This window comes from Pyrus communis, chromosome 15, assembly GCF_041283825.1.
Source record: "Pyrus communis isolate YQ-2024b chromosome 15, ASM4128382v1, whole genome shotgun sequence".
Taxonomy (NCBI): domain Eukaryota; kingdom Viridiplantae; phylum Streptophyta; class Magnoliopsida; order Rosales; family Rosaceae; genus Pyrus; species Pyrus communis.
Window position 1 is genome coordinate 26,541,858 of NC_142579.1, and position 113,584 is coordinate 26,655,441.

At 36.0% G+C, this 113,584-nt stretch overlaps 4 protein-coding genes, 1 long non-coding RNA gene, 1 other non-coding gene and 2 pseudogenes across 6 annotated transcripts; 2 read left to right on the top strand and 6 right to left on the bottom strand.

The window, feature by feature from the left end:
* Nucleotides 1–2,861: 2,861 nt before the first annotated feature.
* On the bottom strand, nt 2,862–3,816 carry LOC148690792 (uncharacterized; annotated as a pseudogene).
* An 11,236-nt stretch (nt 3,817–15,052) lies between these two features.
* On the bottom strand, nt 15,053–17,528 carry LOC137717680 (protein SHORT INTERNODES). The gene is made up of 2 exons (XM_068457122.2): nt 16,324–17,528; nt 15,053–15,738 (listed from the first exon to the last, which is right to left on the bottom strand). Exons 1-2 carry the CDS (start codon nt 17,030–17,032, stop codon nt 15,335–15,337), a joined length of 1,113 nt encoding a protein of 370 aa, XP_068313223.2. The 5' UTR covers nt 17,033–17,528; the 3' UTR covers nt 15,053–15,334.
* A 22,964-nt stretch (nt 17,529–40,492) lies between these two features.
* On the top strand, nt 40,493–41,582 carry LOC148690793 (uncharacterized). The gene is made up of 2 exons (XR_015957250.1): nt 40,493–40,768; nt 40,856–41,582. It is a non-coding gene; the product is annotated as an uncharacterized LOC148690793 (long non-coding RNA).
* Nucleotides 41,583–56,659: 15,077 nt separating this feature from the next.
* On the bottom strand, nt 56,660–57,504 carry LOC148690794 (uncharacterized). The gene is made up of 2 exons (XM_088685991.1): nt 56,874–57,504; nt 56,660–56,700 (listed from the first exon to the last, which is right to left on the bottom strand). The coding sequence occupies exons 1-2, from the start codon at nt 57,502–57,504 to the stop codon at nt 56,660–56,662; spliced, it is 672 nt and encodes a 223-aa protein (XP_088542117.1).
* Nucleotides 57,505–75,433: 17,929 nt separating this feature from the next.
* Nucleotides 75,434–79,901, top strand: LOC137744756 (putative methyltransferase PMT24). The gene is made up of 8 exons (XM_068484552.2): nt 75,434–77,051; nt 77,147–77,296; nt 77,853–78,123; nt 78,243–78,353; nt 78,526–78,700; nt 78,785–79,057; nt 79,153–79,347; nt 79,429–79,901. The coding sequence occupies exons 1-8, from the start codon at nt 75,567–75,569 to the stop codon at nt 79,649–79,651; spliced, it is 2,883 nt and encodes a 960-aa protein (XP_068340653.2). The 5' UTR covers nt 75,434–75,566; the 3' UTR covers nt 79,652–79,901.
* Nucleotides 79,902–79,947: 46 nt separating this feature from the next.
* On the bottom strand, nt 79,948–80,663 carry LOC137744765 (uncharacterized). The gene is made up of 3 exons (XR_015957092.1): nt 80,523–80,663; nt 80,328–80,426; nt 79,948–80,237 (listed from the first exon to the last, which is right to left on the bottom strand). It is a non-coding gene; the product is annotated as an uncharacterized LOC137744765 (transcript).
* Nucleotides 80,664–84,008: 3,345 nt separating this feature from the next.
* Nucleotides 84,009–87,841, bottom strand: LOC148690795 (uncharacterized; annotated as a pseudogene).
* An 11,504-nt stretch (nt 87,842–99,345) lies between these two features.
* Nucleotides 99,346–102,722, bottom strand: LOC137709636 (aldehyde dehydrogenase family 3 member F1). The gene is made up of 11 exons (XM_068448651.2): nt 102,707–102,722; nt 102,217–102,433; nt 101,743–101,811; nt 101,496–101,592; nt 101,181–101,387; nt 100,938–101,062; nt 100,738–100,842; nt 100,473–100,645; nt 100,283–100,373; nt 100,051–100,200; nt 99,346–99,961 (listed from the first exon to the last, which is right to left on the bottom strand). Exons 2-11 carry the CDS (start codon nt 102,412–102,414, stop codon nt 99,725–99,727), a joined length of 1,452 nt encoding a protein of 483 aa, XP_068304752.2. The 5' UTR covers nt 102,415–102,433; nt 102,707–102,722; the 3' UTR covers nt 99,346–99,724.
* Between the last annotated feature and the right edge of the window lie 10,862 nt (nt 102,723–113,584).

Consider the following 113,584-nt stretch of genomic DNA (forward strand, 5'->3'; position numbering starts at 1 on the left):
CACTGTAAATGTAATATCTAGCCTAATGACTGTCAAATATTATAGAGATCCCACAATGCTCCTATACAATGTTGGATTAGTTAACACAGGTCCCTTTAACTGAAACATCTGGTGATGGGGCTTACAAGGTGTATTTAGTGGTTTAAAAGAGTCCATACCAAATTGTGTATCAAATCCTTGATCTACTTGGATTGGTTTACAAATATATTCACATTCTTCCTATAAGTAATTTGTAACCCCATAAAATAAGTGAGTTGTCCCATATCTTTCAAATCAAATATTTTAGAGAACTCTTGAATCACTCTTAGCACCTTTATACAGCTTGAACCAATGAGGATTACATCATCCACATATAATAAGAGTGTGATTGTATATGCACCATCATTCTTTACAAATAAACTGGTATTTGAAACTGAAGCATGAAAATCCAAAGCAGCTAAATAGCTTGTAAACTTGGAGTTCCAAGCTCTAGGAGCTTGTTTCAAACCATATAATGATTTAACCAACTTACAAACATGTGTAGGATGAGATGGATCAGTGAAACCCTAAGGTTGTTTCATGTATACTTCCTCTTGTAGATCCCCATGAAGAAAGGCGTTTTTAATATCCAACAGTCTAAGACTCCAATGATTTATTGCAAACAAAGCTAGGACAATTCTAACAGTAGTATGTCGTACCACTGGACTTAATGTATTCAAGTAATCAATGCCATGTTCTTGAGAGAAACCCTGAGCTACAAGTCTAGCTTTATATCTGGAAAGACTACCATTTGGACTTTTCTTTATTTTGTATACCCATTTACTCCCCACTATTGCTCTATCGTTAGGTGATGGTACTAGAACCCAAGTACCTTGACCTCTAAGGGAATCATACTCTTCTTGCATTGCTGCCTGCCATTGTGGCATTGTTGCAACTTTTCTGAATGATGAAGGTTCTGAAACATCCACAATATCAACTACAAACGAATAATCACCAATAAATGGATCATCCTCAATTATTTGTAAAGAAATTAACTCAGGAAAAGTAGCCAATAATGCAGCATAATTCTTTCTTTCAATTGTGCCACTCTTTAACCTTGTGGTCATTGAATGACTTTATGGCATACTATGATGTAATTCTTCAGACTGTGAAGAAATAGGTAGAATTACTTGTAATTGAGTGTCTGAGTGGATAGGCAACATGGATGTTGTACCAGAGTGATGATGTGAAGAATTTGGAGAAATTGACTATATACTTGTGGAATTGGACTTTGCACTACTGTCACTGCAACTTGTTAAACTTGTTGAATTAACTCTGTTATTATCACTGACTTCTGCATCTCTTCCATTTCTATCACTTGTATCAATTGCTTCCACATTTCTGTAACTTAAATTGAGACTTAGATCTGTCACTGATATTGTATTCATGTCTTGGGAAATATGCTGATAATTCCCACTTGGAACTTGTAATTGAACTATTATTGGAGAATTTGAAGCCTTTGGAGTCACTTTTGAACAACTGTGATCTACATGCTGCTGACATAGATATATTGTCTCATCATGAATTACATGCCTCGACAAAATAAACTTCCTTGTCTTTATGTTGTAGCATATGACCTCTTTGTTCCTAGTGTAAATCCATGGAAAACACACTGAGTTGATCTTGGCTGAAGTTTATCAGTATTGAAAGGTCGAAGTAGTGGATAAACTGCAGTTCTAAAGATCTTTAAAGAATGAATATCAGGATTCTGACCAAAAAATACCTGATATAGAGATTTCATTCCTAATCTTTTACAAGACATTCTATTTGTAAGGAAAACAACATGAGAACAAGCATGATACCAAAACAATGAAGACAATTGAGCATCTAACAATAGGTTAATGGCCATCTCAACCATATGTTGATGCTTCCTCTCAGCTAAACCATTTTGCTGGGGGTATGTGGGCATGAAATATGATGTATCATTCATTTTTTGTTTAAAAACAGTTTAAACTCTTTACTCATGTATTCCCCTCCACCATTAGATTGAAGATACTTAATAGATCCATTGAATTGAGTAACAACAAAAGCATAAAACTTGCAAAAGATTGAGAAAGCTTCTGATTTATTTATCATCGAAAAAATCCATACAAATCTAGAAAAATCTTCAACAAAGCTTATGTAATACCTAAAACCTTCTATAAACTTCTGTGGTGAAGGTCCCCACACATCGGAATGGATTTTCTCAAATACAACTTTGACCTTTCTTGTTTTACATGAAATGGCAACCTATTCATCTTGCCATGAATACAAGCAGGGCTTAAAGATGGACAGGTATCTATACTAGCTTGTAACTGAGCATCAGTCAACATTTTACTAAGTATTTCTTCAAATGGATGACCCAATCTTTTGTGCCAAATTGAACTCTTAACCTTCTTTCCAACCAATGCAACACATCTTTCTAATTCTGCAGTAGAAGACTTTGAAAACACATTGACTAGAATTTTGAACAGTTTTCCATCATCACTCTTTCCTTAGTACAACATCACCTGAGTTGCCTTGTCCTGTATAAAGAAAACCAAATCATCACAAATGAACCAACATCCATTATCTCTACACAGTTTTTACACAGATAACAGATTCATAGTAATTCGTGGCACATGTAAAACATTATGTAAATTTAATGCACGGTTAGGAGTTCGAATAGTGGAAGAACCAATATTTGAAACTAATAAATTCTCTCCACTGCCAACAGTTATTTTGGCATCACCATTATAAACAATAATATTGTTCATGACTTTTAAATTTGTTGTCATATGGTGAGTTGCACCTGTGTCAACCACCCAAGTATCAGCAGAAGATAAATCATGCATGTTTTGAACTTCAGTTGTTGTATTGGAACTCTAAGTTGTCATTCCAGTGATAGATGCAATAGGAAGAGCACCCTTATATGGAAAATTGTTCCTGTGATAGCATTCTAATGCACTATGTCATTTCTTGCCACAAATCTGACACATAGTGAAGCCTCCAGATGGTTGACCATCATTAGTCCTGTAAAAACAATTTAATGTTGTGTGACCTCTTCTTGAACATATCTGGCATTTGGGAGAAATTGTTGCTTTGTAGTTTGTATTGCCATTCCAGGAATTCCCTTGCTTGCCTCTATTTCCAGAGAAAGATCTCCCATTTGACTAAGAACTCTTCCCAGTATCATTGTAGAAGTTAAAACCATGTCCTCCAGACGTATTCCCAAAATTCGAATATGGTCTAGAATAATTGTTTCCACCAAAAAACCTCTTATTGTTGTAGTTAGACCTTTGTTGTGAACTAAAAGTCTTTCCACCATTACTTCCATAGCTAGATCCTCCATTGAAACCATTTCCCCCTTGATTTCCCTGAGTATTTGGGCTTTCACCTTGTTCATAGCCTTGGTAGCCTACTTGAAAAATTTGTGAACCTGAGGAACTTCCTTGAACAACCATTGCAAACATTGAATTAGACAAGACACTGAGTTTTGACTCAATACTCTGCACCAAGAAGCTGAGCCCTAAAATCTTTTAATGAAATTGGAGTTTCCTTAGCAAGAATTAATGTCCTAATCATTTCAAATTCTGTTGGCAACCCAGATAAAGCAGCAATTACCAAATCATTTTCAATGATCTTTTCTCCTGCAGCAATTAATTGGTCTCAAATACACTTCAACCTGAGCAAATATTTATCCACTAAATCAGCCCCCTTTTGTGCAGTATGAAATTCAATCTTTAGTTGATTGATTCTCACAACTGAAACAGATGCATATCTATCTTCCAAACATTTCCATGCTTCCTGAGAAGTCTTGTAGCCAATGACATGATCCATAACTTCATCCAAAAGTGTGGCAATTAATAAACTCAACAAGGAGACATTTGTCTTGACCCATTCTTTATAGGCCGTAGTAATTTCTTTTGTCACACCAGCATCAAGAGTAATGATAAACTTTGGTGGACACTGAGATTCTCAATTAAAGAAATCAAAGAAATCATATCCCCCTAAGAACCGACTTAAATTGAAAGCTCCATTTGACAAAATTATCTTCTTGGAGTTTGACAGTAATCATACCCAAAAGACTCTCAATCTTAACAGAACTGAACACCATATCTTCACCAATGAATACAATTTCAACAAATGAACAACTTTGCATAATCTTGAACTAAGACACTCTTGCCAATCGACCTTCTTGAGTGTACAATACCCAACAAACAATCAAACAATACCCAACAATGAATCAAAGAATCAATCTTTCAGCAATGGCAATCGGCTTTCAAATCCTACTAAACAATCTTTCTCTTAGAAGAAATGGCAATTGACCTTCATATTCTTCTAAATTAGTAAATGGCAATCGGCCTTCAAATTCTACTAATCATAATCTGTTTCTTAGAAGAAATGCCAATCGGCCTTAATATTCTTCTAAATCAGTAAATGGCAATCGGCTTAATACACGAATTAACAGATAATTCTTCATTGAGATGATCAAACAAACAGATGGAGTGCATAAAGAAAGACAAAACCTAAAACTGCAGTTCTTGAGCGAAAAAACCTAGAAAACATGCCAGAGATTAGCAACCATTTACGATAGCACAACGGAAATAGCACCTCCAAGGACCGAGACCGTTGGCGATGATACCATGATAACAGAGTAGGAGAATTGCAGAAAAATGAATAGTTGCAGAGAAAAGCTTTAAGGAAGAAGAGAGAGGATCAGAGAAATGAATACAATTGTTTTCTAGTGATGAACTTGATTAATTACAAACTAATTGATTTCACAGTTATATAGAGCTAGAGAAAGACTTAGCTCCTACGCTATCTGTCTAACGGATATAATCAACTATAACCAACTTTATCAAATTCTATCAGCTACAACTTCCAACTAACTTGCTGACATGGCAAAACTGATGTGGCACTGATGATATCTTCAACACAATTGTCATGCTTCATTCATTTACAGTCATGCTCTTATTTGTCAACAATGCAACAAATTCAAACATATTCTTTCCTAATTCCAAGTTCCAACTTCCAAGTCTGGTTACATCCCACCACTATTATTATATTTATATGACATAAAATTAATAATCTTTGAAATTTGATAAGCAATCTTAACATTAAACCTTCACTTATAAATTTTAAAAAAAACATCTACATTAAACCTTCACTTGTAAATTTTTAAAAATCTACTTTGATCTTTCTCTTTCACGATGCAACTAAGAAGCAGGATTCCAAGCCTATCTTCTTCTCATTTTTGAAATTCATATATATAATCAAATACCAAAATTCAAATTAATTCAACAACTATAAGATTTGTAAAATCTATCTTGTTGTATATAACTTTTTATTGTTTATCTTCTACCTTACCTCTTATTTATGTCTTAGTGTTTAGAATATTTTTTGTTGATTCTCCCTATTAAATTTAATAGTATAGATGACAAGGTTATCATGCAATGATTAATATTGTACATGTTTGGATATGCTTTTAAAATAACTGAAAATATATTTTAGGAAAGTTGTTTTGTGTTCTAAAAGCACTATAAGTGAATTTTGGAAGAATAGCTAATTATATACTTCTTGCAAGAAGTACTTAAGTTCCTTTTTAGGATTCACTTGCATTTTAACTAATGATTGATTCTAAAATAACTTTCATTAAAAGTGTCTTCAGTCATTTTCAATGCACTTTGAAACACACCATTATCAAGGAATATGTTATTATGATGTTTTGGTTAGTAACTTTGTAATTGTTATTAGCCTTTTTTTCTTCTTCTTACATTTGTGAAAGGTCTTTCCTCACAAAAAATTTTGGTTCCACATTTGCACCTGTATATATAATAATTTCCCTCCTTCCTGTGATGAACTCTCGACTTTTTAAATTTATATCCATGACTAAACGGTCTATCTATGAATTAAATGAGTTTACCTAGAAATGGTCTTTATATGATTATAAAGATAACGAATTGTTACGCATCTAACGTTTGTAGGGCAAGATGTCATAGTAGGAGAAGTGAGGTTTCACAGAAATGAAGTATTGTCCAAAAAAAAAAAGAAAAAATTTGTAGCAAATTGCTTACCTGTTGGGACCACAAACCCCACCCCCTTCTCCAAAAAGCTAACACACAAAACCGCATTGTGCGTTGGACTCAGCCTACCAACCCTAGAGTTGATCAATTTGCATGCTTACCCTGCCTGCCTATAAGGGAATTAATCTACCTAATATGTTGTTTAGTTATTGCTCTTGGATCTCTAGAATATTGCAGACACTGCAGTGATGTTTATATATTGCAGACACTGCCATACATTACAATCTAGGATTTCAGACTGCTGCATGTGGGAGTATAGAGACTCTGATAGTAATGGAGTATATGGACTCCCTTTTAAATTTGAAGGCTTCCTTGTATATATAGGAGAGAGCAATGTTGTGGGGTCGTTTGGCTATCATTCATCCACCCTTTGGTTGATTGGATGCCATATACAGGAGAGAGCAGTGTTTGATGTTGTACGTCGACTCTGAGAAGTCTAGAGAACATGTGCTCATTTTTTTACGAATTTTCTTTTAGTGTGTTTTCCTAGCTACTCACAACAAATATGTTTCTTTGCTACGTTAGTCTACTCACTATAAAGATGATTTACCCTTAGATAAAATGCTGGTCTGCACATCCAACGGGTAAAACACAAGTATATACTCCCTACATTAACTTACTGAAGAAAAACCCGTTATCAAACTTGCAATAAAATGACATTAGTGGAAGAATTCTAAGGATGCTTCAATAATTTAATGTGGTGCTGTCTGATTTATAATCATAATTATGATAATAATAGTGGCTGGATAAAATATGATTTTAAACATACTTTCTTGAATGTAAAAGTCATTTTGAGGCATATATAAAGTTGTTGATAAGATGCATTTGTCAAGGAAAACCTTAGACTTTAAGAAAGAATTTGAATTGAGATTTGACATTTCTACGTAGGATGCATTTTTGTTTATCATCCTATGGCAATGTTTATTACCTTATTTACTATCATCAGATGAGTTTAGTTTTGAAGTTTGTGTCTAAACTCATTAAACGATGATAAATAAGATGATGAGCACTACCATCACTTCAAGATGATGAGCAAAAACATTTCCTTTCTATGTAGGTCAAGGATAGGATTATAATATAGTCACTATAAATTTCTATAGGTACGAATTGGTTTCCCTAATACTAGACAATTCTGCCATTTTTCTTGGAAGATAGTAAAATAAAGTCTCTTGATAGCCCCTTTATTAGAGACAAACTGTGGTCTAAAGCGTGTACATACACAGCTAGACCGCAGTCTGCCATTGTCAACAACTTCTATGTGTGTATATATGGTTTGAGTGGTTTGCTTAAATTTGAACTTGGGAATTAAAACCTGAAAAGCGAATGGTTGGTTTGCAAAACCACCTGATATAATCTTAAGACTTATTTATTTAGGATAGTTCCATTTGATTTGCTTGGTGCAAGCACTCCTTTCTCTTACACCAGATATTGAAAGCTCCGGCAAAGTTATAATGAGGTCATTTTTCATGGCACCTTATCTTCCATTGTACATATTTTTTCAACATTTCAATGAATACTGTACTTTTCCGAAGCAAAAGTTATGTAATCTATATGGAGGTTGCTTTGTATAGCCATATGCTTGAATATGGCACTAGGGCTCACAGAGAAAAATTCGTAATTCCAGAACAGTTTCGTGCATCGTCTCTTTAATCATTGTGTAGCATTATCTTTATATGAATTGCAGTAATGTATAGTCACAAATGTTAACCCGAGTTAATTAGAATGCATACTATAGTTAGTAGTTACATCACATTAGAGATTAATGAGCAAAATTGTTCCCATATCCTAATTGTGCGACTTGTACTAGGGCACCAATTACTATCCCGACTTTTACTCGTTCAGCACTGCCTTGTTATCTAACCATACGACAACAAAGAAAGTAGTGCGAAAGGAGAAACTAAGTAGTGCGAAAGGAGAAACTATGAGTGAAAATTACTTTATGCGCCTAATAGCTACAGATCGCAAACCTAATTTTAAAAGAATAATATTCCGTTGCATATGGAGGCCTTTGATGATTCCAAAAGTTAAAAGAAAATGGAATGGATGGATACAAAATTGAAAAACTGGATTCCCGACAGTCACAGGTGCTTGCTCAGTTGGACTTGTCCAGGGGACGGAATATTTACTGAGCCTCTCTTCTCCTCACTCCTGTGCTGCTCAAGGAAACATGATATGCATATATTCTGATGGAGTTGGAAGTTTTTTGAGCCAAAGAAAACTGGGCGTTACTCTCATCATTATTTCTGAGTAATATCAAATTATTTCTGCATTGGGAATGTATATATTCATATGGTTTTCTCTTTTTGTTAAGATTTTGTTCAGTAAAAAAACAAATAATTAGGTTTTGAAGTTAAATAGATATCCTCACTGCTACTAATGAAGTATTTTTCTTACGGCCACTAACGACAAAATGTGATTAATTTCTTTTTTCTGGTCAACGCTATATAAATTTAGTAATGTTAAGAGGAAAAAGAATCCACCACAAAACAGTTGCATCACATGGGAACACTGTAGCACCACATTTAGCTTTATTTGTACGTTCCCAGCTGTAAATGTATGAGTATGTTTCTCTGGTCTACATTAAAAGTGCAAACTTAGGGCAATGCTAGAGAATAAATATGTAGGTTAAATTTTATAAAAATAGTAATATAGAAGTTGATGATTATATTATTTCTTAAATGATGATTAACGTGCTTATTTTTATTGGTGACATATTATTTAATTTCTAAATTTAGTCTCTCTAACATTACCCATAAACTTAAGTTATTGTTGACCTAAATATTACACAGTTTACGTGGCGCGCATGCCAAAGTAGTTAGGAACTAACTACATCCTTCGGTCGCTTAATTGTTGATGCAGGCGTGCCAATTTATTTCCAAGCACGATTGAGCAAATATCGTGAATGTGGTGATTGTGATGAAATACCCTCTGACTTATAAATCGAGGGACTGCAATCGATGAAGGAACACTCTCGACCTTGAGTTCTATAACTTGAAGACAAGGTTATGTAAATCATTTTCTGGGTCTTTTGCATTAGGTTCAGCGCCTCAACTATATAGTGAGGATATAGGTACTATCAAATCAGTATCAAGCTATATGAACAAAGATACTCAAAGGAGATGAGTGTGTTTATTATAAAAGTGGTTCGGCGGTCTGTGAACTCTGAATGTAACCTAAGAGTAACCAATCATAGAACACTTCACTTTGTCGAGACGACTAATTAATTGACACCTTGCAACAAAAGAATAAAAACCCATCATGACCCTTCAAAAGCCCTACATCATTTAGGACTCGACCAAGCTATAACCCAATCTTGTCTTTTAAGCAATCCTAATTCACTTAGGACTTGAGCGAGCCACCAACATCTCACTACTAAGCGGAACATTTCACTATTAGGCTGAGCACTTGCAGCCTTCTTTCTCAGCCTAAATCTATATCAGGCCAAAAAAGTTACACATCTGAATAAGAGCTGTTAGATTTATTAATTTCATGGGATCTAACAATTTTTGTTCAAGTGTGTATCTTAAATGTGCACTACAAAAAATTCAGTAAATGTATATGATCAAAACTTGACACAATTCATTGGAACAAAAACCTTCCTCGTTTACCAAAAAATGCAATATACATGACCGAAATTTTTATTAAGCTTCAGTGTATGGCGTGCATTAAAACAATGGTTGAATTGTAATTAGGGATTTATGGCTAAGGACCCAATATATACCATACACCGTTGCATACTAGAAAATTTCGATATAAATTGTAACAAAAGTTTAATTCATGTTAAGATAATAGAGTAATATTGCACTTACCACATTTTTCATACTACATTTGTATCACCTCTCTAATAAAGGTAGGGCCCATCTTTATTTAAGAGGTGGTAAATATGGAATGAAAAACCCGATAAGCGTTGCATTTTTTATAATGATGTCATGAGATAGGCACTTTTATGTGATGTTATCAAACCATACGTGTATCTATTTATTAATATTAATACTATGATTGAGATTTGTTGAATAACGATTTATCATGCATCAATATCTCTAACTGGTGAAATATTAACACCACGTGGTGGGTTTACTAACACCAAAGTGATATGTGAGCCTCGCAGTTATGGAAATTATGTGATAGAGATAAGTAAATTCTTATCAAAGATATGCATAGATAGATGTACGGTAAAACCTCTCTCAAGTAATATTCTATAATGGAATCCCTTCCTTAAATGAAAAAAAAAAAATTTCTGGTCCCAACTTGGGACCAATTATGTATTAGAATAAACTCCATATTGTAATAAGTCGGAAAATGAGGTGCGGGAATACAAAGTCCACAAAGATCAGTATTGCACGCTTTTTCCCGTCATTTATTGCCCGATTTTAACGTTAATTACATTATTTTACGATAATATTAACCTTATTAAATATTGATAAATTAATAATGCCCATAATAACTCTTCACACTCAACTTTTCTTTTTCAATTTTATTCCTAGTTAAAAAAAAAAAAAACATAATTGTCTCTAAATTTCTGTTTGGACACGATTTTGCATGCACGCCCTATATACTCTTAACTGGTAGATGAGAGAAATAATAAGGATCCTAATTGGCTTCCGAATAAAAGTTTGATCAATCACATAATCAATTTAGATTCAAAATCCTAGTCGAAGACGGTGAGACTTGATGAAAGTTTGGCCAAAAATAATTTCAAGTATATTCCAAGAATATGTCGAGAACTTAGAATAACTCTTCACACTCAACTTTTCTTTTTGAATTTTATTCCTAGTTTAAAAAAACATAATTCTCTCTAAATTTCTGTTTGGACACGATTTTGCATGCACGCCCTATATACTCTTAATTGTTAGATGAGTGAAATATTAAGGATCATGATTGGCTTCCGAATAAAAGTTGGATCAATCACATAATCAATTTAGATTCAAAATCCTAGTCGAAGACGGTGAGACTTGACGAAAGTTTGGCCAAAAATAATTTCAAGTATATTCCAAGAATATGTCGAGAAATTAGAATATCATTAGAGTTTTACAATTCGACAAACTTGTCCATCACGAAATACACCCCTATAAATACAAGGTTTTGCAATGTAGAGTAATCCTTCATCTCAACACACAAACTCAAATGTTATACGCAAAACCTTCTCACGTCCCTGAGAAAAATACTATCATAACCCTTCGTCAAGTTAAGATTAACAACACTATGTTGACAATCGAAGACAACTCAATTTGGGTTAAAAACATTACTTCTGGTTGCTTTGTTATCCATCCAAGTCTTTGCAAGTGAAGAGTTTGCAATTTTTTCGTCAAAAGATGTCACTTCAAGCTACCTAGCGAAGTATAGTGTTCACCTGAGAGTAACCAATCGGTTACTCTCAGGTGCACTTCAAAGTTCGGCATTCAAACGATCGACACACCATAAAAATGTTTATATCCTTTAAGCATCTTTGTCCCTATAGTCTGATACCAATTCAGCGCTCATTTTCCCACGAATATAGTTGAAGTTGCTGAGCCTGGTGGAGATGCTTCTAAACTTCACAATGAATTAAGTAACCTTATCCTCAAGTTCTAAAATCCTAAGCCGGGAGTGTTCCTTCCTTGACCATAGTTACTCAAGTGTAGAAGTTGGCAACGATTTGACTCCCCACTACCACATCCATTTTACTCACCCAACCGTGCTCGGTTGCAAGTTAACATGCCCACATCACCATAAGAACGTAGTTAGCTTAGTAGTAACTCGGCCTGCGCACCATGTAGGCTTTGTAATTTATAGGGTCAACAATTTCACAGTTAGTTTCTTATCTTTATTAAACATGTTCATAGAAATTGTATTTCCCATCCCCTAGAAAAAGACGAGACATTTATGAGAATGAATATCTTTCCGCATATCAAATTGAGTTCCCACAAAGGAGAATACAAATTTCTTGTTTTATTCATCACATGCATGGAGATTTAATCTCGACAATAATAAGAGTGCAGATTGTCCTACCTAACTTCTAACAAGGTAAAAATGGTTAGGATTATGAGATGATTCAGTCAATCAGAGGGCTAAATTCTGATCCGAATAAATAGCTGTACACAATCTAAACTGCTACCATCCATCCATCCATCCATCATTCAAAAGCTAATTCAGTTTCACCAGAGGGCTAACACTTCAAGCTCCACAGCAAGAATTAATTTTAAAGCAATTCGGTCATAATCGTATAGTACTGCTTTATAGAATTTTATCAACACAACTGAAAGGAAATAAGCACTGTTTGGAGCCTTCTTATTTTCTATCAGAAATTTTTTGTAAGGGGTTTGCAGCTGAATTGTTTTAAGCACTCATGCACCCGAGGTCTTAAGTTCAATTCCCCCTCTCCCAATTCCATTTGTATTATAAACGCTATCAAATTAATTATAAACAGCAGGACAATACACATAATTTGGGTTAAGAATCTAGACTCATTTCCATGGCAACTCCATATATGGACTTCTTTAAGGAGAAACTGACATGCTTGAAGCAATGACAACAGAACCAGAGAGAGAGAGAGAGAGAGAGAGAGAGAGAGAGAGAGCGAATTGCCACCAACCTGCCGAACCATCTACAGATACAAAAACCTAAACTCCAAGCACTATCGTCATTCGAATTATGCAATTACAACTTTTATGATTTCTTAATTATCACAAAAACAAAAAAAATTATAATGCACAACTAAACACAGGCAAAGTGCTCAACTCAACTGCAAATACTTGGTACACTCTTCAAGACGGAAGTTTCTATATATTCTTTACACCCCAAGGTACACATATTCAAGCCTAAACCTATATTAAGTAAGGGATCTCTCGATTATATTCAACAAGAAGACAGATTTGGAGCCATGGACGACAAGACTGATTTCAAGGCATGGACGACTGGAGTCTACTAAAAAAATTTACACATACCACAGCCCTTCGTTAGGATTAGTTACTCAAATACTTCACCAAACAAAAGATAAATTTTCTCTTCGTCTACAGATGAATTGCAGTGAAATTTTAGGTGACTCCTTATCTATGTTAGGTTTAGGCTTTAGAGTTTGAACATGTGTTTGTGCATTCAAAAATCTCTTAACAGACTTTACCGTAATTAATTGATTGATTTATATTAGATGACTCCTTTAGAATATAATTCTTAATTCTTGTTTAATTCATTTCTAATGCTTCGTTCACTGAAAAATCTCATCTTTTATTTTTGTTTAGTTTATCAACCTAAATTAACTACAATAATTCTCATGTCTCTCTTAAAATTAAAAAGGATTAAGTACCTAAAACCCCCCAATGTTTTTGTGTCATTCCACATTAGTCTCAACTTTTTTAAACATTCCAAACACTTTTTTAAAAATGTCACATCCGTTAAGCCCTTGTTAATTTTTCAATCATAGATTATATTTAGAATCCTCCAATTTGGTACATTATGGTCAACAGTAATAGTAGTTGCCTCAAAATTTGAATTTCAAATGTAACATAGAACCTAATGAGCAAACGAGTTTTTGAATTGAATAAAAAAATGGGCCCAAACTGAAATTACATTAGGAGAGTAATCTTCTAACAAAAAGAAGAGTTAAGAATTCAGATAAGACTTCAAGAAGTTTGTTTCTGCTTACATAATTTTCTCATACACCGGTTCTCGGCTCGTAAAGCTTCCAGCTCTTCTTTGTGTGCAGGTGATAGCATCATGACAGTCCATACCATTTTAACAACCTCCATGATTTCTTTCTCGATGTTGGCAGCTCGATAGGGTGGGTTGGTGGGTTTGTGTTGGGTTTGGAGGTGATGTCATGATGGAGGTGGTGGTGACCGTTAATTTGTGGAGCCTATGTTTCCTTGACCTTCTATTGATTTTGGTGACAAAGTAAACCCTAATTAATCCATCAGATTTTTAACTCTCAATGGATATGACACTTTCAATAGCTTTGGGTATTTGTTTAGAATGTTTAAAAGGTTGACGGAATGTCACAAAAAGGTTGGGAAGATTTAGGTACTTAATCCAATTAAAAATTTATCTGCATTCTGGAGGCAAATTAAACTAACTACCAGTTTCATTACAGATACAAGCTCCTTCACAGTAAATTTATTTATTTGGAAAAAAAAGCTTGTACTTCATACTGTTGATATTTTAAGAACTAGTAGAGATAACTACATATCAAATATTATTGCCTAAATGTGAAATTATGTGGCATCATTAAAAGGTTAAAAAAAGAGTTGTATAGGTAAGTGAGAAATAGATAATTGCAGAGAACATGTCAAAGATCAGATTGTTTGTTAACCAAGGAAAGTCTTTAAATTTTCTGCTATGGTTACAATTCCTAAATTTTATATTTCCTGCAGCTGCATTAAACCACTGCAGGTGAAGATTAAGCAAAGCTTACAGTTTTCACATCAAAGTCACATCTATGCATTTCAAGATTCAACATCAAAGTCACATCTATGCATTTAAAGATTTAGGAACAAATGAAAAAAATATTGAACAATTTTCAATATTCTATGAAAATCTAGAGAGAGAGAGAGAGAGAGAGAGAGAGAGCTGCTTGACCTTTTGAACTTGGATGCTGGTTCACTCATGCATGGCTGGACCGCCCATACCGAAATGAAAAGGGAAAAGTCTTCGTAGTTTGTCCAACAAAAGACGAAAACTTCCAAGTTTTCGTGATCCATTCAAACAGGCAAGCATACAGGTAAACAGGAAAAAACAGCTCCCAAGTTCAAATCCAACCAAAAAAGTGGTATGGGATTCAACCCAGCAGAGGAAAAATAAATGAATAAATAAAAATACCTCCACTCATTTTGTTTACACTAAATTCATCTAAATTACTTGATGAAAGAGTGTTTTAACCCTAGCCGCACTAGGTTGAAGAGAAATACCTATCGAGGACAAGCCACTAGCAAAACACCACCACTCTTTAAGATCTCCAATAGTCAAACAAAATGAAGAAAATATGTAGCCACTAAACATATTTGAATTTGAACAAGATATTAGTCATAACAGATGATAACATTTAAATTAACCAATTAACAAGCACTAGAAACTGCCAACAAAACAAATACGTTCCTCGTCGCGCATCAATATTTTCGTTCTACTCTCTTTTTCTAGCTTCCTAGCTAAAGCTAGTCCAAATGGGGGGTGTCAATTTTTGCTACAAAATATTATCAAGAGATGAGAGGACACACTTACTACGTACGGAATAGTTGGTCGTTGTAGGTAGGTAGTCAAGAAGAAGAATAAGAAGAATGTGGGGAGTGTAAATTTTTGTTCCATCAAGATCTTGGCGGTAGGAAGAATTGCGTACCCATGTATGTGTTAATTGGAGCTGGGTATAGAGAAGAAGGATCTATAACAGTCGTCGAACCCGCCACTGCCACTCCCTCATGGCCTCCACCCCCGTCAATGGAAGCTGTGTTAACGGCGGTAGTGGCTCCCGCGACGAGATTGAGCGGTTGGGAATGAACTCCACCAGCAGACGAGGTTTCAGCTGCCATGTTCATATTGTAGTTAGGGGATTCGGGTCCTTGGTCGAAAAGAATTCCTGTGAACAAATGGCCTGCGATGTTCACAGCCGTCTGATACGCGTACTGATCCTCCTCGTCGATTGCGCTCACTTTCACGCAGCGAAATACCGCAGGTGAGCTCACTTCCGGCGGGAAATTCACCACATCCAACTCTACACACATAAACATTTGTAAATCCCAAACCACAGTACATAAAACTATGTAGTTTTCATGGGAACAAAAGACCCAAAGTTGGAATATTAAATTAAGAAATTGTTTTATCTTCTTTAGATTTTCTTTCTTTTAACAAAAAGAAAAAAAGAAAGGCACACAAAAGCAAGCAAAACGGAAATATACATGAACACGGAATTTTTAGAGAGAGAGAGAGAAAGAGAGAAACTGTGTCTTTCTTTCTTAGTTTCTTTCTTCCCTGTCAATGTTATAGACATCAAGACTACGGAAGAACAGTATTTTTTTGGGAAACGAGAAGATGAAAAGAAAGAAAGCCGGTGATTTCTGATGGGGTTTCTGGAAGAATGAGTTTTTTACTATGGACAGTTCGACTTCTTCCTCACACGCAATCGATATTCTCCACTATTTGTTGGGCTTTTTCAAACGCTACCTTCCAAAACCCGTTTTTCTCTTCTTGTTCCATTCTTTCTTTTTTTCACTCAAACCCTCCTGTTTTTTATCTCAAACGATCAAAAAGTTTCAGGAAAAAAATGTGTATGTATGTATGTATATAACATATAGTATACCTGAAGTGTTTGTGTTTGTGAGAATACGACGAGAGGGTTTCGTACTCGGATTTTCTCTGAGTCTTTTCGAATTTTCTCCTCGAATCACTTGAAGCTGCTGCTGTTGATGGTGATGGTGGTGTTGCATATGATCTTGGTGTTGGTGATGGTGTTGTTGCTGCAAGGCGGTGACCTGCTGCTGCCGCTCACGGCGTTTCGACGCCGGGACCCACGTGCTCTTGACATGGGTCGTACAGTCGAACCCTCGGCTCTTGCAGCAAGTCCTGCACCTCATGTGTATGCAGTCTTTCTTCGCTTGGTTCCCGCAGTCTTGACAGCTGGCGACTCCTCCGCTTCCTCCTCCTCCTGACGACGACCTCATCGTCGTAAACGCCGCTGCGGCCGACCTCGACGATGAAGTGTCATCCGATCCCCGGCTGCTGGGACCCACCCCTAGAGCAGCCGCAGAAGCGTAGAGATCTTGATGGTGGTGGGGATGAGGCTGGTAGAGCCGCTGCGACGGCTGGGTTTGGAGGTGAAGGAGCTGCTCCTGTTGCTGCCACAGCTCGAAGCTCTTGTACGGCTGGTTTGCCACGTCCTCATTTTTGTACCAGAACAACGTCTCCGGAGCAATTTGATGGTGATGGTGGTGGTGATCAGGCGGCGGTGGGTTGTTGCTGTTATGTTGGTCGTCGCTGCCGCCTCTGCCTAATGAGAAAAAACCAGCCATTGCTGCTGCTTCTTCCTTAACCCAGACCCAAATTGTGACAGAAAATCCATATCAAATTCAAACTCCGACCCAATTCCTCTAATGGGTATTTACTATTCACCTTGAAGTTTTAATCTTTTTGTAAATGTTTGAAGAGATTGTGGTGAAAAATGAAACTTTGAAGAGAGAGAGAGCGAGAAAGAGGCAGCTACGACTCTGTTTGGCAGCGTTAATCGCGCTTTTAATTCCTCCTCTTCACTGTGCTGCTCTGTTTGTCTGTAATTTCCAAGCATTTATGACTCCCGCAGAAGTTACCTCTCTCTGCAACGCCGCCATACCCTCTCTCTCCTCTGCGCTCTCTACTCACACAAATCTAAGTCTCTCCTCTCTCTTTTTTGTTTGCAGGTGATGAGCTTTTTAGCTCTGAGCAGTGCCTCTTGTTTCTGTCTCTCTCTGTGTGTGTGACTGTATAACACAAAACCCCTCTCTCTCTTCTTTCTCTCTCTTGGTTGGCTAGAATGTCATTATCTCATCTCAGAACGGAAGAAAGAATGAGATCAATCACTGTTAACTTCGCATGCTAATCCAACGATCGTCCTCCCCGCCACGTGTCTTAGCTGCAGCTTTTGGCTTCTTCAGTCCTTTTTGCACCGGAAAACCCGCCACTTTTCTTTAATGACTCCCCGCCCAATTTTCTTTTCTTTTTTTCTTCCTATTCTTTTATTTCCATTTTTACTGCTCAAAATATTAGTGTTTTTAATACATCCCTCTAAACTCACTTAACTAGAGGAAGATGAAAAGGGATCATCTTTGCATCCCTTACTCCTAATTCATCAAGTTTAGAAATCTGGATCGTTAAAATTTAATTCAACGATTACAAACAGATGCTCATTTTAAAAATTATAATAACTTTAGTCATTAGATCAAATTTTAACTGTCCAGATTTCCAAACTTGATGGATTAGAAAAAACGAATTCAGAAAGAATCCCTTTCCGAGGAAGATGATATGGAGACATTAAATATTAATCTGTTGTTTTTACCCAAAAAAATATTAACTTGTTGGGTAACCCAATCACTAATCATCTATATTGCGTAAGAAAAAAGATTTGCGATTATTATTTCTCAAGTTATATTTATTTTTATCACCTAATAATTTTATTGTAGGTGTGCATATGTCTTTATTTTCAATGAAAAAACTTAAATTTGACGCTATTAACAAAGAAATTGATATCAATATATTATATAGTAGCCTCGTTGAGAAAAATCATATTCATTCTTTATATTATGGATTAACATTTTCTTATCCTCCTTTCCTTTTGACCAAATTGTTTATCCTTTTTTTGTGAAAATTATGGTCGTCGTTACACCAAGCTTTAGCTGTAAAGCAAATTCTCCTCCACTCTTCTACTCACATGTGTCTTTGGAGGGTAATTTAGTAAATTTAATATGATTGTCTCTCGGTAAAATTACATGCTATATCTTGGCACACAAAGCAGTAAAAACAAAAATTAATGTGTGGTCCAAGTAAAATTTTTACCTAAAACCAGGTCGCCAGTACGATATTACTTGTAAGTAGTGGTTGCTGTTGTAAATAGTCTTCCTTTTTTAACTTGCAACGTTCCGTGTTCAAATTTTTCTCTCTATCCTTTATACAATTTTTTACTTTTTCTTAAATACATGTGATTTTTTTTATTTTAAACTAATCTAAATGAAGGAAAATGGTTTGAACCTAGAACAAACCACCATTGTAATCTGCCACTTAGGCCTTTCATAATGGATAAGATATTGTAGGAATCACATTTTTACATTGGATTAGAGAATTCGAGTGCAATGAGAGTGATGCATAGTGTAGAAAATTAAAAACATAATCTAAACGCAATTAAAATAATGCATAATCTAATTTCGTAAAACAAGATAACTAGTGTAGCAGTAATGTTATAAGAATCAAACTTAAACACAGGTACCAAACTCATTGTAACCACTGAGGGACATCTTATTTATCACTATTAAATGAGTTTAAATTATGAGATTATTGTATATTCACTACACATATCTTAATATTTAAACTTATTCAATAATAATAAATAGAGTAATGAATACCGTCATTACCTAAAAGCGGTAAACAAAAGTATCCTGGAGGAAGCCTGATACAGTTGAGATTGTTAGAATAGTAATAAAAAAAATATTATTTAATTTTGCAATTAGTTTATTGAGGTAGAGAGATTTGGGCAGTGAAAAAGAGGAGTAGTTCGTCGTATATCTAGAAAATAATTGCATCTGTTATGGTACTAGAGGGGAACACAGCGCCACCTCCTCGTACTTTTTTTTTTCCTCTTCCATTATTATTTTATTTTGTTTATTGTTTCCCTCCCATTGTTTTATTTTATTTTTGGGTTTCACCCAATTTTACAGCATATTCTTCACGGGAGAAGCATGGTAGTTGACATTTTGAGTACAATGGATTCTCTCTATAGTTAGTAACACCCTGATTGTATAGATATTCGAGCTCAACTTTGGACCTGTTATATATAGAAATAAAATTCACATTGTAATAATTTATTATTTTTTTAGTTTTAAGAAATTTTACCTTCATATTAATAATTAAGATGAAATAAAATATTCATCTTTGAGTTGATTTGAGCTTGTTTTACATCATTACTCGTAAACATGGACACCTTGTTACTGAGCCAAAATGTATCTAGCTCATCACGCACGTGCTAGAGTTAAAAATGTGGTGTGTTGTTGGGACTTGTGTGAGACGAGTGTCCTACATCACCCATACACCCTCACAAATCCCTCTTTATAAGTGATTCCACTCGCTAATTGTTTGAAAGAATTGAGTCAAAGTCATGCACTTCGGTCTTTGAATTTGGATTGAACTTGGATACATATTAATCCGTCAAAGATGGGCTTGGGCCAAAGCTTCGAACATATGGGTTTCTTTCCGAAAGAAGAAGACTATTTATAGGAAACAGTTACAACCTTATTTGAAAAGATAAAATTGAATTCAAATAGTCGTAATTGTTGGTTTAAGCCATTATAAATATGGTTGTAATATCATAAACGTAATCAAATAATTCCAATGTTCTCTTTATATTTACAACCTTGTTTGAAAAGATAAAACTGAATTCAAACAGTCACAACTGTTGTTTTAAGCCATTATAAATATGGTTGTAATATCATAAACATAATCAAATAATTCCAACGTTCTCTTTATATTTACAACCTTGCTTGAAAAGATAAAACTGAATTCAAACAGTCATAACTGTTGGTTTAAGCCAGTATAAATATGGCTGTAATATCATAAACGTAATCAAATAATTTCAACGTTCTCTTTACATTCTTTCATTAAGAAACACACATCAATTCATCAAGAATCTAAGTTCGAGTACAAGAACTTAGATTAGATAGTTGTATCCTACAAGGTAGACGCCCAAGAACAACTGCACAGGTAAGTTCGAGTACAAGAACTTAGATTAGATAGTTGTATCCTACAAGGTAGACGTCCAAGAACAACTGCACAGGTGTGGGGACGTATTTTTGTCTTAAGAGATTGCTGCAAGCCTCTATGTTTTGAAAACAAGTCAATGATTTGTGTAGTGATTTTATTTACAACTTCATTTGATTATTCATATTGTGGTTTGATTATATTGTGAGATTGGATTGATTATTTAACAAACGACATACAACTTCATTTAATTATTCATATTATATAATACGTATTTGATTGGTTTTAACAACATGTTTACAGCTTATTAGTGTGAAATTGGGCAATAAAGAGAACACTATACATATGTAAGTGTCTCTCTTTTTTCAATATCTAAACTTTAAAATTGACATCCTCCATTGTTAAATGTGTTCTTTCTATGCATAAAATTTTCATTAAGGATAACTAAGTCAAAATTTGTCTTTAAATGAAGGCAAGTAGAATATTGCTATTCTTACCTACTTGTCTAACATATCCACAATTCTATGTTTTTCGTTCCTTTTTTTTTTTTCAAACAACAATTCTATGTTTTTCGTTCCCTTCGTACTTTTACTAAAATGTGAGCCTAAAAATAAGACTGGTGAATGAGAATAACAACACTAGTAAAAATATGTGGTACAATAGTTTTTTAATTACCCTATTGACCTTTACCCTTTGCTTCGACGAGGGATTTTGATAGTGCCAAGCCTAAAACGCACTGGGAGAGCATTACTTGTGAACTACTCAAACACTAATATTGTGCCAAATCTTAACTTGGCTGATATGATTCGATGGACTCCTTCATCATCTGTCATCTACTCTGCTACTTCTGCTTGGGATAAGTTTCGTAATCTAACTTAAGGTAGGTTGGTCTAAGCTTGTTTGGTATAATCAAAATATTCCCAAGATGAGCTTCATTCTTTGGTTGGCCATTAAATGCAAGCTTTCTACTATGGATAGAATTTTGACTTTTGCTCTGTTGGTTCATGTCACTTGCGTACTCTGCTCTATTGCTATGGAGTCCCATTGCCACCTCTTGTTTGAGTGTCCTTTTACCAATGGTATTTGGTATTCGGTGTTCAAGTGCAGTGTCCCTTGGCTAAGGCTCCCATGGCCTCTTTTTTTTCGTGTGGGCTACTAGCCGTTGTAAGGAAAAATCTCTATTGTCGATAGTATTGAAGTTAAGTCTTGCTGCTACTGTGTAGTATGTTTGGAGGGAGCGAAACAACCGTAGATTCAAGAACTCATGTCAATCCGCTACAGTGGTTCTCAACACAATTATGTCCCCCATTAGACTTCGGTTGAGTTCTTTGAAAATCACCCATTCCGCTGCTAATGACTCTACTTTACGGGAATGGAATACAACTATGAATAGTTAGTGCTTGTTTTTGCTACTTTGATGCAGCGTTGTTAGCTTTGCTGTCTGTTTTTCTTATGGCTGCATATCTTGTTGTGTGTTTGTACTTTTAGCTACTCTTTGTTGCTTGTTTTCTCTTTTTCTCATGAATATATTTTATTTTAAAAAAATAAAATAAAATAAAAATAAAAAACACTATAACTGAAAGACAATACAAAGCCCTTCCAAATGACATCTTTCAAGAGTAATTTGGAAGTTCTCTTAAAATTATTGTGTCTTATTTTCAAGTCCCTTTATCTAATTTTTGTAACATTTCTTTAACGAATTTAGCCAACATTAGATGAACGTTTAAAGATTCCAAATGCAAAATTTAAACTAAAAAAAAACGCAAAATTTAGATTTGCTATTCAACTTATTTAAGGGTAACATAATATTATTCACATGAAAATTTTATTTGACACAACTATGTTACAACATGTACCTTAAAAATATTTTATTTTATTCTCGAATGATGTGAAATGACCAAAATGCTCGTGGTTGGGTTTCTTAAGTAATTAGCGAGCCTTGAGCTTAAATATCATTTTCTCGTATTTTCTTAGTTCTTAAATTTTTTTCATACTCACAATTATGTAGGTGAAGACGGAATTAGAATTTGAGCGATGGCATTTTAGTAATTTCCAAGAAAGGAAATTATTAAGTTGGATTAACCCACTCCATCTCTCTTACAATCCATCTCTATCACTCTCTCATTCTCTCTACACTCTCTTTCTGCAACTCACCCTCACTGTATCTAACTCACCGAGAACCACCACTCACCCCTTGTTAATATTGATGAATGTATTCTTGAGAGGTTCACAGGATGCAGAAGAATAGAAAGGGAGAGAACTCGAAAGAGAGAGAGAAGAGAGAGAAAATGAAATTGTATATTGATTTCTTGATGAACAAGTTATGATTACAATGGTAGTTATATCTTTCTTCCTTACTTAGCCAATATTTAGCTAAAAACTAATTCTCCTCCTTATCTCAACTAACTTGTAACAAATTATAACAGCTCATTCATTAATCAATTGACAAGTGTCATTTAGTTTGACCCTTGATCTTCTCTTCACTTAGATTAACCTCTTCACTTGGATCCTTACATCCCCCTCAATCGTATTCTCAAGTGAACTAAGCATAAGATTGCCATAGTGTTGTTCAAACAAGAGTGCTGATAAGCCTTTTGTAAGTATATATGCAGATTTATCAATAGAAGAAACATGTTGTATATGAAGATTTCCTCGAGTAACCCTTTCTCTCACAAAATGATAGTTTATCTCAATGTGTTTTGACTTGGCATGAAACACTGGATTTGTTGGAAAAGTTATTGCTGAGATATTGTCACAACATATGACTAGAGGTAGATGAATATCAACATGTAAATCACAAAATAATTGCCTAATCCAAGCTAGTTCTGCAATTGTGATTGCTAAAGCTCTGTATTCAGCTTTTGTGGAAGACCTTGAAAATGTGTACTGCTTCTTTGATGCCCAAGAAATTGGATTTGAACCAAGATAGATAACAAAGCCTGAAGCGGATATTCTGTCATTTGGGTCATTAGCCCAATCTGCATCACTATAGGATTAGAGATGTATTGGTCATTGTCTCAATTGAATACCAAGATTTGAAGTGCCTTTGAGATATCTGATGATCCTTTTAACTGCAATAACATGTATTCCATATGATTGTGCATGAATTGACATGCTTGATTCACTGAGAATGCTATTTCTGGTCTTTTAAATATGAGATACTGAAGAGCTCCAACAATGCTTCTGTATTGATCAGGACTATGATATGACTTGCCATCATTCTTAAGCAATCTGTGATATGGGAGACATGGAGTAGCACAAGGTTTACAATCCTCTGAATCAACTCTTTCAACCAATTCATTGATATACTTTGTTTATGACACAAATAACCTTTCTGGTGTGTAACTAATCTGTAACCCCAAGAAATAATGCAGTTTCCCCAAATCTTTCATGTCAAATTCAACTGTGAGATCTATAATTACATCTGAAATTAACTCAGAACTGCTACCATTCAGTATCACATCATTAACATATAGCCGCAAAACCACAATGTTATTGGATGAATGCTAAACAAACAGAGAAGCATGTTTAAAGCCATATACAGACTTGTGTAACTTACAAATATAATTGGGAGGATGTGTTGAACTTTGAAATCCTGGAGGTTGTTCCATATACACCTCCTCTTGAAGAACTTCATGCAAAAAACGTATTTTTCACATCCATTCGTCTAAGAGGCCAATTGAAATGTGCAGCCAACGCAATAATCAACCTAATAGTTGTAGGCTTTACCATAAAGCTAAAGGTCTCTCCATAATCAATTCCTTCTTCCTGACTATACCCTTTTGTCACCAATCTTGCTTTATACCTTGCAACAGATTCATTTGCATCTCTCTTAATCTTGTATACCCATTTACAACCAATTAGGTTCTTGTCCAGTGGTAATGGAACCAATGACACGCCCTGACGCCGATATCACCAAATATCAGGATAGACACGTGTTGGCTGACACCCAAGGGTGACGAAGCCATTTTGAACATGCATGCAACATATAAAGAAAGAATGAACATGAACAAAATGTGTAAATTTCAATATAATGAAGTATGCAATTGCAGACACGTGTTCAGAGCATACAATTAATTAAGAATAATGTGAAAGAATTAATATAAAATGATATGAACAAATGAGTGGGTTCTACTATAAAAAGACTTGAAGATACCTATGCGGTTGTGTCTTGATGCCGAAATCGGATGCCTCAATTCTAACTCCTGAAGGGGGCGTAAAACAAAGGGTTAGTGGACCAAAGTTTATAATAATAATAATACTAATAATAAGAAAACCATTTTATTTCTAAACATACTAACCTCCTGTTTTGAAAATACATGTATAGTACTACATAATAGGTTTTCTAAAAACTCTAGCATGCCATGAAAACATTCATAAAACATGTACATGTAAATCAATGCTCAGTAAAGGTAATATATAGTCGCCCGAAGATAAATCCGTAAAACATCCATAAATCACATCAATGAGATACTCAACTAGGGGCATCATAGTAGCCCAAGGCATAACCATCACCCAAAGGTGAAGCTGTATACGTTAGTGAAGAAAATAAGGGTCCATCACCCCGAAGGTGAAGTTGTGCGACTCTGAGTTACGCCAGAGAAGAAACATATATATAGGGGTGTGTGGATAGCACACCCCTGTGTGTGTGTGTGTGTGTGTGTGTGTGTGTGTGTGTGTGTGTGTGTACACACACAATGGGTCCATCACCCGAAGGTAAAGTTGTACGACTCTGGATTATGCCATAGAAGAAATATAGGGGCCCATCACCCGAAGGTGAAGCTGTACGACTCTGGTTTATGCCAGAGAAGAAATATACATACACACACACACACACACACACACACACACACACACACACACACATATAACACATATACATAACACACCGACACTAGCCCATGGCTAGTGAAGTTGGTAGTATGTCATAAATTTCATCAACTGTGTCATATGGCTAGTGAAGTTGGTAGTATGTCATAACACACCGACACTAAACCACAGTTGTGTGTATGTGTTGTATGATAACCCACTAGATAAGCACCGAAAACATATCTCAAAAATATTATATCAAATTCGGAGCTCAAATGCTCAAAGCCTCATCTCATAAATCCATGATAATTCATATTCATAAATCTGTAGAATTTCATATACGAAAATCCAATAATTCATAACCTTTCGTAAAACGTAAGCTTGATAAATCATAAATAATGCATAAAACGTTAAATCATGAACTCATGCTTTTCGTGAATGGAAGCCTATTATTTTATAAAAACATGCAAGTTAAGAAGGGGTCCATCACAGATATTCCATTGTCGGGGAGCCGCTCAAACTAAAAAGGATGGTGTCACATCCTACTAACACACCTAAACACAAATAAGGACCATTTAGTAAAACTTTGCTAAAATGATAGAATTTGGGAAAACGGACAACGGATTCAGATTCAGCACGTCGAAAAACCTAAAAAGGGACTTGGGTTCCTCACGCACAGCCATAGGGCGGCGGCCCTAGAGGCTACCCGCCGGCTGGTGCTGCCGTGGTCGCCGTCGTGGACGACATTGAAGCACAGTAACTCCAGCGGAGGAACGTGTGCTTCATGCGTCAACCATAACAGCCCTCTATGCGTACTCATGCGCGGCCCACGCGCCGACCGTGGAAGCTGGGTATTGGGTCTGATTCGGGTATAATCTGGGCTTTGGGTTGCTGGGTTAGGCCGGGTTTTGGGTTGGGTTTGGGTTGCTGGGTTGAGGTTAATGGGTCATGGATTTGGACCAGATTTCGGATCGAGTTTGGATCTAGTTTTGGATTGCGAGACCCGATTTCAGGCTGTAGGATTCGATCGGAATCTGGACAGTGAACCAGAGCTCTAAATCGAACTCAAAACTCGATCATTTCCCACATTCTACCTACCAAAATAAAGATAAAAAAGTGTAGATTAGGATTATACCTTTCCCTTGATCAGTCGTGGCCGGAGTTGGTCGAAAAATGGCTCGAAAGTCGTCGGGTTTTCACCGAAAATTGGGAAGAAGAAAAACATACACGAACAGGGTTAAAAGCCTCGATTTTCAACTCAAAAATCACCCAGATAACGAGAAAATCTCACTAGAAACTAAGATACATCATAATTAAGTCACACTCACCTTGTCGTCGGGTTCCACATTAACTTGCCGGAGAAAATGGTGGTGGTTAGCCTCGGCCTAGCCATTGTTGTGTAAGGAGGAAGACAGAGGGTCTCGAGTGTGCTCTTAACTTTTAGTGTTCTCACAAAGGATGGTAGTCTGGTGATGTGAGGGTTTGGAGTTCGCTAGAGATGGCAAGATGGTTTTTGCTTTCTCATGCAGCATGCACAGACGTGGAGGAAGAGGAAGAGATATCAGAGAGATATGAAGGGCAAAAGGTGGCTGAGTTGGTGGTCCTGTGTGCGTGTAGGTGTCGCCATTGTTGGTGCAGAGGTGAGGCACGGGAAAGATGTAAAGGAATGACAGAAAGATGATGGAGAGATAAAAAGGAGCTGAGGGTTCGAAGGTGTCTAAGACATTGGGGGGGGGGGGGGGGGGAAGACACGGGGAACAAGGGGAAATGGAGTGTGGGCCCCATAGCTACATAATTATAAAATAATAAAAATATCTAACCCTAAAATCTAGAATAGTGAATTGACTACTTTGTCTCTCGACTTCGTAATTCCGTAAAACATTCATCGTAACTCCCAATTCGATTCTACTTACTCCTACATGTTCGTAGCGATGAATGCTACAAGGGTACGCCAAGAAAAAGAGCCTTACATGACATGACACGGCGGTCAATAAAAGTCAACGTTTTTCACCTTGAAGAGCATTTTCATAAATTCACATTTTTATTTATAAAAACCATAATATTTAGGGAAGGGTCGTTACAACAAAAGACCAAGTCTTTTATGTATGTAAGGCATTAATTTCTTCTGTCATGGCATTTTGCCACTTTGAGACTTTTGAAGCTGCTTTGAAAGTTTTTGGTTTTGTGACAAATGGCTGAGAATAGCTCACAGAAGTTGAGAAAGCTTTTTTTTTTTTTTTTTTCTTTTTTTCTGAAGATTCCATTTTTGGATCTTGTTTGCATAGGATGAACATTCATAGGTATTGGCAATACAGTATATAACTGCTCATGTTGAAAGTCAGGATCCACATGGATGAGATACTATGTAGGAGAGTGAGGATGTGGTACTATATTAGAACTCTGTGAAATGAGTGAATAAACTCTAAGGCACTAGATGCAAGTGTATTCAAGGAATCCGAGGCTTTAGATGCTATCAAAGAATTTGAGGCACTAGATGAATGCAAGGTCAAGAACTTTGTGGTCTAAGATGTTGATGAATGATTATGAGATGCCGGTGATACTACTTGATTATTTAATGAAACAGATGTTGTTGGAGGACTTTGAGAATGCTCATGTATACTTGCAAATGATGACTGTGTTAATTTGGGTAATTGTTCAGCATTAGAATATGAAAAAGTTGTTTCATCAAACAAAACATGCCTAGATATATATATATATATATATATATATATATATTCTTTGAGTTGTAATATTTAGACAAAGAAAACCTTTATAATGACCTGCATAACCAAGAAAACACAGGGTTTTGTTTTTGGTTGTAGTTTAGAGCTGTTGTATGATTTAAGTAGTGGAAAGCATGCACAACCAAAAAAATTCAAATGATTAATGTATGGAATCTGTTTAAACAACAGATGGTAAATGGATTTCATTTGTAAAGTAGCACATGGCATTCTATTGATCAAATATGTAGCTCTATCATAAGCATGTAACCAGAATTTAACAGGTAAACTTGCAATTTGAAGCAATGTAATTGCAGTTTCTACAACATGTCTATATTTCCTTTCTGCCAACCCATTTTGTTATGGGGTATAGAGATAAGATTTTTGGTGTAACATGCCTTTTTGTGACAAGAAATGTTGAAACTTGGATCCAAGATATTCACCCCTATCATAACTTTATAAGATTTTTGGTTGTGCAGAAAACTAAGTACCCAAATAGGCATAAAAGTGCACAACTGTTGAAAAACTTCTGATTTATTATTTAAAGGGAAAACCCATGTATATCGAGTACATTCATCTATGAAGGTTACATAATACCTAAATCCTTCATGAGATAATAAGGGGGCAGATCCCTATACATCACTCTGCAATACCTTTAGAGGTTGTACATACTTGGTTACAGGAAAATTAAACTGCAACTTAGTAAACTTTCTTTCCAAACAAGGTGTACATATTGTTTGACATGTACCAAGTGATGCAAGGATATTAAGTTGAAGTGGAATGGCAGAAGTAATGGCATTTGATGTATGTCCTAGTCTTTTATGCCACAAACTGGATTAACAGGTTTTGCTAGACAACATGTGTGCTTATAAGGTAATGCAGGTGACAGCTTTTATGGTATGTTGAAAGGAATAGGATAGTAGCCCTCTCTACACAACCCTTTGATTATGATTGTCCCTGTGGATTTGTCCTGAACCCATAAGAAAGTATCATCATAAATGAATCGACATCTACATTCTTTACATAATTAATAGATGGATAACAAGTGTTATGAGATCTTTGGAACATGTAGAACATTATTCAAGGCAAGTGTGTTATTAGAAATAGATAATGTTAATGTGCCAATATGAGAAATATGCAAACATGCACCACTTGTTATGGTTATAGTATCATTCCCTTGGTATAGAGTAACTAGATCATGATTAGCTAACTCAGAGGTCATGTGAGAAGTAGCTCTAGTGTCTGCAATCCAGAATTGTTGCTCTAGTGCAGAAGGTTGATGCTGAGCATGCATAGCAGTGAGTGTTGGTGGTTTTCCTTAATATGCAAAATTGCCTCTGTGATAGCATTGCAGAGCTGAATGTCCAAATTTTCAGCAAATTTGACATTAAATTGGTATGTTGGCATTAGAATGTGAAAAAAATATGCCTTTGAAAACAATCAGTAGCAACATGACCTTTTTTGTTGTAGATTTGATAAATAGGGATTGCAAAAGTATGTTATGCACGATTTGATTGATAAGGTTTTGGGGCACCAAGAATACCAGGGCTTCCATTTGATGGAGGATGATAAGATATTGGACTATAGTTATAGGATCAGCCTCTTCCTTTTCCTCAGAAATTGTTCTCCTTATATCTCCTATAGTTGTAGGACCCTTGATATAAATTGTTGTAGTTGTTAAAAGAACCATTCGCAGAGTTGTATCCTGTAATATTTGATCCACCAGCATGATTGTTAAAGCTGTGACTAGATGATCCAAAACTAGACCCTATTTCAGTAGACTGTGATGATTCTTGACCAAGAGCCAATGTTTTTCCTTATTTGATTGAGTGGCAGCAACTATTGTAGTTCCAAATGGTAAAGTAGACGAGGATTCAAAGGACTGACCAATGATAGCTTCATCTACAAGTAATTGGGATCTGAAATCCTTGAGAGATATACCATTTTCCCTTTCTCTTATAACACATCTAAAAGTGTTAAACTCTGCAGGAAGCTTCTTCAGTGCAAGAATTATCACATCATCATCATCAAACATTACTCCTGTAGCTGCAAGATGATCCCTTACATCCTTGATCGTTTGGAGATTATCAGACACAGATTCATACCCTTTTTTATGTTTCGAAGCTCAATTTTCATCAGAAAGATTGTAGCTTTAATGACCGTAGAGAACCTTTCAGTGAGATTCACCCACATCTCATGATAGCTTTGACTGCCAATTATGGATGACATTGCTGTAGTAGACAATGTTGCAATCAACAGTTGCATATGCACACAATTGTGTATTTTCCATACCAAGTAATCATCTTTTTGAATTCCTCCAATTTCAGAATCATCATCAAATCTTAGAGGACATTTTCTTGGTCTATCAACGAACCCCATGATGCCATGGCTTTCAAGGAGCAACTTGATCTAGAAACTCCAAGTAAGATAGTTAGAGTTATCCAACTTCACTGTAATCAAAGTAGAAACCATGGAAATGAGGTTTGTGATCGGAAACTGAACAATTCTCAATTGATTTGCAGTTACCATTGTTGAACTTTTGAGAAGAAACTTTCATTGAGACTTTTGATCAAACACGTAGAAGGCAATCAAAGAAGAACCGAATCGTAAAGAACTCAGAGATAAGGGAAGACCCTAATTTGTAGAATCATAGCAGTATGCAAAATAGAGGATTAGAGAAAGAAAGCAATGCTTTTAATGAAGGTGCAAAAGCGCCAGTTCATTCTCTGGCTCTGATACCATGTTACTATTGATGAATGTGTTCTTGAAAGGTTCACAGAATGCAGAAGAATAAAGAGGGAGATAACTCAAAAAGAGAGAGAAAGTGAAACTGTATATTGATTTCTTGATGAACAAGCTATGATTACAATGGTAGTTATATCTAGGCCTGGCAATTTCTGACACGACCCGATAACCTGACACGACACGACACGAAATTAACAGGTGTTTGGGTCGACACGATAACGAATCGGGTCCTTATCGGGTAACCCGATAAGCACCTGTTAAGATAACGGGTTGGTTCGGGTATACACGTGGGTAACACGATACACGATAAGCAGAATATTATTTTTATAATTTTATAACCCTAAAAAAAAACTGTAATAATTATATACATTAATTTTACAATTTTATACCCCTAAAAATTATAATATATATATATATATATATATATTAAATTAACTATAAAATTTATAATAATTATAATAATTATATATACTATAATAATTATACCCCCAATGTAACATCCCGTCCCAAATTTCATTTTAACGTTCGTGTGAATTTACGATTTTACCCCCTAGTTCGTTAAACTTACGTGTAGTTTTGTGTAGTGTGGTGTTGTAGGACCACACACGCACTCACACATCACCCTCACTCTCCCGGGATTCCCTCCCTCATTCCCTCACTTTCTGTCACTCTGTCTCTCTCTCTCTCTCTCTCTCCCCGAGTCCATCTTCTTCTTCTTCCTTCTGCAAACAGACGGACTACACACAAACACACTCAAAACTTTCACCAATCAAGAAACCAATTACACCATTGAACTCGTGAGGTTGTGAGGAGCACAACCATACCAATTCCAGGTAAGAATTCGAACGTTTTCACGTCGTTTCAACAATGGCCGAATTATGTATTGTTCATGCAACCCTTAAACTAGCTTGTTTTTGCAATTTTGAAGCTTGTAGTTGTGTTTGTGAGGTCCCAAGGAGCCTCGGAGTGGTTCGATGGGTGAAATTGGACGTCGGGAAGGCTAGGTTCGAAGTTGGCCGAACTTGGATCGTTGTTGCAGGTGAGATTCCTTAATTTTTAGGCCTTAAAACTAGTCTAACGTGATTCTACTAGTCCTAAGCTTCATTTTGGTTCAAAAATCATGAAATTTGGTTGAGAAACGAAGGAGAAAACAAAGTTTGAAAAATTTCCAGTTTTCCGGCGCCGTCGCCGGCGCCGGAGGCTCGCCGGAGAAGAAAGGGGAATATTCCGTTAAGTTTAACGGAATATTCCTAACGGCAGTGGACGGCGTCAGTTAAGTTTAACGGAATATTCCGTCAGTTTAACGGAATATTCCTGACGGCGTCAGTTGATGCCGTCAGTGTGCATGGCACGTGGCCGCGCGTGGGGGGCGCGTAGGTCCGTGCCTAGGACGGCGCGTGGGGGCGCGTGCGGGGTCCAAAAATTATTCTAAAAATATGGGTGTGATCCTGAGGTTGTGTAGATCACGTTGGTATATTCAATTGTCCAAATTGAGCAATGTATGAGAAGTTATTACGAGAAGTTGGTTATGTGCTTTTAAATTAACGTTTTCGTTGCTTTTTCACGTATAGGTGATACGTATTCCGAGGACGAGCGTACACACTCGAGGCAGGGGGGCTACGACCCTTCTAATTATCAGTGAGTGGGCTTTTGTTTTCCGTATATACCTATATACATTTATATTCCCAGAAATTAAATAGAAAAGGTTATTTGTTTTATGCCATGCATCATATGAATGACGTTTACGCATCATCACATGCATTGGTAGTGGCATACATTTATATATGTGTATTGGTGCTGTGGACGCACAGGTAAGTGCCAGGTAAGCGGTATTCATGTTGTTATGTAATAGTAGTTTGAAATGCTTAGAGAGCTCATAATCTGCACCCCCGGTGTTAGTGCTCCCGCCCAGGGCCAGGGCATAGTCCTTCACGTGATGTTCACCCGCACCACACGCTCGCCTTGGATCCAAGTTAGGTGCAAGCCTTGTCGTGCAGACCACATTAGGTGGTTCCGACTCGTAGGTGACCCGCGATTATTCGCACAGTCTTCACGTGATCGTAGCACTAGAGCGTATATATTACACCCAGTCCTGTCGTACAGACCACGTTAGGTGGTTCCGACTCGTGTGCAGATTCAGATGTTGAGTTGAGATTGGAGCTCTAGATGCAGTGGTACATGTCACGTTAGGTGACTCCCGGCTGCCAGATTATATGTTATTGATGTGAATTATGCTTGAGCATTTATATTTGATTACGAGATTTATACGCACACAAATTAAACCCTCTTTTCGTCAAATTGTAGTATATGTATAAGTAGGGATCGTTCTGGACCGGGGATTAGGAGGGATTGTTAATCACTTGGATTTGACTCAAAAACGTAAAATAACAATATGAATGTATTTCTAACTAATCTAACACTTTAAAATAAATGGGGGATTGGTTTTGGATGAATTTAAACTAAAAACAGAAACTTGGAATTAAAACAGATTCTAAAAACGAAATTAATGAAATAGAATGATGAACAACTAGTTAGAGGGTTCCTTATCCACACATGAACATAAGCATATAAATTGACTCCCAGTTATGACTTCAACAAACGATGAATGACAATGCTCCAAGTTAATTAGGTTCGCTTAAACTAACTTTCAGATTTCCCTAGATTCATTGGATTGAATGGGATACGCATTACAACCAAATTATTCCTAATCAAAGTCCCTAACCATGGAATACGCATGATAGAGACATTCAACAAAGATCATTAAGTTCAACGGAAATCATAAGCATCGACTAGGCATTCATAACTATGGAATACGCATGTTAATCCAGCCTAGGGTTTACTAAACACAATCGTGACTAGCGATCTTTACTACTCATGAATATAAGTTCATAACGATTAGGTGAAATTCCCTTATATCCTAGCATCAAGTTTAGACATGCAAATTAAGTGTCGACCCTCAACCCACATACATAAACAAGTTCTTAATCAAAACAGAAAAGTAACCCACATCTAAAGTTCATGAATTCATAACTGGAGTAAATCAAATCATAACCAACATATGTCCATGGCTTCAAATTCACCTCTAACTACAAAGAAATTAGTTTCACATGTTTAACATAATTGAATAACAAGTTAAATTAAACATGAAAACAGAAACAAGAAAAGAAAGAACGAATGGATGGAAAGTTAGCTACGGGGTTCATCTCCACATATGTTATACTTGCATAATGAAACGATTTCCAATTGCATTTCAATAAATCATTAATTCTCAACGCCCCGGGTTAATTAGGTCCGCTTAAATTAACCGTCAAGTTTTCCTTAAGTTAATGAATTGGATGGGTTAGCGCAACGCAATTCACAACATTCTCCAAAAGTCCTTTACGTGAAAAGCACAATAAAGATACAATCAAAGATCATTAAGCATCATGAAAACTATAAGTGTTGACGAGGCATTCGTTACTATGGAATACGCATGAAACTTATGCCAAGAATTCGTTTAACGCGATTGTTTATAAGCAACCTCCACTACTTGTGAATATAAGTTCGTAACTATTAGGTGAAACTCACTTATATTCTAGCGTCATATTCATGCATGAAAATTAAGCGCGCATTCTCAATAAACATACATAAATAAGTTATCAATCAAACGGTTAAACAAATTGAATCCACAACTTATGAAACGCAATTAGAAGTAATCAAATCAAAATGCAAGCATAAACATATATTTCGAATCACCCCCTAGCTAAAGGGGGTTTAGTTTATTATAACTTTGAAATCAAAGAAACACCTAAACATTCCAACAACTCAAACTTGAATTGTATGAACGTTTAGGCCCTCTTCTCTTCCATTCCTCATACGTACAAACAAAGAGAATTGAAATTAAACATTGAAATCAAAGAAACACCTAAACATTCCAACAACTCAAACTTGAATTGTATGAACGTTTAGGCCCTCTTCTCTTCCTCTTTATTGAAGCATAAGGTCTAGGGATAATTGGTTTGGGGGATGGAAGTGTGGAATGGAAAAGGAGTGGTGGAGAAGTGGAAGGGGAATGGAGAAATGGTTTTTGGATTACAAGGGAACTCACGGCTAGGGGAGGGAATGGAAGTGTTTGAGGGGTGTTGTGTATGAAATGAGATATGCATGAATGAATGAATGCTAGGGTATTTATAGGGGTAGTGGAGGGAATATATGGCTGTTTGTTTAAGCATTTGTGTGGAGGAATGATGGAAAAACAGCTAGGACACATGTGAAAACTGGAATTGCACAAGGGGAGCAAAGGGAACCCACGGCATGGATGGATTTGTTTGTGTGAAGTGTGTGTGAATGCATGTGAAGATGCTAATAAATAATGCATGTAGGGTTAGGAAATAAAATCATAACTTAAAGGGAGATGATTAAAGGGTGTTGAAAGGTTTGAAATGCATGTGTAATGGCTGAAATTGTGAAGAATGAAAGCTGGAAAATAAAAGGGAAAGCTGGAAAGGCATTGAAAGCCCACGGCAAAGGGGTTTTTTGTGGTGTAAATGCATGTGAATGCATGGCATTTGAAGTGATTGTTGTTTGGAAATGAATGTGATGCATGTGAGTTAGAAATGTGGCTGAAATGATGAGAGACAAAGTGGAAGAATGTGGTTGAAATGGTTGAGGAAGGCACGGCAAGGGATTAGGGGGAGCATGTGCTTGTAGGGTTGATATGTTTGAAGATGCATGTGTTGAATTGGTGGTTGAATGATGAAAGAATAAGTGAATGATTATGATAAGTGTATGATATGTTAAGTGATAAATGAATGATATGTGGTGAGTGATAAGTGAATGGAAGTGATAAGTGATAAGTGAATGGAAGTGATAAGTGAATGGTTTGATAAGTGAATGCTTATAATAAGTGAATGATATGATAAATGAATGATATGATAAATGAATGCTTTAAGTGTTTAAAATAGGGAACAAAGCCCTTCCTTGCATGGCAAGGAAGGGAGACACAAGGAAACACACGACAATGTCCTAAGGTTGCAAGGAATGTTGTTTTTGTGTTCTAAAATGCGTAGGAGTCTTCAATGATGCTTAAACATGAGGTCTTTTAGGATTTAACTTTCCTACTTCAAGTCTTTAATTTCGTCCATCCTCTTGGCTCCAAGCATATGATATCCATTCCAATCTCTAATTTGCTCCAAAAGGCTCCAAAAGGCATCCTTTTGCATACCTTGCCCTTAGAACCTGAAAACACACAAAAGAAGCATAAAGGACTAAAATAACTAGAGAAACATAACGTAAATGCACGAGAACAAGCCATTTAAGTCGCATGAATATGCTCCTATCAACGCACAGGTAAGTGCCAGGTAAGCGGTATTCATGTTGTTATGTAATAGTAGTTTGAAATGCTTAGAGAGCTCATAATCTGCACCCCCGGTGTTAGTGCTCCCGCCCAGGGCCAGGGCATAGTCCTTCACGTGATGTTCACCCGCACCACACGCTCGCCTTGGATCCAAGTTAGGTGCAAGCCTTGTCGTGCAGACCACATTAGGTGGTTCCGACTCGTAGGTGACCCGCGATTATTCGCACAGTCTTCACGTGATCGTAGCACTAGAGCGTATATATTACACCCAGTCCTGTCGTACAGACCACGTTAGGTGGTTCCGACTCGTGTGCAGATTCAGATGTTGAGTTGAGATTGGAGCTCTAGATGCAGCGGTACATGTCACGTTAGGTGACTCCCGGCTGCCAGATTATATGTTATTGATGTGAATTATGCTTGAGCATTTATATTTGATTATGAGATTCTGTTGTGGCATATTCTCGAGCATGAATGGCATATTGTGGAGCATGATTGGCATACCTATACATACGTATATATGTTCATTTTCTGGGAAGTATACAGGTTTTACGGCGAGGGGTTAGAATGTATTTTGCTAAAGAGTTTTCAAAGAGCTTTGTTTTTGCCCACTCACGCTTTTGTTTTTGCGCCCCTCCAGGTTCTAGTGGTCTAGCAGGTTCGGTGGTTTATTCCAGAGGGCGTTCCGGCATTTCTGACAGACACTCACCATTGTAGGGTCACCTTCGGGTGTATTTATGTCGTATCTTTTCCTTTTGGGCTGTTGTAGACTTGCTCTGAATTGTGTCTCACATACACTAGTACCTTGTATGCTAGTAAATTTTTAATTATTAGTACTTTTATATTACTATCTTATTAGCTTCCGCACGCGCACATGGCTACGTCACCTTCGTGTGACGGCCAGCATGCCCTGATCTCGGTCGGGGTGTGTCACCCAAAATATTAAGTCTATCTATAATAATTATATATATATATATATATATATATTAAATTTTATAAAAACTATAATAATTATTAATTAATAATTTAATATGCATGATGCATTGCATGATTTTGCATCCATTGAAATTTGATGTGATTTCTTTCCATTCAAATTTCAATAATCAATTTCTTGCCATTGCCAACTTGCCGCCCTTTTTGAAAAAAAAAATGGAGGGAAAATGAAAATGTTAAGAAAAGTTGAAAATAAAACAAAAAAGTGAGGGAATTAGGGAAATATGTTGGAGGGAAAAGTGAAAATGATAAGAAAAAGTTGAAAAGGAAACAAAAAAGAGAGGGAAAAATGAAAATTAATAGAAGTGGTGAGAAATTTTTTTTTTTTTTTTAAGTTATTAACTTTTTATCACACACATGACTGTCATGACATATCTCACTATTTTTATAATGACACACGTGACACGTGATGTATGTACTATTCCGTGTACCAGTCAATTATAATTTATACATACAAAATAAATAGATTTAAATCTACTTAATAAATATATATATATACACACACGCACACACACGGAACTTGATTGATGGCATACGAATTCTCCAAAACTAATTTCAACGATCCCAACCGTCAAACTTGTTTGTATATGCTTTGAGATCACATCAACAAAAAATCATAAAAAATAAACATTCAGAGATCAAGTAACGGGACAAAACTTTTCAACGGTTATAAACGAAAAATCACGATTTAACGGTTATTTTAACTCCGATTTTTATGATTTTTTATAACTACACTCCTTGACCCTATATGAATATAATGAATGAATTTGATCTTCAATTTAAAATATTTACACAAGTGGATATCACAAAATCTTATGCTATACTTAATGAAAGTATAAATAAACTCTAAGTGTTAGTCAATCTATCGTTTTACGAATTCTCCAAAACTAATTTCAACGATCCAAACCGTCAAAATTGTTTGTATATGCTTGGAGATCACATCAGCAAAAAATCACAAAAAAAAAACATTCAGAGATCAAGTAACGGGACAAAGCTTTTCAACGGTTATAAACGAAAAATCACGATTTAACGGTTATTTTAACTCCGATTTTGATGATTTTTTATAACTACACTCATTGACCCTATATGAATACAATGAATGAATTCGATCTTCAATTTAAAATATTTACACAAGTGGATACCACAAAATCTTATGTTATACTTAATGAAAGTATAAATAAACTCTAAGTGTTAGTCAATCTATCGTTTTACGAATTCTCCAAAACTAATTTCAACGATCCAAACCGTCAAAATTGTTTGTATATGCTTGGAGATCACATCAGCAAAAAATCACAAAAAAAAAACATTCAAAGATCAAGTAACGAGACAAAGCTTTTCAACGGTTATAAACGAAAAATCATGATTTAACGGTTATTTTAACTCCGATTTTGATGATTTTTTATAACTACACTCCTTGAACCTATATGAATACAATGAATGAATTCGATCTTCAATTTAAAATATGTACACAAGTGGATACCACAAAATCTTATGTTATACTTAATAAAAGTATAAATAAACTCTAAGTGTTAGTCAATCTATCGTTTTACGAATTCTCCAAAACTAATTTCAACGATCCAAACCGTCAAAATTGTTTGTATATGCTTGGAGATCACATCAGCAAAAAATCACAAAAAAAAAACATTCAGAGATCAAGTAACGGGACAAAGCTTTTCAACGGTTATAAACGAAAAATCACGATTTAACGGTTATTTTAACTCCGATTTTGATGATTTTTTATAACTACACTCCTTGACCCTATATGAATACAATGAATGAATTCGATCTTCAATTTAAAATATTTACACAAGTGGATACCACAAAATCTTATGTTATACTTAATGAAAGTATAAATAAACTCTAAGTGTTAGTCAATCTATCGTTTTACGAATTCTCCAAAACTAATTTCAACGATCCAAACCGTCAAAATTGTTTGTATATGCTTGGAGATCACATCAGCAAAAAAGCACAAAAAAAAAAACATTCAAAGATCAAGTAACGGGACAAAGCTTTTCAACGGTTATAAACGAAAAATCACGATTTAACGGTTATTTTAACTCCGATTTTGATAATTTTTTATAACTACACTCCTTGACCCTATATGAATACAATGAATGAATTCGATCTTCAATTTAAAATATTTACACAAGTGGATACCACAAAATCTTATGTTATACTTAATAAAAGTATAAATAAACTCTAAGTGTTAGTCAATCTATCGTTTTACGAATTCTCCAAAACTAATTTCAACGATCCAAACCGTCAAAATTGTTTGTATATGCTTGGAGATCACATCAGCAAAAAATCACAAAAACAAAAACATTCAGAGATCAAGTAACGGGACAAAGCTTTTCAACGGTTATAAACGAAAAATCACGATTTAACGGTTATTTTAACTCCGATTTTGATGATTTTTCATAACTACACTCCTTGACCCTATATGAATACAATGAATGAATTCGATCTTCAATTTAAAATATTTACACAAGTGGATACCACAAAATCTTATGTTATACTTAATGAAAGTATAAATAAACTCTAAGTGTTAGTCAATCTATCGTTTTACGAATTCTCCAAAACTAATTTCAACGATCCAAACCGTCAAAATTGTTTGTATATGCTTGGAGATCACATCAGCAAAAAATCACAAAAAAAAAACATTCAGAGATCAAGTAACGAGACAAAGCTTTTCAACGGTTATAAACGAAAAATCACGATTTAACGGTTATTTTAACTCCGATTTTGATGATTTTTTATAACTACACTCCTTGACCCTATATGAATACAATGAATGAATTCGATCTTCAATTTAAAATATTTACACAAGTGGATACCACAAAATCTTATATTATACTTAATGAAAGTATAAATAAACTCTAAGTGTTAGTCAATCTATCGTTTTACGAATTCTCCAAAACTAATTTCAACGATCCAAACCGTCAAAATTGTTTGTATATGCTTGGATTTTCGAGTGTAGATATAGTACTTGAACGAGAAATGTTTTAATGTTTTGAAGTAATATTTATGTGGCAATGTGTGGTATGTGCAAATTTTAAAAAAATATATTTTTTTCTTAACGGGTCATAACGGGTCGGGTCACTTTACCCGTTGGGTAAAGTGACACGACCTGTTAAGGACCCGTTAAGATAACGGGTGTGACACGACACGACCCGTTAAGATAACAGGTGTTACACGAAAACGACACGAACACGATAGACACGACCCGTTTGCCAGGCCTAGTTATATCTTTCTTCCTTACTTAGCTGATATTTAGCTAAAAACTAATTCTTCTCCTTATCTCAACTAACTTGTAACAACTTATTACAGCTCATTCATTAATCTATTGACAAATGTTATTTAGTTTGAACATTGATATTCTCTTCACTTGGATCCTTGCAACTCTCAACCATTTGTCGTTCAATATTTAGCCCCACACCACCATATTTAGACTCCTCGTGACCTGAGGGTCACGAGGGTGGTCTTGCATGTACGATCAGGGGCTAGGAAATGATTGAGCTTGAGAGCTCCGAGTTCCAATTGGAACTCATATGTGTCTTGAGGTATTGTGTGGTGAATTTTGAACTCAAATAGAGGGTTTTTAACCCTATTTGCTCATTATGCATATTTTCAGTTTCCGGCAAGAGGAAACGGACGGACTCCAACGAGTTCAAGGTGCAATCCGTCCTCAAATTCTTCTACGTTTGACCTGGGTAAGTTCCTTAAGCCAATACTCGTGTTGTGGGGTGAAATTTAGGTTTGGATTCAAGGTTTTAACCCCCTACATGTCGTGTTTTTAGCATTTCCAGAAACCGGCGAGGAGGTTCGAGGAGTTCCTGTTGAATCCGATGAGGTTTCAACATCTTTTGGGCCAATCTAATCGTAGGAAAAATCTTAGACTTATTTTTGTGATTTTGGTTGAATGAGGAGTATAAATCCGTCAAATTCGAGCTTAGAACTAAGCTTGCCCGTGTTCTGGAATTTTGCAAATTTCGACGAAGGTGAGCAGCGAATACCGTTCACTTTGACGCCAGCAACGGCAGACCCGTTAGAAATAGCGGTATCTCCCAACGGAAAAGGTATTTTCCGTCTCCCTGAGTCAAATATTCAGATGATTGGCGCGTGGCTCCTGCGATGATGATTGTGGTGTCTAATCGCCGAACCGTGGCGGTGCGTCACACCACTGCAGGGGCACGTGGCTGGAGCACAACGAGTGGCGGTGTGGGGGCAGCACGTGTAGGACTTGTGGTTTAATCCTAGCTTTTTTGATGTTCTAAATCACGGAGCGCTCTTCGTGTGTGCAAATTCAATATCTAAATAGCAGTTTTGGATGAATGTCTATAAGATGTATAGAAATGCTTAATTAAACTAAACGTTACATTCATAGGTTTGAGCAAGGTAAGAAGGGAATCTGGGAAGGAGCCTAATAAGGAGTTACACTAAACATACCTGTGAGTGGATTCCTTCAAAAATAAATGTTTTTGAGTAAATTATTTATGTTGATGCATATTATTATTATTATTGCCACTCACAAGTACACTGTATAAGAAATCTTTTTAGTGTGACCATCATACTATTAAATAATGTTACTAATTCAATGTCATAGTATGAGTGGATTGTGATGATGCGGATCGAGGGTACAATATTAATAAATCAATAAGTGGGTTATAATGATATGATTAGAAACACAATACGGTAATGTGGCGGTGATACTATAAAGTTACTCACTAAAGGTAGGCTATTCAGACTATCTCCAAAGGAGATGTCAAATTATAAAAGTCAAATTACAATTGACGACTAATGTGGTAATCTGAAGTCTTACATCAAATTTTGTACTTCTCCAACTGAATTGTCAAATGTTATTTTTTTTATATTTAAATAGAGTTTTAAATGGTTGTAATTATTAAAAAAAAAATATTGAAACAAAATTTTTATTCGTTGAAATGTTAGTGGACTAAGGGATCCACCATTAAAATGAATTAAAAATAAATTTGACATTGATGTCAAATTTGACTTCAAATCACAAAACCTTCATATCCAGTCAGTAAATAACGTTTCGGTTGGATAGACTTTTGATGTCAAATATGCACAATGCCATTCCACCTAGTATTTTGACATCTCATTTGAAGATGCTCTTAAACTAAATACATTGTAGTCAATTTCAATTCAATTCTTATCAAGTCACAGTGGACATGATTTACTTATGGGAAATTTTATTTGAACCCATATAACCTATTTCTACACTCAACTTACTATCCACACCTATATTAATTTTAATTAAACCTGATTTACTATCTAAACTATCCTCACAAACCCAATCCAATCTATAAGTTTATCTTTACACCCATTTAGAAAATAAGAACTCAAAATCAATGTATCGAAGATCATTCTATGCAGTACATGTCACTCAATCTTTTATGAAGATTAGCATTGAACGGCATTGTCAACCACGGCATGCACTTGAAGTGTTCATTGAATTTTTCCTCATAGCAGTTGAAGGAGACAAAAATTATCTCAAACTCTTTGCCCTTCCACTCAAAGCATTTCATAAAGTGTCACCATCTGAGAAGTAAGAGCCTTGCAAGGCCTACACGAATTTGCAGAGAAGTAGAGGCACGCCATCTTCCCATCACATGATGATAAGGGTACCTAATAATCTCGTAACTAAAACAAGATTATGTTTTAATTATCATAATCAAGATAAAAAAATTCACCTCTGAAATTAAAGGCATGTCTTTCTATGCTACGAACCTACTTGAACCTCACATTCCTATATTTTCATGAAATTGAAACACTTTCGACATCCAACAACCGAATTAAATTATGATTGATTCAAACAAAAGGAAGACGAAGAAACTTTTGGAGACTACATACTAACATACATTTGTTTAACCATATATGTTTTTGCAAGTAATTATGCATTGAAAAAAGGTTGATTGTGAAATTAAATGAAAAAAAAAATTGCATAAATCGATTCATACCTTAGTTTAAGGATTCAAAACTTCAAAATCATTATCCATCTTTAAAAAAAAGCTTGTCTTTCTCTATGAGAACGTCTTTGAGTTTTAGCTAGAATGAACAGAGGATAAAGAATCGGTGATAATAGGTTTGATGATTGGGTATGGGTTTGTTGATAAATTTTCGTTTTATTGTTAATTTAATTTTGTACTTAAGGGTAATTATGCAATAGGATAAAAAGAAAAATCACATTTAAAATTTAAGTTAGATGTAAAGATAGATTATATGGGTTCAAATAAAACTTCTATTTACTTATTTAAAAAAAAAAAAACAAGATATGTGTTTCACATTTATTCTCAACATATATATCCGGCGTTTACTAACATCCCAAAATGAAAAAATAAGTCCGTATGTAGATTTTTTATTTTGGGTCGAATAAGTCCATATATAGATTAAGAGGGAAAAGTAAGTCCATATAATTGATTCTAATTAAGTATTGTAAGTTTGAAAAGTATTGTATGAAAAAATATACTCGATCGTACACTTGAATTTTTGAAATGTTGTTATTTTTGTGGTTTGGGTTTGTGTGGTGGGATAGTGATGGATGAATGGATGGATGGATGTGTGCGAGTCCCAATAATTATTGTACCTGCAGTGCACGCTGCCCGCAGTGGGGCTGTCACTGTTATTCTCGAGCCCCGTGTTTGTTCCCATGGTTGACTACCGCCTGCTTCATTTCTTCCTTCCATCCCTTCTTTTTTTTATTAAAAGACTAAATTTTTTAAATCAAATTTACAAATTAATAATATATTATAAATATTTAAATTATAAATTAAATATTAATTAAATATGTTTATTATTTATTAATAATACATTATTTAATTTACAAATTTAATTACCTTATTATTATTTCTAACTTACAATGTTATACGGAAAATGTTATTTGCATTTTAAAAATCTTATTATATACTCTTCACAAATATATTTTTCTTTCCTAATATAAAAAGTTTGAAATGTAGAATGAGATTTTTGAAGTGCTAATAACAATTCCCTACTATACAAACTTACAAAGCATACATAGAGAGATTTTTTTCCATCTCCTCTCTCACAATCTAGAGAGAGAGAGAGAGAGAGAGAGAGACATGCAACGCATGGAGAAGAGAGAGTAGTACTGTGTCGCCAACAAAACGGTATTATTTCACCTCTTTAAGCAAATGAGTAGTGAAACTCCATGTTTTAATGAAGTGTTTGATTGAGTAGGTAATTTTTCTACTTTCTCAAAAGGAATTGCTATTGGCACTCCAAAAATTTCATTCTACATTTTAAACTTTCTATATTTGAAAAGAAAAATACACTTGTAAGGAGTATAGAATGAGATTTTTAGAGTGCCAATAACATTTTCCTTATCAAAATAAGTAATATTTTCTACAATAACATGAGTAAGTAAATCGGGTCTCACATCTCTTTTTATAATAAAATACTTTATATAGATGAAGATGACTAAAAAAAAAAAAAAAAAGAGTAGTTGCATGTTTAGTTCGCCAACTCTAATTTATTGGAGTGACAAACTTTGTTCATAAAGCAATTGAATAAGCAAAATTAATTTTTGTAGTGACAAACTTTTCATGGGCTAATTTAGAGATGGCGACAATTCATACATAGTCTCATTTTTTAGAGGTATGTATCCCAACTTTTATGGTACAATTTTATCTATTTTAATTGCTTATGTTATTGGAGATGCTCTTGGTTTAATGGTGTGATAATGACATTTTTGGCTAATTTTTTCTCCCAATGTTATTACAACTGTTCACTTAATAATGCCGTCAAGTAAAATATTTTCTTAAAAAGTTTTATTTTATTATGATTCAAATAGAAAGCTGCCTTGCTACTTAGCATTATAATTTAGTAATATTTCTCTTCATTTGTAAGTAAGAGGTCTTAAGTTCGATTCTCGCCAAAAACAAATTTAAACCGCACTATTGCTAGCTTATTATAAGGTTAAACTCATCATCTCCCCTTAGTGTAAATAATATCATTTGTTCAAAAAAAAAAAAGTAAGGCCGGCCTAGATAGGAAGGAAAACCACCCTCCCCCCACCCCTCAAAAAAAAAATATACCACAAATTCCAAAGTTAACTAACGCACACAAGCAGTATTGCAAAAACTATGTTATTATATGTCCACTCCATATTGTTATTATTAACGTTCAAAGTTGAGAGGTTAACAAAGATCAGTGTAGTCGATTTATGGTGGATTCGGAGTAAAAACAATAAGAATCTTGAAAACAAGGATTAAGTGGTTCATTCTTAAAAACTGGATATATCCACTAAGGTGCTCGTATATATCGCATAAAGGTTACAAGATGTGCTCGATATGGTCTAATATCTTTTTTCTCTCTTATGTCTGACCTACTATAAGAGGTACTCATCCCTCTTACATAGGCCCTTAGTAAGCCCTAAAAGTTTCTGAGCTTGAGTACTGCACCGCCATTGTTTAGGCCTAAATGCATGTTCTCCAGGGCCAAAGCATACCGAGTGGCTTGCTCGGCCTTGGGTTTTGAGGAAACCCACACTCGAGCGCTTGATCTGACAACCTCTATATCTCTTTATAAGATTTTGCTCTTGTTAATGACCAACACGTGGCTTATGGTTGGTGTCCGAGTAGGCCTGCCCATGAGACTTCGTGCTATAAAGTTGTCGCTATGCCCACTTGTCGCATGCAGCCGAAAATTACTTTATGATGAGACGCTTGGCTTCTTTGCTTGCAGGCAAACCAGATTGTTGAACGATTATTTGTAGCGCTCGGCGTTGCCCCTTCTAGTCCTTTTGCGCCTCAGTCTTCCTTTCCTTTTTTGGGCCTAGGTCTTTCTTTCCTTTTTTGGATTGTCTTTGGATCTTTACTGACCCTTTCTCAAGCTATACTATTTTAGGCGTTGAAAAGGATTCTGCATTAACAGTTATCAACTTTCATTTTTGGCAAACCCTAACCCCATTTAGACAACTCTTTCATTTCACACAATTCATTCTTATTTTTGCCGATCACAAGTAGGTAGAGTTCAAAAGAAAAAGAACATATGAACCGTTCAAACCGAAAAAATCAAATCAATCTAAACGATTGTATTCATCTTTTGCACTTAAAATGTGTCGTCTTCAACTAATTTTTTTTATTTTGTTTTTTGGGTCAAGCAGCACTTATTTCAACTTTTGCTAAAAGAAAGTGTGAATTGTAAAGGTAATTCAGGTGGTAGTGGAGAATGTATAACAAGGAATTAATTGGATGTAGAGTAATCCTTTTCATATTATGTTTTTGTATCATATTTTCATATTATTTTAGGTGACATTTGATGCGGACAGCCACATCATTTGAATTAATTAGATTTGTAAATTTAGTTCATTATTTAATAAACTAATAATTAAGAAAAACTAGTTAATTAAATTATGATTGTGGTATACGAGGAGTCTTTCTCCTTCCTTTCCTTAGGTTTTGCAAATTTTTCAAATAATATGACTATCCATATCAGATATCACCTAAGGTGGTATAGAAATGTGATCTAAAAATATAGTGTGAATAACATTACTCTTAGATGCATCGAAGTACCGGCTACTTTGCGTGTTTTAAATGTAAAATTTTTATTTAAAATATAAAATACAAATCTAACATTAAAATATTTGAAGTATTGAATATTTTGAAACACCAAATACACTGGAGCACCTAAGAAATTTTGGTATAATAAAACTAGGGAAGTGATATCTACACACCTCTTTTAGTTTTCGATCATCGGATTAGATGAATTGATGAAAATCAACAGACAAAAATTAACATGAAGTGTAAAAAGTAAAAATAAATACGTGGATAACATATCTCTCAAACTAAGAGTGGGTTTTGAGGGAGGAGTCAGTGTCAAGGCAATAAATTTGGGAGTGACAGGAAACGGCATGTGATATACGGGGGAAGTAAAAAATTACGCTAAATGATTTGGTTGCCTCCTCTCAGTCTCTCAGTTCGAATGAGCTCTCTCTCTCTCTCTCTCTCTCTCTCTCTCTCTCTCTCTCTCTCTATGTATATATTTGTTCATTTATATTCTCTCTCTCTCTCTCTCTCTCTCTATGTATATATTTGTTCATTTATATTCTCTCTCTCTCTCTCTCTCTCTCTCTATATATTTGTTCATTTATACTCTCTCTCTCTCTCTCTCTCTCTATATGTATATATTTGTTCATTTATATTCTCTCTCTCTCTCTCTCTCTCTCTATATGTATATATTTGTTCATTTATATTCTCTCTCTCTCTCTCTCTATATATATATATATATTTGTTCATTTATATTCTATTTTTCTAAATTCTAATAGCAGAAGTAGCCCAAATGTTACCATTTTATTCCTTGGGTTTGTTTTTAGCTTCCGTCTGTCTCCCAGCAGAGCTGGTTCTGGTTGTTGCTCCTCATGATCATGAATATATGGTGGATGGTGTTTGGCGATGATGAACTGAATTTTGGGCCCACCATTTCTCATCTTATTTGCATTGTTTGTTTTGGAAAAGTATCTTATATTGTTTAAAGGATGAATTTTGCTTACCGTTATTAAGTGATGATAATATTTATAAGGGATAACTTGATATAGATCCAATTTTGTGAGCCATTAATAGAATTAGTCCACTTCATTGAAATAGGTCCAATAATTAAGATTCCACGTATGCTTATTTGTGGTTTGTACCATATTTACCCCTTAGGCTTACAAATTGTTATAAATACACAAAATTTGTTTATTATGAGATTATTTGTCGTTTAACTAATCCCTTAATTGTAGGATTAGTTATAGCCATATAACCACCTCAACCCCCAGTCCGTTTCATCCCACCTTTTTTCCTTCTTCCAAACAATTCCCTCTATCAATCCTCCTCTTTTTTGTCTCTTCTTTTCATGGGTGATATTTTTGTGTTCTTCTCTCCAAATTCGTTCCTTTAACGAAGGTATATTATATCATATTTATATTTATATGTTCCGCCATGTAGGTTCCTAGCATTTTTCTTCCAATACAATAGGTAGTTTATTTTTGTTTTGCAGGTAGATTATATTTGCTTTGTAGGTATAAAACATTTTTCTTCCTAAACAATAGGTAGGTAGTTACCAGATTATATCGGTTTTGTTTTCTTCATAAATAGCAGGTAGTTACTAGATAATATTTTAGTTTGAGTATTTAAATATTCAAAATTTAAAAACTGAATAAATGATAAAAAAATTAAAGAATTTAAATATTTTTATCTGAAGGGGCAAAATTGATATCAAAATATGTAATTGGATAATTGGACTCAGTCCCAAAAATTACCTATGTTGTTGGACCTAAATCCAAAAGCCCCTATTTATAACTACATATATTAGTAGATAAGTTTAAATTTTAAAATTTATTTTTATATATTATATAATTTTTAAAATTTAAACTCATTCGATAAACATCAGCATAATTTGAGAGTTGTTAACAAAAATATTCACTTATTGAAAGTACTGTTGAAGTCAGACTGGATTAGTGGATTAGACACTTGGTCTCATTTCTAAGTTGACCAATTGAGTTAGATATTTTTATTTAAAACAGTACTTAAAAAGCTTGTAATAATAACCAAAATTTCAATTCTTAGAATTTGAATATTCCAATCTCAAGGGTGATTGGTAAAATGGTAAAGAAAAAATATACATAGTTAAAATTTGAGTTATAAAAGAGTGAATGGAGGATGATGCGAGAGATGTAGAAGAGATGCCTAAATAAAGTACAAACAATCAAAATTAAAAATAAAAAGTGAAATTATTATAAAAGAGCTCTGAAATGCAATAATGTAGCTTATACATATGTATTCGAGTCTAGGCTTGATAATTTCTGACACAATTTGTTAATTTGACACGAAATTAACAAGTTATTGGATCGATACGATAACGAATAAGATCGTTATTAGATAACTCGATAAACACCTATTAAGATAATGGTTTAGTTCAGGTATACGTGTAGATAACACGATACACGATAAGCTAAACATTAATTAATAATTTTAGACCCCTTAAAAATGCTATAATAATTATATATATAATCATATATATATATAATATTATATATATTAAATTAAATTTAGAAAATTTGGAAAATCAAGTAAAATATTTTTATATGGTATTGTACTATTGTTTTATTTCTTTTCATAATTATTTTGGTAAACTTCTCATAATTTGAATGGTTTATAATGTTTGGTTTTTCTATACTTAGTTTATGTAAAAAAGAATTTTGATGTGGAAAACCCTACTGAAACTAAAATCAACATAACTCTTGAAGACAATAAATCAAGCCAAAGTTCCAATACAATTTCCCCATGATGATCGATGAAAATTGAAGGATTTTGTAAAATGAATAACATGCAAACTTTGAATTTCATTGACAAGGTTTTTAACTTCTAAGAAAGGTTTCACAACCTTGAAAATAAAAACTCCTTCATTTTGTTTATTCTTGCACATTTGATATTTTGTAGTAGACTAGTAGTGTATTGGTGCTTTTGTATTAGGCTCTTTTTGGAATGTAGATGTAGTACTTAACGACAAATATGTTTTTATGTTTGAAGTAATATTTACATAACATTGTGGTATGTGCAAATTTAAGGAAAAAAAATATTTTCTTAATGGGTAATAACGGGTCGGGTCATTTTACCTGTTGGGTAAAGTGACCCGACTTATTACGGACCCGTTAAGATAACGGGTGTGACACGACACGACCCATTAAAATAACAGGTGTTATAGGAAAACAATACGAAACACGACAAATACGACCACTTTGCTTGCTTTTGATAAAAAAAAAAATATCTAAATTAGTTTATAAGCGTATGAGTCCTAGGTTTTTTAAAAAGCACTTATAAGTATTTCTATTAGAAGTATATTGGATTAGTGCTTCTTGAGGGAATAGGATTCTCTCCGGATCCTCTTTGTGGGGAACCAGATGATCAATCAATTGTGTCTGTTCATCGTACATCGTGCGGTTAGAAATCATTTTAAAATTTTAATTTAAAATTGAATATAAATAATATCTAACGAAAATTAGCCGTACGATGTACGATGAATGAACACGATTGATTGATCCTCGGATTTACACAAAAAGAATCCGAAGAGAATCCTTGTCCTTTCTTGAGCTACTGCATAGCAAATACTTCTGAAAAAATGACTTTTAAATTTTCTTCTAAATGCTATCATACGAGCTTTTAGTAGATAATGTGTTTTTACCACATATCTAGTTCTTAAAAAAAAAAAAAAAATGACTTCTAAATTTTCTTCCAAATGCTGTAATATGAGTTTTTAGGGCTCGTTTGGATGTGCTACTCTAGAAAGCGCTTTTACTAACTAGCGCTTTTTGTTTGTAGCACTTTTGTGTAGCGCTTCTATGAGGAAACATTTTGTTGTTTGGCATGCAACCACTAAGTGCTTTTTGTATTGTATATAAATGTTTTTGATATTAAATAGAGTGTTTGGTTATCAAATAAAAAAGCGCTCCTAAATAATTCTCAATAATGTTTTCATAAGTATTTTTTTTGTATATAATTAGCATACAACTTGATTAAAGTGTTGATGAAAATTCAATTAAAGAAATAATGATCATTAACAAAATGATACATACATGTTTGTTTCTTTTAAAAAGAAAAAAAAACATTATAGTTGCATGACAATTAAATGTGAAATAAGTATTAACTAAATATAAGAAGATTATCAATTCTTTCTCGTTCAACATCTAACTCTCGCCTATGAGTAAAATTTTCATCAACAATCTCTTCATCTCTATGATATTCCTCATGTCCAGGTGGAATTAGTTTATCATCATCATCATAAGGTTGGAACTCTTGATATCTCATGGAATGATTTCTAATAAAATTATGCAAGGCCATTAAAGCAACAACAATTTGTACCTGTTTTTCAAAAGGAAAGTTACGCATGAGACGAATCATTGTCCATCTGTTTTTCCATACACCAAAAGTTCTTTCTATTGTGCACTTCTGGGATGAATGCCTTTGATTAAATATCTCTTTTTTCCCTCTTGGCTGACTTCTATGTCGAAACTCAGGTCGATGATATCATTCACCCCTATAAGGTCCAATATATCCATTCATACGTGGATATCCAACATCAACTAGATAATATTTACCTACACCATATTTGTAAAGAAAAACATAAAGATTTTTGTGTTCGTAAGATAATAAATGAATAAACACATTCATATATGACTAAAGTTGATTACTAACTAGAAGGGGGATAAGGAAATTTCAATTCTGGTCTTCTCAAGGCCTCCATAAATATACGTGAATCATGAGCAGCACCCCCCATCCAGCCCAGAAAAATGTAAAACACATATTAAAATCACATACAACCATAACATTTTGAGTTGTGTCTCCTTTTTTACCAATATATGGTACTTGCATTTCTCTAGGCACCACAATTGGGACATGTGTTCCGTCAATTGCCCTTATGCAACCTTTAAAATATGGCCAATATCGATTGTCATCCTTAATTTTATTTGAAACTCTATTGAATTGTTGATCATGTGGGCATATAATATCGATGGCCATACGAGAAACAACATCTAATAGTATCCCGAACCGCCTAGAGACAGTCTCACTAGAGCGTTGAAACCTCTCTTGGATCATTCTATTAGTGTGCCCATGACCTAATGTGTTAAGAAACATTGCTAATGCTTCTTCCAATGTTATATCTCCAATTCTTTTTAAGCCATAATCACACTTCAAAGTCTCTAATAAGTCTTTAAAAACATGTTGTTCCATCCTAAATTGTTCATGGCATCTGCTAGGATGACCATTTAAAACTTCCATTACCCATCTATGTCCCGTATATGAAGAAGTCCTACAAGCTTCTTTGTCAACATACTTTAACCATTCAGACACAGCTTGCAAAAACTAGTTGATAAAATTCATCATCACTTCCATCAGTAGAGGTGTTTGTATTGCTACTGTCACTGCTACTAGTACTTATATCTATAAACACAAGGAAATATTTAATAAAAGAGAAATATATATTCATGGCAAAAAATGAAAAAATCTCGAAATTCAATAATCCTAAGATAAATGTGACGAATCAAACTTTCTTGCTCTTAAGCCACATAAATTTTCAATTAGATTGCTTCAATGCAATAAACATCTCTCTATTTTTTTTTCTTTCAGTGAAGATATCAGTAACTTTCATAAAGAGCTCATCATCATTCACAACTTCAGGCATTCCTTCCGCAACTTCCATCACTTCCTCAATGCTACAACCATGCTTATCTTTGCTTTTAGAACGGTTGTTTACAACTTCTAAATACCATCTAATTATTTATCATCTTGGCCCTAATTCCAACTCTTTTAGAATCCCTTGTTCTTTTTGTTCCTTTTCCTTGTGTTGAAGGTTGAGCACGGGAAGGTGTCTCAGCATCGGCTATGTCGTCAAGTCCATCATTATTATCTATTTCATTCTCCAAATCATCTTGACTGTCTTTTTGTTCACCTATTGGAGCTTTTTGGACATTATTACTCATCAACCCTTGTGAGGGTGCCCATGCAGCTACACTTGTAACAACTCATTCTTTAAACAAAATGTCCAGTTGGTCAACATTTTTCAGTCCATTATTTCGATATTTTGCAACTTCAGGATTCTCCTGAAATATTACCAACTACAGTTAACAAATTGTGATAAAAGAACATAAATATGAAGTTGGATTCTCCATTGATTTGAGATAATAATTTCTCACCTTCACTTTTTCTCCCACTGCTCATCACTTGCAATGATAGTTTGCTTCACAGGATCCTATCCTAAGCCAGTCTCTTTATGAACTAAAGATGTCCACAATTGCCATTCTTTCTTAAGTGATGTCCATTTGTTCTTGAGTTGTTTATGAACATATGACCTTTGAGTAAGGTCATTAAATTTCTTAATAACATTTTTCCATCCAATCCTATTAAGATGACCACCTATTTGAATTCCGGCTAATGTCTCAGCTACACAAATGCTTATAAATGTCTCGACAGTTGCATCATCCCACATTGCCTTACTTTTTTTTTCATTATCTTCCCCACGTGCATCTGGTACATCCTTAACTATATTTTCTGACATATCAAAGAAAAAAAAAACCATAGCACGTAATAAGAGCATACACCACTGCTTACATCCTAACTAACAACACGAAAGTGAGTTAAAAACAATAATGCATGATTTGTAATCTAACACTTGCTATGTAATGCAGTACACCACTGCTTGCAGTATTTGTAACCTTAACAAGCAACTAATTGTTAAGTTGTTTTAAGGGAGTTTTAATGAAAAGCCTGCGGTACTGTTCACTTTAACGAAAAACCACATTTTTACACTAAAAAGTCAAACCTGGTACTATTTGTAAAGCATCAAGTGTTATTAAGAAAAGAGATTATACAGAAGCAAGAAGAAGAAGAAGATAGAGGAAGAAGGAGACGATCGGAGATATTTGAGAGAGAAGTTTGTTGTGAATTGTTGTATTCTTTTTCTTATTAGTTACAATGATTTGTTACAAGCTATATATAATAACATTTGGTAGCTTATACTCTAAGTAACAATATAACCAATGTAACTAACTTCATGATCTTTTGACACTTGTCCATTTCATAACCATTGGATCTTAATACTCCAAACATCCCCCCTCAAGCTCAGGGGCAGAGAATTGAAGCCTGAGATTGGCACAATGAGTCTGAAATAGAGGAGCAGATAATCCTTTGGTGAGTATATCAGCAAACTGCTCGTTGGAAGAAACAAAATGCACCTGCAGTTTCTGGTTTGCAACCCGTTCTCGAACAAAATGCACATCAACCTCGATGTGTTTTGTACGTTGATGCTGAATAGGATTTAAGGTCAAGGCGATGGCAGACAAGTTGTCACAAAAGAGAAGGGGCGTGTCCTGAACTGGAACATGCAGAAAAAGCAACAGTTGATGGAGCCAATCAAGTTCAGCAGCGGTAGTGGATAATGCCCGGTACTCAGCTTCTGTGGATGAACGAGAAACAGTAAGTTGTTTCTTGGAAGACCACGAAATTGGATTAGATCCTAGAAACACAACCATCCCAGTAGTCGATCGCCGATCATTAGGATCGCCAGCCCAATCTGCGTCACTATAAGCAGTAATATCCAAAGAACCCTTGACATAATGAAGACCACAACCTCGAGTAGCTTTGAGATACCGAAGAATCCGTTTTACTGCCATGAAATGAGACTCCATAGGATGTTGCATAAACTGGCAAACCTGATGAACGGCAAAGGCAATGTCAGGTCTAGTGAATGTTAAGTACTGTAACGCTCCAACTAAGCTGCGATAAAGGGCAGGGTTATTATAAGGTTTGCCATCATCTTTGAGCAGCCGGTTGTATGGCAGGCATGGAGTTGCACAGGGTTTAGACAGTAGCATATCAGCCTTAGTTAACAAGTCTGTGACATATTTGTCTTGAGAGAGAAATAGACCATCAGGCTTCTGCACAATCTGAATCCCCAGAAAGTAGTGTAGGGTGCCCAGATCTTTGATATCAAACTCTCGTGTAAGGGAGTCAATGACCTCAGTAATTGCATGTGGTGCACTGCCAGTAAGAATAATGTCATCCACATACAAGAGTAAAATCACCACAGAGCTGGCAACAACCTTTACAAATAATGAGGAATCGGCATAAGTGGATTTGAACCCCAGAGATGGTAGAAAGCTCGTAAACCTCTCATTCCAAGCCCTTGGTGCTTGCTTTAAACCATATAAGGACTTATGTAAACGGCACACATAATCTTCATGTTTGGAATTCACAAATCCGGGTGGTTGAGTCATATATACTTCCTCTTGCAGGAGACCGTGGAGAAAGGCGTTTTTCACATCTAATTGCCGCAATGGCCAACCAAAATGTGCAGATAATGCTAGAACAAGTCTTACTGTCATAGGTTTCACAACCGGACTAAAGGTCTCCCCAAAATCGATACCGGCTTCTTGATTAAACCCTTTAGCTACTAGGCGAGCCTTATACCTCCCAATAGAACCATCAGCATTCTTTTTGATCTTGAAGACCCATTTACAGCCTACTAAGTTCTTATGGTGGGGTAGAGGTACGAGAGACCATGTACCTTGATTTTGCAAAGCTAAAATCTCATCTTGCATAGCCGCAGACCACACCGGGGACTTTAAGGCAGACTTATAAGTGGCAGGCTCCACTTGACTCAGATCAACCCTTCCATGTTCATGCAGATCAGCGAAAAGGGCAATTTTCTTGGAAATACCATTCTTGGATCGTGTCTGCATAGGATGGAGATTCAGTGGTGGTATAGGTAGTACCACTTGCAGATGGTCAGGTTGGAATTCAGGTACCACAGGGAGAGTGGTAGACAAGGGCTGTGTAAGTGCAGCAACAATGGATTGACTAGAGCTTGAGTCTTCAGAGTTTGAACTTGGAGCAACAGCTGAGATGGAATGAGGCTCAGGAGAGGCTTGATGCATATCAGTATTTGACAGAGGACTAAGTGGAGCATTGGAATCAGGATGTACAGTACCATGAGATGAACCAAAACTAGATGAATTTGGAGGTGTTGGGAGACTGAGAACATTATTATGATCTGGAACTGGAAAATGGGAAGGTATGAGTGATGGTAATGGTGCAGAAGTGACAGATTGGTATTTAAGGACCAATGACTTGTAAGGAAACTCAGTTTCATCGAAAATCACATGTCTTGACACATAAACTTTCTTCGTAGCCACATCATAACAAAGATACCCCTTATACTTAGATGCATAACCTAAGAAGACACACTTTGTTGTTCTAGGGTCTAATTTAGTGCAAGTGTATGGTCTTAACCATGGATAACAAGAACACCCAAACACTTTCAAGTGTTGAATTTCAGGGAAAGAATGATACAGCAACTCAAATGGAGATTTATGATCTAATGTTGGGGATGGCATGCGATTGATCAAATAGACTGAAGCTTGACAGGCAAATGACCAAAACAGGGATGGTAATGAAGCTGTCTATAACAAGGTAATGGATGTTTCAACGATATGCCTATGTTTTCTCTCTGCTGTACCATTTTGTTCGGGTGTGTGAGGGCAAGACATCTGATGCTTTATTCCTTTATCAAGAAGAAATTGTTGAAGGACCTTACTTATATACTCACCACCACCATCACTTTGAAGAGCTTTTATAGTAGTATGAAACTGATTTAGAATGAAATTGTAGAAGGATACAAAAGTTGCAGAAACATCACTTTTATTGCAGATCGGAAACAGCCAACAGTACTTAGTACAATGGTCAACGAAAGTCACATAATATTTGAATCCCTCAAAGGACACACAAGGAGCAGGGCCCCACACATCACTATGGACAATATCAAATGGGTGTACAGACTTTGAAACGGACGGAGAGAATGGTAGTTTACTAAACTTACCCTATAGACAAGTTTGACACAATGAAGGAATACTATCAGCAACACAAGACACTTTGGAATTCCTTAAAATCTGAGAAACTATGGAATTAGAAGGATGACCGAGCCTCTTATGCCAAATACTGACTGTGACCTGTTTTCCAAGAAAAGCTACAGGTTGGCCTGTATAGTGGACTGAAGAAGCACGCGGTGAAAGGATGGGATACAATCCATTGTTACACAGCCCTTTGTAGAGAATCCTCCCTGTGGCTTTGTCCTGAATCCAAAACGAAAAAGCATCGAAGATCAACCAACAGTTATTATCCAAACAAATTTTATGGACAGACAGTAAGTTTTGTGACAGTTTTGGAACATATAAAACAGAATTGAGCTTGATAGGCTGTAGTGGAGTTTTTAGGAGAGAAGAACCAATGTGAGAGATAGCTAAACCTTCACCATTAGCTGTCTGAATTACTTCATTTGCGGGATAAGGAGTTGCTAAGGAAAGAGTGCTCAATTCGGAAGTCATATGGTTATTAGCACCAGAGTCAGTGAGCCAAACTTGTGGTTGTTGTGCTGGTGCAGATGGAACTGAGAATTGAGAAGTAGCAGCATGCATTGCATTCAATTGATTAGACGAATTCTTCTGAAAACAAGTTTCTGTACTATGATAAGAATTGCCACAATTCTGACAACCGGAAGGAGCAACAGCATTCCTATATCTGCAGGTATCAGCAAAGTGATTGTTTTTACCACAAATTTGACAACCTTGTAGGGTGATTGTATTCCTGAACCGGCAAGTAGACGCCAAATGATTATTCTTCCCACATATCTGACATTGGTGATTCTGAAAACCATAATTTGGAGCTCTGGGTGGAGATGTACCCAGAATTCCAGGAGCAGAATTCGAATGAAAATTCTTGTTGTTGCCAAACTTGGAGTGGAAGTTGGAATTGAACCGATTTCGACCCTTATTGTTATTGGTGAATGACTTGTAAGCAGTAGAATTAAGACTGCTATGAGTACCACCAGCAGCAGAAAAAGACTGATGCTTGGGAGAAAAACCATTACTTTGTGCCATTAATGCAGATAACACAGGAGAATTCGTGCCATTTTCAAGCAAAGCTTCTTCAGCAAGCAATTGAGATCGAAGATCTTTCAATGAGATCACAGTCTCACGACCCCTAATCACAGATCGTATGGTATTGAATTCAGAAGGTAAACCATTGAGTGTAAGAATCACCATGTCATCATCATCAAAAAATACACCAGCAGCAGACAATAAATCTCTTGCTTCTTTAATTTTCTGCAAATATAATGTGATAGAATCATTACCCTTCTTTATTGTCTGAAGCTCAGATTTGAGTTGAAAGATACTCGTTCTTGTGACTGTAGAGAACTGATCTTTAAGACGATTCCACAGTTCTTTAGAGCTAGTACTTCCAATTACACAAGAGACTGCAGCCGGAGACAAAGTCGCAGTAAGTAATTGCATTAAGGCCTTATCATGCATCTTCCATATCTTGTAATCGTCAGACAAAACCCTAGCAGAAGAATCACCAGACAAAATAGCCGAATGATCAGAAGAATCTTGACTGAATTGAGCAGGACAAGGTATTGACCCATCAACGAACCCAATTATGCTATGGCCTTCAAGTAGGAGCTGCATCTGGAAATGCCAAGCCAAATAATTCGTCTCATCCAGTTTCACATTTACCGAACTCGAAACAGATGAGATCAAGGACGCAATCGGAGATTGTAAGATCTGTAGCTGAGACGCTGTTACCATTGTTGCAAATCGTCGAGAAATCACAGATAATCGTGTCTGAAACCAAATCACAAACAGTTGGTGTGCACGTTTGGAGAACGGAAGAACCAGACGTAGAGTAGCAGAGAACACTCGCCAACTACCAGAAACTGAACAGCAATATATCAATATACAAGAAGAACAATTACAGTAGCGGAAGCAATTGGAACCAAGATCGACACCACCGCCAAGTTGTTATGCGGATTTCGGCGAAGATACCATGTAAAGCATCAAGTGTTATTAAGAAAAGAGATTATACAGAAGCAAGAAGAAGAAGAAGATAGAGGAAGAAGGAGACGATCGGAGATATTTGAGAGAGAAGTTTGTTGTGAATTGTTGTATTCTTTTTCTTATTAGTTACAATGATTTGTTACAAGCTATATATAATAACATTTGGTAGCTTATACTCTAAGTAACAATATAACCAATGTAACTAACTTCATGATCTTTTGACACTTGTCCATTTCATAACCATTGGATCTTAATACTCCAAACCTATTTACTTTGCCCTTTATTTTGTCCTTATCGTTAAAACTCAAAGTTTTCAAGCCCTTTTCATTAGTTTTCCTTTGTTTTAATTGTACGTTCGATTTGTATGTGCCCTCGGTTACTAATGCTTTTTTTTTTTTTTTGGATCTTTTGGGATTTTAAATTAATAGGTACTACCGAGCATTTGTCGATGGAGGAAGTTGCTGGCAAACATGAGGGATTTAAGCTCATGGATATTAACAACAAGGGCAAGATTCCTGATGGGGATCTTCATATTATCATGGAAGTTGTAATAATTTATATGCATGTTCGACTAATAATTAGTTATGACCTATGGGCTAATAATAATCTATATGCATGTTCGACTCAAAGGATATGAAACCTTCTTGTTTGAATGACTTTGTGTATTGCGTTACTATTTTAAAGATTCATATAATGCTACATATAATAATAACAAGGCTTTCTTTTCTCTTAAATAGGGTGATGTTTTAAAGATCCATATATGCAGGGGACACTTATTCTCTATCAACAGGGGGCCGAAGGTTTGGTTTATGTTTTCTCCTTTTTGTTTCAATTTTGAGGCCATATTTTATTGCTTTCGAGTCAATTCACAATGATTTCGACAAAAATAATATATAATCAATAAAATTCTCACACCACATACAAATTTAAGATAAGAAATAACATACATACCTCCACAAAAATTTCAAGTTATGAAGATGTAGAGAGATTAGGGAAGATGGAAAGGAAGAGATGGAGACCAAGTGGATTGCTCTAGCCTTCAAAATAATCTGAAAAATAAAAAACCTTTTGGGTTTTCAATGTGCAGCCTTAGAAAAAATTGGTGATGGTAGTTTTGATGATTTTATAAAGTTGAATGTCATTTTAGACTTTGCAAATTAAAAAATAGGGATAATTTTGGAATTGAAAAAAATTCATTAAAGGGAGCAAAGTGCTTCCCTTGTTTTCTTTGTGCAGCACTTTTAGGAGGAAGCACCTAGGAGGTGCTTCTCAGAAAATGCTTCTTAGTGCTTCTACTTCTAGCTAAAAGCACTTCTAAAATGTTTGCCAAATAACCATTTTTTAAATTGAAGCACTTTTACTCATTAGGAAGCGCTTTTGGCTCTTTCAAAAGCACAACCAAACGAGCCTTAGTAGATAAAAAGTGTTTTTAATCCTTTCAGAAGCACTTACAACAAACCCTAATCATGATTACCATCACAAACTGAAGCTGCATTCCAAATTATAAGCCACTCCTTTTATGCATCATATATGCTGATTATTTATTCCTATTCTACATATATAATCTATACTTTGTCATTGTGTGTGTGTATATAGTTACAAGAAATGACAAAGTGATGTTTCATTCATCAACACAAAAGTACAACAGTGCCAATTGGATACATAGCCCTAGTGATCAACAAATTGATATGAAGTGAATTTGCACAATTAAACAAATTAGAGTAAACTAGTATAAATTTGTCGCTAAATAACGAACGCAATAATTCTTTACCCAATACCACACCAGTAATTGCTAACGAACGAAGCCATATAAAGTCATCGTAGAAAAACGAGTTAAAAAAGATATCTCTGATTGATTAATCAAATATTGTAAATTGTTAGTTAGTGATTTACTTCCTTATTTAGCTCTTAGTCAACCTTGATTATAGGCAATATAGTAGGATTGTGATGTACATTATGTGTATAAAAATGTGACCTAGTTCTGTGAATAAACAAGAAAGTAATTCCATCATATTACGTTTCTTTAGATAGTACCAGAGTATTGATCTTGGAAAATACAAAACACAAACATAACCCTAGCAAATCACGCCATGGGTGACAAACCAGAGTTGAGGTCAACCACTTCAGGTATAACGTCTCACCTTAAGTGGGAAAACCCTAACCATCCACTTTACCTTCACCACTTAGACCAGCCTGGTGCAGTTCTTGTACCACAACCATTGGTAGAAAACAACTATAGCACATGGGCTCAATCTATGAGCATGGCCTTAACAGTCCAGAATAAACTCGGACTTGTTAATAGAACGATCAAGAAACCGAGTGAAGACAAAACTGAGGAGTTGCAACAATGGAACCACTGCAACAACTTGGTGAAGACATGGCTACTAAGGTCGATGTCGAAAGAAATTTCAGGGACGCTGCAAGGATGCTCGACAGATGTGGTTTGATCTACAAGAAAGGTTTTCCTATGTGAACATTATTCAGCTATTCCATATAGAGAATGAAATCCATGATTGTGTGCAAAGCAACATGACGGTAAGTTCTTATTTTACTAAACTTAAGAGTCTTTGGGATGAACGTGATGTCCTATGTTTAATCCTGGTATGCGGTTATGAGATGAAGAAGGAGATAACGTCGTATCTCGAAACTTAGAAAACGATGAAGTTTCTTATGGGTCTAAATGACTTATATGCTACAGTTCATAACAACACTCTCCTTCTAGAGCCATTTCTTATGGTGAACAAGGCTTACTTATTGGTGCTTCGACATGAACGACAGGCAGATGCCACTGTTTTTGTAGTGAAGAACTCAAGCTGAGAAATTGAATCAGATGATAGTGGGCCTCGATGTGGAAAGTGTAACAAAACTAACCACACCACAAGGAATTGTCGTGCTCATCTTAAGTGCACCTTTTATGGTTGGAAGGGTCACACATTTAAGTTTTGTTGTAAGAGAAAGATAGCTGCTGAGAATGAGTCAAGCCGTCCCTTTTCTTCCAAAGGGAACCAAGTTACAACACGTGACAAAAGGGAGGCGATGCCCAACTTTCCTTTATTCCATGAGGATTGCAAGCAAATCCTTTAAATGTTGAACAAAAACAAGTCCTTATTTGCCAACCAAGTCGGTAATTCCTTAAACATTGAAGAACTCTCAGATAAAGTTTTCTCTTTTACATATAATGGGAAGAAAAATATTTGGATCTTGGACAGTGGTGCTACTGACCACATCATTTGTAGCCCTAATCTCTTCACACATTCAAGGCCTGTTGAGAATCACATCGTTAAATTACCAAATGGTTCCTTTGCCAAAGTCACCCATATTGGATAAATTATCTTCTCTCCCAATCTTATTCTTGATAATGTCTTATGTGTACCACCTTTTAGGTTGAATTTGATATCCATCAGTAAACTAGCCTATAACTCCTTATATATCACAATTTTTCTACGCCATTTTTGTGTCATACAAGACCTACGCTCGGGGAAGATGATTGGGATGGAAATTGAATGGGAGGGCTCTATTACCTCGACCCACCTAAGAAAGGAACATGCAACAATATTCAAGCTATTTCTCTTGGCCTTTGGCACCAACGTCTTGGACACCTATCTCATAAAGCTTCTTCGTTATTTCTCTTTTTCAATAACAAGTCTTGTGATTCCAACAATTGTTTAATTTGTCCATTAGCCAAACAAACAAGATCACATTTTCTGTTACATCTCGACCCGGGCTCCACCACATCCTAGGCTCGACTCCGCTGTAGCATGATATTGTTCGCTTTGGGCCCCGACCACGCCCTCACGGTTTTGTTTCTAGGAACTCACACGAGAACTTCCCAGTGGGTCACCCATCTTGGGATTGCTCTTGTGCGAACTCGCTTAACTTTAGAGTTCCGATGGAATCCGAAGCCAGTGAGTTCCCAAAAGGCCTCATGCTAAATGGAGGTGAGCATGTACATATAAGCCATAAAGGATCCACTCTTCTAGGCGATATGGGATCTAACATTTTCCATTAAGCTCCATTTCTATTAAATCATGTTTTGAGTTAATACACATTGATATTTGGGGTGGCTATCAAGTTGCGTCTATTTAGGTGCCAAATATTTCCTCACTATTGTAGATGATCATACTAGGAGCACATGGATTTATTTGATGAAGCATAAATTTGATACAAGAGAACTCTTAGTCCAATTCATTCATATGGTTGAAAACCAATTCAATGCTAAAGTCAAAATAGTGCGAAGTGACAATGGCCTTGAATTTAAACTCGGAAGTTTTTGTGCTGTCAAAGGAATCCTCCATCAATCTAGTTGTGTCAACACATCACAACAAAATGGTGTCACCAAATGCAAGCATTGACACTTACTTAATGTGGCCAGAGCGTTACTTTTCAAGCTTGTCTTCCAAAACATTTTTTTGGGGGATGCAATCCTTGCTTCGGTGTACCTCATCAATAGAACACCAACACCTCTTCTTCAAGGGAAAACACCACATGAAAAATTGTTTCAAAAGGAGCCAAACTATTCCCACTTAAGAGTTTTTGGTTGTTTGTGTTTTGTATCCATTCATGCCCAAAGACCTTCCAAATTTGAACCGTGTGTGATTCGTTGTATTTTTCTTGGCTATCCTTATGGTAAAAAGGTTATAGATTATTTGATCTCACACTTGAGAAGGTCTTTGTCACCCGGGATGTTGTGTTCTTTGAGGACCAATTCCCTTATCAAAATCCTGATATTTCCGCTGTACCACACTCTATTTCAAACCCTCAAACTTCACTTTTGCAATTTAACATGGACTATTTTCACGGGTCCACTCCTTTAGCCAATATATTAGAGGACATTTCTCTTAATCCTCCTAACCAACCTATCATCACATCCACCTCAACCCAGAATCTTCCGTCTCCACAACACCACTCACCAAACACGGTCTCTTCCCTCGATAGCTCATCCCATCCACCACTACCCAACCTTCCACCTTCACCTCCCCACACTCTCTCCTGATCGTGTTTTTCCTCCTCTTCGACAAGGCACGCGACAAATAAAATCATCCACTTTTTTTGCAAGACTTTCACGTCGAGGCAGCCCTCCTTCTCGAGTTTCTCTCACATCTTCCACAAGCATGGTTAAGTCATCAAGTACTTCTCATACTCTTTCTAATCACTTATCCTATGGTCGTTTGTCTTCTAACCATAAAATCTTCACCACCAAACTCACACTTCTCAAGGAACCTACAAGTTTTTCACAGGCTGTTCAGGATCTAAAGTGGCGTGATGCCATGCAACATGAAATTGCAGCACTTCAAGCTAACCATACTTGGACACTCGTGCCATTGCCGCCCCACAAACGTCCCATTGGCTGCAAATGGGTTTGCAAAGTGAAGCTTAAATTTGATGGGAGCCTCGGGTGGTACAAAGCTCGACTCGTTGTGAAAAGATATAGTCAAATAGAAGGTGCTGATTACTGGGAAACTTTTGCTCCAGTTGCCAAACTAACCACTGTTCGTGTGCTTCTCAGCGTTGCATCGTTGCGCGATTGGCATTTACACCAACTTGACGTGAACAATGCGTTCTTGCATGGTGATTTGTATGAAGATCTTTATATGCCATTGCCTCCTATGTTCGGATGAAAAGGGAAGACTTGAGTATGCAAATTAAACAAATCCCCCTATGGTTTAAAGCAAGCCTCGAGACAATGATTTATCAAACTATCCAATGCTCTCAAGGTTGCTGGATTTCATTAATCATGGTCTGACTACTCACTATTCATCTGAAGTCGTCAAGGTAGTTTCATAGCATTACTGGTCTATATTGATGATGTGATATTCACAAGAAATAACTTACAAGAGATTGAAGAGACTAAGCAATTTCTTTTCCTACGTTTCAAACTAAAAGACTTGGGGTAGCTCAAATATTTCTTAAAGGTAGAAGTTGCAAGATCAAATAAGGGAATCACTTTATGTCAACACAAATATGCGTTGGAAATATTAGAAGATGCTGGGTTCCTTGGTGCAAAAACCTCACAGTTTCCTTTGGAACAAAACATGTCCCTTACACAAACTAATGGGACATTACTGAGTGATCCATCTCCGTATAGGCGACTCATGGGGAGATTGATTTACTTGACCATCATGAAGCTTGATCTGACTTATGCAGTTCATGTATTGAGTCAATTCATGGATAAACCATGGCAGCCACATCTTGAAGCAGTGCACAAGGGTCTCAGGTACATTAAATAGGCTCCTCGACAAGGAATATTTCTACCTTCTACATGTTCATTGCAATTACAAGCGTTTTGTGACGCTGATTAGGCTCAATGTAAAGACACTAGAAGATCGATAACTGGTTATTGCATCTTACTTGGTCAAGCACCTATCTCTTGGAAAACAAAGAAACATAGTACTATCTCATTCTAGTGCAAAGGCAGAGTATCGTTCTATGGTCACTACATGTTGTGAAGTCACATGGTTGAAGAACATTTTGAAAGATTTGAGAGTAAATTATGCACAACCTGTTACACTATTTTGTGACAATCAAGCCGCTATACACATTGCTTCAAATCAGGTATTCCATGAACGAACAAAGCACATAGAGATAGATTGTCACGTAGTGCGTGAGAAGATTCAAGTAGGGATGGTGCAAACAACCTATATACGAACAACAAATCAACCAGCTGATTTGTTTACCAAGGCATTGAGTACGATCTTTGAAACATTGCTTAACAAGTTGGGTGTTATCAATATACACTCCAACTTGAGGGGGAGTATTAAAGAAGATATCTTTGATTGATTAGTCAAATATTGTAAATTGTTAGTTAGTGATTTACTTCCTTATTTAGCTCTCAATTAGCCTTTGATTATAGGCAATAGAGTAGGATCATGATGTACATTGTGTGTGTAACCTAGTTCTGTGAATAAACAAGAAAGTAATTCCATCATATTACATTTCTTTGGAAAGTGAGACCACAATTCATCGTTGGAAGGCGATAGCACATAACTCATCGCTCAACGACGAATTACAAACGAACAGTGAGGAATTCAAGAATCCATCCAAGATTATATTAACGGCAATAATCCATCCAAGAGGAGAGGACCGCTGAATTTGGAGATTATTTTTTTGCCTAATTTTCTTTATGGCCTGTTGGATGGAGGATGGTCTTACTTCTTAGGTCTACTTACGTAGATGCATGTGGAATCAAATTATTTTTCAGAGTAAGAGGTGCCTATATTTGTTGTCACCCCGTGACATCAAGAAATTTAGAAAAAAATTGCAACTATATGTAACTTTTTAATGTCATTGCTAATCAAAACCCCTTTTTTCTAATTTACTTCTTTTATCAATGAAAAAAAATAAGTAAAAAAACCTTAAGAATATAATTTGTTGCAAGTAAATTATGACTGACTGATCAAAGAAACCTAACCCATGATGAGAGTTTGCCGTTAACCATCGACTCCAACAGTAAATATTGAAGTATCGGTTTATTTGCTGTGATATTTAACAACTAAAAGAAGAAGAAATAAACACAAATTTGTACCTGGTTTATTTTCCATCATCACTTTCAAGAGAATCAGCAATCGTCTTGTTTTATAACTCATTTTTTGTTTTGATCACAGAAAGTATGGCTTAATTTTCACGGCACCTGCTCGTTACTTCTTGTTTTGTCCAAATGTATGCCCGTTTTACTAAAAAAAACTCACTTAAATAGATGTAAATATCCTCAAAATGACAACCAAATAAATATAGGTGGCAAGACCCTCACTCCCATTGTTGAAAGCAGCATTTTCGCACACTCACCCTATTGTTTAGTTTTGATTGGTTTGTGAGGTCTGGAATAATTGAGAACTTGCTAATCGGAATTACATATTAATTAGATTTGCGGGTAATAGAAGCAAGAATTAAATTGGAACAATCCTCTTGTGAAAACGTTATTGTTTTAAATCTCTGTTCTCCAGCAAATTTAAGAGAAATTCGTAAGCATAGTTAAATTGAAATTTGATTTCAATGAGTTAGAAACCTCAACTAATATCATGTTTGCTAAGATGATTGTACAAAGCATATTCTACTGAGACGATATTGTATCAACGGTAGCGATTGAGTTTCAGACGTGAGCGGTAAATTTTCAAGTATGTACTCAATTAGTGGACTATTGAATAACACCCGCAACTGCTCCACGACATTTACCAACTCCCCTCACCGTGTTGCACTTTGTACAAATGTGTAGAGTAGATCTATTCAAGTGTTTTGGATTTCATGGGCATTTAGGTCTATTCAAATGAGTTTTTTGCTATATTTGAAAGTTTTTATAAAATGTGACATTTATGAAATTGGGTGTTAAATCTGGCTACTATTGATAAATACTCAAAAAAAAATTATCATGTTTGATTATAACACACTAATTTTCATGGCACCTTATTACCAGCATGTCATGTATCAATTTGTTTTGCTAATATAATTATTTGTTCCTAATTAATATATTAAGCAAACTAATAAAAGAGACCTTATTGTACAAATTAAAATCAACATATTCAATCTGAAAAATTATTTCAAAAACAAGGATCGTTCTGAAATAACTTTCCTCTTAGTTTACTTAACTAAAAGTTAAACAATATTGAGACCGACCATTTTGCATCTTGAATACAATATATATTAGACAATAGGCTTGACCCTGGATTTGGATCCTCTCTTGAGCTAATGGAGAGGATCCTCCTGACCCATCATCGTAGGCCGTTGAATTTTTATCCAACGGCTACAACATGGGAGGTTCTTTTAAAGTTATAATAATTGTAGTCGTTGAATAAAAATCCAACGGTCCACAATGATGGGTCAGGAGGATCCTCTCCATTAGCTCAGGAGAGGATCTGAATCCCTTAACCCTAACCCTCAAATTGGAAGATTTGGATAGAAAGTTGATTCATTAGGGTGTTCAATTTCTAAACAATTCACAGCGTTATGTTTTTCTGTCCAGTCATTTTCAGTAGGGTTAAAGTGCTTTCATATGTCCTAATTAATTAGCTCCCTAACTAATAACGACTTCAGTAAACTTAATTAGCCACAAGCTCACATATTTACAGGTACGTGTGGTAGTATGGTATAAAGAGATATGATATCCACACACCTCATTTTACTTCTCACACACTTTTTTAATTTTCGATCGTTGGATCGGATGAATTGAAGAAGATCAACAGACAAAAATTATTAAGGGATGTGTGAGAAGTAAAATGAGATGTTACAAATTAAACTAAGTTATTAACTTTGTTATAAAAAAATAAAAAATAAAAAAAATAAAAAAAACTAATTAACTTTAGCTACGGTCATTGACTTGCCCATCTTCGCACCTATTGCACTTTTAGACACAGCATAATGGATTTTCAAAATTTTAATTATGGTGATGCGGACAAGTGTGTGTGTGTGTGTGTGTGTATATATCAATGATCAAAGGCATAAACTGTTATTCTTTTGGCTAATAATTAGTTCTGTGGAGATCAGCTAGATGACAAGATAGAAAGAAAATTAAAGATAGAAAGAAAACTTTTAATGTACGAGAGTCACCTAATGTTTCTTATCAAAATAACTCAAAGTATAATATTAATAAATAAATGTATTATATTTAATAATTTTATAACATTGAGTGTGGCGATTTGATTGGATCACACCAAAGATTATTTCTAGGGATGTGATATCTACATATCATATTTTACTTCTCACACACATTTTTAATTTTCAATCATCAGATCGGATGAATTGAAAAAGATCAATGAATATAAATTATCAAGGAATATGTGAAAAATAAAATGAGATGTGTGGATAACACACCCCTATCTCTAACCAACTAGGGTTCTAAATTTCTCGTGAATCGTTCATGCTTTGGATGAATTTGGTTTATCTCATAGTACAAATGAACAAAATATCATACCCCAACTTTTCATACGATCACGCATCTTTGAATGGCACTACTACCTTTAGAAATAGTAAGTTGCAAATTCATACCTTAATTCTTTTTTTTAAAAACAAGTACAAGATGATGACTAGCTATGAAGATACATGAACCTTGTTACTGTCCTCTTCATCAGCTTGGTTATCTTCCGAATGTTCCTTAATTACTTTAAGATAATAAGCTTTTAAGAGCTGTTGTATGTGTGATGGTCATGAGTAGGGGGAGTCTGAGCTGTGGATTATTTCAATATATATTAGGAAGGAAATAGCAATAGATTTGGGAGAAATTAGGCAATACGTAAACTTGAAAGAAGAAAAAAGTAACATTTTCTCTAAATAGATGGTGAAATATGCATGCATTTTAATTAAAGATAATTCATTTAGAGGATGTTTAGTTATAAGAAATAAATTTGCAATAAAGTTTCATTGATTTTGGGTATGACGATCTCAAATATAAAGGTATGGAATAATCAAAGTGCGGCTTGTCTATCCTATACACACGTTTCTTTTATTCTCTTTTTCTTCTTATCTTCGCACCAAAAAAGTAAACATGTCATAATAATGGATGCGGTGATAAACCTAGTAATTTGAAACCTTTAAAACCTATTTTCATCCAAAAAGAAAAAAGTGCCATAATCAATATAAGAAAGTATCTCCTCAAGCATTGGATCCGACAAATTCAATTTAAATGAAGTTTCATAAGACTAACTAGAAACCTAGGAAGCCAAATGCTCAAATGAATATTCCTTCTTGTTTCACACATAATTTATTCGATATTTGGACCTCTACATTGGGAAAGATATGGAACGAGAACCCTCCTTCCCCAATACACACTCACACGATTAAGATTCCCTGATCATGTGGAACGAGAATTTTACTTAAGATGCTTTACTTGAACATCCAAGAATTAAAGAAAGTCTTAGATTAGGTAGCCAATCAAAATCATAATTAAAACAAAATATGAAACATAAAATCTCAAAATTATTACAACAGTTCCAAAATATAAACACCAAGATTTCTACAACACATGCAAGAATAAAGGAACTCAACTTCGTGATTGGACACCGAGAAGTATAATATCAACTGTTCACAAATGCACATCTGAGTTAAAGATTATGAACCAAATTACAAACGCTAATAATTATCTAACAAATTTTGACTGGTGTTGGTGTTTGGAGGGAGGTTTGTTACGCTTGACTATTCCTTGGATAAGAAAAAAACATACGACTGTACAAATATGGTTATCTAGTACTCGAATAATTTGCCACTTAATAGTAACATAGATAGATAGGAGCAACAGCAACCGAGAAGTGAGTAAAGAAGGTTATAACTTTTCATAAAGTCTAGCTTCCCAACCAAAATTGTGGATTAAGAAATAGAGACGTATAACAAAAGCATCGAAGAGGGCTGTGCATGACGCATAAACCTTTATGAAAGATGTGAAGGGATTGAAATGATGTAAAAAGAATATATGGCTTGCCTATAATCTCATGCAGGCAAATATGGAGACACGTACAACTGCCCACACAGAAAGAGAGACAGAGAGAGAATCTCTTGGATGTTCAAATTGATTAATTAAGTTCCAAAGTTACTAGTTAAACAGAGATGTAGATGATTATCTTAACTTTGTGTACGGTCGTTGTTATTAGGTAGAAATGGTCACGTTTTGCCACTTAAGCTTGTCTTAAAGAATTTTAGACCTCCATCATGAAGCTTCTTTTTAGTGAATTATTGCACCTGTGGTTTTTTATTGGTAAACCACCTTTGTGGTCTAGGACATAAAACAAATTTAAAATATAATGTAATTCAAACACATAAAATTAAAACACTCTTAATAGGTAGAGTCATTAATAGCTAGAAAGAGTACTGATAAGCGTGTCAATTTTGTATATGTCTAAATAACATTACTCAACTTAATAATTAACAAAAATAACCTTTAAGATTAATAATTCTTGCACCGTTAATCCGTTTGTCATTTTAAGTTTCAAATAAACTTTTCTATTTTGTCCTTAGTGGTAGCATGGTACATCTCCAAGGAAGATGTCAAATGCGGTGTCTTCATTCCATGATGTCAATTCCAACATCAAGCTCTATACATGGGATAATAAAGGAGTGAGGATCCTTAAATCAATCATTGTAAATTTTTTTTTTATTCAAAATTGAATATAAATAGTATCTGATGAAAACTGGCTGCACGGTGCACGATGAACGGATGTGATTGGAGAATCTCCAAGATCCTCACGAAGAGAATCCGACAAAGATCCTCTCTCGTAATAAAGGTAGGGTTGGAGTTGTATATACTTCAATATTTACTGTTTTTTTGTCCATTTAACATTTTAAAGACTTCGTTATAGATGCTCTGGGTTCACTTCAACTAAATGGAACACTTATCCTGAATCTCATTCATCTTTCAAAGTATAAACTTTTGATTACTTAATTATTAATTTTGTACAAACCTGAACAGTAATTAATTGTGAAAAGGGGTAGATAATGCTGGTAACATGATGCAAGTGTGCCTTTGGAATTTTCATGATTAAACTGCCTCGATTGGACAGGCAGAGCATAAATGCCATCCAATAAATCCTACTTAGTACATGGTGAAAGTGATGCACCGCCCAAATAACACTATGGTAACATCAAACTTTTGCCATGAACCCTTTTGATTTTTTATTTTATTTTTATATTTTTTGGCAACACAACTTTACATTATTATATAATATGTTCACAATCATGCACTATATATTAGACTATTTTCTTCTATTCAGTAATTATTTTGTAGTTCTTTAAGAAAGTCACTCAGTAAATGGTATAAATTGACCACCCTTTAGTTTTCCTTTTCCTTTGGCTTTGATACCCTGTTCTTTTTTTCTTAGGAAAATTAATGAAAAGAGTTTGAAAACTTTAAGTTTTAACGATAATGGACAAAATAAAGAGTAAAATGAATAGTATCAGATTTAACTTTTTAGTGTAAAAATATAATTTTTTATTAAAATGAACAATATCATGGATTTTTCGTTAAAACTCCCTTTTTTCTTTGGTTACTTCGAACTTCGAAGGAGTAAAATGTTAAGTTAGAAAGGCTTAAATTTCTCAGTTAGTCCTTTGTATCCTTATAAATATAAGATATCTGTCTCCGTAAGTATGGTATTTATTTTTTCTTTTGATAACTAGTTTATTTGGCGAGAAATAATTTTTACATATTTTTATTAACCTTTTTTACACACTTGTTTAATTTTATTTGTTGATTATGTATGATTTATCTTATTTGATGACCATAATTAAATAAAGAGGAGTGTGTGAGACACTAAAAATAGTGTGTGAAAGTCACTTCCTTATTTGGCAACACAAGATGTTTGATACTTATTAAGTAGTTTTTTTTCTTCTTCTTCTTCTTCTTTTTTTTTTTTTTTTTTTTGTAATTAAGTAGTTTAAAAATTGGTAGAATTTAACTTAATTATATGTTCTTTTAAACAAAGTATGTGGAATTACTCTTTGAACACCCAGATAATAGCTGAATTTATATAAACCACTCGTTTTCGTTCTACTGGTCGTCAATATTGTTTCGAAATCTCTTTATGGCTGACTATCAAAGAGATAAAAGACATGCAATATCGATAAAAATCAAACTCAGAATAGTGTAGTGATATCGTAATCCAAGTCAATGGGTTACCCATCAAGTAATTAGTTTCTACTTTATTAGTTTATTTGATGGTAGGGAAGAGCAACAACAATTATTATAATTCTCTCGTGATCAAACAAAGATAACTGGTTTAATACTTGTGAATTTGTTAGCAAGTAATTATATTTAGTTAGTAGGGCTTAACTTAACCCAAAGACTTTGTTCCATATGATGTAAGACTCAACATTAGGGTTGTTCGAGCTCCACAACCCTAGCTGATCAAGTCAAACCAAACTTGTTTACGAGCAGGTTCGACTGTGTGAGCTATGAGTTTGATGGAGCCTCCAAACCCTAGTCTTTTATTAGATGTGTGGTGTTGTTAGATTGTTAATGCATTAAGTAAGAGATTATAATATTCTAGTAATAGAACGACCGATAGTTAACTACTAAAATGCCCCAAGTAAACTTGTAGTGAAGGTGGTATTATTAATATGATTGAATGGATATTACGGATGGGATGGCGATTATATATATGGACAAGGTATAGCTAAGAGTTTGATATGGAGCCTATCCAACCGACACTTGTATCAGATTATATGTGATATGTTATGTTATTACACCATTAATATATAATCGGCTAAAATATTACTCTAGTAATAGTTAAGATATGTAGTTAACTACCCAAATGACCTAACTAAACTCGTAATTAAGGTGGTGACCAATATGATTAGATCTGCAGACGATAGTACTGAAGTATTAAATGGCCAATTGGAGACGATGAGGATTATATATAAACTAGGTATAGCTAGGTGAGGTCCCTTGGAAAGGGCGGTGCTGTCACCTGGGTTGCATGCATGTAATTAAGTGATCATATGCAAAGTCTGTGTAGCTGATGGTATGGGTTCAAATTTGGCGCGTTTCTTATAGATATATAGATATATAGCTAGCTAGGGTTCCTTTTAAAGTTTATAAATTGAAACTTTAATACTATTGGAGGCAATGGATGGTCGTTAATTACCTGTCCGTTTCTGGGTCTGATAAACTCTCTTATCCTGATGAGGAAGATCACAAGGACAGGCCTGCCCTTCCTCCTCTTCCAAGTCCTCATCTGAGAAGGAGAAAGGACTTCAATATCTTATACAAGCAAGCACGCATGGTGTTTAAACTAATGGGGCCTTGATCGATCAGTTTGAAAATGAATATGCTCTCGTTAAATTTCTCACATTTTATCTGGTTGTTCTTGTTTCTTTGGTTACAATGCAGTCGTTGTCTGAAGATTTTTTATCATTTCTAGCTGCAGTTCGACCACAAAAACATTATTAAATCTTACCCAAGAATAAACTCAACTTATCAACAATTTCGGTCCCATTTAATAATCATTTAGTTTTTAGTTTTTAGCTTTTATTTTGTGTGTGAAATAGAAGGAAATACATGAGAGAAATGTGGAAGAAACATACAAAGAAAGACACAAAATGAATGCTAATAACTTGAAGCAACAAAATATATATTTTAAGTTGTTTTAATTTCAAATTTTATTTTCAAGCAAAAAAAAGTGAAAATTAACATAACGAAATGAGCACTTAATTTTAACATGACAACTAATTCTGGTTATTTTGGGTTCAACATGACAATTGTCAATCTAAGATATTGTGTTCATTCAAGCAAAATGTACTTGGCGCCGGGGTGCGTGGGGGGGGGTTGTGGTGGGATGTGTTGTTCTAGACGTCTTTTATCAACAAAGATGTTGTCTACCCGGGAATGTTCAAGATTTTTAGGTAGAAAAAAAAATTCAACTTATTCACTGAGGCATTTGTTCGAACGTTTGGTGGGCTTATTGTCGTCAGCCAAATCATGTTGCACACATGCCAATAGACAGCGGCATATGTTGAAGGAATCTAATGAGTGATATAGAGAAAATTTGTCAAGTGTTGTCGACACAACCTATCGAGATATGCCTAGCATGCATTACATCAAACATTTAGTAGGCACAAAAATGACCCTACCAAATATTAAGAGGATCCTCAGAAAACCTTCCTATATATATTTTTCGGACTTCGGGTGGCCTGGGATCACCTTGATCCCTATAGGCGTCAAGGCACAAATTAGCTATCGTGGAGATTTGGGGCTTAGAATCTTCAGTGGTGAAATACTTTAGGACCATGTTCGACAACTATGGATTCGTAGATAACTCACTAGATCATGTTTGTTAAAGGAAAAGATTGATATCAATTTTTAGTTTTAACAAAATTTGGAAGTTGACATTCATTTCTTTCATTCATCTTGCGTTGAATTCAGTATGTTATTTAATTCAATCATAGACGTCAACCGAGTCATAGATTAAAGTGAGATTGACTCTCATACTTGTCGCAATCCCCAGTTTTGGGGTTTGGGTTTGAATCAAATCTCCAAATAACAACCACAAACTTTGAGATTTCATGTTCCTATTGTGGGCATATACCATGGACCAAACCCACCACTTTCATTATCATCCTCTCCCAAAATCAGACTTGGGCCCTTCATCACGGTGCCACAAGAGGCTGCAAAAGGCCCATATTTATCTACCTCTCAAACCATATGGAAGGGCCCCAACGCATGCAAGGGAACACTCTATACATTGCAGGCAATTAGGAGTGAGCGCCTATCGGTTTAATTCGATTTGATACCAAAAAAACTGCATCAATTAATACTCAACAATTCGGTTCAGTTCGATTTTGACAAATAGCGCTATTGAGACCAAACCAAACCATTGTTAATCGGTTTGATCTAGTTTGGTTCTGTTAATTTGAGCTTATTCAACACATAAATAAAAATATTCACCATTTCAAGAGTTTCTATCTTTTAAATATCCACACATTTCATGCATTCCAATTGCATTGAAAGGTTAAATTTTTCGGAATATAAAAAGTTTATGAAGTCAAATAGTTTTATGTTTTAATTAAATAAAATCTCATGTTGTAGCAAACAATTTATTAAGTGCAACCTCACATAAGCATAAGATACATATAAATCTCCTAATTGTTAATAGTTACTACAACTTATCATATGTTGAGACTTATGATATGTGTATGGTAAGACCTCTGAATAACTTATAATAAGTTGACGTGTGTAAAATAAATAATTAATTAATTAAAAAATACATGATTTGTTTGATTAAGTTTTAGTTGGTTTCAAAAATACCAAAAACCAAAAAAAAAATCGGTTCGATTTGGTTTTTAAATTGTTACTTTTTCTTGATCAAAACCAAACCAAACCAACCAATATAATTCAGATTGATTAGTTCAGTCGGTTTGATGCCCACCCCTACATTGCAATATTTAGATTAGTTTGCATGGAAACCCAAATATTTGATTGTATAACAAATGCCATTGTCCGACTCCTTTGGATCTTGAGACATTCCAACTTGGAATGCGTCTTTGTCTCTCTCTCCCTCTCACTTCATCTTCCTCCACAAACACAGATCCTCTCAGATAATTAAATCACACTTCCACACTAATCACATCCTCTTTTCCAATCAACAGAACTCAAATGATCTCTCTCTCCCAATCGCAAAGACAGAGACAGCACAATGGCGCTAGGATTAAGGTCGCGCAGCAACAAGCGGTCTTTGTCGTCGAATTCTTACGCTTCTACTGTGACGATTATGGTGTTCATATCAGTGTGCGTTTTGGCCGTGTGGATGCTCAACTACGCTAACTCAGGAGTCCCGCAAACCTCCACAAGTGCTCGAACTGCCACGACCGCCTCCGCAGACGATGCTTCCTCAGATGATGCTCAGGCCCAAGTGATCACCAAAAATACAAACAGTGACGACGACAAGAACAATAATATTAATGAAACACCGAAGGCGTTTGAAGACAATCCGGGTGATCTCCCCGACGATGCCATCAAATCCGATGATCAGCTGAACAATTCTAAAAAGGGTAGTGGTAGTAGTACTAGTTCATCAGACCAAGACCAAAGTAGTACTGGCGACGGCGGAGGTGGCGGCGGTGATAATAAACAAGATACTAGCGAAGTGCTGAAAGATCACAAGGAGAAAGAAATCAGCCAGACGCAATTGGCTGAGGATCAGAGCGGCTCAGTGGTGGAACACAACCAACAGCAAGCTGACCACAATGAACAGGGCACTCAGAAGGATTCTGACGATCAATCTGATCATAAAAAACAGAAGGGTGCCGACGATCAATCCGAAAAGAACGGCGATCAATATATCACAAGCAATGATCAAACAAACAATTCACAGAGCAATTCACAAGAGCATCAAGACACAAACAACAATGGCAAGAATAATAATTCCGAAAGCGATAAGAAATCGGATAATGCAGATCAGCAGCAAAATGCAGCATCGTCGGAACAACAGCAACAGCAAGAACAAGAATTTCTAAGCAATGGGAAGCAGGGGAATTCATCGCAAGAATCCCAAAACGATCAGCAGCAGCAGCAACAGAATTGGGAATACAACGCGACCAAAAGCGGACAGTTGCAGTACTCGGACGAGACGAGCAATGCAGTTGCCAGCCTGCAAGTACAAAGCAAGGAATCTACCGATCAGAACTTTTCACAAACACCTTCCGATCAGAACAAAAAGAACCCAGAAAAAACCCAGCAGCACTCCGACTCCGATCAGAAGAAGAAGGACGGCGGCAGCGGCGGCGGAGGCAATGCAACCAATCAAAGCAAGGGTCCGGCAACTGAGTCCAACTCGGGCGATTCGCTATTAAGTGGGGACAACACGGTTCGGAAGGAGTCGAAGGAGTCGAAGAAGTCGTGGTCGACGCAGGCGGCGCAGTCGGAGATCGAGAAGGAGAGGCGCAAGGACGAATCGGACAGTCAGGACGGCATCTATGGATACACGTGGCAGCTCTGCAACGTCACGGCGGGTCCGGATTATATACCGTGTTTGGATAACGAGAAGGCTCTGAAAAAACTGCGGTCAACCAAACACTTCGAGCACCGGGAGAGGCACTGCCGGCCGGAGGGGCCCACGTGCCTGGTCCCACTACCGGAGGGGTACAAAAAATCCATCGCGTGGCCGAAAAGCAGAGACAAGGTGCGAAATATGTAAGATTTGTAGGATCGTGTGTGATTGAATTATTTGAACGGTTGGATTCGTGGGGGTGTAACTTTTTAATTGTGGTCTGGCAGATATGGTATCATAATGTGCCGCACACTTTGCTGGCGGAGGTGAAGGGCCACCAGAACTGGGTGAAGGTTTCCGGTGAGTTTCTGACATTTCCCGGTGGCGGGACGCAGTTCATACATGGCGCCCTCGTGTACATCGATTTCCTTGAAACCGTAAGCATCCTTCATCTTTGATCAAAATCCTCTACTTTTTATTAAAATTGGAGATAATGTTTTTGTTATCACACTTCATGAGTGATGGTAAGAGATATATGGCTCTTATGATTCATTCGTTCACGCCCCCGGGCGGACCGGCTTGTGTGACAGTTAATGTGTCAATTAACCAGTAATCATATTAATTGAACACGTTATATCAATTGCGTTTACAAGCAGAAAATCTTTAGTAAGACAGTCTGATTACGTGACAAGTTAAATAACTCTCACAAAGAAACATATGTCCTTTGTATTTAGATATCATACAATTCCAAGTCAATACAATCCAATCGCATGCACCCTCGCTCTTTATGAAAGTAAGTGACCAATCCACGTATTCCTAATTCTGCTGCTGCATGTTTGGGAGTTTTTCGTTAAAATTCTCATGATAATCCGCACATCGGTCTTTACTAATTATCTTTTTGTATAAAATAAGCCTTTAGTTAATATTTGGTAGAAATTGAGTGCTAATAACATAGGAACAAATAGATGATTAATGTTGTTAAGTTGCATGCAGGCAGTCCCGAACATCGCATGGGGAAGGCACACTAGAGTTATATTGGACGTTGGTTGTGGGGTTGCAAGCTTTGGTGGATATCTCTTCGACAGAGATGTTCTAACGATGTCGTTTGCACCGAAAGATGAACACGAAGCTCAAGTCCAGTTTGCCCTTGAGAGAGGCATACCTGCAATCTCTGCAGTCATGGGTTCTCAGAGGCTGCCCTTCCCCAGCAGGGTCTTCGATGTCGTGCATTGTGCGAGATGCAGAGTCCCTTGGCACAGAGAAGGTTGGTCAGAATGTGTTATTTAGGTTCACAGTCTAACGGAATAAGCATTTGACTAACAGGGCACACACATTTATAATTTACACGCACATTGTTAAGGTTTCCTTGTTATGACACTGCAGGTGGTACGCTTCTTTTGGAATTGAACCGGGTTCTGCGGCCCGGGGGTTACTTCGTATGGTCAGCCACTCCTGTTTACAGGAAGGAACAAGAGGATATCGAAATTTGGAAGGGTAGGGTACCGAATTTGTTATGAACGAGTATAGTTTAACGAGGAAAGTTCTCTTGTTCCGCTTGATTGACAGTCTGATAACAACAAACGTCAAACTGTTTGATAAGGGAACATTTCCCTCATTTAGTGAGGCACCGATCAAAACTGATACAGAGGTCGTTTCAATTTTGTAGAGATGTCTGCACTGACGGCCTCCATGTGTTGGGAGGTTGTAGCCATCAAGAACGACAAGGTAAATTTAGTTGCGGCCGCCGTCTACCGTAAACCAACCTCAAATCAATGCTACGACCAAAGAAAGCAAAAGCAGCCTCCTATGTGCAAAAACGATGATGACCCTAATGCTGCCTGGTAACCAAGTTTCCATTGATGAACGAATTTCAGAGTCTTTAAGTTTTATCATGAGTTGGGCTATATATACATACGTCCCTACAGGTACGTACCTCTACAGGGATGCATGCACCGGGTACCCACAGACAAATCCGAGAGAGGGACTAAATGGCCTGAGAAGTGGCCTAGTCGCCTGCAGACTCCACCTTACTGGTTAAACAGCTCCCAGATGGGAATCTATGGGAAGCCAGCGCCCCAAGATTTTTCAACAGATTACGAGCACTGGAAACGTGTTATCAGTAACACTTACATGAAGAGTTTGGGTATCAACTGGTCGAACGTCAGAAATTGTATGGATATGAGAGCTGTTTATGGAGGGTACTGCTAATTTATCGATGAATTTTTATTAATGTAATTAGGTTTACTTAATTCTAAGCGGTAATCTCAATTAAGTTGTGCTCATACGAGTGCAGGTTTGCTGCAGCTCTGAAGGACCTTAAAGTGTGGGTCATGAATGTTGTGAACGTAGATTCACCAGATACACTCCCCATAATCTACGAACGGGGTCTTTTCGGAATTTACCATGACTGGTGTGAATCGTTTAGCACTTACCCCAGAACCTATGACCTACTTCATGCAGATCATCTCTTTTCAAAGCTTAAAAAGAGGTACAACTTAAATCTATGTTGCTATTCATTTCTATGATCTCTAAGTCATGGTAAACCAGATGTACTGTTTTCGCTTCCCAGATGCAAACTCGCTCCGGTACTGGCAGAGGTTGATCGGATTGTCAGACCAGGAGGTAAGTTTATAGTCCGGGATGAGTCGAGCACAATTGGGGAGGTTGAGAACTTGTTGAAGTCCCTGCATTGGGAAGTTAGTCTAACCGTCTCCAAAAACCAAGAAGGAATGCTCAGTGCGCAGAAAGGCAACTGGCGGCCAACCACATATGCAGATAGAGATTCTTCTTAACATACGCAGAAACACAGCATTCAGCTCATATACCGTGATCTCAAACTGTTTGTACTCCAGAACTAGTGATGTGCTAACCAATTTTTAGCATCGTGGTCAATTCGGATGCAATCTAGTTTTGCTACATGACTGAACAAGATTGATATGTATTTGTTCATGTTGTTAAATGCATGTAAACCTGTGAGATACATGTAATTATTGAAAACTCAAATGCAAGACGCATATACATTACATTCACCTACCTAGAAAACGAAGGCGTTATCATTTCTGTATCAGTGACATCAACAAAAGAAACAGTCGTCGAATCATTACTTCAATTTGGATTGCAGAAAATCTTAGTGTGTCAAAAATGGAAAACTGAGATTGCTAGTTATCAAATGCACGCAATTTCTCAAATTTTGGGGAAAATCGATGAGATCGTGCTAATTCATCACTATCATTTGAGGTACATCAAAGTCAGAGAACTAACTCATTAATTCCCATATGCAGCTTCATATCCGCGCTCGTGTCTCTTCATTTAACATATCTCCTCAACTTATACTAAGAAGAGTCTGAAGCTGGCCACTCAGAACTGCTGCTTTGAGGTCTGAATTGTAGTCAAAAATTAAAAAAGCAGATTGAAGGGAACAATGCCAGATGAAAAGCATGAAAACAAGCACAAACACTGAGAGCTCACCATCAGAGCCGCCAATGTGCTTTCCATTCACAAAAATCTGCGGGACAGTGGTTCAGCCGACCACATCTAGAAGAACACCCTGAATTTGAGCTCCATCATCTAAACACATATGTTCCAAGAGTTAAATCCAAACCGTTATTGCATTGTACATAAGCAGCTGATCAAAAATTCAAAAAAGACGTAACTATTTCATACATCGAAGATCAAGATCGACAACAAACGGATGCTCATGTAGTTCAGCAAATATGCGCTTGGCATGCAAGCAATACCTAGCCACAAAAACAACACACAATGACAGAATCCTCGTTCCAGAATCACTTAAATTAACACACACAGAGGCAACATTTACGCCGAAATTACGAACCATTGCAAAAACAGAAACAAATAGAACAGATAGCTGAACAGATAGCCGCCGAAGACGAAGCCGAAGCCTCCACAACGAAGGCGTTTCCAAAAAGTAGCAGAGTCGCCGCCACCGCCGCGATCACAGCACCGCCCAATAACTCTGCCCTACGCATCTTCCCACCACGACACCGCGATCCCGCTGTTACACCATTCCCAAACATGTTATCATTTTCCGTTATATCAGAATAATTGGGCCGGGCCCATTAATTGGCAGGCCCGTTCATCAAATTCGCCCAATTTTTATTTGTTTTTTTTCTAAATTTAATTTTTCATCGAGAAATTCAGGCAAAAACAATGCCAAAATTCACAAAAAAAATCTGAACAAATTGTGAATATTCAATCTTTTAATTGAAATCTGGTTACAAAATTATCTTAAGATCTACAACATCAATTCGAATTCAAGCTATTTGGAGTTGGAATCACATTTGTACAACTTATTGTATTCGTCGAGCTAGTCGTAATACACATCCCACACGCACCGTACGCATCCGCTGCCGCAGCAATCGCCATGCTCCGGCTTCTAGGGCGGCGGAGGCGGAGATGCTTTCTCTGCTGACTTTCCTTCTTCCTCTTTTGGCTTCGCTGCTTCAATGGGTTGAGGGACTCGGGTCTTTGTTGATGTTGCTGCTGAATCGCCGTTGCGGTCGACCATGGAGTTGTTCTGGATGGTGGTGCGCGCGCAGAAGGGTAGGCGTGGTGGAGGTCATTGGGGGTTGATTCTGGTGGCGATTCAGATGCTTATAGGGGTCGTTTGGTACGCAAACGAGACGGAATGTGACGGGATGGGACGGAATAGTGGTTTCATGTAATGTTTGGTATACGCAGGATAGAACGAGAGAGTTGTTCCGTTTTGCGTTTGGTAAATGCAGGACGGAACGGAATCAAAATATTAAAATGACTAATTTATCCCTGTTCCGTTTGTTGTTTGGTACAATGTTTGGGATGGGACGGAACAAAAAAAAAAATTTCTTCTTTTTCTTGTTGCTGCTGCTTATCTATGATATATTTTGTACACTATACTTGGATGTGTTCATATTTCGTACCGTGTATAACAGAAAACAAGAGACATGTATTTGTACTTTGTTGCTCATATAATTAATTTAGTGGGATAATACGTCAATTAATTTTATGTGATTTTAAAAAATAATAGGGTGAGAGCATGCCATTGGCTTGGCACTTGGCACATGGCAGTGTAGCCACAATATGTATATTGTTATGTATATGTGATGAATTATATACGAAGAGGTTGGTGTGGTAGAACAACCGTTGATTTAATGGCTATGTTGGAATCTTTGACACAATCTACTTTCATCTCTTCGTCATCACATTGAAATGCAAATTGTGTCAAACAATATGTATATTATAAGTTGAGCTGTGAGACAATTAGATGTCTATGGCAATGGTTGTCATGCAAGGATGAAAAATATATAAGTTTAATGATATTATCTTGCTAAAGCAATAAACATGAAATATCCAGAACTTAAACATAAAATCTCAAATTAAACATTCGTCCTGACTTCAGATTAAAAAAAAAAAAAAAAAAAAAAAAAAAAAAGAAAAAAAAAAAAAAAGAAAGAAAGATAATGTCTCACTAAACTCCAGAAGTTGATGTAGTTTATATCATACTAAACCCCATAATGCACAGATGCCATCCATATACATTTTAATGAAATCTGCCTTGTGAGAGTCATCCAAGGTACACCAAATACTCATCATATTAGTATCTTTCACTAATTTCATTGAAATTCTCAGCACCTGATCATATAGGAGACCCATGGCTTGAAGCTGAGAAGGTAACCTGGATTTCGCTTCTCTCAAAGTAAAACTTTCACCTAAATTCTTCATTTCAGTAACTGCTTTATCCCAACCTTCACGGATAACAGCTACAATATTTGCATCAACATCATTCTTATTCCTCTTCCTTTTCCTAATAGGTTGAGATGCACTGGATGTACCAATAGAAGGAGATGGGGTAAGTGAAGTTGGAGGCATCTCGAATGTCTCATCGCCATCCTTATTTTCCAATCCCGTGCTTTCGATTGCATCTGCTACTGATTCAGCTATATTACCCGTGGCTCGGTCTCTCCCAAACACCGTACACAAGCATGGATACAACGGAAATGGCTTATTTGGTTTGTAAGATGCATTAGGATGTTTCTACAATAAGAACCCAAAGAAATCAATGACTTTTAAAGCAACTAATTGAAAAAGAATAAGAAACAAAATGTACCTTCACCCACAACTGAAGTACATCGTCACTATCCACAACAACACATTTTTTTTTTTTGGTCATCCTAACCAAATCCAGAGGTATTCATCATGTCATATGCAGAGGAATACTTTTCTTTTAGACGCTTCAACTTGTTTTGTATATGTTTTGGCTCTATATTAATGTCGGGAGTCATCTCCCTCATCTTGGTGGCAACTATTACAAATGTACCAGCCTTAAAACTGCCGGTCTCACACCTAACACCATCAACTACCATCTCCTCAAGGATGGTAAGTAGTACATCATCGTCATGATCATTCCAATTACGTGAGGTGGCCATATAATCTATCAAAGAAGCTATATATTACATATGTAAAACAAAGAAACATATTGTTAGTGGAGCAAACATGATGCAATTAAGTTAATATCTACTTACAGCTTTTTACAAAGTTAAATTACTTCCTAGTGGAAAAGGTAATCCAATGAACAATATATATGATCAATTAAAAAGCAAATCTAGTGAACAATATATATGTTTTTTTTTTTCACTGTTGTTTTGGGCAGTATTGTAACTCTTTGGTTTTCGTATACAACATCACTGATGTAGCATCAATAGGTGCAGCATCACTGATGCATCATCAGTAGGCTGAAAGCATCAATGATGCAACATTTGTAGGCTGAAAGCATCAGTGATGCAACATCAGTAGGTGCAACATCAATATTAGCTAGTAAGACAACTTACGGGCAAGTAGGAAAGGACTAAAATGAAGAAATGAAAAAGCCATTGTAACCAGAGGTTTTTTGTCTTTTATATTCATATGCTTGATTCTACAATATGAAGAAATTAAAAGGTTATTGCAATCAGTTTGCTGCAAGTTATTTTGCTAAATGTTTATTTTTTGTCTTTTACTTTATTGTTAGTATTTTCTTCTTGCTGATAATTTGAACAATTAAAAGTAAACATCTCAATAGTCTTCAAACAATAAAAAACAATTACAGCAATCATCTCAGTAAAATGTCATCAAATAATAAAAGACAATTACAACAACTACCATGTTAACCAATTTTCAAGCCCTCCTTCCTCTCCACTCATCATATATTTCTATTGCAAGATCATCCCTCCATTGAGTCCATTTCTGGCTTGACTCAACGGTTTCAATGTAGGCTAATACCTCTGGTAAATTTCCCCTATAGGCAATTCATCAAACGCAAGCCTTGCATTTTCCTCAGGATCAACTGCCATATACATTTTGATAAAATTATGAAGTAAACTACATGCGGTGATCATTTGTCCCTAAATCTTGATTGGATAGTAGGAAGGACTTCGCAAGATAGCCTAACGTCTTTTGAGGAGGCCAAAACATCTCTCAATGACATTCCTAGCACGTGAGTGTTTCATATTAAAATATTCTTCATGATTCCTAGCTGCACGTGAATTGTCTTCCCACTCTTGCAAATGGTATCTAGTGCCTCTACACAGTGCCAGAAAACCCTCACCATTCGTATATCTGGAATCAACCAAATAGTATGTAACTATTTTAGTTGATAATAAATTTTAGTTGTTTGCCAACAAAGGTAAGGAATAATACTAGGTACTTGTCTATCTTACCGGTTAGAACCTTGAGGTCATTAGCTCTAGTAATAGCGTCACCAAGAACTCTCGAATCAGTAGCTGATCCCTTCCAACCGGATAACACATATATGAATTTGAGGTCATGTGTGCATACACCTAACACATTAGTTGCTATATGACCCTTCCTTGTTCTATATTTTGGTCTATCGACCTCAGACACAGTGACCTCTATGTATGTTCCATCTAGCGCTCCTAAGCAACCCTAGACAAAAGAAAAACTTAGATTAATTACCAACTACAAATACTTTTGTTATTAATGATTTTACTATGATGCTTACCTTAAAGCATTTCCATCTCGATTCCGTGCAATCCTCTGGGATAGAGGTTGGTTTTGCAAACAATACGTCTTGCAAATTGAACAATGCACACAATACTTTGCAGATATACCGACTAATAGTTTCACCAGACTTAATGAATCTAAATTGGATGAACCTGTTTTTATTGTGGTGGGCTAATATGTTAACAAAAGTAGCTACTTGCTCCTCTATTGTAACATGACCATCATCTACCAACCAACCACGAATTTGTAATAAATCACATAAAACTACAAATGCATTCCTATCCATTTGCAGCTCCCACAAATAGTTAGTATCACTCAATCGCGTGATACAATTTATTTCCTCTCTCCTAACATGAAGTCTAACAAATGTCCTCTACTCTAAACTAGCTCTTTCCCGTTGGCTCCTTTGTTGTTGTCTATACCTCAACAATTGTGCATTCACAGTAAAGACTTGTGCCATTATAATCCAAGCGTTCAAAAGAACAAAGAATTGAGTCTCATATTCATCCACACCTTCACATGCAAAAAAACAACATATGAATGAATGGAGCATCAACATAAGCAGGATTCAATTACAAGCATATGATTAAATGGTAAAATAAAATGGAGCTTCATATCCTAATTGCAATTCTTAAAGTGCAACATCAACTTTGTCATGCACTGAAAATCTGAGTGCAGCATCACTGATGCAACATCAATAGGCTGAAAGCATCAGTGATGCAGCATCAATATTAGCTTGTACTGTAATTAATGAAGTTTCTAATTTGTGATTACCTAAAAATTAAGTTAATTAACATCTATAGTTTAATCACTGTTAGAACAAGCAAACAAATTAGAAGTCACAAAGATACTTGGATTTCACATATGGATGGGGTCACAAATTGTAAAATTTTGCTAAATTAGCTTTGAGTAGTTTCTTTGCCATTCAAGATCATGTTATGTTTGTGTTGGTCTCTCTAAAATTTCTTCATTAAACATGTTATAAAGAAAATGGATGAAGATGAAACAAAGTCTCGTCTTTCTTTGCATTCTACAATTGCTCATGATAAATTAAGAATTGGATATATCCATGAAATTTCCAAATTGGAGCTAACCTTGCCCTTTATTGCTAACAAATAGTACTTGCAATTTTACCCCTTTAATATGTTCATGCATTTATGATGCAGATCGGAATTCATTATGGTGGAAAGTTTTATGAATTTGTAAGCAATTATTTGTTTACAAGTTCGAAAACGATTTATTCACTTACGTTGCTAATCAGAATAACATAAGCATTCACATTAATAAAGAACTTGGAAAATGGTATGAACCTCCAACTATTTACGTCTTCCCATCTTGTGTAAAATAAACACCACGTATGGGTTCTTCCACTGGATGACATCCATTTTTAGACCTACCACTTCACCCAACAGATGGGTTCCTCCACTAACAGTATAAATTTTTTTTTAATTACAATTAAACTTACTATTTTGTATCTTCATCTCCTACTTTGTGTTCTCTCTTTCTCATGACAAACCAAAAGCACAAACTTCCTAAAATTGGAGTCATTTCACTCCTCCTTGAAACAATTTTTATTTTTTCTATTGCTGCAGTAGAGCAATCTCCCTTATCACAAAACCTCCAATAAATAAAAATAAAAAATTAGTACAAAAGACCCCAGCCATTTTTCTCTTCCACCCCTACTCTCCTGTTTCTCTCTCCCCCCATGAAACTCTAGCTTTTTCCCCCTCCTAGAAATCAAAAACTTCTAAGCCAAGCAATTATACTTAACAATCATATACATTGGTGAGGGGAATCAAAATCGAGCACTACGATTCTTTGTTCAATTAAAATAGTCACTGTATTTTTTGTTTAACATTTAGAAGGTCAATGTACAGAAAATTAGATATAAAATGACTATATTTTGAGCAGCAATGAACCAACAGAGGAAAATCCAAAACATGTAACCCAATCTAATCCAACAGAACCCAAAGACATCATATTTCTAGATTTCAGCACATAAAAATCGAAACTTGAACACTAAAAAAATGAATCCAGATAGAGAGATACCTCTGAATGCAGTATTGCTCAATAGGGGGAGTGTAAGCAGATAAACAGAGGCAGATCTTTGGTTGCAGATGTAGTATTAGGAAGATCAAAGCACTACAAAATACAAAGAAATCAAAACAAGAAAATCAGAAAAGAATACAAAGAAATTGAAGCACTACAAAATTCAACAAAATTAGGAACTGGGTGTTAATGAAATCGAAACAAGAAAATTAGAAAAGAATAATAATGCCACTTCAAATTTACATCAAAATTAATTAAAGTTAAGATTAGAGGATTTGTAAGAGTATGGGGTTTAGTTTCAACAGTTGTCGCATGGATGGTATGGAGTTTAGTTTCAATCAATCCAAGTGGGTAAGGTTTCTGATTGCGAGCCTCCAAAAAGTGGTACAAGGGCTGAAAGCTACGTAGATACTCAAAGTAATAGCAAACAACAAACCAAGAGAGAAACCAAAAGTACTACAAAATACAAGGAAAGAGAGACCGAGAGGCTACACAATCACAATCAGATCAAACCTGGAACGGAGATGCAAAGCTGAAGTTCACGGATAAGAAGATGAGGATGAAGGTTGCGAAGAGGAGATGTAGGGATGAAGAAATTCACAGCAGTAAAGAAGAGAAAATGATAGTTAAGGTTTGTTGTATGATTTAGATGATGTAAATATTGAAAAAGCTCAGGGGTTTTTTTGTCTTAAAAGTTTTTTATTTTTGTGTTCCACGGGACGGAACGACTTGTTCCAGGGGGGAGGGGAGGTGGAACGAAAATTTAACTCATTTTCGTTCTGTGGGACAGCGCGTTCCACATAATTTAGTGCATCAAACATGGGACGAAACGCGTTTGTCCCACTCCATTTCGTCCCATCCCACGTACCAAACGCGCCCATAGCTCTTCTTTTCGTGGCCAACGTCGTGTGGGTCCAGGCATTCTCTGGTTTTGCCATGTTCTGTTTGGCTAGCGCCTGAGTTCAAGACAAAGGTCTTCAAACAACTTCCTATTCAATCTAGGGGTGGGCAAACAGGTCCAGGACCCACAGATCGGGATGGGTACCTGTGATTTGGGGCTTTTAAGGGGCAGGTCTAAAATTTCAGAACACAAAACGGGGCAGGGCGGGGTTGGTATACGAATTTAACGGGATGGGGTGGTTCTTAAAATAGAAATGAACGAGGCCCCGGCCTGACCCGTTTCTAACATGTCCTAATCTAAGTTATTCACTTTCTCTTTCCATCAATCTCTCCTCCTGGCTCATTTCCTCTCACTCAAACATCGATCTCTCATTCTGACTTGCTCCCACCATCCTAGTTTTGTCCGCTGCCATTATCATCAGCTCCGTCTGCCGCCATCATCATCAGATCTCGATCCATGGTCATTGAAATCCTCAATCGTCTTTTTTCCTGTCAATTTGTAGGGAATTCCTTCGGGTTTCTTTCTTTTTTTCTTTTTTTTTTTTTTTTTTTTGTGGCTTTAATTTTTGAATGCATGCAAGAAATTAGTCTCTCTTTCTGTTGAAGGGATTTTGTTGAGTTCTTGAATCTTGACCACTATTATGTTCCAATTTTAAATCTATTGTTGAATCTTGACCTCTATCTTGTGATAGTTCATGTTTCTGTTCAGCACATCAAACACACATGTTTGATGGATTTTCTATTATGGGTTGTTGTTGTTTTATTGCTTTTGCACATCCATGGATTTTCAAAAAATCTTTGGTTTTTAACTAAAAGTGAATGTAGAAATGTATGTTGGCTACCTTGAAAGACATGAAATTTTCAACATGTTTGAATTTGGTGTAATGGGTGGGTAGATGTGTGTTTGAATTAAATTTCCAACATGAAATTGAAGGGATTTATTTCTGTTTTTGTTCTTGGGGCTTGGCTGGGATTTGTCTTCAGCAATTGTAGAGGGATTTGACAAATAAATAAATAAATAAATTGTTACTGGACCCGTGGACCCCAGCCAAACCGGCCCGTTTCAAACGGGTTAGGTTAAGTCCGATTCTAGATTCTGAAATTGCATTATCCTGCCTGGCCCGATCAGTTTCTTTTAAACCTGGGTTTGGTCCAGTTCTTTCAAAATTGGGCCCAGCCTGTGCCCAGCCCTAATTCAATCTCTTTGAGTGAATAGTAACTCCTTTTTGCATCTCCACCCTACACTGAATAGTCATGGCAATAGGCAATAAAATATTAATATTTTTTATTTTATAAAATAATAAAAAATAATTTTATTTGTAATTTCGGATAAGATTTTTAATCGTTCTTGTTGCAACATGTGTCATTATTCAAAAAGATAATTTTTGGTGATAGATTTCGATAAGATTTTTATCTATCCAATGCCGTCGTGCCACGTGTTGTTACCTTTTCAGAATCGTTGGGGATATATTTCCGATAAAATTTTTAACCAATCACATCGCGTCACGTGTCACAATCTGTTTACAATCTTTGAGGATAGATTTCAATCAGGTTTTCAACGAATGACGTCATGCCGCATGACATTATCTACAACCTAATCCTTTCTTTTTCCTCCTTATAACCCACCATCCATCCTAAGAAATCACCCACTAAAATCAAAATCTCTATCATTATTCATAGTTTCTACTTCCTTCTTATAATGTATTCTTCGAGGGTAGTGTGGGAAATCTATGAGCAAGAGAAAGAATTGCTCCTAGATTTTATTTTATAATTTCGGATAGGATTTTATTTTAAGTAAAGTACCAAATTAAATAAATGCAAATATTACATAAAGTACCAAATTAAATAAATATGAAATTATAAATTAAATAAATACGAAATTGCAATCCAAAGTGAATAGAAAATTATGGCCTCCGATTTTCAACAAATTCCCTAGCAATCACACCAATTTGTGGTGCTAGGATATGTGGTACTCGAATCTTCGGTGCTAGGACCATCTCCATTTGTTCCCTTGTCTCTTGCACGCCTTTTTTGCACCGCACCTGCTTTTTTTGAATTCTAAAAATATTTAAAATTCTGAGACATTTTTCTACAGGCCTCTTCATAATTTCACGATCTTGTTGAACGCTTCTTTCTTCTTTAAGTATCTCCCTTTCTTACTGAAGCAGCTCTCTTTCTCTTTCATTAGCATGAAATAATCTCACAGTAACAACAACTTTTGAGCTTTCAAAAGAGACCCTTTGAAACCAAATTGGAGTTGATTTGGTTGTGTTAGGATAGAAGTGTGTGATATGTGTGTGTGGAGGATATAGCCATGTGTCACAAATGTATTGGTGGAGTTAGTTAAGAGTGTGGTATTTATAAGACAGGTTGGTCACAATTGAAAGTAATGAAAAACAATTGAAAGTTTCCCTCCTCTCTTTCTCTCTTTGTTTGCTTTGGCTCTTCGATACTTTTCCTCCATTGTTGCTGCATACTACCTATAAATACATTGTTGACATGGTATCATCGCTGGTCATGGCTGACACCGTCGTCTGACGATCTTGCCGATCTCGGTGCTTCCGCTTTTCGTCGCTCTTTCGGTAGTGTTCTCTCGGTTTTCTTCTTGTTACAGTCGGTTGCCTTCTCAAACCCTAACATTTGGGGTTTCTTGGAGACTATTGCCATTTGTCGTTTTGGTTGAAGGTATCAGTTGCGGTTCTTGATTTCTTGCTTCTGTTTGAGAATCTTGGTGTGGATTACAGTGTTGCGAATCGTTGATTGTTGATTTGTCGAAGATTGTCGGTGAAGTTGTTAATTTCTTGAGGATTGTTCATTTCTTGCTTATGTTTGTGAATCTTGCTGTTGGTTGTGGTGTTGATCGTTTATCTCGACTAGTTAATTGTTGATTGTGGTGTTGATAGTATTGATTTCTTACGGTTCTTGCAAAAATTGTTCGTTAGTGCTTAATCATGGTGACGTCTGCACAGTTAGCTCTTACTCAATCCCCTATTTCCTCCCTCATACCGAGTGTTGGAAATACTGTTACGGTCAAGTTAGATGATTCTAACTATGTTACTTGGAACTTTCAAATTGAATTGCTCTTGGAGGGCAATGGCATTATGGGATTTCTTGATGAGTCTATTCCCTGTCCTGCCCAACATAATGCAATTGAAACTGCTATTGGTACTGTGATTGATACCTCCTCTCTAACTGATGATTACAAAGTTTGGAAAATTCATGATAGAGCTTTGATGACTCTCATTACTGCCACTTTGTCACCTGCTGCCTTATCTTGTGTTATCGGTTGTCAAAGTTCCAAGGAAATGTGGGTTAATTTGAAAGAACGATTCTCTAGCATGACTCGAACGAATATTGTACAGCTGAAGATTGATTTACAGAACATTAAGAAAGGGGCTGAATCTATTGATCTTTATCTTCAAAGGATCAAAGATAGCAGAGATCAGTTAGCTGCGGTTGGTGTAAACATGTCTGATGAAGACATTGTTATTATTGTTCTGAGAGGTTTACCACCAGAGTACAACACTATAAAGGCTGTTATTCGAGGGAGAGAAAACCTTGTTTCTTTGAAGAACTCAGGTCGCAGTTAAAGGCTGAAGAGGCAACACTTGAAAAAGGGCTTTAAACAGCCACTGATGACTGCAATGTATGCCACTAATTCAGGTTCTGTGTATGAGTCCGGTGGGACATCTGGTACTAACTCTTCTACTTATCAATATCTCCCTGGTTCTCAAATGATGCAAGGTGCTCCAATGCCTAATATGCCACAGCTGGTTCAAATGCCTAATATGGTTCCACTGGGTCAAGTACCTCAGTACACACAATTTCAGCAGTTGCCTCTTCCAGGACCGTATGCTTTTGTATCACAAACTGGATCTGGGACTTATAATAATTTCAGGGGGAATAATTTCAAAAATAAAGGCAAAGGGCCGAAGTTTAATGCTAGATTTCAGGGTTCTTCTCCCACAACTGTTCAGGCTCAAGCTGGTTTTCACAATGTTAGCCCTCAATCATCTTCGGTGCAATCTTATAATCCTTTGTTTATCTGTCAGATTTGTGACAAAAAGGGTCATTCTGCGCTTCATTGCTTTCAACGTGGTTGTCAAATATGCAATCGAGTGGGTCACACTGCGACTACATGTTTTGATAGGGGAAATTCAGCAATGTCTCCGCCTCTGTACTCTCAGCAGTTTCAGGCATCTGGTATGTCCCAGCCTATGTACTCTCAGCCGTTTCAGCCGTATGGTTCCCAGATTCACCCTGTGCAACATATGAATTCCAAGTCTATGAACAATTCATCTATGGCACCACAAGCTCAGTCTCCTATGGCTTTTACTGCAAGGACCAATCCTTCTCCCTCTGCACCACAACAAGAGTTTTGGTTGCTTGACTCGGGTGCCACCAATCATATGACCTCCGAGTTGTCTAATTTGCAAGCCTCTACTTCATATCCATCTAATGAATTGGTCACTGGAGCTAATGGAGAAGGTTTACCTATTTCTCATATAGGGCAATCTTGTATTCCTACTCCTTCTCATAAATTCCAGTTAAACAACGTGCTTTGTGTTCCGCATCTCTCTCAACATTTACTTTCTATGTATCAATTATGCAAAGACAATAATTGTCGCTGTATTGTTGATGAATTTTCTGTGTGTATACAGGACAAGGTCACCAACAAAGTACTCTTCCACGGACTGAGTAACAATGCCGTTTACCCTCTTCCCTTGTTCAAACCATCCAGACTTCAACCTACAGCATATCTTGGACAGAAAATGCATACTTCTCTTTGGCATTGCAGATTGGGTCACCCAACCGATTCTATAGTTCAGTTAGCTCTTCGTAAGTCAGCTATTTCCTTTCCTTGTAATTCCATACCTCAAACATGTATTTCGTGTTTGAAAGGCAAGTTCACCAAATTGCCGTTTCCATTAGTCGCAGCCAAATCCAATGTACCCTTTGAAGTCATACACACGGATGTGTGGGGACCTGCCCCTGTCATGTCTATTGAAGGTCATAGATATTATGTGTCCTTTGTCGATGAGTGTACCCGATATACATGGATTTTTCCCATGATAAATAAAGCTGCAGTTTGTGATATTTTCATTCAATTTCATGCTTTCATTCACAATTTCTTCTCTGTTAATATCAAAGTGTTGCAAAGTGATGGTGGTGGGGAATTTGTTGGGTCTGTTTTTCAAAAGTTTCTCAAAACCAAAGGCATTTTGCATCAAATGTCCTGTCCTTACACTCCTGAACAGAATGGGTTGGCTGAAAGAAAAAATAGACACCTAGTTGAGACTGCAATCACCCTACTTCAGCAAGCATCCCTTTCCTTTAAATTTTGGTTTCATGCTTGTGCCACAGCCACTTATCTTATTAATCGAATGCCTACTCCTGTCTTGAAAATGCAATCTCCTTTTGAAGTATTGTATCACTCTCCACCTCGCCTTGATCATCTCAAGGTGTTTGGGTGTGCTTGCTATCCTACTTTGAAACCATATAGACCAAATAAGCTGGCACCAAAAACCACACAGTGCATATTTTTAGGGTATGCAGCTCACTACAAAGGGTATATTTGTTATGATATTAAAGATCATAAGCTCATTGTCTCTAGGCATGTTGTCTTTGATGAGGATAATTTTCCCAGTGTATCAATGCATTCATCTAGTTCACGATCACATGTGTCCCACTCTCCGGTTCCTCATCCTAATACTTTTCAGCATCCCTCTCTTATTCCTATTCCCTTTCCTTCTGTTGATTTTATACCTCCCCATATGTCTGCCAATCATAATGTTACTCAGTCCTCCACTTCAAGACATGGTGATCTTGTCCCTGATTCCACTTCTTCCTCTGTGGATACATGTTCCCCATCAGTGAAACAGTCTGACATTCATCCTGATGTCACTGTTTCTCAAGTCCCCGAACTACAACCTGTTTCAGTGTCTCAGATTCCTACTCATCCGATGCAAACCAGATCAAAGTCTGGCATTTTCAAGAAAAAAGTCATTCTTGCTCAGGTTCATGTGTTGTCTGTCAAAGAACCACAATCTTTCACAGCTGCAGCCAAGTCTATTGAGTGGAGGACTGCCATGGAAGAAGAAATGGCAACCTTGGTTAAACAGAAAACATGGCAGTTGGTTCCTCTTCCACCTAACAAGAATTTGGTTGGTTGTAAATGGATCTACAAGGTCAAAACCAATCCTGATGGTACAGTTGCTCGATACAAGGCCCGGTTGGTGGCCAAAGGTTTTTCCCAAGAAGCAGGTCTTGATTATTATGAAACCTTTAGTCCTGTGGTTAAGCCAACCACAGTGCGGCTCATGTTATCTTTTGCTACAACTAAAGGATGGAGATTAAAACAGCTTGATGTTAAAAACGCGTTTCTGCATGGTTTTCTTGATGAAGAGGTGTATATGTGTCAGCCCCAAGGCTTTATTGATCCGGATCACCCGGAACTTGTGTGCAAATTGGAAAGGTCTCTCTATGGCCTTAAACAGGCCCCTCGAGCTTGGAATGAACGTTTTACCAGGTTTCTTCTTACCTTGGGTTTCCAGTCTTCCTATGCTGATCCTTCTTTATATGTGAAGCATGATGGACAGTCTGTGGTTGTCTTATTATTGTATGTTGATGATATAATTCTCAGTGGTGATGATGAGACTAAAGTTCAAGCTGTGATAAATCAGTTGACTAGTGAATTTGATATGAAGGATTTAGGACTTCTTCATTATTTTCTAGGTCTTCAAATTGAATATCAGACTCATGGTTTATTTGTGCATCCATCCAAATATGTTTCTGATTTACTCAAGAAGACCAACATGTTGGATAGCAAGCCTTGTACTACTCCTTGTCATCCCAACCACAAGCTACTCAATCATGGCAGTCCTCCCTTTCTAGATTCAGGCCTTTATCGGAGTATTGTCAGGGCCCTTCAATATTTGACATTTACTCGACCGGATATCGCTTATTCAGTCAATCAGGTTTGCCAGTTCATGCACTCTCATCTCGAGAGTCATTTTGTTGCTGTTAAACGCATTTTACGATATCTCAGAGGTTCCATGTCTCTTGGTTTATGCTTTAAACCTGGTCTGTTGGATATTAAAGCCTACACAGATGTTGATTGGGCGGGTGATCCCAATGACAGGAGGTCCACCACGGGGTTTGTCGTGTTTTTGAGGTGTAATCCTATCTCGTGGAGTTCTAAGAAGCAGCATACTGTTAGTAGATCCTCCACTGAAGCTGAATACCGTGCTATGGCGACCACCACTGCAGAGGTGGTTTGGTTACAGCAGTTACTCCAGGATTTACATCTTCCGTGTCCTGATAGTCCTCTTCTTCACTGTGACAACATCTCTGCCATGGCGTTGGCCACGAATCCTGTCTTACATTCAAAAGCCAAACATATAGAAATCGATTGTCATTTCGTTCGTGAACGTGTTCAGCAAGGCTCCATTATGTTGCAGTTTGTCAATTCTGCAGATCAGCATGCTGATATTTTCACCAAAGGATTGTGTTTTCCTTTGTTTAGTTCTCATTGTAACAATCTTATGCTTGGTAGTACCTCTCATAAGATTGAGGGGGAATGTTAGGATAGAAGTGTGTGATATGTGTGTGTGGAGGATATAGCCATGTGTCACAAATGTATTGGTGAAGTTAGTTAAGAGTGTGGTATTTATAAGACAGGTTGGTCACAATTGAAAGGAATGAAAAACAATTGAAAGTTTCCCTCCTCTCTTTCTCTCTTTGTTTGCTTTGGCTCTTCGATACTTTTCCTCCATTGTTGCTGCATACTACCTATAAATACATTGTTGACAGGTTGGTCAAAAATCTAATATTTTGAGAAGTTTGAATTTCAGTTCAAATATGAAACCTTTTATTTGGTAGTTTATTATTTTATTAGGTTTCCTAGTTTTATTCTTTTATAGGTAGGATTTTATTTTGTAGTAGTATAAATAAGGTTGTTTAGCCATTAGAGTGAGAGCTCGCACTAATTTCGAGAAATTAGCTAGGCTTTGACAATTTGTATTTCACGGTGTTTTCTATCATTTATCTATTTCAATAAAATTCCTTTTGTTTTATAGTTGTTCGTAACTAATTTTCTTTTGCTAGGGTAAGGCCACAAGCCTTAGCATGAATATTTAGTCTTTATTAATTGTTTATGATATTATACATGCATACTTTGAATTATTAATCACTATGTTTAAACTATCTCTGTGTCTTAATAATTCATGACTATTAGGATATTTAAATAAGTAATTAGATGCAATTTCTGTTAGAATGTCACCCTAAAATTGAGGAATGCTTCTTGTGGTTAATAATTGTAAGTTCACCTAGGGCGAATGCCACGTCTTAGGGGTTGCATGGTTTTTCAAAGGGTTTTCACAAAATGTAATACATGGTTATATTTGATCTGAATGACACAGACGGATTGCATGTTTGATATGCGTTTTAACTTGAATGTCACAAGTAGACTATGCATAAGAAAACCTAACCTTCAAAGTTGCATGTGTAATTCGTAAGTAATTGGTAAAACTACATAGAATTGTTAAGGTGACGGTGGAATCCTAGTGTTTTTACAACTTTAATTTTCAAAAACGTTTTCTTTTGTTTTCTTTATTTTGCTAATTTCTTTAATTGTTTTAATTTAAAATTCGTTTTTAATATTTTAGGTCATAAAATCAACTTTTTTTTTTCAAACTTTGTTTCAAATAGTTAATTAAGAATTAGTTTTTTTTTTTTTTTTTTTTTACTACTGATATTTTTACACTAAGGAGAGGGGAAGTTCGGCTCAATGGGCAATCTAATTTGGTATTGAATTTGCCATCCACGAGATTCGAACCTAAGACCTCTCACTTCCAAGTGAAGAGGAGTACCACCAGACCATAGTACTGAAAGGCAATTAAGAATTAGTTTAAATCCAAATTATTCAATCAATTCATGTGGAAGCGATCTTACTTGAGCCGTTTATACTACAACTACCTTGTTGTTTTGCAAATATTTTTAAGTGTTTGTATCCCTACTTTTGTAGGTGGTAAAAATCTGATCAGTGGAGGTGATCTAAGAAACAAGCATGTTAATCGACACTTCATTAATAATCCAGGCTAAATTAGATTAAGTCCCCATGGTAAAAAAATTCGAATCTAAACCCTTATGGTAGAGAGCGTTAAGATTCAAGCTTAAAATTAACATTTTCATCAACTCTCCGTTAACATTCCCCTGTCTTTTTTCCTAGATAGTTCAACGCCCATTTGGGTTCTGCCTTTGCCTACTTGTTTCTCTGCATCCATGCTCCCTTTCTCTATTCTCATTGCCTCTCCAGACTTTCGACCTGCCTCCCCCCCCTCTCTCTCTCGCTCTTCAGCTTCTCTTCGTTGTTCATGCCATTGTTGATGAACAAATCCCCAGATGAGAATTACTGTCATTTGTTAGATGATGAATTATTGTCATTTGTTAGATGTTTGAGGGTTAGTGGGTCACTTAGCTAGTTGACTTGGCACTATCAAGCAGTACCCTTCACATCTGGTAGCTATGCAGCACTATCAAGATTCTTATGAGCATACCGTTTTTTGTTACTAGTCGTAATCTAAATTCCTATAAAATTAACAAACAAGCAATCCAATTAAAGCTCCCACATAAGAAAGGATAACTAAAATTTTCAATTTTACTTGGATGGGCAAGTGCTGCATTGAAAAAATATAGTCGCACTGATGGACAAAAGAGTTGTGAATGAAATCGTAACATAGAGCGAAGGATTCATATCCTTGACTAAATGATTTTTTTTTTCTCTCTCTGTCTCTTTTGGTTACGAATGCAGAATAAGTTAACGGTGAGTTGATGAAAATATTAATTTTTTGCTTGAATCTTAACAGACTTCATCATGAAGGTTTAAATCTGAATTTTTTCATCACGTGGATTATCTTGTGATGATCCTATCATCATGGGACCATTAACTCAATTAATAATTCAATTTTAAAAAAAATCAAAGAAACCGAAATTTTAGTTGTTTGAGATTTCACGATAATGTAGTTTTCTAATTCTAAAGGTGGGTAGGATTGATGTGATTTATAACCTATTAATTAATGAATATATCGATAAGTTTCCAATACAATTATTGTTGAAAATGATCCATGATGTTTGGAGAACTCGTCATTTTCATTACTTATGTTTCAAATCAATTAGTTTCATCCTCGATGTTTTTCTTTGTCTATTAGAATCAGTCAAAACTTAAGCAATAATGTGTGGAGACAAATATAAAGGATAAAATTTTCATTTGATTTAGAGTTTCCGTCTGTAATTATTATTGGCTTTTCACATCTCTATTTCGTTGTTTCCACTAGCTTCAACAACGTTGCTAATTTTAAAATTTATGTTAGTATTCATGTTGGTATGATCGTTAATTAGTTCTATATCACTTCATCTTTGGAGTGTTCGACATTTTCATCATTAAAAATGAAGCCGTGGAAGATTTCAAGACATGACTACATTATTTTGCATGTTCTTGGGCTTTTCTCGTGGCAACTATAATTTGACCAAATTGGTCTCCTATACATGTTATGTTGAAATCTCTTTGAACCGAGAACCTCTTGAATCGTCTTTAATATTTTTATGAATTCTTAATATTATAATAAAATAAGAAACAAAAGGGCAAAACATTTTTAGTGAAGGAAGGCTGATAGGCATTACTTTCAAGATTCAGAATAACTGTGGAGCGCACTGTCCAACGTAAGAGCATTAAATGAAGGATTTAACTTCGCTGATCAGCAGCTGCTTACCTTCAATCTCAGCCGAACATGTGTCTGAGTTTTGATTAAAAAAATAAAACTTTAACATATGTTCTGTCGAGATAGAGTGTAAACAACAATTGCTACTGAGTTTACAGCAGTCAAGTCCAGTTTTTAAATGAAACCTCACAAGGTCGTTTATATAATTGGTTTAAAATGAGTGAGGATCCTCGCCAGATCTTTTTTGTGAGAATTCTCACCGGATTCTTTTTGTGAGAATCCTTGCCGAATTCTCTTGTGAGGATTTCAGGAATTCTCAAATCATATCTATTCATCGTACATCGTGTGATCAGAAATCATTGTAATTTTTTTTATTTAAAATTGAATACAAACAATACCTGATGAAAACTAACCGTATAATGTACAATAAACAGATATGATTACAGAATTTTGTAGATGTTTACAAAGAAAATCCGGAGAAGATGTTCTCTCGTTTAAAGTTAGGTCATAAATTTTGTTTGAAAAGGACCACAAATTTGGTAACAAATCCCAAGTACTGAATAAAATAAATGTTTGAAATGTGAGAAAGTTATTGTACCTACAAACGTTATTATTTGGACTTTCGCGTTTTATTCATTTGGTTCACCTGATCATTCTGTATATAGTACAATAATTTGAACCGTCTTATTTGGATATTCGCGTTACTCCTTAGCCTTATTTTCTTATTTTTGCTCTTGAAGAAAAGGAAAGTCAGATGGTTGAAAAAATTATAGTTCATACAAGATTTAAAAAATATGAAATGCAGTAATATAAATAGAAGAAGATACACCAAGTACAAATAATTATAATAAAATTCTTACAACAAAAGAACAATTATCATAGAATTACCTTCGTAGTTTATAACAAAAAATAATAATAAAACATGAACGCTAAATATTTTCTTTTGAAGATTAAGATAAGACAGTAAGATACCATCTTAGAAGCAGGCCTCAAGTAGCTCTTCTTTTCCCAGTAATTTCGAGGTCAACTTTTATTTTTTTATTACAAACGATATTAATATTCTAAATAATATTGAGGGGAGGGGAAAATGTTTGCACACCAGATGCAATGAATTGAAAAGGAATACCCTATCTATCAGGGCAGTTCATCACTTGCACGCAGCATCACTTGCACGCGGTTTATTTTTATGACTCAATATAAACTCTACCTCTTAAATCCCAGGAAGAGCAAAGCAAGACTAATGTAATCGAAATTGTAGGCGAATCTGATAAAATTCTCTTTGAAGTCATTCCATGGAGGATATCTAGACCCAAATTCGATGATGAAGTTTGCTCGCATAACCGCTTTCTCGTGGCTGAAAGTATCGAAAGAATACTTGCCATGGTACCTCCCAAAGCCGCTCTGACCAACACCACCAAACGGTAGAGAATCACAGACAAACTGTAGATAGAAAGATTTGTGATGGAGTTAGGTCTTGGAAAATCATATAGGAAAATGAAAATACTTATTAGAGGAGAAAAATGCAGTACTTGAATCAAGATGTCATTGAAAACCACAGTTCCTGAGGATGTTTCGGATACAATCCGTCTCCTCAAGTTTTCATCTTCAGTGAAGGCGTAGATGGCTAGAGGTTTTGGCTTTGAATTTATGAACTCTATGCTTTCTTCAATCTTTTTCAACTGTACAAATCAAAGTAAGGAGGTTTTTTGGAGTTTGGAAAAATATTCAACAATCACAGAAGGGTCTATGTCAATTTCTCACAGTGATTATTGGAAGCAGCGGGCCAAAGATTTCTTCCGTCATGATTGCAGCATTGAGCGGAGGATCTAACAAGATTGTTGGCTCTATGAACCTGAAAAGTTCGATGAGCATATATAAGACAGCAGTTACTTCTGAATTATCTTACCAAATTCGACGAACAGGGGAACTGCTAAAAGCGTGGAGAAGTTACAGGTTTTCTTCATCAAGTGAACCACCATATACAATGGAATCTGCAACGAGAGGGTCTTTGAGAAGATTATGCAGCCTTTCAAAATGGCGCTTATTAACGACTCTAGCTATGCACTTTGAGTCTTTTGGACTTTCACTATAAAATCTCATGATTGTTTTCTTCAGCAAGTCAATCTAAAACACAAACAAATCGGACATGAAATCATCTCAATTCCGATAGACCATTAGACCTTGCTCATAACTGTAAAGCAAATATTTATGTTTACCGCCATGGAAGCAAACTTTTCCTCAACAAGCATATAATCAACTCCGATACATGCCTGTCCATTGCAAGGTCCCCACTTCCCTCCTACTATTCGTTTGACTGCAACCTTCAGGCCGACACAACAAAAGCAATACGAGTAAATATGTGTAGCTGAAGATCTTAATCCCACAACCATTAGGCTATAGTTACTCCAAAAAAAACCTTCAAATCTGAAGCATTGGAGAGTGAATCCAGGACAATAGGGCATTTTCCACCCAGCTCTAGTGTGACCGGTGTTAAATTCTTTGCAGCTGCAGACATGACCATCCGCCCTACCTGTGCACTTCCTGAAAGAGGCAAATTTATGTTTTTATTCATGAGATCGCCAAAGCAACAAAGCATGACAACACAATACGTGGATGTGAACTAATATATGTACTCTAAGGTGATCGCAGAAATATATACCAGTAAAGAATATCTTGTCCCATTTCTGCTGCAGGAGGAGTTCACTGATTTCTGACCCACCCTCAATAACTTTAACTGCTTTGCCGTCCAAGTATTGAGGGACGGTCTTGGCAAGAAAAGAAGAGCACGCCGGCGCTTGCTCTGAAGGTTTTAGAACCACTGCGTTCCCTGCAGCTATTGCTCCGATCACAGGGTCCAAAGCCAAGGCTGCATAAGCGCCGAAAATTTCTATTCATAACGATCTAATACAGCACACCTTATGAGATCTCCTTAGATGCAACATAAACAATCATATTACAAATCAACTGCACTCACATATTGGGAAGTTCCAAGATGCAAATATGAGAACTACGCCGAGGGGTTCCGGCAGCACCTCCCCGCTCGTTGGAAACAAAAGCAACGGCAATCGTGCCTGCCCAAATGCCAGAAATTTACATAAATGATAGAAGTAGCAAAACCCTAACTCAGCAATGCTTCACTTTCCTGAACAATTTTGAGCTAAAACCTAAGCTGAACAAATGCAACCATAACAAATAAGATCAATTAGTAGAGTTCAAAGTACCTTTTTAGGAGCAGCCCATTTCTCCAAATTGCTCAAAGTATGGTTGAGTGATTTTTTCACAACTCCAACCTACAATCCAATGGCAAAACAAAATTAGCTATTGTATTATACACACAAAACTAATTTTTTTTTTTTCCTTGTATATGCTTCAATACTAAAACTTATCACGGGCAAAGGCCATAAATTCTCACCCATCGATATGGTTGAAAATACGTGATAAATTGGCAAAGAGGATCAGAAATCAAATATGGAAAAGAAATCAAATCTCAATTGTTAAACTAATCAAATCATAAAATAACTATGTTTTTATCAATCAGAAATAGACGACACACATAAAACTATCATTTCAACTATTGAGATTTGAATAATAACGTTATATTTTTATTGATGAAAACAATATCGACATATTATTCATGCAACAATTAAAGAACAGATGTCGTGCCATAATAACACAAATTAAAGAAGTAGTCCTACTTCATCCCGATAAGATTCAACTGGGTGCTTGCCAAGATCTTGATCGAGAGCTTTGAAAATCTTCTCTTCGTTGCCATTCACGAGCTCCAGAAGTGCACTGAGTTGTTTTTTCCTCCATGCAACGCTTCTGGTTCTTCCACTTTTGAATGTTTGCCTCAGCTCAGACAAAGTTTCCTCCACTTCTCTCACTGCTTCCATGGCTGTAACTGTATGAGTTCTGAACTCCAAAAATGTCAAAGAACTTAAAAGCACGGACGCCAACTTTTGGAAATTTCAACGCAGACCCCTAACAAAACAATTAACTTTAATTGTAGACAACAAGTATAAGAGCTTTTGTTTTTTGTTGTTGTAAAAACTTAGTCGTTAGATGTGCAATTTGATGCGTGAGCCAAAAACAAGTTGCAGTTTTTACTTCCTACAGTAGTCATCTAACTTGGTTCAAGACGGGACTAGTTAGAAATCAATACAAAATCAATGCTACTTGTCCCACCGATGTCTGCAGAAACGTGGCATGATTATGGGACGACTGACTGTTGATTCATGTGAATCCCATAGTGATTAATGCTTGTTGTTGTATCAGAGTGTCACACACGAGGGAAGAGATTTATACATATCTTCTAATTTCTATCAAAGAATTTCCAATGCTGACACTCAAATTCTTAACACATATTTTTATATTTTGAGTTTTAAAATAGTGAGTTTATGTATTTTGATTTTCTGAACATTGGACTCAAAACTCATATTTGAGTTCTAACTATTCGGTTATGTGCATAGTGTATTGGAGAGAATTAGACTCAAAACTCAAATTTCATTTTTCTTAATTGAATAACATTTTTCTAGTTGACATGAGTTCCATCTTAGATTCAAATCTCACGTTGAATTCTAAATTTGAGTAACTTCACCAGAGACTTATATATGAGTTTTAAGTCTTTAGTGCATTATTTACTCATATTTATATTGAAATATGAGATTTGAATCCAAATTTTCCGGTGCGAGTGCTCTCAACGACTGTTGTTGCATAACACGGCCACTGATGATTGATGTTAGCTTAACTCCTTTTTCTATCTTATAATGTGTCTTGCAAGAGGGAGCAAAAAATGTATGTGTACATGATCTTATTTTAGAAGATATCCCTGAAGATACAAATGGGTAATTTTTAATTTGTCACGTAATGCATACATATGTAATTCAAATTAGTGATGAAACAAAAATATATAACTAAGAAATAAAAAAGGAAAAAAAGATTTTAGTGATGCATCTCAGTAGGCCGATGGACATTGTTTTCAGATTCAGACAAACTTCTTGACTGCACTTCCCACCTAACAGCATTAAATGGGCTGGAGATAAGGCATGACTGCCATTACCAGCAAACCATATCCTCATGTAAAAATCCGCATATTTAATCACTTAGCGAATAAAATACTTTTGTACTATAAATTTTATATTTGTTCAATTTCTTAGTCTTTCATTTGAAGATTATTTTTACAAAAAATTATTTAAATTAGAGATCGTCTAGTCATCCAAATATATGAAATAAATTGACTAGTATGAGTATTAACTAACATATTCATGATAAACTATTTATTTATTTGAGACATTTAAATAACTAAATAATCTACGATTTGAAAGATTTTTTCTAAAAATAGTCGTTAAATAAATGAAACATGTAAATTCCCTAATAAAGAGATGTAAGTACTATCGTATAAGAAAAATGGAACCCCGAAGGTGGTCCAATGGTTCTAAGTTAGGTCATCGATTTTATTTGGGAAGGAATTGCATGGACCACAATTTCTGGTAATAAATCCTAAATATCCAAACCACAGAAAAAATGTCTTAAAATGTGAGAAAGTTGTTCTGTCTTCAACATTTTTATTATTGTTTTTCTTCTTTTTCAGAAATGCTACCGCTCATCTTGATCAAAGCTTCTCATTCTATTTTTTTAAGCTCTTTTTTCTTATCTTGCAAAATCGTACAACAATTGAAATTGTCTCGGAATTTCATAAAATTTGACCCTAAATCGAAATCCTTAAATTTTGAGATTAACTTAAAAAAATACAGTTGGAATATTGTTCACATTGAAGTATGAAAATGAAAGCTGACAAGGTTACCAACGCTCCTCTTTTTTATTCTTTCTTATATATCTTATTATGGGGCTGGGTCTTTGATTGGACGTGATTTTAATGGGAACTTTATCCACCTTAAGGCTACCAAGAGTTAGGCTACATCTAGCTCCAAAAAAGTAAGGGGTTCACACCAAATTGAGGGCCCAATCTATTTTTTCTTTTTTAATTTCTATTTTTTGGGTTTAGAAATGGGTGAGCCCCTTTTTTAATTCCAAAGCATGATTTTAAGGATTTATTATTCAACCGTTTGTTTGATTACGAAAACATATACAAACAAAAACTATTTTTTGTGTTATTGACTAGGAAAAAAAATGTAGTGCTTTGTGTTTAATTTTCTAGATTGAAAAATTCATAAAAAATGATGAAATTTAACATTGGTAGTTTAGAGACCTAAACCGAAAATATACACAAATATCATAACTAAATTGTGATAAGATAATCCAATCCAATGGTTGTTATGAAATGAAAATCTTGTTTGATTTCGGAGAATTTGTCAATCAGAGAACTAAACCACTGGATGAGATTGAGATAAGATAATCAAATCTAATGGTTGTTCTAAAATGAAATCTTATCTTGTCTGATTTCATATAAACAAACTAACGGATGAGATTGAGATAAGAGAGCCTACAACAGAGCATAAGTGATAAAATCTAACTTTGTCAAAATTTGAATTTTTTTAGGTCAAAAAGTTCATAAATAAAGTTTAAGCTAACACATCCAAAAATCAAGTTAAGAAAAGTTAAGACAAAAATAAATTTACCACGTCATCAAATTATTACATAAATAAAATATATAGCCCTATATAGAGCCCAGAAGATATATAGCCCCTTACTGCGAAAGATTCTTTCTTAGAGTACCGAAGATTCCTCAAAACTCTAAATTAGGCTATATCCACCAATTTTCTAGCCCTCATATAAAGCCGCTCATTGGGGATGTTTTAACAGGATCCTTTTTGAAGAGTTTTCTGTTGGCATGATCCTAGGGTTGTTGCTTGGTACCCTACGCAATTCAAGAAATTCATGTAGATAAATTTACTTCCGCTTATCTCTTTATTTATGTTCTTCAAGAAAAAGAAAATCACGTGTTTGAAGCATTCATTGTTCAAAAGAGCATTTCCAGCAATAGGGCAATTGCTATACCAATTGAGTTAAATAGTCTTTGGGCTGCAGAAAACAGCTCCAGTAGTCCACAAAATGGGAAGCAATGGGGTTGAAGGCAGTTTTACATCTATCCCCATCAACAATTGCAAGGGCTTGCGCTCGAGTTGAAGCCCAACTCTCCCACTTCCCCACCCACGTGGCTATTTGTGAGCCTTTGATTTTAAAAAATTGTCCAATTCGACAGTTATGACTAATCTAACTCTAAAATTATTCAAATTTACGGCGATAATGATATGTGGAGATAAGATGAAACAAACATTAAAAAAAATATGTTTGTGAATAGTAATCGACATTGCCCTTACCCTTCTTCATTCCAAAAGTGTGAACTTAGATTTACACAAAGACAATTACTGTTTAGAGTGAATAATGAAGACAATTTCATTACCTTCCTCTCCAATTGCCATTGCCCTCCACCAATTAGTGGAGTTACTCTAACTAGTGGTAGAGCCACTAAGGGACTAGGGAAGTCCTAGGCCTATCCTGCAATTTTTTATTTTATTTTCTATGTATGAGATAAAGCATGATCTCCTTTTATTTCTGGTAAGTTTAGTTGCAATCTTGGAGTTCCTGGATATGAGATTCTCTTATTCTAGATATAATGATGTAGCTTCTTGTAATTGTTAATTACTTCAAGTTCACCTTTGGTTGGAGGGGATTAATCTAGGTCGAAGTTTTCAATCATAGTAATTGAATCTAATAGTCAGGATTTATCACTGACTACTTTTAAGCTAAGGACTGTTGGCTTGAACTTCTAGTCCATCGTTTGTCTCTTTTTTTAAGCTTTGCTCTTAAATATTAGTCGGGTTATGTGACTATGTGGTCGATGCGGTTTGAGATAAATAAAAAAAAATATAATTAACCTGCACAGTATCATAGGCATTACAAAATAAATTTTCAGATTTGTGAAAGGCCCCCTATGAAGCAAGATCCTAACTCCACCACTGGTCCAACAAATTATTAAAAAATGAAAAGAAGTAATAATTCTTTGTTTTTAATATAAGTTGTGATATAATAAAAGGAAAACTAGTGAAAATGGTTTGAAAATTTTGAGTTTTAACGATAAGGACAAAATAAAGGATAAAGTGAATAGTACCAGGTTTGGATTTTTAGTGTAAAAATGTGGTTTTTTGTTAAAGTGAACAATACCGTGAGCTTTTCGTTAAAACTCTTTATAATAAAAGAAGATACCTCAAGTGCAAACAATTACCATAAAATTACCTTTTCGCTTTCACAGGGGAGGGAGAAAAAAAAACACATGTTCGTTTAAAGTTTCCTTTGTTTTGTTGGATGTGGTAATGTGGCTAAGTTTTTTAGTGTGTTTGTAAATATAAAATTGTCTCTCTTTATTTAATTAATAAATATTTCTTTTCTTGATAAAGGGATGAAGGTAATCCTTTTTAAGGCCCCTAGTCGAGGGAAGGCTGCCTTTCCATGGAGGCCCAGCTTTATGATCTTGTCCAAGGAGTGCGCCTTAATTTGGGTCACATTTAAGAGCAATTCCACGCAACTAAGGTAGAATTATTGAGCGAAGGTAATTGATATCTTAGTGAACAGTAATTGTTTGAATGCATATCCGTTCTTAAAAATAATGGCGCGTGCAATTGGTATACAAAATTATTTTTAAAAAAATATAGAAAATCGTATTTTCTTTTTCATTTTCTTTTGTCCTTTTTATCAATATATTTTTTGCACTATTTTTAAAATTCCTGTGACATTCCCGACCCTGATATTCTCCAAACACCAAGGTAGGCACGTGCTGGCCGACACCCAAAGGTGATGAAGTCATATTAGGATGCATGAGAACTAAAAACAATTAACCGACATAAATAAAACTTGTAAATTTAATTATAATAAATATGCAATTGTGGAATGTATTTAGAGTATACAACTAATCCGAGACACTAAAAAGGAATAATATAAAATTGAATGAGTAAAGGGATGGGTTGTCACATCCCGACCCAGGCCCTCACCACATCTCAGACTCGACTTCGTCGTAGCACTATATTGTCCGTTTTGGGCCCCGACCACGCCCTCATGATTTTGTTTTTGGGAGCTCACACGAGAACTTCCCAGTAGGTCACCCATCCTGGGAATGCTCTCACCTGAACTCGCTTAACTTCGAAGTTCCGATGGAACCCGAAGCCAGTGAGCTCCTAAAAGGCCTCGTGCTAGATAGAGATGGGAATATACATATAAGGCTTAGAGGATCCACTCCTCTGACCGATGTGGGATGTTACAATCTACCCCCCCTTAAGGGTCCGACGTCCTCATCGGCATACTTCCGACTAGAGATGACTCGAATATGCCGATTTGGGAGTGTGTTTGGGCCCGAAGTAATACTGTTGGGCCGAATGTAGGTCTGTGCTCTGCCCAAAGCCGTTTCAAAAATACTATGGGCTGTCTGGTTATCTCGGGCCATTCAGCAGGGATGGTCGAGTCCTATCACAAGAATAAGTAGTTCAGATAAGCGAAGGGGTCAAGGAAGGCCTAGTGCAATTAGGATTCTTGGCCAACAATGAATAAAGCCTCAAAAAGGGGTGAGTTCAAAGTCCTAATAGGGGTAGGATTGGTCGAAGCAAAGTTGGAACGGAACAAGAAATCCCAATCCAGATATGATTTTAACTCGATCTCAAGAAGGAGTTGGTGCTATAAATACAAGACATCATGCAACAATTCGGGACCTCCAATTCAACACACAACTGCCCTGCGCAAAATCTCTCAAACATCTTGAGATTTTTTATTTTCTTTTTCCCGCCGACACATCTTCAGTTTGGATAAAAAAACACTGTGAAGGCAACCGGCGAACACCTTCAGTTTGGATAAACAGCACTGTTGCCGTAGAATCAGCCGGTCAAGGATCACCTTCAGTTTGGATAAACAGCACTGTGTCGAGGCCGACTGGTTACCTATCCAAGTCTCGGTTGAGAATGGTTTTCGAATCCTTATTGGCAGAGGTCATCTTATTAGCCTTCTCGGCAAAGTAAGGTGTTATGAGTTACAACATTCGGCGTACTGGACGCCGAGTAATTTTATGATTGGATACTCACAAGTGAGTTTCAGAGTTCGGCATTCTGACGGCCGGACCACATTCACCATCAAGACATACATCACCTTTAAATACTTGTGTCTGTACAGTCTGGTGTCGATTCGACGTGCTTATATTCTTACGAATATAAATTTTTCTCAAATTTATACCTATTGAAAACCATACAAATGTATATAATAGAAAAATAATGAACTCCAGAGTCCAGACATTAAAATCGAAATGTTAACAAAGTCCGGCAACAACCTCACAAGGCAAATTATCTACACCGCACGAAACAAATGCCCAGGACATGTCCCCCTCCTCCCCCTTGCTCCGCGCCCCTCTTTCACACACACACAAGCAAATACAAAATCTAAATCTGAAACAAATTGAGGATGAATACAATCAATTGAAAAACATAACAAGCAACAAAAAAACATAACAATTCAATGTTGAATTTTTCAAGGTCTTAAATTTTCAGTTTTGAAATAAATGAGAAACCCTAATTTTAATTAAAAAGCAAGATTACAAATCAACTGAAATGGGGATAATAATACTATTAGTTTGATTTATTATATAAATCAAGCAAGAAAAAAAAAATGAAGTTGCAAGAAAATTTGAGAGAGAGAGAGAGAGAGAGAGAGAGAGAGAGAGAGAGAGAGAGAGAAAAACTGTGTGCGAGAAAGAACATAGAGAAGAAGAATAATTTATGAAGTTCAGACGCCAAGACGATGGAACGGAGGAAGAATTCGCGAACGCCCATGCGATGGAAGCAGGAAGGAATTCAAGAAGCAGAGTGTTGTTTCTCCCGACTAATTATCCATAGTTTTTGGGTGGGATAATTAAGCAGGCTTGGAGCGCACCAAAGTAACGGGGCCGGAGATTTAGTCCGGGTACTAAAATTATACATCACACGCCAAACACCGTATTTGCATTAAATGGTACTATCTAATGTGTAATACAGCATGCCAAACGAGGTCCTAATGTATATAATTGAACAAAAACCTGTTTTTTTTTTTTTTTTTTGGTACTAGTGTGTGTGTGTGTGGTGTGTGTGTGTGTATCTTATGTTTATATCTCTTGTAAAATCAACATGTGTGGTTGCTAATTGCCTTAGACTTTCTGTCAAAAGGTTAAAAGACCTACGCTTCTCTGATTACTATTATTGTTATTTGTTTTCCTATATATGTCAATGACATGAGTATGGATAAATTTGGTGCTTTGCACCCTATGATGTAAAGGTTTGTATAGTTTTCATATTTATCCCACATCCAAAGTACGCAATCTTAGATGCTCTTCTTTAATAGTAACCGATTCCTTGATCAGCAGAAAAAATTTACACAATTAACAAAGCAGTAAATCCCTTTAAGTAAACGGCCATCACATAGACTATTAACCATAAATCACTAAGTGCCATGACAGCACTGATTAGCTTAAGTGTTAAGCATTCTTGTAAGAGAGTATATAAGACCTTTGTCCTATTATTTTAGTAACGAATTCTGTTGCATTATGACAGTTACAAATATATCAAAGCTTCCTCCTTTAAGCTTCTCATTTCTCCTCTCTCTCTCATCTTCTCTTTCTTCATTTAGTTTGCTACTGTTCTATATGAATAAATGAGCGTCACCAATATAAATATGTCTTTCTAGTACAAATCTACCACAAAAACGATATACGCAACACATTTATACTTAAGTCAAGAACAAATAAAAACAATGGAACCCCATATTAAAAACCTAGTTTAGTCACCTAGAGTAGGAGTATGTTAGTACAACGATTCTTTTTAAGGAAAACTAACGAAAAGAGCTTAAAAACTTTTAGTTTTAATCAAATGGACAAAAAGGCGTTGTAAGTGAATAGTACCAAGAGTGAATTTTTAGAGTAAAAATGTGATTTTTCGTTAAAATGAACAGTACCGAGAGTGTTTCGTTAAAACTCCCTTCTTTTTATGGGTCAAATAGTATAAACACTGGAGATAAAAGGAGAGATGACATAGCTATCATACACATACAGTGTTACTTGCTAGTAATATAATTTTGTAATCTACAAAAAAGGGAAAAAATTGTAGGATTTTGTACTAACGTAGGCAAGCGCAAAAGGTGTCATCCTCAGGCTTTGACAGATAAAGCTAAAGCTAAGTTAACAAGTTGGAAGGGGAAACTTTTAACTATGGTAGGAAGAGTTCAACTTATTCAATCAATTTTTCAGAGTATGCTTTTGCATAGTGTGTCTGTTTATCAATGGCCTTCTTCCTTGTTGAGGTCTCTTTCGCGATGTGCTCGCAATTTTATTTGATCTGTTGACGTGATCTCAAAGAAGATTGTCACAATTTATTGGTCTCAAATTTGTGCACCGAAAAATGATGGTGGTTTGTGATTACGCCTATTCTGGAGGTCATTGGTGCTACTGAGCTTATTCATTCTCTATTTCACACTAAGGTCTCAGACATTATTCTTATGGGAAAATGGGTTATTCCTTCTAATTTTTCTTCTACTTTTTTAGAGTTGGCTACAGAGATTTTAGAGATGCATCTTCCAATTGATGAGGAAAATGGCGTGTTAATTTAGAAAGCTCTTATATCTAGAGTTTTTTCATTGTCGAATCGCTATGAAATTATTCGTCATCAGTTTCCTATTATAAGTTGGCTTCCATTATTTGGGGTCATTTCATTCCACCTTGCTACTCTATTTTAGTTTGGAGATTTTTTTCAATAAGATCCCAACGAATGATCAACTTCAGGGATGAGGCATTCTATGGATTCAATATGCTAACTATATTACAATAATTCTAAATCTATTAAGCACTTTATTTTTCAGTTGTGAATTTGCACAACATACTTGGTTTTGGCTTGCTACTCAATTTGGCACTATTCTTTTGCTTACTGGTTTTTTCTCAGATTTATAGCTTGCTTTTGTGTCAAAGCATTTTTCTCCATAACTACGCAATGTTTGACTAACGTCAGGGTTTTTCTTACTAATGGCTATTTGGAAGATGCGTAATGAAATGAAATTTGAAACTAAGCCTCCTTCCTTTTCATGCTTTTGTCATTCTACTTTTGCCTAAATTAGGCAAGTTGAAGTTTTCGCTCTAGGTCATGTACACAGTATTTTAGAACTCGTTTGGATGTGCTTTTGAAATGATTGAAAGAGCTTTTGGTGAAAATGTTTTTAGAACCAATCATTAGTAAAGATGCAAGTAAATCCTAGAAAAACACTTAAAGTGCTTCTTGGAAGAAGCACTAACTAGTGCTTCTTGCTGAAGGCACTTAAAGTGCTTTTGAAACCTAAAAATATTTTCTCTAAAAACACTTTTAGTCATTTTAAAAGCACATCCAAACAAGCCCTTAGGTAAGCAACTTTTAGTCTCTCTTGGAATCTCTACTAAGCCATGTAAAGCTCCTTGTATAGTTCTTGTCCTTTGGCATACCCCTTCATTCCCTTAGGTCAAAGCGAATATGGATGGCCTTGCTAAAGGTAATTCGGGTCTTGTGGCTTATGGTGGAGTTTTCCGAGATTCTGCGAGTTATTTTCTTGGTGTTTTCTCTCTAAGCTTGAGGCATCATACTTCTTTCTATATAGAACTTCATGTTGTCATTCTTGTTATGGAGTTAGCTCATGGGCAGAGTTGGCAAAATTTATGGTTTGAAAGTGATTCTTCTAGTTCGATAACTTGTTTTGCTTCTTTGCCTTTTTTTTTTTTTTCTTCCTTGGTTGCTTCGGACTCGTTGGAAAAACTGTATTTCCTGGTTGTAGCATATGGTTTTCTATTGCTCTCATACATTTCGAGAAGGGAATGCAGTTGTTGACAAATTAACCAATTTAGGGTTTCTCTCATCTTCTCTTATTTGGCATGCCGCTCCTCCTATTAGGATTCTTCCTTTTTTGAATTCAGATTTCTTGGGCATGTCGGTCTACAAGTTTATCTTTCCTTCTCGATGTATGATTTTCTTTTTTACCTAATCCTTTTGTATATTACTTTTTGTTTTGCAGCTTATCTTGCAGGGCTTTTATCCTTTAGGTTTCATTTTAGAGGAGTTTGAATTTGATCCTATATCCCCCTTCTTTCATTTTCAAGAAGGGCAAGGTTTATGTTTCCCTTCTTGTATTTTGTTTTTCTTACTTTATAAGGGATAAGGTTTATGTCCCTCGTGACTAGGTGTAACTTTTTCTTTTCTTTTTTTCATATCAATAAAATATCCTTGTACTAGGCCGAGGTTCTCTAAACCCTAAGAGCAATTCCACCACACCCGATCCCCTTGCAATTAGGTGATTCAGTGACCTTACCCCAACAAAAACTGCTCCAACCTACCCAAATCAGTGGGGCTATTCAGTGGGCTCGAACCCCAATCCCCCCCCCGCCCGCGACCAACTAATCCGACCATTCTCGCCTGCTTGTCCTCGTGAGTAGATTTGAAGTCAGCCATGTTTTATATTTTTTATTTTTTGCATTAGGCGCTTGACCTTTACGTGTGAGTTCGGGAGAATGAGCAGACCAAAAAGTATCGGTGGTAGAACTACGCCATAGGCACACTAAGTTTCAATTCACTTGGGCCATTGGATATATTAGATCTGACGGTCCACATTAATCTGCCCCTTTAATTCAGAAAAAAAAAATTGAAAAAGAATTGAGCCCCACGTGGAACAACTTGGGTTGTTGGATTGCAAAAAATTATAAACCAATGGTCTATACTATTCATTTAGTAAAAATTAAAATAGTTATAAAAGAACACAGAAAAATAGAAAAAAAAATAGAATTTTGAAATTAAACATAAATTTTTTTTTCTTATTATTGTTATTTAAAAAATGATTGTCTTAAAGTCAGTTGTTGGACAATTCATTTACGAAGTGGAGATGCTTTCGGACAATTACAGTTTAGTAAAGCAATAATTGTCAATTGCTTAATAGCTTAGACAATTATCGCTCTAAGAGGTGGAGTTGCTCTAACATGATATTATGAAACTGCTAACTCAACTAGCACGCTGAACAGAACTCGTGTGTTTATGTTCCTGTACTGTCGTGCTCATAAGCATCGAAACCCTACGCACTATAGCTGCATCACAC

What these genes read in the sequence shown, in the direction of transcription:
- LOC137717680 (XM_068457122.2), bottom strand. Translation starts at nt 17,032, where the DNA reads ATGGCTGGTTTTTTCTCATTAGGCAGAGGCGGCAGCGACGACCAACAT. An exon ending in CACAAACACAAACACTTCAG is followed by an intron (nt 15,739 to 16,323) that starts GTATACTATATG and finishes TTATGTGTGTAG; the next exon opens with AGTTGGATGTGGTGAATTTC.
- LOC148690794 (XM_088685991.1), bottom strand. Translation starts at nt 57,504, where the DNA reads ATGGCACAAAGTAATGGTTTTTCTCCCAAGCATCAGTCTTTTTCTGCT. An exon ending in TCAGACAGCTAATGGTGAAG is followed by an intron (nt 56,701 to 56,873) that starts GTTTAGCTATCT and finishes TTTTGGATTCAG; the next exon opens with GACAAAGCCACAGGGAGGAT.
- LOC137744756 (XM_068484552.2), top strand. Translation starts at nt 75,567, where the DNA reads ATGGCGCTAGGATTAAGGTCGCGCAGCAACAAGCGGTCTTTGTCGTCG. An exon ending in GGATATCGAAATTTGGAAGG is followed by an intron (nt 78,354 to 78,525) that starts GTAGGGTACCGA and finishes TCAATTTTGTAG; the next exon opens with AGATGTCTGCACTGACGGCC. An exon ending in ATGAGAGCTGTTTATGGAGG is followed by an intron (nt 79,058 to 79,152) that starts GTACTGCTAATT and finishes ATACGAGTGCAG; the next exon opens with GTTTGCTGCAGCTCTGAAGG.
- LOC137709636 (XM_068448651.2), bottom strand. Translation starts at nt 102,414, where the DNA reads ATGGAAGCAGTGAGAGAAGTGGAGGAAACTTTGTCTGAGCTGAGGCAA. An exon ending in TTGAATCTTATCGGGATGAA is followed by an intron (nt 101,812 to 102,216) that starts GTAGGACTACTT and finishes ATTGGATTGTAG; the next exon opens with GTTGGAGTTGTGAAAAAATC. An exon ending in GGACAAGATATTCTTTACTG is followed by an intron (nt 101,063 to 101,180) that starts GTATATATTTCT and finishes TGCCTCTTTCAG; the next exon opens with GAAGTGCACAGGTAGGGCGG.